This window comes from Stenella coeruleoalba (genome assembly GCF_951394435.1).
Source record: "Stenella coeruleoalba genome assembly, chromosome: 1".
Taxonomy (NCBI): domain Eukaryota; kingdom Metazoa; phylum Chordata; class Mammalia; order Artiodactyla; family Delphinidae; genus Stenella; species Stenella coeruleoalba.
Window position 1 is genome coordinate 17,195,727 of NC_137169.1, and position 134,921 is coordinate 17,330,647.

Consider the following 134,921-nt stretch of genomic DNA (forward strand, 5'->3'; position numbering starts at 1 on the left):
CCTGGTGCATGTCAGCTATGCCTGGGACCATCATACCATCACTTTTTAATGGGGATCAGGATTCCTTTGAGATGGATGAAAATGTGCACATGTACACACACAACTCAGCCCACAAATTTGGATGTTCACAGATTCCCTGAAGCACATCCACAACTCTCCCCAGTGAACAGAGCTTGGAACCCCCAACTCCAGATTCAACTAGAGAAGCTCCATGTTCACCTATTTTACATATTTGCATATTGTATTTCTACACGTGATTTCATTGGAAAAAAGGAGCTTTTTTTTTTTTAATATGAAAAGTGCTCATCTTTCCCCTCTCATTTTGCAGATGAGGAAAATGAAGCTCAGTGAGGGGAAGACACACAGCCCAAGGTCACAGAGTAAATTAGGGGCAGAGTCAGAACTAGAATCTAGATCTCTTGTCTTCCAGGTTAGTGGGAAATATGAAAGGGAAGCTGGCAGAGCCCTCATTGGGTAAAAATGATCCCACTGGACTGGGCACAGTTCAGTGGACGAGAACATGCGTTTGGGAGACAGACCTGGGTATGAATCCTGAATTGACCGCTTACTCACCTTGAATCAGTTTCTTAACCTCTCTGACCATCAATTTCCTTGTCTCTAAAATGATGTAAAAAATATTAAGGTGTCTCAAAAGTCCTTTCTCATGAAGGGGCAGTGCTGAGCATGGGATGGAAAAGGCAATTCATATAAACATGCTTGACATCACTTTCAAATATGTCTTAGAGCCCTCCTGACCATGCTTGTCTACGTTTCTTTTGGATAAAATCCTAGAGTGATAAGATAGTCACTAAATAAATCGGTGAGGTTGAAGGGAACAAGTGCTTGATGTGCAAAGAGCATCAAGTGCCCCTGGGGAACAGGTCGGGGGGGACTAGAAGTGGGGGGTCTCTGCAGGGGCTCGGCACCTGTCTCTTGTAGTGGTGCCTTGTATGCCACTCTCTGGAAACTTCTACCTGGGGCAAGATAATTCTGTTGTTTCATTTATTGCTTATAAACTGCATGCTTAGGGGAAAGAAATTTTGAGACACACTAATAACATCAACTTCATAGGATTGTTGTGACGTTTGAAAAAAATAATGGATGTAACGAAGTTCACTCTGTGCTTGGCATGGAGTAAACTTTTAGTAAGTGAATTCTGATTGAGGTCACTGTCATCAGTGAAAGCAAAACCCAAAAACGATGGGGCATAGTCTGTGTCATTTGCCACAGATTCCCTCAGCACCTGGCACAGTACCTGGCACATAGTAAGAGCTCAATAAATTTTGGAAGAATGACTATATAGACAGGGTGGAAAGATGAACACCAGAAGGGAAAAATACTTATTGGATTCATTATAAAAAATATGCTGGACTCAATAGGAGCATAATAGAGAAGTTTTTACAAAACTCTTGAGAAAATTCCTCGTTTGTACAGTCAGTGGACAACTAATGAGGGCTCTCTCTGTTCCAGGCACTGTTCCCGGTGTTGGGTCAGAGCAATGAACAAAGGAGACAGGATCTCCTTTCTCATGGAGCTCACATTCAAGTGTGGGGAGACAGATAATAAATGAATAAACATATAATATGATATAGTAATAAGAGCTATGAAGAAAAATAAAGCAGAAGAAAGAATTTAGGGAGTAATGGAGATGCTGTTATAAATAGTGAAAGCCTTTCCAAAAAATGACATTTGAGCAGACACATGAGTGATGCCATGTGGGTATCTGAGGGAAGAGCTTTCCACACTTGGAAATAGTTGAAAAGAGAACAAATGCATTTCATCCAGTACCTAGGCCTCATTTTCAATCTACTGAAACAAAATAAAGACTCTTTGTAGTGCATCGCCTGAAAGTTGAACAGAAACTACTCCACATGAAAGGCAAACCTTTAGTTAATCTGTTTTCATTGTTATTGAAATCTTAAGTACCTCCTTTATCACAGATGGCTCAAAACCTGCAGGGAAATAGATGCTTTAGAAACACAATTCCAAATGAAAAACAAAACAAAAAAACCCAGCAATGATAATGGCCTCACAAGAAATAACTTGAAATTGTGGGTGTGCTGCTTGATAAGCTTAAACAGTTGGAGGCAAATGATGCAAGCTCCCAAAAGGAAGATATTCATATGAACCATTACGCAAATCCCATGTTGTAGCACATCAGACTCAGCAATTTTCTGTTTGGGAAATAGTCATCCATTCACTCAAGAAACATTATGGAATATCCGATTCTTTGTAAAACTGAGTGATTGTTTTGTGGCTTGAAAGATTAGTTGAACCCAGATCTAGCTTACGGAGCTTTAATCTTGCCCCAGGTTGGCACATTTTTATTATTTATTTTAATTTTATTTATTATTATTTTTATTTTTCAATTTAATTTTTTCTTCCATTTCCAGTCCATTCCCATTTCCCCATAGCCACTGTTCTCAGGTTCTCTGCCCATTTTATTTATATTTATAAATTCATTTATATAAACAAGATATGATATTGCTATGTTTGCATATTTAATGTACATAAGTGATATATTGCTATATATCTCATTCTGCTTCTTTGAGATCTATTCATGCTGATTAATGTAGATCTAGTCCTCTACTTTTTGCCTGTTGCATTATATTCCATCATTTACACATATTTTATTTAGTAATTCCTTATATGGGAGTTTGAGATTAACATATACATGCTGCTGTATTTAACCATCAAGGACCTATGGTATAGCAGGGAACTCTGCTCAGTATTCTGTAATAACCTAAATGGGAAAAGAATTTGAAAAAGAATAGATACATATATATGTATAACTGAATCACTTTGCTGTATGCTTGAAACTAACACAACATTGTTAATCAACAATACTCCAATATAAAATAAAAATGTTTTAAAAGGCAAAAAATGAAATTTATTTCTAATTCTGTTATTATAAAGTAATGCTGCAATAAACATCCTTGAACATATATAGCCCTTTGCGCACTTAATCAAGAATTTCTCTGGGATTTATACACAAGACAGGATGTGCAGCATGAAGTAATATGCATTTTGTCCATATCACTAAATACCCCCAAATTGCTCTCCTAAATGACTGCACCAATTTTCACTCTCCCAACAATGTATAAAAGTTACATTTTCCCCACATCTTTGGCACTTTGATATTAGCCCATGTTTTTTCTTTGGCTGTAAAGTAGTTTCTGTTTATAGCTTTATTTTGTATTTCTCTGATCATTAATAAGGTTAAACATCTCTTTATCTGTTTATTAGCCATTCTGTTCTCTGGTTTCCTCTTCTGTGAATTGCTTGCCCATACCCTCTCCTTTTCACATTTTTATATAAAATTCTCCTCCTCCTTTTTTTTTTCCTAGGTTATACATTTCAGATATTAATGTCAGTCATATATGCTAAAAACATATTCTTCCAGTCTGTTAATTGCATTAACTCAGTCTCTGTGCTCAACTTTCCTTTCTTAATTTAAACAAACAAACTCTGATTTTAACTGGACACAAGGCTTCCTGGCATAAAGACTACATTTCCCAGCACACCTTGCAGGTGTGGCCATATGACTAAATTCGGCCAATAGGATATAAGAGAAAGTATTATGGGAAATTTGCAGAAAATATTCTTAAAGAGTAAGAGCTTCATTCTTTCTTTTTCTCCTTCTCACCGTTTGGAGTATTGGATCATGAGTTGGGAGCCATGTGCTAAGGATGGGAAAACCATGATAGAAGGACTGGGTCCCTGATGCCAGCCCTGGACTTCTTACTTCTAGACTGCTTACTTCTCTCAGAGCTAAACTTAAATCTAACTAATATAAGCAAAAGTCTCATTAGTCAAATCCATCTGTTTTCTCCTTTAAGAAATTCTTGCTGATTCCAAAGTCACAGTGATATTTGCGTACACTTTTCTTCTAATACTTTTTATAGGTTTGCTTTCTCACATTTTTAATCCATCAGGAGGTATTCTGACATTTTTTAGGAGGCTACCTTCACTTTCTTTATATTATGAGTCAATTCTCTCACCACCACTTATTAAACAGTAATTCATTCTTTCCTCACTGTGTTGTGATACCATCTCCATTGTATACCAGGTTCCCAGTACTACATTGAACAATAGTGGTATTGGGACATATATGTGTGGTTTCCATATTAACTGGAAATCTATGGGTTTTTTCATTAAATATAGTATCTGCTATAAGTTTTTGATAGAGAATTTTTATCAGGTTAAGAAAGCTACTTTAATCACAAATAGATGCTTTTCCTGTATCTATTGAAATATTGATTCTTTTCCTTTAATCTGAAACACCTTGACAGACTCATCTGATGCTAAGCCATCTCTACATTCCTAAACTAAATTCTACTTGGGTTTTTTTGAATTAGGAATTTTGCATTGATAATTATAAGTAAAACTGGCCTGTAATTATTTTTTCTCATAGTGTTCACATCTGGTTATAATATCAAGGTTTAACTAGATTCCTTAACTGGTTGGGCAATTTTCCCTCCCCTCTTCTCTGAGAAAACTTGATATAATATAACTTAGTATAGAAACTAGCTGTTCTCTAAAAGTTTGATAGTATTTACCTGCAAAACCATCCTGGTCTGGTGATTTTTCTTATTGGATGTGGGAATTGGGGTGGGAGAGGGGGAGTGGTAGTGGCACTTACTATCACATTTTTCAACAGTGCCTAGCACTTAATAGGCACTCCACAATTATTAATTGGATAAATGAATATTTTATTTAAATATTTTTCTTCTTCTTATACCATTTTGGGCATTTCTTATTTTTCCAAGAAAATTTTGCTTAGGTTTTCAGTTTTTTGGCATAAAGTTGTTCATAACAAGAGCAGACACTATTGACCACCTCCCCAGTAGTCATTTCCCTACTCCTCCATTTTTCTCCACTCGGTCATATACTTCAGGAAAGTACAGTCCATCTCAGCCTTAGAGAGTGACTTGGACATTGACCCAGGTTTAGCCTATGCCAAACATTGTGGTCCCCTTTTCTTTGTCAGTGATTTGCTTAGATATGAGATTATAGTGTAATGGGGCAGAAGAGTACATAGTAGGGGATGAAGGTATATGGGGAAATATATTTTTTCTCTGACAGAATGGGAAACACAGAAAGAAACATTCTGCCTATGAATGTAGTTGTGATAGTGTGAAGCCTGGAGCTGCTACAGCTATCTTGTGTCCAGGAAGGGAGCTCGTCTATGCATGAGTCTGATGCACTCAGGATGGAAAAGTAGAAAGATAGAAAGAAACTTGACTTTGATGACTTAATGAAGGTGCAGTTAACCCATCCCTGAATTATCCTACTTTGGGGCTTCTTGTTATATAAAGTAATAAATTTCTTATTCTTGAAATCAGTTTAGATAGATTTCTTTTTTATTAATTGCAGCCCAAAGCATCCTGATACAACAAAAATCATCAACAGTTTTTTGGGTAGTTCTTTGGTTTTATTTTAATAGCTTTAAAATTAAAGTTTCTATTTCTGCTGTGGCTATACTAATTTATTCTTTTTTATTATGTATTTTGTTCATCTGTTCTGTCTTTCCTAAGTATTTGTCTATTTTAGTTTTAGAGATTTTTTTCCCTCAAAGACCAGCTTTTGGTTTTGTTAATTGCCCCCGTCCTCCCCTCATCACATTGATATTTGCTCTTATACATACTATTACCTTTATTCTTCAGGGAGATTTACTTTGCTGTTTTCATTTTTCAGCTTCTTTAATATTTACCTCATTTTATTTGCACTTCTTTGTTTTCTAAGAAATGTATTCAAAGCTATAATTTTCTCTATAAGAAATGTTTTAGTATCAGCTCACTGATTTTATATATCTTTGTCTTTAATATTAAATATTTCTTAATTTTCCTTGTCATATCATCTTTACCCCAAGGGTTATTCAGAGATATGATTTTTAATTTTCAGAAATATTTCAGTTCTCCATTTTGTTATTGATTTCTGCTTCTATTGCATTTGATTTAGATAACTGTTCAATATGATATCTGCCCTTAGGAATTTATTAATCATTGTAGCTTAGTATTATATATAATACATTTTTCCACATTTCATGTGATTTTGAGAATTGTATTCTGGCTTTGTGTGTGTGTGTATATATATATGTGTGTGTGTGTGTGTGTGTATGTATATATATGTGTGTGTGTGTGTGTATATATATGTGTATATATATATATATATATATTAGCTTAAGCTCATTAATTGTTCAAAAGTACGTTTACATGACTCAAACTTGAAATGATGTGTAAAGGTATACAGTGAGAAGTTGTGCTCCTACCCAGTTTCCATCCACTGTATGCCCGTCATCAATTTATCACCTCCCAGCTCTAAATTCACCCTCTTTATGTTGCTTTGTGATACTGGAACTAGACCCTGTCAACATTTCTCCTTTGGCAGATGGTATAATACTAGACCTTGTCAAGTAGAGGGGGCTGAAGGAAGCTGCAAGAGGAAGGGGCTAATCTTTTGATTCTGGTGCTTTTCTTTCTGGCTTCTATAGTGTGGTTGCCAGCAGATGGCTTCCTTGCTAGCAGGTGGCTTCTCTGTCAAAGGTGTGCAGGAAACCCAGTGGTACACACATTCCAGCATCCCATGGCCTATAGCCATACCTTCTCCAGTGAAGTGTGAATCTCAGCTTTGGGGTGAGGGACTCTTCAAAGTTTGTTCTTCCTTGAGTATACTTCCTCAGCCTTAGAGGTAACAGCTACTCCCTACATCTGTGTCCTATGTGGTAGACACTCTACAAATGTGGCTACTTAGATTCAAATATAAATTAATAAAGTCAGTTTTAAAATTCAGTTCCTCAGTCATTCTAGTTACATTTCAGTAGGCACATGTGGCTAGTGACTACTGCATTGGACAGTGCAGATGTAGAATATGTCCATCACTGCAGAATGTTCTATTGGACAGTGCTGCTTTGGCAGCCTCTCTATTTCTCTTAGGATTTAGTCTCCTTTATTAGTGAATAATTCTTTACATTGTATAAATTAATATACTAGTTACATTACTAGTTAATAATTCTTTATATTATTTCCTATTCTAATTTCCATGGTTTCTGTCTCCTGATTGACCTGTGAATGATACACATTCCATTTTTCATACGTATCTTTCCAATGTTTTTATGCAAGTATAAGCAAATACAAATATATATTCTTATCTCTACACCCCTGCCCCCGCCACAACACACACACTTATTTACACAAAAATAGCAAACTATGTATACAGAGCAGAAGTTTGACTAACTACTGCTAGCAGACCAAATATAGCTAAATCTGTCCACACCCATATGCTGTCTGATTGCTTTCATGCTACAATGGCAAGGTGAAGGTCAAGCAGTTGCAACAGAGACTGCATGGCTTGCAAAGCTGAAAATACTTACTGTCTGGTCTTTTACAAAAAAACATTTGTTGATCCCTGTTTTATATCTTGCTTTTTAAATTTAGCAATATATATAGGAGTTCTTTCCCTATAAGAATGTTAGCGCTTCCTCATTCTGCTTTTTTTTTGAAGCTGTATAATATCCCATTGAATGGACACATCACAATATACTTAAGTTTGTTCCTTTGGTTTAAATTCCATTTTTTTTCCTATTTCAAGGATTATTTCAGTGAATAACCTTGTATATGTACCATTTTGTACACCTGCAGGTATATATACAAAATAAATACCTGGAAGTGAAATTATTGATCAAAGGGAAAAAGCATTTTTAAATTTTGATAAAAATTGTTAATCTACATAGGGATTGTACTAATTTACATTCCAATAAGCAATGGAGTGCCTGTTTCCCATCTCATTGTCAAACTTCCAAAATTTTTCTAAATTTGATAGGTTGAAGAAAAGATATTTCAGAGTAGTTTTAATTCACACTGCTCATATCATGAATGGATTGAGCATATTTTTGTGTGTTTATAGGTCATCTTCATGTCTTTTTTTTTTTTTAAGTTTCTGGCCACACCCCAAGGCATGTGGGATCTTGGTTCCCCAACCAGGGATTGAACCCATGCCTCCTGTAATGGAAGGCAGAGTTTTAACCACTGGACCACCGGGGAAGTCCTTTCATGCCTTTTTATGTGTGTGTGAACTGCCTCTTCATGTCTTTGCTCTTTTTTCTTTGATTTTCAGAAGACTTTTGGTCTTGTTCTTATTAATTTCTAGAAGCTTTTCATGTATTAGGGAAATTAGTCCTTTGTCTATAATATGTGTGGCAAATAAATCCTCCCAGGTTGCCATTTGTATTTAAACTTTGTTTATGGGTTTTAAATGTGGTTAAATTGATCAATCTTTTCTTTTTTGGTTTTTAGATTTTGAGTCAATTAGAAAGTCCTTCACCACCTCAAGGTTATAAAGAAATTTGCTCATTTTTTCCTAGTGCTTTAATGTCTACAGTTTTTTAGCTTTAGATCTTTGATCTATTTTTAGTTTATCCCAGCATAACATGTGAGGTATAGATAAAACTCCTTTTTCAAATGATTACCCAGTTATCCCCAAACCATTAATTATAAAGTTTATCTTTACTCTCACACCTTTAGAATATATTAAATTTCTGTATGAATTTTGGTCTATTCTTGGGCTTTCTATTTCATTCCATTGGTTTGTCTGTTTATGTGCTAATTACTCACTATTTTAATTGTTGAGGTTTTAGAATACAGTTTAATATCTGATAGGTCTGGTTCTCCGTATTCTTTGTTGTTTATTTTTCCATTTGAACTTTACAAATCAGCTTCTCCAGTTGCAGAAAAAATTCTGTTAGTGTGTTTGCTGAGAATTAACATTTTTATGATGTTTAGTCTTCTTGATATTTAAGAAATGATATATCTTTCCACTCAAGTTTTCTGTTGTGTTCTTCACCAATATTTTAAGTTTATACTTAAAATTTATTGATTATTTTTTGTTGCTATTGTATATATGGTCTTTTCTTCCATTATCTCCTCTACCCGGTTCCTGTATAAACTTTATACATTGGTGTATTACTCAAGTTCTCCAGAGAAACAGAACCAAAAGGATACATATAGCTACAAAAAAGGTTTATTATGGGAATTTGTGCTTGCAATTATAGATACAGATCTGCCATGATCTGCGATCTATAAGCTGAAGAACCAGGAAAGCCGATGGTATAATTCAGTCTGAATCCAAAGACATGAGAACTGGGGGAGTTGAGCTGGATCTCCCAGCCCAAGTCCTGGGGCCTTTCTATTCTAACTGCTTCCTGTATATTTGTTTAATTCCCTGGCACCACCTTGCTTTACCACCTTCTCCTCCCTCTCCCCACCATCCTTCTCTCTCTTCTTTCTCTCCTAATAGGTTATTCAATCAAATCTTTAGGGTTTTCCAGGTATATAATTCTATTATCTCTCTTTTCTCTTATCTTATTGTGTTGAGTAATATATCTAATTTAATGTTTAAAAAAAATAGTGGTGGAGCGGCCATGATTGTGTTGTTCCTAACTTTTAGAAGGAATATATCAGGGTTTCCCTGTTTAATAGATGCACCATGCTAATAGTTTTCCTCTTAAAAACCAATAAATTGGATTTCATGAAATTCAAAACTTCTGCTCTTTGAATGACACCACCAAGAAAACGAAAAGGCAAGCCATCGATTGAAATATTCATTGCCGAGGACCAGCTGGAGAAAGAGGATTTCACCGCCCAGGGTCAGAAGGGAAGGGGTAAGGAACTGAAGTAGCACCAACGAATGGGGTCAGAAAGACCAAGACAACTGATGGTTGCAAGGCAAATTTTATTATGCTACAGTTGCAGATTATATAGACTAGAAAAAGGAAGGTTGCCAATTGATGGTTTACATTATCTACAGACTATCTCGGCTCAAGGTTAACATCCCTGGGAGAAAACCCATAAACCCAGAAGCATCAAAAATAACCTGCATGTGCAGGGGGGAGACAGCTTTGCTTGTCTCAGTTTCCATTCTTTCTGATCTCTGGGCCCTGGTCATTTATCTCCCATGGAATGAAACAAGGAGGGGAACAAGTAGGCACAGTCCCTTCGAGCAGCGGCGGCATGCCTGGCATGTCCGCAGCTTGCTCTCAAGGCTGACCGTTTCCCACAATTCATAATACATATATCTGATACAGGACTTGTATCCAAAATATATTTAAAAATTTTTATAACTCAATAATAAGAAGAAAACCAACTCAACCAAAAGCAATGGTAAAATATTCAGAAACTTCTCCCTCTCCCAAAATATTAATGGTCAATAAACATGCAAAGGGAAACGCAAAAGAAAATCAAAATAAGATACCACTTCACACTTGTTAAAGTGACTACATTTAAAATAACTGACATGGGCTTCCCTGGTGGCGCAGTGGTTGAGAGTCCGCCTGCCGATGCGGGGGACACGGGTTCGTGCCCCGGTCCGGAAAGATCCCACATGCGGCGGAGCGGCTGGGCCCGTGAGCCAGGGCCGCTGAGCCTGCGCGTCCGGAGACTGTGCTCCGCAACGGGAGAGGCCACAACAGTGAGAGGCCCGTGTACCTCAAAAAAAAAAAAAGGATAAAATAACTGACAATACCAAATATTAATGAGGATGTAGAGCAGCTAGAACTCTCATTCACTGACGCTGGGAGCGTCAGTGGTACAACCACTTCGGAGAACTGTTTGGCAGTTTCTTATAAAGGTATGTAAACAGCCACCATATGACCCAGCTGTTGCATTCCTAAGAGAAATGAAAGCATATGTCCAAACAAAGACTTGCACACAAATATCTATAGCAACATTATTCCTGATATCCTAAAACTAAAAATATCCAAATTAACAGGTGAATTAACACACAAATTGTAGTATATCTATAACCATGGGCCCAGCAATGAAAAGGGATAAAGTACTGATAAATGCAACAACGTGGATGAAACTCTACTACATTATGCTAAGTGAAAGAAGCCAGGCACAAAATATTACCTATTACATAATTCCAATATATGAAATTCTTGAACAGATAAAAAGTCATCTATACTGACAGAAAGTAGATCAGTGGTTGCTGGGGGACTGGGAGGGGGAGAAGGGGAGTTGAACTGGGAAGGGGCACAAGGGAACTTTTTCGGGTGATGAACATGTTCTAGAACTTCTGGTTTCTAGTCTGCCACGTAAGAAACTTGGAGGTCACCACTCCATTCTAACAAGAAGTAAAAGGCTGAACAAACTGAAAGATCAATAACTCTTCTTAGATCCATCAGAGAAGTGAGGTCACAGGTCAAACTGCTGCTCCCAAAATTGAAGAGACAGATAGGCTCATACACAGAATCACAACTCACCTAAGTAGAAATCCACCAACAGAAACCTCCATGGGAACCAGTACCAGAATAGGAAAACTAAACTGAAATAGATGCATTGCTAGAGGCTTAGTGTGGACAAGTCTGAGAGTTAAAAACTCCAGAGGGACCGAGTCATGGGGGGTGGGTGGTAAAGGAGGAAACACCACACTTTTGTGAGTTTTATCTCCTGGAGCTCTACTAGGTTCTCACAGTGAATAACAGAGAAAAATCCCCTAGTGCTTCTGGCAAGGGGAGGAGGAAAGGAACCATTCTGTAATACACCAGAGCATTCTATTCTTCTTAAGAATAAGGTCTTCCTTCACAGGAAACCATTTAACCGGAGTCTATCCTGCTGGCGTTTTGTCAGAGCCTAATTGACATGGGGGAAGGTAAATACCCAACTCCAGCCCACTCTAGCCATCCTGTCCCACCTAAGGTGTTTAGGGGATGAGAAGCACTGGTGAAGTTCATAGTCCAGAGACACAGGCTCGTCAAAAATCTGAGACCTAATCATAGGACTACAAAACACTTTCCCTCCCCCTATACCTTCCCACCCCATCTGTAAAGGCCTATTTGCAACAACTCCTTTACCTAGTACATCATGTCCACCTTTCAACAAAAAAATTACAAGGCATAATAAAAAGCAAAACCACAGTTTGAAGAGATAAGCAAGCATCAAAAACAGAGTTAGATACACCAAAGACATTGGAATTATCAGACTGAGAATTTGAAACAACTATGACTAACATGCTAAGGGCTCAATGAATAAAGTAGGCAGCATGCAAGAACAGATTAGCAATGCAAACAGAGAGATGGAAATTTTAAGAAAGAATGTCCAAAATGCTAGAGATCATAAACAATGTAACAGAAATGACTAATGCCTTTTTTATGGGCATATTAGTTGACTGGACATGGCTGAGGAAAGAATTTCTGAGCTTGAGGCTATCTCAATAGAAACCTCCAGAACTGAAAAGCAAAGAGAAAAAAAAAATTGAAAAAAATAGTCAGAATATCTAAGAACTGTGGGACAACCACAAAAGGGGTAACAGATATATAATAGAAATACCAGAAGGAGAAGAAACAGAGAAAGTAACAAAAGCAATATTTGAAGCTATAATGAGAGAACGTCCCCTAATTAATGACAAATACCAAACCACAGATCCAGGAATCTAAAAGAATGCCAAGCATGATAAATACTAAAAAAAAAAACAACAAAAAAACCCCTAGGTATATTATATTGAAACTTCAAAAAATTAAATATAAAGAAAAAAGTCTTGAAAGAAGTAAGAGGGGAAAAAAACCCCACCTTACTTATAGAGGAGCAAAGATAAGAATTTCGTCATACTTCTCAGAAACCATGCAAGCAAAAAGAGAGTGGAGTGAAATATTTAAAGTGTTGACAGACGAAACCCACCAAGCTAGAATTATGTACCTGAAAACTTATCCTTTGAAAGTGAAGAAGAAATAAAGACTTTCTCAGACAAGCAAAAATTTAAGGAATTGGTTGCCAGTAGACCTGCCTTGCAAGAAATGTTAAAAGTTCTTTAGAAAGGAGGAAAATTATATAGGTCAGAAAACTGGATATACATGAAAAAACAAAGAGCATCAAAGAAGAAATAAGTGAAGGTAAAATAAAAACTTTTATTTTTCTTATTCATACTGAGTTAACAGATAATGGTTTGTTCACAATAATAATGTCAACAATGTGTTTGATTATATAAGTATATAATATATATAAATATATATAAGTACATATATATTTATGTATGCTTATGTATAAATGAAATTGATGACTGCAATGATACAAGGAACAGGAAGGAGGAATTAAGATTATTTTGTTATTATAAGGTACCGACACTACCTGTGAAGTGGTATAGTGTTATTTGAAAATGAACTTGGATTAGTTATAAACGTATATTACAAACCTAAGGCAACCACTAACAAAAGTACAATAAGAAGTATAACTGAGGGTTTCCCTGGTGGCGCAGTGGTTGAGAGTCCGCCTGCCGATGCAGGGTACACGGGTTCGTGCCCTGGTCCGGGAAGATCCCACATGCTGCGGAGTGGCTGGGCCTGTTGAGCCATGGCCGCTGAGCCTGAACATCCGGAGCCTGTGCTCCGCAACAGGAGAGGCCAAAACAGTGAGACGCTCGTGTACCGCAAAAAAAAAAAAAAAAAAAAAAAGCATGACTGATATGCCAATAAATAAAAGAAAATGGAATAATATAAAATGCTCAGTTAAAACAACAAAAGAATGAAAAGGTGTAGAAGACAAAGTTAAGAAAAAAGAAAAATGACAACAAATAGAAAACAGTAACAGATATGAAAGATATTAATCCCACTACATAATAATCACTTTGAATATCAATGATTTAAATGCACCAACTAAAAGAGATCAAAACAACATACAAAAGTTAGTTGTGTTTCTAAACACTAACAAGAAACTATTCAAAAAGGAAATTAAGAAAACAATCTCATTTACAACAGCATCAAAAAGAATAAAATGCTTAGGAATAAACTTATTCAAGAAGGAAAAAACATATACACTGAAAACTATAAAACACTGATGAAAGAAATTAAAGCAGACACAAATAAATGGAAAGACATCTTGTGTTCATGGATTGGAAGAATTAATATTGTTAAAATGTCCATACTATTCAAGACAATCTATAGGTTCAATGTAACCCCTATAAAATCCTGCTGGCATTTTTTTCAGAAACAGAAAAACAATCCTAAAATTCATGTGAAACCACAAAAGTCCTCAAAGACCCAAAGCAATTTTGAGCAAAAAGAACAAAACTGGAGGCATCACACGTCCTGATTTCAAAATATATTACAAAGCTACAGTAACCAAAGAGGATGGTACTGGCATAAAAAAAGACATATAGACAAATGAAACAGAATTGAGAGCACAGAAATGAGAGTCTCTTCAATAAATGATTTTGGACAAACTGCATATTCACATGCAAAAGAATGAAATTGAATCCCGTCTTACACCTTACACAAAAACCAACTCAAAGTGAATTCAAGACTTACATACAAGACCTGAAACCATGAAGCTCCTAGAAAAAAAGAAAAACATAGGGAAAAAAATCTACTTGAAATTGGTCTTAGCAATGATTTCTTGGATACAACACCAAAAGCACAGACAACAAAAGTGAAGGTACACATGTGGGACTGCATCAAACTAAAAAGCTCTGTAGAGCAAAAGAAAAATTAACAGAGTGAAAGACAACCTACAGAATGGGAGAAAACATTTACAAACCATATATCTAATAAAGGGTTAATATGTAAAACATATAAGGAACTCCTACAACTCAATAGCAAAATAATAACGTAATTGTAAAATGAGAAAATATTTGCAAACTATATATCTGATAAGGGCTTAATATCTAAAATATGTAAGGAACTCCTACAACTCAATAGTAAAATAACAACAACAATAATAATAGTAATAGTGGCGGTAGTAGTAGTCATCATCATCATCTGATTTTAAAATGCACAAAGGAAATGAACAGACATTTCTCCAAAGAAGATATAAAAATGGCCAACTGATACATGAAAAAGGTGCTCAACTCCACAATGAAATATCACCTCACACCTCTTGGGATAGCTATTATAAACAAAAACCAAAACAAAACAAAATCAAGAGATAGCAAGTGTTGGTAAGGATGTGAAGAAAATGAAACCCCTGTGCATTCTTGGGAGGAATGTAAATTGGTGCAGCCGCTATGGAAAACAGTAGGGAGGTTCCTCAAAAAATTAAATAGAACTATCATATGATCCAGTAATCCCACTCTGGGTTTATATCCAAAGGAATTGAAATCAGGATTCTGAAGAGATACCTGCATTCCTCTGTACATTATATCATTATTCACAATAGCCAAGACGTGGAAGTAGAGCAAATGTCCATAAACAGGTAAATATTTGTATCAAACATTTAATTTGATACAAAATGTGGTATATGCATACAATGAAATGTTATTCAGCCTTTAAAACGAAAGAAATTCTGCCATTTGAAGCAACATGGATGAACCTAGAGGATATAAGGTAAGCGAAATAAGCTGGATGCAAAAAGACAAATGACATATGATTGCACTTATATGGGGAATCTAAATAGCCAAACTCAGAAGCAGAGAGTAGAGTGGTGGTTGCCAGGGACTGGAGGAAAAGGAAATAAGGGAGGATTGGTCAAAAGGTACAAAATTTCAGTTATGCAAGATTAATAACTCCTAGAGACCTACAGTACAGCATAGTAGTTATACTATAGTTAACAATATTGTATTGTATTCTTAAAAATTCACTAAGAGGATCGCTCTTATGTTAAGTATTCTTATCACAAAATAATAATAACAACAACAATAATAAAAGAGGGTAGAAGAAAACTTTTGTTAGTGATGAATGTGTGTATGGCATTGACTGTGGTGATGGTTTCACAGCTGTATACTTATCTCCAAACTCATCAAATCATATACATTAAATATGCACAGTTTTTGTGTCAACCATACCTCAAATAAGTGGTTTTTCTTAAAAACAGATTCTCAGAGTGTATCAAAAGACAAGGCATGACTATGTTGTCTGCAAAAAAACCACTTTAAATATAGACACATATAAATCAAAGTAAATGGATGGAGAAAGATATACCATGCTAACACTAGTTAAAAGTATGCAGAGGAAGCTATATTAATTTCAGACAGAGCAGACTTCAAAGTAAGGAAAATTATCAGTGATAAAGAGAGGCATTACATAATGAAAAAAGGGTCAATACTCCAAGAAGACATAATCATCCTAAATGTGTGCGCACCTAACAACAGAGCATCAAAATATGTAAGGCAAACTGAAAGAAATGCAAAGAGAAATAGCTGAATTTATTATTATAGTCGGAGATTTTAAGCACCCCTCTATCAGAAATGAACAGATCCAGCAGGCAGAAAATCAGTAGGGACATAGTTGAAATCAACAGCACCATCAGTCAACTGGATATAATGGACATCTATAGACTACTTCATCCAACAGCAGCAGATGACACATTCTTCTCAAGTTTACATGGAACATTCACCAAGATAGACCACATTTCTGGGTCATAAAACAGACCCTAACAAATTGAAAAGGATAGAAATCATACAATCTCTGCTCTAAGATAACAATGGAATCAAAAAAGAAATCAATGACAAGAAAAAAAAAGATAGCTGGAAAATCCCCCAATACTAGGAGATTAAACAACACACTTCTAAATAACGCATAGGCCAAGGAAGAAATCTCTAGAGAAATGTAAAGACGTTTTAAACGAAATGAAAATGTAAATACAACTTATCAAAAATTTGGGGATGCAGTAAAAGCAGGGCTTAGAAGGAAATGTATAGCATTGAATGCATATATTAGAAAAGAAGAATGAGCTAAAAACCAATAATATAAGCTTCCACCTTGGAAAATTAGAAGAAGAAGAATAAATTAATTCCAAAGTAAGCAGGAGAAATGAAATAATAAAAATTAGAGTAGTAACCAATGCACCTGAAAAGAGGAAATCAATAGAGAAAATTAACAAAACCAAAAGCTGGTTCTTTGGGAAAAACGTTAATAAAATTGATAAGCTTCGAGCCAGGCTAAGACAGAAAGAGAGAGGACGCAAATTTCTAATATCAAAAATGAAAGCGATCACTACAGGTCTCACGGACAATAAAAGGATAATAAAGGAATATTATGAACAACTTTATGCACAAAAATTTGATAACTTAAGTGAAATGGATCAATTCCTTGAAAGACACAATCTATCAAAACCCAAACAAGAAGAAATAGACAAAATGAATAGGTCTGTATCAATTAGAGAAATTGAATCAATACTTAGAAACCTTCCAAAAGAGAAAGCACCAGACCCAGATGGTTTCACTCATGAATTCTACCAGACATCTAAGGAAGAAATTATACCAAGTATCTACAATCTCTTCCAAAGATAGAAGCAGAGGGAATACTCCCTAATTTGTTCTTTAAGACCAGCATTACATTAATACCAAAAACAAAGACATTATAAGAAAAGAAAGCTACAGATCAATATCTCTCATGAACATAAATGCGAAAGTCCTTACTAAAATATTAGCAAATGAAATAAAACAATGAATAAAAATAATTATACACCATAACCAAGGGGGATTTATCCCAGGTATGCAGGGCTGGTTCAATATTTGAAAATCAATCAATGTAATCCATCACGTCAACAGGTTAAAGAAGAAAAATCCCATGATCACATCAATAGATGCAGGAGGGCTTCCCTGGTGGCACAATGGTTAAGAATCCGCCTGCCTATATAGGGGACATAGGTTCGAGCCCTGGTCCGGGAAGATCCCACATGCTGCGGAGCAACTAAGCCCATGTGCCACAACTACTGAAGCCCGTGTGCCTAAAGCCCGTGCTCTGCAACAACAGAAGCCACCACAATGAGAAACCAGTGCACTGTAATAAAGAGTAACCCCTGCTCGCTGCAACCAGAGAAAGCCTGCACGCAGCCACAAAGACCCAACACAGCCAAAGATAAATAAATTTTTTTAAAAAAGCTTATAAAAATAGATGCAGGAAAAGCATTTGACGAAATCTAACATCCATTTATGATAAAAACTCTCAGCAAACTAGGAACAGAGGGGAACTTCCTCAACTTGATAAAGAACATCAACAAAAATCCTACAGCTAACATCATAATTAATGGTGAGAAACTTGAAGATTTCCCACTAAGATCAGGAACAAAGCAAGGGTTTCCCCTCACACCAATGCTTTTCAACATAATACTGGAAATTCTAGCTATGCAATAAGACAAGAAAAGGGCATATAAGGTATAGTGATCAGGAAGGAAGAAATATAGCTGTCTTTGTTTAAAGATGGCATGATTGTCTATTCAGAAACTCTGAAAGAATCAACCAATAAAAACCTCCTAGGAGCTTCCCTGGTGGCACAGTGGTTGAGAGTCTGCCTGCCGATGCAGGGGACATGGGTTCGTGCCCCGGTCTGGGAAGATCCCACATGCCACGGAGCAGCTAGACCCGTGAGCCATGGCCGCTGAGCCTGTGCTTCTGGAGCCTGTGCTGTGCGACGGGAGAGGCCACAACAGTGAGAGGCCCGTTACTGCAAAACAAGCAAACAAACAAACAAAAAAAACTCCTAGAACTAATAAGCAATTATATTAAGGTTGCAGGATACAAAATTAATACAAAAATGTCAATACTTTTCAATATGCCATCAATGACAAGTAAATTTTGAAATTAAAAATGCAATATTATTTATCTTAACACCCCACAAAATGAAATACTTAAATATAAACCTAACAGAATATGTATAAGATCTATATGAAGAAAACTACAAGACTCTGGTAAAAGAAATCATAAAACTAAATAAATATATGATCTTATTTACAAAGCAGAAATAGAGACGCAGATGTAAAGAACAAACGTATGGATATCAAGGGGGAAGGGGAGGGGTGGGATGAATTGGGAGATTTGGATTTACATATATAAACTATTGATACTATGTATAAAATAGATAACTAATGAGAACCTACTGTATAGCACAGGGAACTCTACTCAATGTTCTGTGGTGACCTGAATGGGAAGGAAATCCAAAAAAGAGGGGATATATGTATATGTATAGCTGATTCACTTTGCTATACAGTGGAAACTACACAACATTGTAAAGCAATTGTACTCCAATAAAAATGAAAAAAAAAAAAATAAACTCACCCACTAATAGTGAATAAAAAAGTAAAAACTAAATAAATGGCGGGATATCCCATGTTCATAGATATGAAGATTTAATATTGTCAAGATATCAGTTCTTCCCAACTTATCTATATGTTCTATGTAATCCCAATGAAAATCCCAGCAAATAATTTTGTGGATTTTGACAAACTGATTCTAAAGTTTTTATGGAGAGGCAAAAGACCAAATAGCCAATGCAATATTGAAGGAGAAGAACAAAGTAGGAGGACTGATACTACCCAACTCCAAGACTTACCATAAAGCTAGAGTAATTAATACTATGGTATTGGCAAAAGAATAGATCAATAGAACAGAATAAAGAGCCCAGAAATAAACCCACATAAAGTCGACTGATATTTGACTAAAGTAGCAAAGGCAATACAATGGAGTAAAGGTAGCTTCAACAAATGATGCTGGAACAACTGGACATTCACATGCAAATAAATGAATCTAGACACAGACCTTACTCTTCACAAAATTAATTCAAAATGGATCACAGACCCAAATGTAAAATGCAAAACATAGGAGAAAATCTAGATGCCCTTGGGCATGGTGGTGACTTTTTAGATACAACACCAAATGCAGAATCCCCGAAAGAAAGAATCAATAAGCTGGGCTCATTAAAATTAAACTTTCCTGCTCTGCAAAACACAAAGTCAAGACAATGAGAAGACAAGCCACAAACTGGGAGAAAACATTTGCACGAGACATATCTGATGAAGGACTATTATCCAAATTATACAAAGAATTCTTAAAACTCAACAATAAGAAAACAACCTAATTTTAAAATGGGCCAAAGACCTTAACAGACACCTCACCAAAGAGTATATACAGATGGCAAGTAAGCATACCAAAATATGCTCCACACCATACATCATCAGGGAAATGCATATTAAAATAATAAGATACTGATATACACCTATTAGAATGGCCAAAATCCAGAACACTGGCAACACCAAATGCTGGTGAGGATGTGAAGCCACAGGAACTCTCTTGCGTTGCTGCTGGGAATGCAAAATGGTACAGCTACTTTGGAAAATAGTTCAGCAGTTTCTTACAAAACTAAATATACTCTTACCATATGCTCCAGTAATTGTGCTCCTTGGTATTTACCCAAACAAATTGAAAAGCTATGCCTACACAAAAGCCTGCATACAGATGTTTATAGCACTTCTATTCATAATTTCCAAAACTTGGAAGCAACTAAGATGTTTTTCAGTAAGTGAATGGATGAATAAACTGTGGTATATTCAGAGGATGGAATATTATTCAGTGCTAAAAAGAAATGAGCTGCCAAGCCATGAAAAGACCAGGAAGAAATAAATGCATATTACTAAGTGAAATAAGCCAATCTCAAAAGGCTACATACTGTATGACTCCAACTATGTGACATTCTGGAAAAGGCAAAACTATGGAGACAGTCAAAAGGTCAGTGACCTCCAGGGATTTGGGTGTAGGGAGGATGAATAGGCAGAACACAGGGGATTTTTATTTATTTATTTTTTCAAGTGATTTTTTTTAGCTTTAATTTTAAATTATAAACATAGCATGTGAACACATTTGTTAGAAAAATTCAAATATCACCAAATATATAGCAGAAAAGTGAAAAGCCATCCCCAAATCTCATTCTCTGCCTTATATATAGCATGTTAAGCGTTTGATGGGTTTATAATTTTTCATTTTTATAATAACTTTTAAATAGGAAATATATGCAAATAGTTCAAAATTCAAAAGTTACCAAGTAGTTTATAGGAAAAATTGTCTCTTTCCTTCCCTGTTTCCAGCAATTAAATTCCCTTCCCTTGAAGAAAATCCTATTAACAGTACATATGTTTGTGGGTTCTTTTAACTTTTTATTTTACATTGGAGTATAGGTGATTAACAATGTTGTGTTAGTTTCAGGTGTACAGCAAAGGATTTTTAGAGCAGTGAAACTACTTTGTATAGTGCTATAGTGATGGATACATGTTGCACATTTGACCAAACCCACAGAATGTACACCACCAAGAGCGAACCCTAATATAAACTATGGACTTTGGGTGATAAGGATCTGTGAACGTAGGTATATCAATTGTAACAAATGTACCATTCTGGTGGGGACTGCTGGGGCAGGGGAACACAGGAAATCTATGTACCTTCCTCTCAATTTTGCTGTGAACCTAAAACTGCTCTAAAAAGTTAAAATATTCTATATCTTGCTATGGTGGTGGTTACATGGGTGTATGAATTTTCCAAAATGCACTTTAAATTAGTACATTTTCTTTTATGTAAATTATATTTAATAAAGTTGATTCTAAATGAGGTGAAAGATTACACTGGCCTGTTGTCTGCAGAACAAAGTAAAGGATAATTAAAGAGACTGCAGGAGGAGCATATACGGTAGGTGAGGGATAAAAGTCATTTGCACTTTGGCTGTGGAAATAGAGAGAGTATATTTAGAGGTAAAATCAACAAGACTTGGTGACTAGTCGAGGGCGAGTGACAGAAGTGTCAAGGACAGCTCCCAGCTGTGTAACTGCAGCAATCAGGCAGAGTGGTGGGTGGGCTGTCCTCTCTGAACTGAGGAGCTGGAGGGGAGGAGCAGGTTTGGCTGGAAAATTACAGCTTCTGTTTTGGATTAGATGGTTATGATGGGCTGTGAGCCATCTCCAAAGATGTTGATTTTGTCATTCTGAATGCAGCAGAGCCTTTTGTCTCAGGGGAAATTGGGGCAAGAGATTCATTCACAGTACAAGATATTGGTAGGACCAGACCCCAGGGAAGTACCCGAGACTTTCATTGGCTGGGAGCCCCTTTGGAGCGAGGCAGTCTCTCCCTTCTCCTGGTCTTTTGCCACCTCAGATGGATGAGCAAGCTGACCTTTCTGAGTCATTTGGCAAATTCTAACAGCACCCTCATCTGAGACTCTCTGGCCTCCACTGGGCAAGATCTGAAGACCAAGCTTCATTTGGATTGGAGAAAAGGGTAGGGAAAGTCTAACACTTAGAAAGCCAGGAAAAAGAATGCGAAGGCCCAGATACGTACTCTAGCAGATGAAAAGCATATGCTGAGCCTCTAGCAAACTTCACTTCTACAAATAACACCACCGCCTTGGGGAACAGCAGAGACATTTGACCAGGCAGCAGCTGTGCAGAGAGTGCTATTTAAAGACTCAGCTTTTGCAGCCCAAGGACTCCAGGCTTAGGATTTGATTGGAAGGCAGAGTGAAGATGGCAAAGACTGAGGAAAGAACCAGATTTGGGGAAAAACATCACCAGGTGGTTGGCTGCCGATATGAACACTGAATATGTTAAATGAGTTCATTTTAATAAAAATAGGTCTAACCATCTCTCTCTGAGTAAATTAAATGTGTTAATTCATAGAAAGCGCTTGGAACAGTGTCCAGCTCATAGTGCTTCTTGAAGGGAAACTGTCATTATTACCGTCATTATCTCCCAATCTACCTACCTACATATATTTGCCCAGAGATGGAGAAATGCTCATCTATAATGATATGTTACTGCTAAGTGGTTGGATTTATAGTGAGTATGTTTTTAACTCTCTTCTTTGTATTTTTCTTTAATCCTTGAATTCTTTATAATGAACACAAATATTTTGTAAAAACCACAAGTCATTATTCTGGGAGGAAAAAGTGAAGGCTCTGGAGTCAGACTTCCTAGGTTTCAACCCCAACTCCACTGATTAATAGCTGTGTGACCCTGAGCAAATTATTTACCTCCTCTGAGTCTGTTTTCTCCTGTATAGAAGGGGGTAATAATGTTACTTACCTCATTTGGTGGTTATGGGAATTAAATGAGATAATCTAGGTAGAGCTTGGCATGGTAACTGGCAGAGAGTGAGAGTGAGATAAATAATGACTGTTACTACTGGCAGTAGAAGTGGTCCTGGCTGTGTTATTTCCTTCTTGGGCAAGGATCATGTTCTATTTACTTCAGTGTTCTTGGAATGTAGTAGTCACTCTGGAAACAGTTGGTAGTTTAGCTGGGGCCACCTCAGGCATAAGCCTGGGAACATTCTTTGTCAAGGTAGAAAAAAGAGTGAAAAGACCTCAAGCACCTTCCCCCACATGGTCAAGGGTTGGGTCCTTCGTTTTGGTGATTGGGAAGCACAAGTTATTTCTCCAAAACTCTTGAGACTCTCCCAAGAGATGAGGTCCTTAGAGGGTCCATCATTGGTTTCTTTTATTTTTCCTTCGATTTTTTTAAAACATCTTTATTGGAGTATAATTGCTTTACAATGGTGTGTTAGTTTCTGTTTTATAACAAAGTGAATCAGCTATACATATACATATATCCCCGTATCTCCTCCCTCTTGTGCCTCACCATTGGTTTCTTACTCTTCCATATGATGGCTAGCCAGAAGCCAGGGCCATTGCTCTCCATCACCTTATACTGTTCTTCATGGACTGTAGGCAAGTCATTTCCATGAGAATTTCTAATAATGTAAAACCTCAGGTGAACAATTACAAGGGAACTGCAGCCATTTTCCACTGACTATGTGTGAGTGTGTTGGGGAATGACATTCTTTGTTATGTCTAAAACAATCCCTCAACATACAGATAACTAATAGGCACATGAGATGCTTGCTCATCATCACTAATTATTAGAGAAATGCAAATCAAAACTATAATGAGGTATCACCTCACACCGGTCAGAATGGCCATCATTAAAAAGTCTACAAATAATAAATGCTGGAGAGGGTGTAGAGAAAAGGGGACCCTCCTACACTGTTGGTGGGAATGTATTGAATAAATTGGTGCAGCCACTATAGAAAACAGGATGGAGGTTCCTCAAAAACCTAGAAATAGAGTTGCCATATAATCCAGCAACCCCACTTATGGGCATATATCTAGAAAAAACAATAATTTGAAAAGATACATTGACCCTTATGTTCATAGCAGCGCTATTTACAATGGCCAGGACACGGAAGCAACCTAACTGTTCATCAACAGATGAATGGATAAAGAAGATGTGGCATATATATATATAATGGAATACTACTCAGCCATAAAAAAGAATGAAATAATGCCATTTGCAGCAACATGGATGGAACTAGAGATTAGCATACTAAGTGGAGTAAGTCAGAAAGAGAAAGACAAATACCATATGAGATCACTTATATGTGGAATCTAAAATATGACACAAATGAACTTATGTACAAAACAGAAACAGACTCACAGATGTAGAGAACAGATATGTGGTTGCCAAGGGGTGGGGTGGGGGTAGTGGAGGGACGGATTGGGAGTTTGGGATTACCAGATGCAAACTATTATGTGTAGAATGGATAAACAACAAGGTCCTACTGTATAGCACAGGAAACTATATTCAATATCCTGTAATAAACCATAATGGAAAAGAATATGAAAAAGAATATATATATATAACTGAATCTCTTTGCTGTATAGCAGAAATTAACACAACATTGTAAATCAACTACACTTCAATAAAATTAAAAAAAATAAAACAATCCTTTAGAAGGAAAGAGTCCTTCCTATATTTTCTAAATACTCTACAACAAACATATATTCCTTTTAAAGTAAGAAATGAAAACTTTAAAAAACCATCCAATTCTTTATAACCATGGTCCCAGGAATTCAGCATATCCACATTTCTCCTGCTTTCTCCTTCTTGTCCCTATAAGATGCAGAGTCTTGTTAAGTTAAATAGGGAGGACAGATTGTGTCTGCACTTATTCCTGTTAAGAATGATAAGCATCAAGCCATCCACATTCCCATATAGTACATTGGCAATAATACTGCTTTTCAAAAATCCACTGATTAGATAAATATTTCCTGAGCACCTACTATGTGCCAAGCACCATTCTATGTGTTTGTTTGTTTGTTAAATGTGTCAAGCCGGTATTGAGGGCTCCCACTAAAGGACAATGCAGAGATGGTGGAAATGAGTGATTAGGAGACACAATAGCTGTAGGTGTGACTCTAGTGACTACATAAGTGACTGTTGTGGACAGGAAATTTGACCCTGAATGTGACAGTGACATGTGAGTATAATAGTGAAAGTGACTAAATGGTCAGTAACAAGGACAGCTGTTTACCCTGTTAGGGTCTACTAATATTGACTTGATTTTGTGGCAGTGAAAGTAGTTGAGTGATAATGATGGTGAAAACAACGGAAAGGGTGACAGCTGTGCACACATTCCAACTGCTATATTGTACAGAACTGTTTGAAGTTTGTGGTTATGGAGAGGGGTCGCATACTGGACAATGACAGTAAAAAAAAAATGATGAACTGGATGACAGCAACAATGCAAATGACAGTTTTGCCCCGTAGATTGAATTTGTGATTAAAACGGTGATGGGAGTCAGTCCGACAATGACATCCCTCAGAACGACTCACTATCGACCCTGTGGATGCAACAGCTGTTACCAAAGAGGGAACTTGTCTTTGTACTGAGACAACTGGATTTGGGCGGCATGACTGTTAGTGACAGAAAAATTGCGTGTCAGGGACAGACAGACATTGTGAGGCTCAGGGGGCCAGAGCCGATGTGACTTAATTTGATACTGTATGGATATGACTTCATTTAATTGGCTGTGTGAAGGTGGCGAGAGGAATTCCAACATGGAACGTATAGGGTGAGACAGTGCGTAACAGAAAAACGGAGCACAAGCAAAACTAACGATTTTACCCACAAACCTCTACATCCCAAAATGGGGAGGAAGGAGAGGCGGGACCAAAATGCCTTCAAGACGCCACGATTGGTTGATACGGGTCTGTTAGCCTATTACGTCCGAGCCAAGCCTCTCCACCAATGAGAATGGGGCGCGGCTCACGTCACGTCTCCGCCTTGCACGTGAACTTGTTTTGGAAAAATGGAAAGAAATCTTTTGTGCCTAATTCTCTGCTGTTGTTTGAGATAAGATCTCAACTTTAGTGCTGCCCGGGCGAGGGATGGTAGAAACCCATTAGAACTTTCCTAAGGGAGTGTGGGGAGAAGAAGGAGTGGTCAAGGGTCAGAGGTCAGAGAAGCGGTTAGCAACGGGTTTCTCCCAGCGTGCTAGCATTGGTGGAGAGCGCGCGTCCCGCCCCCGTGAGGCCCGCCCCCCAGCACGTGACTGTGGCGCGCGGGGCAGGCCGGGCCGCTGCCTCCTTGCTTATATCTCTTCCGCTCCGGCCTTAAAATGGCCGCCTGCTGGCGTCTCTGGCGCTGTTGAATGGAGAAAGCTTTATTGTTCCCTTCGGGCAGGAGTGTTCGTGTCCTTTATGGCGCTGTCAATAAAGAACCGCAGTTTGAATCGGTGCTGAACAGGTAACCATAGAAACGGGGCTGGGACTCAGCGTGGAGACCCCTTTTGCAGCTGTGGCCTAAGAGGCGCCCCGAATGAGGGGCGAACAGAGACCCCTCGGCGTGGCGAAGTCCGCTGCGCTCTGCCAAGTCCCGGCCGTCTCTCCCCGCCCCGGGACGTGGAGCCCCGGGGCGGCCTACACCCCGAGCGCAGGCTCCGCTGTCGTCTGTGGCGGGGAGAGGCCACGGGGTCCCGGCCGGGACGCTCGGCCGGGCCTACTCCCCGCTTGGGGCCTGTTCTCCGCCTGGGACCTGCCCTCAACCCTCGTCGCCTGCTACTCGGCGCGATCGGAGGCCACTCCTCGCAGCTGCTTCTCGCACTCTCACCCCTCCTCCCCTCCCGCCAAATCCCGACCCCGGGCCCCAGCAAGTTAGGGTCTTGGGCTAAATCCGCCCCTCCCCCTCCCCCGTTTTTGTCAGCCGGGAGCTAAGAAGGTTTTACATTTTTTTTAATGGCTGTGAAGAATATTTCACATAATTTGTGACAGTTGTATGAAATCAGATTCTCATGTCCGTAAATGAAGTTTTATTGGAACACAGCCGTGTTCATGGTTTATGTATTGCCTATGGCTGTTTTCCTTCTACGAGAGCAAAGTTGAGTAGTTGCAACAGATATCTGATGGCTTTGACCCCTTGGCGCACGAAGCCGAAAATGCTTTTGGCCTTTCACAGAAAAACTGTGGCGGCCCCAGCTCTAGACACAAGTAGACCGGGTCAGTGTTGTCTTTCAGGGATTCCTCAGGTCCCTTCTCACGGAGTGGGAAACTCGAGTTACAACTGCCCTATGCACCCAGAGCTCTTTATTTGACCAACCACTCTGGCTTCCATTACCTTTTCTGGTCTTATTGGTGTATTATTCAAAATGGAATTGTTTCTTCTACTTTGAATAACAATAATACCATTCTACCGAGCGCCTACGGTAAGCCAGTTGCTTATTTATATTCATACACAGCTTTTTTGTACCAATAACTTTTTAGAAGTGTCCGTGTCTGTTTTGCGTAAGAGGAGGAAGCCCAGGTTCTGAGAGGTTAAGCTGTCTAAGACTGTAATAGATTATAGGTCTGGCAAATTGAGCTCTTCCCTGGGAGCGCCCTGCCTGGGGACCCATGTCGTTCTGCTTGGACTTCATTCTTTCACATCTCTCAAACTGGGACTATTGGTTCTTCCTTGGAATCGAATCCAAATCTTTGTATGGCTTGTGGAGATTTAATTACAGCCTCAACTGAAAATTTTCTCTACTTGGCTAAATCATCAAACTTCTGCCACACCCCACTTCCTAATTTAGACGCTTTTATTTTTTATTTTTAACATCTTTATTGGAGTATAATTGCTTTACAATGGTGTGTTAGTTTCTGCTGTATCACAAAGTGAATCAGCTCTACGTATACATATGTCCCCATATCTCCTCCCTTTTGCATCTCCCTCCCACCCTCCCTATCCCACCCCTCTAGGTGGTCACAAAGCACCGAGCTGATCTCCCTGTGCTATGTGGCTGCTTCCCACTAGCTGTCTGTTTTACATTTGGTAGTGTATATATGTCCATGCCACTCTCTCACTTCGTCCCAGCTTACCCTTCCCCCTCCCGTGTCCTCAAGTCTGTTCTCTACATCTGCATCTTTATTCCTGTCCTGCCCCTAGGTTCTTCAGAACCATTTTTTTTTTTACATTCCATATATATGGGTTAGCATACGGTATTTGTTTTTCTCTTTCTGACTTATTTCACTCTGTATGACAGACTCTAGGTCCATCCACCTCACTACAAATAGTTCAATTTCATTTCTTTTTATGGCTGAGTAATATTCCATTGTATATATGTGCCATATCTTTTTTATCCATTCATCTGTCTATGGACACTTAGGTTGCTTCCATGTCCTGGTTATTGTAAATAGTGCTGCAGTGAACATTGTGGTACATGACCACAGTGTTTTGAATTATGGTTTTCTCAGGGTATATGCCCAGCAGTGGGATTGCTGGGTCATATGGTAGTTCTGTTTTTAATTTTTTAAGAAACCTCCATACGGTTCTCCATAGTGGCTGTATCAATTTACATTCCCACCAACAGTGCAAGAGGGTTCCCTTTTCTCCACACCCTCTCCAGCATTTATTGTTTGTAGATGTTTTGATGATGGCCATTCTGACCGGTGTGAGGTGATACATCATTGCAGTTTTGATTTGTATATCTCTAATGATTAATGATGTTGAGCATCCTTTCATGTGTTTGTTGGCAATCTGTATATCTTCTTCGGAGACATGTCTGTTTAGTAGACATTGTTCTTTTATAAGAGTTGTTCCCAAACCTAACTATTCGTCACTAGTTTAACTAACAAATAGATTCAGAACACCCATGCTTGCCTGCATACATTTGTTAATCATTCAGTATTTGTCGAGCACCTAGAACATACTAGCAATGATTCAAATCCCTGAAAGTACAGTGGTGAACAAGATCAACGTAATCTCTGCCCTTCCATGGAATTTAAATTCTGTAGGGGCTTGGACAGGTGGCATACAGGTAAACAAAGATAATTTCATATATAGCTGTCATTGCATCATAATAAAATCAGTAGTTAATATTTACTGAGTGATTCCTGTGTGCTAAGGACTTCACTATGTGCGTTATTTCCATGGCTTATCTTTTAATCCTCACACCAACACTATGACATAGGTAGTATTAATATTCCCATTTTAAAGATGAGGAAACAGAGTCAGGAGAGATGACCTTGGTCATAGCTAATGCATAAGGGAGCTGCGATCTGAACCTAAACTGATCACACTAACCACCCTGAATTATTCCATCTGTTTGTTATCTTTCCTGCTAACTTGGGAGGTCTTGAAGGGCAGGGACCACACTTCACCTCTTCTTGTATCAGCTGCTAGCCAGTGCCCACACCCTGGTATTTGGTAAATAGTAAATAAATCCAGGCCATTCACTGAACAAATATTTGAGTGTCTGCTATTTACCAGGCACCACTGTGGCTATGATTATCAGGGTGAAACATGGACCCAAAACCGAGTGTCTTAACACAGTAAAGAGGTACCAAAGTTACTCCAGATTGTGGCAACTGCTATAAAGCAAACAAAACAGTGTTGACCTGGGAGACCACCTATTATTACCAGGATAGTCCCCAAAGACCTCTCTTCTGTGTAGTTTAAGCTGATACTTGTTGCGTGACCAGGATCCTGTCCAAAGGAAGGGAAAGGGGAGAGAATTAGAGAGGAAGAACTTTTCGGTAGGTTCAGAGACTGTGAGATGGCAAGAACTTGGAGAGTTACAGAAGAAAGAAGCCAGTGAATGTGTTGTGTTTCACAGTCTTGTGCTCTGAGTTCCGGCCCTGTACCCAGCTTTATTGCTGATAGAGCTGCATGGTCTTGGGCCAGTTACAGGTTATTGTCTAAGTTGTCAAATGTGGATAATGTTACCTTCTCAAAGGATTGTTGTGTGTTTTCTTTTTGTTACACACATATTGCTTAATTCCAATTAGAGAAAACTAACCAAATTTGACTCCAAATGGAAACTTACTTAAAGTGATAAATAATAACAAAAATTCAGAAGTATGTTACAGATGAGGGTGTGTGTGGGGTGTGTGTGTGCATGGGTATGTGTGTGTGTGTTTCTGTCTTTGGGGGGAGGAGAACAGATCTTATTTTTTTTCTTTATGTTTTTTTAAGAGAGGATCTTTTCCAATTAGGATTTAATTTTTTAAACAAAATTATACAACTGTCTGTGGAGAGCGTTTTTCATCATTTTAGTGTTTTAAGCTTGAAACTATTTGTATTCCTTCATTCTAAGAAAATGATAGGCTTCTTCTAGTTGGTAGTAATTTTAGAATTGGTTTGCAAATGATTTGGGGTTTTCTCTAAAAGTTTTCAAAATAATGTTGCATACTTTAAGCAGAATGTTGAATGCTTTAAAGCTGGTAGACTTTTTGAATAGGTAAAAATAAATGATGATGTTTGGGTTCATGAACATGAAAAATTACAGAGGCAGTAATAAATTGAGCAAACCATATAGGAAGATCAGCAATGTCAAGTTTTGTTTTAAACTGTATCCAGTAACCATATTGCACGTGTCATCAGAAGATGTAATCCAGCCCAGCAAATGGAGCAAGGAACTGGATGGAGAGTGGCATGTTAATGCAATGTTAACCAACAAGCCCTGAATTAAATTGCTATTTTAGATTTGGGTGGGGCCTTCACATTTAAAGTATTGCAGTTTTACTCTGTGATTTGGGTCTGTTGGATTCCAGTAAAGAGTAGGTGGTAACACTAGCTTTGAAGGATAATATAAAACTGCAGGAAGAGCCAGGGCATACCAATTTGTTTTTCAGTCTATTTTATTTCAGTTCAAAGCATCATTGCAGACAGACAGCACAGGGAAACAAGCCACACTTTGGCAATACTCACCTGCTTTTGGAGATTGAGGAAGACTGGGTATAACCAAAGTGTGGCTTATTTTCCTGTACTATCTATCTGCAAAGGTGCTTTGAACTGAAATAAAACAGATTGAAAAACAAATTGGTGTGCCCTGTTGCCTCATACTGAGTATTTACATTACCCTTCTGGAGTACTGCCTGTACCAGCACCCTGGGGGGAAGCGGTGACCCTTCAGCCTCTTTCAACTCTTCAAGAGAGTGAGCTCTTTGATTTTCACAAGGAAACTGGATTGGGATATATTGTTTTCTGGATCTCCAATAGCCTGCCTTCTAAAGCCATCATCTTGATAATGTGGAGAAAGCAAGCTATAACCTATAGAGGAAAGAATTAAATATTAAGGGCATTTAAATTCAGAGATGAGGTTGTCACTTTCTTTAAGTCATGCAGAGGGTGCGGTATTTCATTTGCAGAGAGTGTGCAGTTGTAAGACTCCTACAGCTCTCAAGGGAGAGAAAGGTAGGGAAAGAAAGCTATCTTTCCTTACATTTCCCTAATGTTGTTATTTAACTCCATATTCTCAAAATCATGACATCAAGTATTTCATTTCCATAGATAAAGTAAATATGTTATTGCTGATCCACATTAGGTTGTTAATCTGGGGTAAATGGTCAAGTTGCAAGGGATCCATGAATCCTTTGAATTTGCCTGCAGATTTGTGTGAATGCCATTTTTTTTTCTGGGAAGAGAGCCCATTACAGGCATAGCTTGGAGATATGGTGGGTTCAGTTCCAGACCACTGCAGTAAAGTGAGTATTGTAATAAAGCGAGTCACATAGAAAATACTTTATTGCTAAAAAATGCTAACCATCATCTGACAATGCATGGTTGCCACAAACCTTTAATTTGTAAAAACTGTGCACTATCTTCAAAGCACAATAAAATGAGGTGTGCTTGTACTGTAGTCAGGTCATGGAGGGGTCCTTGACCCTTCAAAAGGTACTGAGCCAACAATGAACATGTAACACCACTGAACCGAAACAGTGAGGAGAATCCCCCTAAAACTAGTACTTTCTATTGTTCTGGGACTTTGAACTCAAAGATGTAAAGTAAAAGTGTCTTTTCTTGCTTTGTTTCCTGTCTAAACTGGTCAAACATAGTTGAATGTTTGTGTATAATATAGGCATTCACCCAATGAGGTGCTTCAGGGATACCTTAGAGATCATTGTCATTATTTTACATGAGACTGGTGAAATGGGGACGTGTTGTCTCGACAACCTGGTTAGCAGATGAACGTATTTGTTTCTTCTGACAGGTGAAAGGAAGAGTAGTAGAAGCCCAGTACTTTGGCTCTAGGCATCAACTTTTTGCAGGTGGAGTCAGTTCCTCAGGGTTAGGAAAGTAGGGTTAAAAGGGAGAGAGGAGGAGAGGGATAGATTCAAGGAAGCAGAGACAGGAGGCAAGGATGCTTCCCCTGCATTTGTCCTGGAGACCCTCTGTATCTGTGACAGTAGAGCTGCTATTTTGAAACCAAACTTATCTCAGAACTTGTCTAATATTAGGACCTCTGAAAAAGTCAGTTCGTGATGTAATTTCTGGTTTTATTAGTACCTGAAAGGAAAAAAAAAAAAAAAAGGAAGGAAGTATCTTTTAAATCTTCATGTTAGAATATTTTGTGAAAATGGGACCTCAGTAGAAAATGGCTTAGGCCAGAGTTTGGCCCGTGTTGTGTTTACCAATTAGTTGCTTACATTTAAACATTTTACATCTGTCAGACCCCTGAAGGTGTTTGCATGAGTGACTTCTGCTATAAGCTCTAGAATCTGGTTCTGGGACATACAATAGGGCATGTTTTATGAAGGAAAGGGCCCAACTAGGTTGAGGGAGGTTAGAAACAAAGGATTGTAAGTGTGAATAATAGCTTTTGAGGCTCCAAGTACTGTTACTGTTACAAGTACTGGTTAGTTGACTTATTTTTTTAATATAAAAAACAAAAATGAACAGTATATGATTCTATTTCTGACTGAGAAAATTTTACAAGAGGTAATCTAACTCTGCAGTTTCATCTGTTTCTCAGCTTTCTAGGACTGTGGCCTGACAGTTGGTCTTCCTTCTTGACTCCCTTGGCTCCCTGCCCCCACGAGGGGCTCTGGCAGTAGTGAACTTAGCAGTTTTCTTCTATATGGTACTTCTCTTGGGTTCCTGGTCTCAGTGGATGGCACCACGGAGCTGCCAGAGGCGGAAACCCAGGAGTCATCCAGTGTTCTTCCCCTTCTCTCAACTCTCCACCCCCTTCCACTCCCCACCCACAAATGGCACACATTTTTTAGACTGCAAGCCTGTTGATGTCCCCTTTCTCTTTGGGCTAAAGCTGCTGTAATCTCTTGTCTTGGATTACTGCGGCAGCAGTCTGTAGCTGGCCAGCCAGCTTTCCACCTTTGTTCCAATCCAATCTATTTTGTACATTGTTGCGAGTGATCTTTGTAAAGCACAGATCGGAACACATTACTCTCCAGGCTAAAACTCCAAGATGGCTTGCCTGCCCTCTGTGTGGTTCCTTGGCATGGCTTGGGCTGCCCTCAAGCCCTGGCTGTGCCCACCTCAAGCCTCAACTCTTAGCGCTTTCTCCACTCCCTCTTACCCTTCTACTTGAGCGTCAGTCATTAACACTCAATGGGCAACATGGAACTTCACCCTTCCTGGACTATGGGCCATGCTCTGGGGCTTTCGGGCTGTTCCTTCTCTCTGGATTTCCCTGGCCATGTTATTAACCCGGCAAGTAGCAATGCTGCTGTCTGTCCTGACCATTAGATTACTGAATGTTGTTTTAGTTTTCTTTGTGGTTCCTTTTGTCCTTAGAATATATGCTATTTGAGTTGTATAGTCAAACGTCCTAAAAGTCACTTCATGTAATTATTTTCTCTATGTGGTATGCCACCAACTTGATAAACAGACCCATTTGTTTTAAAACTTAAGAATTGATTATAAAAATCTAATTTTGTTTTTTTAACTATGAAAACCATTTACATGGTTCCAAAATCAAAACTATACAGCAAGGTATATTCATAGAAGTTTTTATTTCATGCCTGACCCTTCTTTTCTGTTTCTCTTGAGTCTTGATGCTAGAGTTTTGGAGTTTTGTCAGTCTGTTAGGTAAGAAATAATATTTCAGTATAGTTTAATTTTGTTTTCTCCTTTTATGAGTTACAGAATATCTGCCCAATGTCTGTGGTATAAGTTACAAAAATATTTTTTCCAGTTTGTCACATGTCTGACTTTACATATGTAATGTTATTGCTATACAAAAGTTTTACATCTTTACATAGTCATAATGATCAGTCTTTCAGTGTATTGCTTTAGATTTTGAGTCAGAGTTAGGAAGTTTGCGCCACTCTCAATTTATGAGGAATTCATTAATGTTTTCTTCTAGTACATATATGGTTTCACTTTTTTTTTCTTTTTTTTCCTTTTTTTTAGTATCTAAGACTCAGATCCATTTGGAATTTATCTTGGCATTTGGTTTGAGGAAGGATCCAATTTTATCTTTTTTCCAATGAATGGCCAGCCAGGTGTCCCAGCACTACTTATTAAAAGCTCTTATCTTTGCTCCACTGATTTGAGATGCTGTCTTTAGCAGATACTAAACTCTTATGTGCATTTGGGTTTCCTACTGGATTTTGTTTTGTTCCATTGATTGTCAATTCATATGCCATTGCAAAACTATCTTAATTTTAGAGGCTTTGTAATTTGTTTTACTGTCTGGAGGGGCTAGTTTTTTCATATTGCTCCTTTTCAGAGTTTTCCTCACTGTTTTGCTTGTTTATTCTGCCATATGAGCTTTGTAATAAATTTGTCTAATTTCCGGATGAAACAACTTGATGGTATTTTTATTGAGATTATGCTAAATTTATAAATTAGCTTAGGGAGAACTGACATCTTCATGATGTTGAATATTTCTATCCAAGATCATGGTCTGTCTTTCCATTTGCTCAAGGCTACTTTTGTGATTTTTCAAGAGTATTTTGTGTTTTTCCTTATATAAAGTTTGTTTGCTTCTTGCTCAGTTTATTAGACTTTCATTCTTAACTTTTTAAAAAAAATAAATAATTCCTTTAAGAATCCCTCCAGAACTTCTCAGAGAAGTTATATACACCCACGTACTCAAAAATTTTTGCATATCGTTTCTGGTGGTTCATAGATACCCTCCTCCAAAAGCCCATCACATTATATTGTCCCCTCAAAACCCCTTCTGTTGTCTGTCTTCCTCTCTTTCCCATTCTCAATACCTAGCTCTGTGTCCTGCATACTGTAGGCAGTCAGTACATATTTGTTGAATGGAATGAATAAAGCAGTAAGGGGAAAAAGTGAATAAAAGAGTGAGAAACCTATAAGAGTATATTTGGGAAGGTTTTCCTTGCACAGTTGTTCCTCAGTTTGAAGTCTGTAGCCTTAATTCACTGGTTCATAGCATTTTGCTCTCCTCCTTATCCCCATCCCAGAACTTAAAAAAATACCATGTTGATAATAATAGTTAGCATTTAATGAACACCTAAAAAGTGCCACGCAGTGTACTAAGTGTTTTACACAATTTCTTGTAATCCTCACAGCAACTAAGCAATAGATACTATTATCCCCATTTAAAAAATTGTTATGGAAATTTCAAACATAAAAGTGAGAATAGCATTATGAGCTCCCATATACATGTTCACTCATTTTGCACTTGAGAAAACAGGTTTTGAAAGATTAAGTAACTCAAGGTTACAGAGCTAAAGTCAGGTGTAGAACCCAACTCTTTTTAGCTCCTTATTAAGATTGTTTTTAAAATTTTAAACTCCAGCTGGCCAGGGAAAAGCAGAAGCAAGGGAGATGGTCAAGAGCTACTCTTCTAAACTGTAACTGGTAGTAGTAGTATATTAGTCTTCCCTTCTAATTCACGTCACAAATATTTCCCTCACTTCTACTGTTTGCAAACAGTAAGCCCTCCTCTCTCTCCCTCTTTATTGCTTCTCTTATGTCCTCTGCTTTTGCTCTGCCTTCTCTTTATCTTAGAGTTTTGTTAGTGCAATCTGATCTTAGTTCATTTTTAAAGGCCTGTCACTGTTTTGAGTACCCAGCTCCTAACATGATGTTGGGAACGTAGTAAGAACTTATAAATTTAAACAACAGTGGAACTTGCTGCTCTTATTCATTTAGCCCATAGGTTTGGTACGGTACTATAACTTCTGAATGACGCTCAGAAGCCCTGGCAGTCATTAAATTTGACCACCTAGACACAAGCTGCTCTTATAGCTGGTACTCTGCTGTCAACTGCCCTCAGTTCCAGTCAGATTTAAACCAGAGGGAGACTTTCTAAGGTCAAAGTCCAAGACAGCAGAATAATTGGCCCCTAAAGTTCCGGATTTTTTTTTTCCTGGGCAGCAGAAAATGAAGTTTTCCATGTATTTCTTTGAACATTTTTGAGCAAATACTATGGAGCCCCATAGGCTCTTTCCAAACGTTAAAGACAATAGAGAAGTTATCCTCTTTTGCTTTTTTTTTTTTGGATGTTAGTTCCTTAAGTTAACCCTCTTGTCATAATCCCTGCTGATGGATGGGAGAAAGATAGAGATGAAAATAATTCCCACTTCTTCAAAGGTAAGAGAAAAAGCTTACAGTACTAAGGGGAGAGGAGAATGGAGTTCATGTATGAAATATACACAGAAGTGTCCTGAAGGCTGGGTGATCCGAGTAGGGTAATAGGACAGTCTCACAGGAAGTTGGGGCTCCATAGACTCTTCAGTGCTTCTGCTGCTTAACTACAATGTAGAAGAAAAGAAGAATTTTAAGCTGAAAGTGGTCTCTTCTTCCCAGCTGTGCCATAAACTCCTTGAGAGCAGGGAGTATGCTGATTTCTTCTCTGTGTAGTTCCAAGCCAGTTAAGGCCATTTGGCTGAGCTCAGTAAAGATCTGCTGGACAGACAAGCATACACTGTCCACTGACTAGGCTGGGAAATGGGTCTTGGAGGTTTGCTGGGACGGCATGGGCTCCACATCCCCCAGTGGCAATATTACCAGCTGTATGGCCTTGGACAAGTCAGGGGGCCAGAGTAATATGTGTATGGTGCCTCATATAGCGGGGAATAAGTAGGCTCTAAATCAAGGTCATGTTCTTCCTTTAAAACTACTTCATTTACTGTGTATCTTTGCACTGCCTCTGAACAGAGAAGTTACCAAAAAAGTAGGAGAAAAACTCAAGGATCAAGCGCTTCACTGCTTTTTAAATTCTTAAGCTTGGGCAATATCCAGTGGTAAAGGTCCGGCTCCAGAGTCAAACAGCATGGGTTCATTTACTGACTCTACTGCTCACTGGCTTTATGATTTGGGGCAAGTCATTTAATCTCTCTAGGTCTCCACTTTCTCAGTTAAAGTGGAGTTAATAATAGTAACTACCTCCCAGGTTTTGCAAAAATTATATAAGAGCACCCATGCAAAATGCTCGTCACAGTGTCGGGGATATAATAAATCTTCATAAAATGTTAGCTCCCATTGTTAGGTTGCTACCGTAACTCTTCCAAACTATGTCTTTCTTTTCCCCCTTGCCATAATGTCTTCCTCATTGCTTTCCACTTAAAAAATATATATCTGAGTCATAGTTAACAGAAGAGTCTGATTTCTGTTATTAGTGAACTGGAAGATCTTAAAACACTTCTCAGGGCCTCAGTTTCTTCATCTACAAATAAGGGAATTGGAGCAGGTGATTTCGAAAGTTCTTTGTATCTCCTATTAATTTCAGTGAGTTAAAGGCTTTGTGTGAAATCTCTCAGATTATATAATCCAGCATGCTGTTATGAGAGGCCTAACCCTCTCCCTTTCCTAGCTTGACTCAGCTGTGAAACTTGCAATGTGATTGTCTATAAATTCTTTTTAAAAAATTATATAATATTTGACATACAGTATATAGAAGATATATATGTAACTTATATAAGTGATGAGGCAGAGTGATTAAAAACAAGTATATCGGACTTCCCTGGTGGTCAGTGGTTAAGAATCCGCCTGCCAATGCAGGGAACACGGGTTCGATCCCTGATCCAGGAAGATCCCACATGCTGCAGAGCAGCTAAGCCTGTGTGCCACAACTACTGAGCCTGTGCTCTAGAGCCCGCGAGCCCGTGTGCCACAGCTACTGAAGGCCACGCACCTAGAGCCCGTGCTCCACAATGAGAAGCCGCTGCAATGAGAAGCCTGCGCACCGCAACAAAAAGTAGTCCCCACTCGCTGCAACTAGAGAAAGGCTATGTGCAGCAACGAAGACCCGACACAGTCATAAATAAATAAATATTTTAAAAAACGAAAAACAGTATATCTGTGAACTGATCACCAGCCAAAAACTGTAAAAACAAGTATTTTGGCAGGTGTATTTTTATGCTTCCTTTTAACATTTAATGAATATTTACAATGTTATAGGAAATGCCCTTCATGTGCATTGACTTACTAACAGAGGCTTATTAATGCTTACAGCTACCCCATGAGATAAAACTAATATTATCCCCATTTTACATATTAGGAAACTGAGGCCCAGAGAGTTAAGCAACTTGCCTCAAGTTGTATAGCTGGTAAGAGAGGCAGAGCTGTGATTCACCCGCGGGCGAGCTGTCTCTACAGCCTGTGCCCTAAACCTTTACTGTTAAACACACAGCCTCCGAAGTCACAAGGCCTGTTTTCATATTCTTCAGTTGCTTGAGCTCTTTACTTTTACATTAGATGGGTATCTTTGATTTTGGAATTTGCTACTGTGTGGTTGAGATTTATTCCCCCGTGAAGAAAAGTGTATTATCATAATCAGATTGGTGAAAACGCAGAACTCATCCACATTTTCAGGTCAGGACAAAAGTGTCAGTGATGAAGCCAAGGGTCTTTTGTAACACCTAAGAGGTTGAATGTGAAAGCACTGAAGTGATGATTGCTTGTTGAGAGTCTTGACTGCAGGATGGAAGAGTCGGCATTAGGTGTAATGCAGTCACAATCCCCAGCCACTCATTAGATGAATATGTTGCTCAGGAGATTTTGCAGTTTGGCCTGTGAAGAGTCATCGTTGATGAACTACTGGATCAGAGCAGCATGGCCCGGAAAGGCAGGGGAAAGGCAGATAAGTCTCTCAAAGCCTCCTTCCATTATAATAGCCTTGAAAAATTGCTTGTTTCTATGAATTAGACAAAAGATAAGAGGACACAAGCAGTTTGTTATGCCAAACAGTTTGATGTTTTGCCTCATTGTTTTGAACACCTCAAAAGAAGAGTTTCGTTAGAGATTGAGAGAATCTGGAAAAAGAAATTAGTTGAATGTAATAGTTATTATAGGCTTATCAAGAATCAGATGCTAGCTGCCAGTTTTGAGACGTGAAAAACAACCTTTCTAGTGGTCCTTAATCTCCTGTCTCTACCTCCTTGAGAATATGGTGGTGAGGTGGTGGTAGTGATGATCATGATGACGATGACGCTGATGCTGATGCTGGCAGCTAGCAGATAATCAGTTTATTGAGCACTTGCTGTGTCCCCAGCATATAATGCTGGTGCTTTAGCTGTGTTAATTCATTTACTCTTCCAACAACCCAGTGAGAGAGGTACTATTATTACCCCTATTTTGTAGATGAGGAAACTATGCCCCATGGAGTTTAGGCGATTTTTTCCAAGGTCACACTTTGTGATTGGGCATTCAAACTTCACACTCAGGTAGTCTGGCTCTAGCTCCGGCCTTTAACCACTGAGCTACACTGCTGCTCATGACCTGTCTCCCAGAAAGTGTGCAGTTGAATAACACTGTGTGTCCAGTAATTTAAAGAGCATTATAGATGCCTCTTCCCCTTCCCAGTCCATGGACTTGGGTTCAGACCCCACCCTGGAGTTATGTAAATTCCTTGTGGGCAGAGATTATATCTTATTTAACTTTGCTTGGTAGGAGCTAAATAAATGTCTTATGAGTGTATAGTATGTTGGAAATGACACTAGCTTTGAAGCCAGACAAACCTACCTGGGTTTTTTAATTTGGAGGTTATAAAAATAATGCATGTTTACTGTAGAAAAAATTTGAAATATATGAAGAAGAAAATAAGTCCCCCATAGTGATACTACCTAGGGATAACCACTATTAGCATTTTAATATATTTTCTGTCTTTTTCAATGCAAATGTATATATGCATGTACATATATTTTTAAACCAAGTTGGAATTATATATACAGTTGCATCCTGTGTTTAGTATGTTGAGAGCATTTCACCACATTATTAAAAATCTTCAAGAGCCTAATTAAAAATTTTTTATTTAGATATAATTCACATACTATACAATTTACTGTTTTAAAGTGTACAATTCAAAGTCTGTGTAACTATCACCACTTTCTAATTCTAGATCATTTTCATCACTCCAAAAAAATACCCCATACTCATTAGCATTCACTCACCAGTCCTCCTCCCAACCTCTAGCAATCACTAAGCTTTCTGTCTCTATGGATTTGCCTATTCTAGACATTTTATATAAAGGGGATCATACCCTATGTGGCCTTTTGTGTCTGGCTTCAACTTAGCATGTTTTCAAGGTATACCCATGTTTGTAGCACTATCATTATTCCATTCCTTTTTATGACTGAATAATATTCCATTGTATGGATAAACACAATTTTACTTGTCCATTTATCAGTTGATGGCTGCTTGAGTTGTTTCCACTTTTTGGCTGTTATGTATAATGCTGCAGTGAACATTAGTGTACAAGTTTTTGTGTAGACATATGTTTTCATTTCTCTTGGGTATATACCTAGGAGGGGAATTGCTGGGTCTGTATTTAACTTTTTGAGGAACTGACAAACTATTTTTCACAGTGGGGCTACCATTTTACATTCCCACCAGCGACGTATAGGATTTCCAGTTTCTCCACATCCTCAGCAATGCTTGTATTTTTTGTTTGTTTGTTTGTTTTAATATAGCATCCTAGTAGGTGTGGAGTGATATCTCATTGTAGTTTTGATCTGCATTTCCCCAGTGACTACTGATGTTGAGCATTTTTCATGTGCTTATTTGACATTTTTTATATCTTCTTTGGAGAGATATCTGTGCAGATCCTTTGCCCATTTTAAAATGGGCATATTTGTCCTTTTATTGTTGAGTTGTAAGAGTTCTGAATACCTTATATTCTGATACACTGTGTTTACATATTCTGGATACCAGACCCTTATCAGATATATGATTTGTGAATATTTGTACCCATTTTGTGGATTGTCTTTTTACTTTCATGATAGTGTCCCTTGATACACAGAAGTTTTTAAATTTGATGACGTCCAACTTATTTTTTTTTTCCTTTGGTTATTTGTGCTGTAGGTACCATATAGAGAGCCTGATTTTTAATGGCTACATGATATTCTATAATATGTCCGTATACCATGTTTACTTTAAAAATCTCATATTATACATCTAAGTTTCCAGTTTTTTACCATTAAATCTATTGCTCTGAATACAGTGTGCATAAATATTTTATTATATCTCTAATTATTATCTCTTTATAGATAGATACTTAGAAGTGGGTCTAAAGGAATAAACATTAACAATTTTTTTCTTCTAATATCATAGGATTCTCATTCTTTCTTTAATTTGTAATTATGCAACTGATATATATTACAGATACATTCTGTAAAACACATCCTGGTAAAACATTCAAACAGGGCACGTAAAGTATATCCTCCTCAATCCCCCCAAATTCTCATGTCCCTCTCCAAGGACATTTTTTATAGCTCTACATGAGCAGATTATTTACTAGATTACTTCCCTGAATGATTTTTACCATTGTACACTCCCATCAGCACTGTGCAGTGTCAAAGACAGATGCACCAGGCCACCACTGAATGTTGAGAGATGTAGTCTCTTCTGTGATTCCTAAAAGGCTTTCTGATCATACTTGACCTTGCTGCTGGAATTTTTTCACAGATGACTGCAGAGAGTAGGCACATTTCACTAATAAATGAACTAATAAATTGACTTTCTGATTTATATTTCTTCTCTTAAACAATTAGTTTAGACAGTACTATCCAAACTCCCCAAGTCTGATTAATTTTGAGACTTTTACAGGATAGGGTGTTTGTATCTATGAGGTTGATAACCAAACTAGACCTTTGGTAAATTAAGTTCAAGCCGTTGAGGGAAGTCTCTTGCCAGTCTCTTCCTGGCAAGCCAGCTGGCCTGTTCCAATAGACACATTTCCATCCATCTTTTAGCAGAGACCAGCAAAAGACATGGCATCTCAAATGCAGGTCATCCTGTCAGGGCATCTAGCCGCACATCTCTGTCTGTGAGAGGAGTTGAGGAATGATAGCACTGAGCCCCGAAATCCTCTCAAGACTAAGGTAGTAATTAAGAACAGGGAGCCAGGTAGATCTGCATTTGAGCTTTGCTCTAACTTAATACCTGTATGGTCTTGGGCAAGTTGCATAATCTTGTTGGACATTAGTTTCCTCATCTGTGTATTAGGGATAATAATGGTGTCTACCTCATAGGGATGTTTGGGGAATTAAGTGGGAAAATGTATGGACAGAGCTTAGAACAAATGCTGGACATCATTACCATCATAGAGTAGTTAATGACCTTGCCAAAGGCATTCAGGAGATTCAAGGATAGGAAAAAGAGCAGAGATCAGTGGATTGGGCAAAAAACGATGTTTTAATCACCTCCTCTTCACCTCGTTGATGAGGGAGGGATTCCTACCCTAGGGTTGTGGGGATGGCTAAGCACACAACACTGGACACTGGCAGATGAGACTGAAAGCAATTTATACTCACAGCCCCAGAGGAGGACACAGAGGGTGTACTCAGGAGCAGCATTAACAACCAGGGGCTGTGGGAGGCAGGCTTGCAGTATCAAGAAGGTGGGTGCTTTCTGGTTTATGCCAGAGGATATGATTGACTTGTTTGAATAATTTTGGGGGCTGGCAGGGAACTGAAACCCACTACCCAGGAATAAACAGGAACAGTGCCTGGCCCCTTTGATAAGGAGGATTGTTTGACTAGGGGACCTTGTCCACGGGAGCAGAGTGGGTACTGGAATTTGTGGTTAGGACATTTGAGGCCTTCTTGATTTTACCAGCTGTCAAGGCAGCACGTAATATTAAGCCTTAATCTTTAGACTTTATACCACAAAAGAGAATATAGGCCTTGAAATGCTGTTCGATATGGCTTTTAGGGAATCTGGGTATGGAAGGCTATGGAAGACAAGCAGAGTTGTCCTGTTCTCTGTGGGAGAAGACAGATGGGCATAGTAGTTAGAATGGAAATGTCACAGTAGGTCATGTATGGTGCCATGAGCCCAGATCTCTTCACTGTGTCCAGTTCAGCATACATTTATTGATTGGCTGTACCATCCTAGAACCTGCCAGGGCTTAACCAGGTTCAGGTGACCAGTTTACTCTAGATCAGGAACAGTTTGACCTCCATTTACTTTAGTAGCAGCCAGGGAAGCTTGTCTAGCCCTGGAAGTCCGGGTTGCTGGAATGCATTCTAAAGGAGTTTTGGTTGGTGCCAGGCCACAGAGCTATTCACCTAAGGCCTGGTTATTAGAATCCTCCGTATTTTGTAGGTTTTATTCTTAAAGCTGTTCTGACTGGAGCAAGGGCAGGTGCAAAAGGGAAGGTTTTGAGGATGACTTGGAACTTTTTAGAGGTGAAGGGTTGCTTAAAACATATTTGATAATAATTAGATGTGAAAAAATGTGATTTGAGAACAGGCAATGTTGTATAGTGCTTTGCTATTCAGAGAGGATTCCTTGGACTATCAACATCTGAGTCAACCCACAGCTTATTAGAAATGCAGAATTCAGATCCCACTGCAGACCTTCTGGATCAGAATCTTTTCTTTGACAAGATCCCCAGGTGATTTTCACGCACACTAAAGTACGAGAAACTGTTCTAGTGGGTAGAAGGGCATGAGCTTTAAAAGGCTCAGACTGGATTTTGTATGTGATCTTGGGCCTGTTCCTTAACCTCTCCACTATTGGGACTTAATTATAATTGGGTTTAACTGTCTTGCTGGGTTATTAGTATTAAAGGGGGTAACATGTAAAATGTGCTTATTAGTAGCTTTTATTTGTGATTATTTGATAAATAATATCCTTGATAGAATATGAAAAGAGAGAGCAGGATACCATTACGGCTAACTGTTCACGAGACATGAATTGGTAATTGAGAAAAGTACAGTCTCCTGAGCCGATGGGTCAGTGGATGTGGTTGGCTCACTAAACAGTTCCCCTCAGGGTGACACCGTAAGTGTACGTTAAGTAACCAAGAGTTGACAGCTATACTCTTTAATGGCTACTGAGCCCTTGGAAGGGAGAATAATCTGCAGAAGTGGTAGCTAAGTCTTGGACTCCAGTGAGGCCTTCATATTATGGAGAAAAGAACTATGGCTTGAGAATTGAGACATGGGCTCACTTATGCCCCTTGTTAGTTCTGTGGCCCTTAACAAGCCATTTAACATCCCTGAGCCTTAGTCTTCATCTGTAAAACAAAGTTAAATGGAAGGATGAGGTGTAAATCCCAGAATATAGCAAGGTATTATCCCTACTTGATATGTACCATAGAGCTCGGTAGACAGCCTCCCGAATCCCCAAAGGTGACTCTTAGGCCAATTCAGCTGCTTTTAGAATCTTCAGTACTGATATTCTTCAGAGCTGTTCTGGCTACCTGGATTTCCCAATGACCAGAACGTACCTTAGGAAAGCACACAGGCCGTTCAGGTATTACTACAAATCTCAAAGATTGGAACAGTAGTAGACTAGTATTTGGGATGGAATGATGATGATAGTGTTGATAATAATATTAGAAACAACAATGACAATACATATAAAAAGGTACTACCATGAACCCAGGACTATCAAATACAAAAATCTCCATCCCTTACACTATATATTGCTGCCTTTCAGGCCGGCAGTGTAAGAGAAGAAACCAAATGACAGCTGCTTTTGAACTTGAGCAATGTGGGCCTGCTAAAAGCTACGGTCACCCTTTTCTAACCTCACCAATCCTCCTTGCATTCTCAGAAATAATTGCTAGTGGTTCTCTTTTAACTTAGCTGATTCCTTAGATACGTTACATTTTAAATCATCTTTTTGTGTGTAGCAGATGCCCCATTTCTTGTCTCTGAGTGTGTGATCTTTGCTCTAATTATGTTGAGAGTGCCTGTTATTTCACCTGATTCTGGTTGGTTGTGAGATACTAAATAGCCATGGGGTTAAAGCTGACTCGGATCAAAGAGCAACTCAGCCTCTCAGGACCTCAGTTTCCTCTGTTAAAAAGGGGAGGGATTGGACTAAGGTCATTTGGTCATTGGACAAGAGTACGTGATAGAATAAAGTAATAAAGTAATGAACGTCTGTTTGCTGAAAGCAATGAATAGGGCTCTCCAAGGTCCCTTCCAGCTCTCTGGTTCCAGCAGAATCCAGAAATCAAGACAGAACTAAAGATTATATTCTGGAGATAGGGATTATCAATAGCAACAGTAAAAACAAAACAAACTTTAAGCAGATAAGGTTGCATTGAGCCAGGCCATATGAGAGATGTCTCAGACTATGAGATAGATGTGCCCAAAGGAGAGTGCAGAATTGTTAGGAGAACTGGAATGGAGGGCCCTTGATCAAGTATTAGGATGGCTTTTCTTTCTTGGGTATTGGGCTATAGAAATCTAGGCAGATGTGTGTCCAACTTCTGCTCCTACGGAGCTTTATTTATTATTAGACAATATATATAGGTTGCTTGTTCTTCCTTCCCATTGCTAGTCACTTTTCCGTATTAGACCATGCCATCTGTCACTGGAATAGCTCTGCTTTAATTGTGCTATATTTCAGAAACTCCTCCCTCAAAGCAGGTTAAGTTCCTCTGCTCATTTTCTGGCCTCCCTGACCTAGGCAGCCTAGTGTTCCACATTTCCTCTTAAGTGGGTATTTTTGGAGACCCACCCTAGCCAGCCCAGTGTCCATAATAATGATGGCAACAACTTACTGGAGGGCTTTCCAGTGCCTTTCCAATGGGTCCAGTGCTAACTGCCTGTGCACATACATGATTCCAGAGCACTCTCCCTCTTCACCCTTACCTGTTGAAATTGTACCTAACTTGCATTTACCAACTCCAGTCCTACCCTTTTCCTTTCCACTCACTGGGATCAATCTGTTTTTTTCCTTTCTCTCGTCTTCCTTTCCCTCTTCTTGTCTCTTGAGTCCTTTTAAGACTTCTGTTTTCAGTCATTCCAGTTGAAATAAGTTGAATCAACTTTATTACAGGCTCTCTGTGAACAAGGACCTTGTTTTATATTTCACTTGGCTCCCACACAGCACCTAGCAGTGGGCTGAGTAATTGGTAGGCAATTGACCCATAAATAGTTGTTAGTTGACATATGTGTATTGCTGGCTGAAGACTTATGGGGAAATAAGTACAGTAAATTGGGGAATGGCAGGTCCAGTTCCTGAGGCCCAGAAAAGAGTCTCTTACCCTTCATCAGTGGCAGCAAAGTCTTTTATTTGAGTGTCTTGCTGAGGACATTGCCAGCAGTTGTGGATTTCAGAACATCTACTTTATTTAATTAACTGATGTATATAAGAGACTGTAAGTCTTTAGTGTTACTTTCCTTCTTGTTCATCAAAGGGATTCCATGTTTCTTACCAGCTCTGACTTAAGTTCTCACTTGTGCTTTTCCTGGTTTTTTGGGGGTTTTTTCCCCCCTGTGTGTAACTGTTGTTTGTTTGTAGCTTAAAGAATCCTCAAACTTTCAGATTCTTTTTGGAAGTAGACAAAATAAAAATTTAAATAAATAAATAAAATCTTTGTGCTTCTTTTAGAAAGCTGGCCTAGTTTCCACTTTGTGTTGAATTCCCATTTGTGTTTTGGGTCATTATGCAGCACTAGGTTCAGCCAATTAAGTTTTTTCTAAGTATCTTTATTCTATATCAGTATAGTCTTTTCTTGAAGCTTTAATATTGTTGCTTTGAGGAACATGCATCCTTCTGGTGCTCTTTTGTTGCTTAAATGTCCTTCCCTTGGGACCTTTGACAATTTTCCCAAGCCTAGTGATTTCAGTTAAGTGCTTAATAACATAATTTAGGTTGCCTCTATACAGGAATCTACAGGACTTAAAGATTCCAACATGCTGTGTTCCACTATAGTTTCTTAGCTCTGAAAAGCATGCTTTCGTGCCATTATATTTAGCGCTATATTCTCTCCCCTCCATTTAACTTCCTTGCAAAGGGAGTTAGGGGGAAATAGTAAAATATATGTTAGAGGCTTTTACATTTTAGTTGTGCGATCAACAAAGTGTAGTTTAGCCTCTATAGTACATTTCAGTAGCCCCCAAGTCACTAATGTATCCCTCATGATTATATATTAGATTTATTTAATAACAGTATTCTGTACCTGAAAGTGGTCTACAAAGATTATATAGTTTAACTGTTTATTTACAGGTAGGTACTTCAGCTGTCATGTCAGATGGCTAGTTTCAAAACTATTTAATGAGGAAAATTCAGTCTTTCTTGGTAATAATAATACAGCTAACACATATAGTATTTACTACGTGCTGGGCACTGTTTTAAGTGTAAACACACCTACACATTAATTCTCTTATAAGTAGCATATGGCTGTTTTTTTAAGAATCCAATCAGAGAATCTCTGCCATTTAACAGGAACGTTTAATCTGCTTCTTTATTGTGATTACTAATACATTTGGACTTATTTATTTCTACCATCTTAAGTTTTTTTCTATTTACCTTTGCCTTTACCTTCTTTGCCTTTCTTTTTCCCCTTTTCCACTTGCTATTGTATTAATCACATTTTCTTAATTCCCTTTTATACTTCTTGTTTGCAAATATTTGTTCAGTTTCTGTTCCCTTGTATCCTTACCTGTTAACATACATACTTTTCTTAGGCTAAAAGCTAAAGTTAATCATTATTTTTGTCATCCCCTTGACTCTTAGAACATCCTAACTCTAGTGCTCCTTCTCTCATCTTCCATGTTCTTGTTGATTTTTAATTTCAGAGAGGCAGTGGATTTTTAAGAATATAGACCTCAGAGCCAGACTGCCTGAGTTTGGAGCCCAGGTCTGCCACACACTAGTTGTGTGACCTTAGGTAAGTTGTATAACCTCTCTGTGCCACATTTTCTTATATGTAAAATGGGGATGATAAGAGTACCTACTTCACAGGGTTGTTGAAAAGATTAAATGAGTTAATAGATGCAAAGCATTTAGAACAGTCCCTGGCACATAGTAAGCATTAAATAAGTGGTAGCTACTATGGTTGTCATTATTCTACTTTGTTTTTAACCTCCCCTTCCCATATCCATTTTAAAATAGCCAGTGCATTTTAAAACACATTTCTTAATTTCTTTTTTATTAAGATATAATTAACATACAGTTCAATGAATTCTATTTGAAGAGTTTTGACAAATATCTAGTCTTCAACCACCATCCAAAATAAGGTACAGAATATTTCCATTCCCCGAGAAGGTTTCCTTGTGTCTCCTCCTGTTTAATTCCCTTCCCCCACACCACCCCACAACCTCCACAACCACTACAGTATTTGATCGCTATCACTGTAGATTAGTTTTTTCTGTATGTCTCTTTCCTGTAGATTTAGTCATATATATGTACTCTTTTGTGCCCGGCTTCTTTGACCTAACATACTGTTTTAGGGTTTATCCATGTTGTTGCTTGTATCAATGGTTAATCTTTTATTATAAGAAACCTCCACACAGTTCTTCAAAGTAGTTGTACCATTTTGCACTTTCCGCAGTAATGTATGCAAGTTCTAGTCATTCTGCATCCTCATCAACATTTGGTATTATCAGTTTTTCTGATTTTAACTTTTCTAGTGGATACGTTTAGCAGTTTCTTTGCTTGCTACTTGCTATTTTTTCTTACATTCTATCCTTTCTTTCTGGTTCAGTTTGCTTCTTATAGTAATTCTTTCAGTGACAGTCTCTGAGCCTCTTATCTTTGTTTGAAGGTGATTTTGTTTCAACTTGTATATAGATACATGGTTGATTGTTATTTTCCTTAATATTTGAAAACTGTTACTCCATTTTCTTATATCTATTGTTATTAATGAGAAGTCTGTACCAGTCAAACCGTCTTCTTTGATTAAGTAATAATCTTTTCTTTTGGTTTGCTTACAATTTCTTTTTCTCAGTGTTGTTGATACTTCAAAGTTTTTATTCTGAAGACTCATGTCTGACTTTAGTCCTAGAACATTCTCAGATATTATATCTTCAAATTGCTTCTGCCACATGTTCTTCATTATCTCTATCCGGAACACCTATTCAGATGCATGTGAAACCTTCATATTCTGTTTTCCATATCCTTTAACCTCTCTTTCATATTTCTGTTTTTGGGTTTTTTTTGTTTTGTTTTGTTTTTTACCTCTCTGCTACCTTCTGAGTAATTTTCTCAGACTTCTTTTCCTAATTACTCATTTTCTCTTTAGCTGTATCTAATCTGTTTAATTCATTGATAGATGAATTTCAGTGACTTAACTTTTATTCCTAGAAGTTCTTTTGGTTCTTTTTCACATCTGCCTATTCTTTTTTCATATTATCTTTTTCTTCCATTATGGCTTCCCTTCATTTTGCCTGTTTATTAAAATGAAACAATTAATTTGTAGCATTTTTTCATAGTATTCTATAATTTTTAGGGTTTTCAATTCTTGGAGATGCTATTTGTACTCTTCCTTGCATCTAATGTCTTTCCGTTGTGGTGATTCATTTCCTCATGTGACTTTTTGTTTTTACTGTTTGCCTTTTGGGGGTGGCACAGGAATCCTCCTCATCTGAGACACTCTAGCATCTATCTTGGCAAGGCCCTTCTCGTTTGATTTTTTTTCCTCCTTCACCTCCTACCGCTACTCCTATTTCCCTCCCCTTTATAGCACTTACTCTAATGTATTTGATAAAATGTCTTTTGCTACAATGTAACTTTACCTTACTGTTATTCATTGTTTTGTTTTTGTGTTTTTAACTTACGTAAGTGGAATTATGCTCTAGATCTCATTCTGGTTGTTATTGTTTCATTCAATTGGGTATTTAAGATCTGTTTCTGTCTGAATAGTCAGTTGTTGCTTCTTTCTAATGCACTATATTCCATAGGATACATTTTGCATATTTACTTAAATTCTTTTTGTGACTGACATCTAAATGACCTCTCATTTCCCTGCTACAGAAAACAATGGCCCAGTGATCTTTCTGGCCATGTGTCCTTATGAACCTATGTGAGAACTTTTCTGGGAAATGTACTCAGAAATATGATTCTTGGGCCACAAGGCATATATGCACAGAAAATTTCACTAAATATTACCAGAGTGTTTTTCCAGAATAGCTATATGAATTTATATACCACCAGTTTTACTCTAGATTCAAATTTATGTTCTACCACATGTTACTGTAAGACCTTAGAGAAATTACTTAACCTCTCTGGGCCTTAGTCTCCCCATCAGTAAAAGGGAATAATAACAGCATCTGCATCATCAGGTTGTTAAGAGAATGAAATGAATTAATATATGTAAAGCATATTCCTGAATATAATAAGCACTTCCTGAATATATAATAAATGTTAGCTGCTTTTACTGCTATTGTAACAACTACTCTTACTTGTTAGCCAGTTAAGTGAACTCCTTTTCTGAATTGCCATGTTACGTCATTTGCCCATTTTTCTCCCCATTGGATTTTTTTTCCCTAAGGTTTCCAGGAATTTCTCATGTATTCTAGATATTAACTCCTTGTCTTTAAACTGTATAAATATCTCCTGGTTCTACCATTTGTCCATTGTCTATTAATCATATCTATAGACTATAGAGTTCTTTGACAGAAACCTTTAATATCAGTATAATCATATTCATCTTTTCTTTTTTTAAGCTTTTGGGGCAATGTTTAAGAAGTTTCCCAACACCTGCTTCAAAGATACCCTCTGACATTTTCTACTGTTAACTTTTATAAATTTACCTTTCACATTCAGGTCTTCCTCATATGGTTTGTAATAGTGAGCTCATTTCTCTCTATGTTTTTCTTTTTTCCTGTGAGAGTCTCTGTGCCTTGGGTTTTGAAAGTATTCTGTTTTTTTTCTCCTGCATGTCAAAGACCAATTTTTATGTTAATTTCTCAGCCCAAGATTCTTATACGATATAATATATAAATTTGGATCCTTCACCTCTGTATGTCATAGGCCTACATTTTAGATTTCTTGTGGGTGCCATTTCTTCTACTCAAGGCCCAGATAATTAGCAACTTTTATTCTGTTTCCCTGAGCCAGTGAGCAGAGATTTTTCAGACTGCATATAAAGGAGGGATAGTTGTTTGAGGCTCTGTGCTTTGTGCAAGGGTCTCAGTTCCAACTCCCCCACCTTCTACCTGCCTGAAGCTATATTTCCAGTCTCCATGTGAGCATTAATGCCTTCTCCTCCAAGCCTAGGGCCTGTATTAGAGTTTGAAACCCCTTTGGGCCATCATGGTCTCAACTCCCACTTTACTGTTTCAGCTTTGATTTTGATGTCACTTCCATTTCAGGTACCTGGGAATTTCCTTTTTTCTTTTTCTTGCTTGACTATATATATAGATAGATATTTTTTAAATTTATTTTATTTATTTTTGGCTGCGTTAGGTCTTTGTTGCTGCCTGCGGGCTTTCTCTGGTTGTGGCGAGTGACTCTTCGTTGTGGTGCTCAGGCTTCTCATTGCGGTGGCTTCTCTCATTGCAGAGCACGGGCTCTAGGCGTGTGGGCTTCAGTAGTTGTGGCTCGCGGGCTCTAGAGCACAGGCTTAGTAGTTGTGGCGCACGGGCTTAGTTGCTCCGCAGCATGTGGGATCTTCTCAGACCAGGGCTCGAACCCATGTCCCTCGCATTGGCAGGCGGATTCTTCTTAACCACTGTGCCACCAGGGAAGCCCTAGCTTGAATATATATTTTTAAAGCATTTTTGTTACATTTTATCCAGTGTTTCTGTGTGTGAAGTGGGAGGAAAAGGTCCATTTACATCAGCTCAGTGTGCCATTTTGCCAAAAGTCTTTCCTTTAATTAGTATTCCTATTAATCTCAGTAAAATTTCAACTTTCAACTTTACCAGCTTACATTCATTAAGTAACCTTTGAATTTATTCTGCCTTAACTATCCCTATTCTCCTTTTATTGCTCAAGTTTATAACCATGGTTTTAGTATCTATATATTGGTAAACCACATAATTTTGTTCAGTTTTTTTTTAACCTTGCTCAGTTGCTTATTCTGTTACAGTTATTCTATTATTTTCTTATCTAATTTAGTTGTCAACAAAAATGTGAAATAGCTCTGACCACAATCCTGTAGTTAATGCTCAAAGTACCTCCCTCTGCATCATTGGTGGCTCTTCGTATTTTTTAATCTGATGAAAGACTGACCAGAAATGACCCCAAAGCAACATTTTAAGTAAGTTTTAGTTTGTCCTAAAAATATAATCCCAATAATGTGTTCCTTATTAATAGGATTGTTTGAAAAGATTTATGTCCAGGTAAGTCTTTTGATTTACTGTAATCCATAGAGCCTATGTCTTGTCTTAGGAAGAAAATCATATTCTCCTGATATCATTTGTTCTTTAGAAAAACCACATCAGTGTCTGTTTAGTCGTTTTGTGTTATTTGCAAATTGAATTCTTGTTCTGATTTTTTTCTCAGATATTAAAATAAGTTAATTTACAAATTTTCAGACTTACCTCCTTTTTTTCTAAAGATAGCTCGTACTTTTGTCTGTTTTAAATCTTACAGAACTTTTTTTTCTGTTTTCCACAAGAACTGGGAGATATTCCAATCCTGCTCCTGTTGCTACTACTATTTCAGCAACAAGTCAGTTAGCTCCTAGGCCACAGTTTATCTTTAAAAAGTATGCATTTTTATAACACAGATATTAAAACAAGCTGTAGTGAAACAGTAAGGTTAGATGTTCTCAAAGCTACTCTTTGAGTAAGCTTTAAAAAAATTATATGAATTCATGAATGTTCTACAATCTATACCATAGTATAGATAGGGTTTGGGGTGATTAGTACTGAAAATTTACATTCCTAAAAGGAAAAATTTCTTAATAGATGAACTTTATTCTTTAGAGCAGTTTTAGGTTCACTGCAAAATTGAGAGTAAAGTGCAGAGTTCCCATTATAATCCTGTCCCCACACAACCTCACCCACTGTCCCACAACACAGTGATACATTTGTTACAATCAGTGAACCTACATGGATACGTAATTGTCACCCAAAGTCCATAGTTTTCATTAAGGTACACTTTTGGTTTCATACATTCTCTGGAACTTGACATGTATATGATACATGAATTCACCATTGTAGTTTTATACACAATAATTTCACTGCCCTAAAGATCCTCCGTGTTAAACCTATTCATCCCTCCTTACTCCCAACCACTGGCAACCACTGATCTTTTGACTATCTCCATCGTTTTGCCTTTTCCAGAATGTCATATGGTTATATTCATATAATATAGAGACTTTTTATATTGGATTCTTTCACTTACTAATATGCACTTAAGTGTCCTCCATGTCTTTCCATTGCTTGATAGCTCATTTCTTTTTGCACTAAATAATATTCTATTGTCTGGATGTACCACAGTTTGTTTATCCATTTATCTGGTGAAAGACAGTTTGGCAATTACGAATAGAGCTGCTGTAAACATCTGCATGCAGGTTTTTGTGTGGACGTAAGTTTTCAGTTTTTTTAGGTAAATATCAAGGAGCACAATTGCAGGATCATATGATAAGGATATGCTTAGTTTTATAATAAACTCCTAATCTGTCTTACAAAGTGCTGTACCATTTTGCATTCTCACCAGCAATGAATAGCAGTTCCTGTTGCTATACATCCTCACCTGCATTTGGTGTTGTTAGTGATTTGGGTTTTGTCATTTCTAATAGGTTTTATTTGTAATTCCCATATGACATATGACGTTGAACATCTTTTTGTATGCTTACTTGCTATCTGCATCTCTTCCTTGGTGGGATGTCTGTTAAGGTCTTTGGTCCATTTTTTAATCAGGTTGTTTTCTTATTGTTGAGTTTCAAGAATTCCTTGTATGTTTTAGATAATAGTCATTTAACAGATATGTCTCTTGCAAATATTTTCTCCCAGTCTATGACTTGTCTTCTCAGTCTCTTGACATTATCATTCATAGAGCAGAAGTTCTTTAAGTTTAATGAAGTCCAGCTTATCCATTATTTCTTTCAGGGATCATGCCTTTGGAGGTGTATCTAAAAGGTCATTGCTATATCCAAGGTCACCTAGGTTTTTTCTTTGTATTTTCTAGAGGTTTTATAGTGTTGTGTTTTTACATTTAAGTCTGTGATCCAATTTGAGCTAAATTTGTGAAGGCTATGAGGTCTGCGTCTAGATTCATTTTTCTACATGTGGATGTTCAGTTGTTCCAGCACCATTTGTTGAAAATACTGTCTTTGCTCCATTATCAAAGATCAGTTGACTGTACTTTTGTGGGTCTATTTATCTATTCTTTCACCAGTACCACACGGTTTTGGTTACTGTAGCTTTGTAGGTAAGTATTGAAGTTGAGTATTGAGTAGTGTCAGTCTTCCTACTTCGTTCCTCTACCCTGATATTGAGTTGGCTATTCTGGATCTTTTGCCTCTCCATATAAACTTTAGAATCAGTTTGTCAGTATCCACAAAATAACTTGCTGGGATTTTGATTAGGATTGTGTTGAACTTATAGATCAATTTGGGAAGAACTGAAATTTTGACACTACAGAGTCTTCCTATCCATGAACATGGAATATCCCTCCATTTACTTATTTTTTCTTTGATATCTTTCATTAGAGTTTTGTAGTTTTTCTCATATACATCTTGTATGTATTTTGTTAGACTTATCCTCAAGTATTTTCACATTTTTAATTTCTTTTTTGGGGGTGCCAATTAAATGGTAATGTTTTCATTTCAAATTTGACATGTTCATTGCTGATAGGAGAGTGATTAAGTTTTTTATATTTACCTTGTATCCTGCAGCCTTGCTGCTATTGCTTGTTATTATTATTATTAAATTTTTTGTCAGTTCTTTTGGATTTTCTACATACCTCATCACAGTCATATCATCTGTGAACAAAGACTGTTTCGCACCTTCCTTCCCAGTCTGTATACCTTTTAGCTGGGAATTCCAGAATGATACTGAAAAGCAGTGGTGAAATGAGACATCCCTGCCTTGTTCCTGATCTTAGGCAGAAAGCTTCGACTCTAATGTTAGCTGTTGGTTTTTGTAGCTGTTCTTTATCAGGTTGAGGAGGTTCCCGTCTATTCCTAGTTAGCTGAGAGTTTTTATCATGAATTTTGTGGATTTTTTCAAATGCTTTTTCTGCATCTATTGATATGAACATGCGATTTTTCTTTTTTAACCTGTTGTTATAATGGATTACATTTACTGATTTTCAAAGGTTGAACCAGCCTTGAATACCTGGGATAAATCCCACTTGATCATGGTGTTAAATTATTTTTATTATTGTTGAATTTGATTTCCTAATATTTTGTTGAAGATTTTGGTCTTTGTTTTTCTTATAATGTCTTTGTCTGGTTTTGCTGTTAGTGTAATGCTAGGCTCATAGAATGAGTTAGGAAGTATTCCCTCTGTTTCTATTTTCTGGAAGAGATTGTGGATATTTGATATAATTTCTTCCTAAACTGTTTCGCAGAATTTACCAGTGAACCTATCTGGGCCTGCTGCTTCAAGTGTTGGAAAGTTATTAATTATTGACTCAGTATCTTTGATAGATTAGGCCTATTCAGATGTCTAGTTCTCCTTGTGTGAGTCTTGGCAGATTGTGTCTTTCAAGTAATTGATCCATTTCATTAAAGTTATCAAATTTGTGGGCATATTATTATATTATTCCTTTTTTATCCTTTTATTGTGCATGGGATCTGTACTGATGTCCCTTCTTTCATTTCTGATATTAGGAATCTGTGTTCTCTCTTTTTTCTTAGTTAGCCTGGTAGAGGCTTATTGTTTTATTGATCTTTTCAAAGAGCCAGCTTTTAGGTTTGTTTTTTTTTTCTCTTGATTTCCTTTTCTCAGTTTCATTTATTTGTCCACTATTTTCTTTTTCTCCTGCTTACTTTGGATTTACTTTGTTCTTCTTGTTTTAGTATCCCAAAGTGGAGGCTTAAATTATTGGTTTTAGATCTTTCTTCTTTTCTAATGTATGCATTCAGTGCTATAAGTTCCCCTCTAAGCACTGCTTTTGCTGCATCCTATAAATTTTGATAAGTTGTATTTACATTTTCATTTAGTTTAGAATATTTTTGAATTTGTCTTAAGATTTCTTCTTATGTGTTATTTAGAAGTGTGTTGTTTAATCTCCAAGTATTTGGAGATTTTTCCAGCTATCTTTTTGTCATTGATTTCTAGTTTAATTCCATCGTGGTCTGAGAACAGAGTGTATGGTTTCTATTCTTTTCAATTTGTGAAAGGTAACTTATGGCCCAGAATGTGGTCTATCTTGTTGAATGTTCCATGTGATATTAAGAAGAATATGTAATATGCTGTAGATGAAGTAGTCTATAGTCAATTGCTTGATGGTGCCATTAACTTCACCGATGTCCTTACTGATTTTCTGCCTTCAGGCTCTATCCATTTCTGATAGAGAGGTGTTTAAAGTCTCCAACTATAATAGTGATGCACCTATTTCTCTTTGTATTTCTTTCAGCTTACCTTACATGTTTTGATGCTCTTGTGTTAGTTGCCTACACAATAAGGATTATTATGTCTTGTTAGAGTATTGACCCCTTTTTCATTAAGTAACTCCCCTTTATCCCTAATATCTTTCCTTACTTGAAGTTTGCTCTGTCTGAAATTAATATAGCTCCCCTGCTTTCTTTTGATTACTGTTAACATGATATATCATTCTCCATGCATTTATTTTTAATCTATATGCAACTTTAAGTGAGTTTCTTGTAGACAGCATCAGAGTGGGTCTTGTTTTTTGATCCACTCTGACAATCTGTCTTTTAATTAGTATATTTAGAGCATTGATCTACCATATTTGTTAATGTTGTCTGTATGTTGCCCTTGTTCTTTGTTCCTACTTTTGTCTAACATACTTTTTCATTCTTTTGTAGTTTTAATTGAGCATTTGACGTGATTCCATTTTCACCTCTTTTTACCATATCAGTTATACTTCTTTTTAAAACTTATTTTAGTGGTGTCCTATAGTTTGCAATAGATTTACAACTAATCTAAATCCACTTTCAAATGACACTGTACCACTTCACATGTATTATAAGTACCTTATAATAATAATAACATAATCTTAATCTTTCCCTTCTCTCCCTTGTATTATTGCTGTCATTCATTTCATTTATACATAAGCATATAGAATTGACCCTTGAACAATGCAGGAGTTAGGGACACTGACCTCTGGCACAGGCAAAAATCTGCATATAACTTTGTAGTGAGCCCTCTGTATCTGTGGATTCAACCAACTGCAGATTACGTGGTACTGTAGTATTTAGTGTTGAAAAAATCCACATGTAAGTGGATCTTCACAGCTCAAACCTGTGTTGTTCAAGGGTTACCTGTATAAACATAAGCATGCATAATCAAATACATTGTTGCTGTCATTATTTTGAACAAACTGCTATCTATGTCAGTTAAGAATAAAAAATAAAACTGCTATCTATGTCAGTTAAGAATAAAAAATAAAACTGCTATCTATGTCAATTTTTGTTTTACCTTCACCTATTCATTCTTCAGTGCTATTCATTAGTTTATGTAGATCCATATTTCTGTACTTTATCATTTCCTTCTCTCTGAATAACTTCTTTAACATTACTTGGAAGGCAGGTCTACTGGCAGGCAAGTCCCTCAACCTTGCTGGTCTGGAAAGTATTTTACATTCACTGTTAAAGGAAAAAATTTCAGGGTAGAATTCTAGGTTGGTAGTTTGTTTTCTTCTCTCAACATTTTAAATATTTCACTCCACTCTTCTCTTGCCTGCATGGTTGTTTGAGGAGAAATTAGATGTAATTCCTATCTGCTTCTCTGAAGGAAAGGTCCTTCTGGCTTTTTTCAAGATTTGTTTTTTAAACTTTGATTTTTCTATAGTTTGAATATGATGTGCTTAAGTATAGTTATTAAGAGCATTTATCCTGCTTGGGGTTCTGAGCTTCTTAGACCTGTGGTTTGGTGTCTAACATTAATTTGGGGAAATTCTTAGTCTTTATTGCTTCAAATATTGCTTCTGTTTCTTTTTCTCTTCTCCTTCAGATATTCCCATTGCACATATGTTTTACCTCTTGTGGTTGTCTCACAGTTCTTGGATATTGGTTCTGTTTTTTTCAGACCTTTTTCACTTTGCTTTTCAGTTTTGGAAGTTTCTTATTGTTATATCCTCAAGGTCAGAGATTCTTTACTCAACCATATCTAGTCTACTAGTAAGTGCATCAAAGGCATTCTTTATTTCTGTTACAGTGTTTTTAACCTCTAGCTTTTCTTTTTCATTCTTTCTTAGAATTTCCATCTCTCTGCTTACATTGCCATCTGTTTTTGCATGTTGTCTACTTTTTCCTTTAAATCCTTTATTAATCTTTTTTTTTTTTAATTCCTTGTCTGATAATTCCTGACATATCTGACTGTGGTTCTGATGCTTGTTCAGTCTCTTTGAAGTGTGTTTTTTGCCTTTTAGTATGCCTGGTAGTTTTTTCTTGAAAGGGAGACATAAAGTACTGGGTAAAAGGAACTGTGGTAAGTATAACTATAGTGATGGGGTGGTAAGATGTGAAGGGAGGAAGTGTGTTTTATAGACCTATCATTAGGTCTCAGTCTTTTGGTAAGTCTGTGCCCCTGGACTGTGAACTTCACTGATACTTTTCAGTCTCCCCCTCCCCACCTCCTTAAGTGGTACAGGATGGCTAGAGTGGGCTGACGTTGGGTATTTCCTTTCCTCCAGTTAGGTTAGACTCTGGTAAAATAGTTTCTTCTGATACTAGGCCTTGTTGAGAAGAACAGAATCCTCTGTCATATTTTAAAATGGTTACTTTCTCCTTCCTCCTGCCAGAAGCAGAAGGGAATTTTCCCCCAGTATTCACTTGAGTACCCAGTAGAGCTCCTGGAGTTAAAACTCACAAAATTATGACTCTGTCCCTCTGGAGTTTTTAACTCTCAGACTTGTCCACCCTGAGCCTCCATCAGTTCGTTAACTTAGGTTTAGTTTTCCTATTCTGGCACTGCTTCCCATGGATTTCTCTCGGTGGGTTTCTGCTCTGAGAAGTTGTGATTCTCTGCCAGTCTCTCCAATTTTGGGAGCAGTAGTTTTGCCCTGTGACCTCACTTCTCTGACAGAGCTAAGAAGAGTTGTTGATTTTTCCGTCTGTTTGCCTTTTTACCTGCCAAGTTAGAATGGTGACTTTTAAGCTCCTTCCATGCCAGACCAGAAACCTGGAAACCAGAACCTGGAAATATTTTCATTTTTATTTTTATTTGTCAGTTTCAAATGTGGGAAAATAAGGAATAGTGGTGGAGTGGAAAGGTAACAAAGGCAACCAATGTTATTTTGACAAATGTCAAAGACCATGTGACTTTCCTGCTTAAAGCCCTTCAAACCCTTCATTGACTCCTCATTGTCTTTAGGATAAATCCAAGCTCCTAAGCATGGCCCATGTATCTTTCTGTGGCCAGAACCTCTGCCTGCCTCTCCAGATTCATCTCCTGACACTCCCTGTCCCTTTCTATATGTTCAGTATCACTGAACTCCTTATAATCCCCTCCTAAACCTCCTTCCTGCCATGTGATGTTTTCTTATTTGTGTGCCTCACGCAGGCTTCCCTGCTTGGAGTGCCTTTTTCTCCCACTCTTTTCACCTCATCAGTGCCTGCTCACTTACTAAGGCAGGTTAGCTGTTAGCTCCTCCACAAAAACCTTACTGTAACTCTTGGATATCCCTATTCCCCAAACTGGGCTTCTAAGTACAAATCTCTATCATTACATTTCCTGCCATTCATTTATTCATTCCACCAACTAACCAACAGTGTTTGTGTTAGGCAGAATTTTAAGCACTGGGATGCAGCAGATGATGAAAAAAAAAAGTTCCTTCCCTAATGGAGTTTATATTCTAGTGAAGGGGGGTACATGATAAGTAAGTAAAAATATGTGTCAGTAGGCTATGATAAAAAATAGAGTAAGAGGGATGGAATGTTCTGTGGTTGGAGAGGAGGTTGCTATTTAAAGAACATGGTCAGATTTGATTAAATGTTCTAAATCATTAAAAAATAAATAAAATAAAGAACATGGTCAGGGAAGACCTCGTTGATCATGTGGCCATTGAGCAGAGTCCTGATGGGAGTGAGAGAGTGAGCCATGCACACATGTGAAGAAACCTACAGGTGAATATGCTTAGGGTGTTCCACAATCAGCAAGGAAGGCATGGTGCTTACAGCAGAATGGGTGAGGGGGAGCGAGGCAGAAGATGAGGTTTTAGAGCTAATGACAGCCAGAGTAAGAATTTTGGCTTTTGGCTTTTACTCTGAGACCAGGAACCATGGAGGCTTTTGTGCAAAGTGACATATATGGCTATGTGCTAAAAAGATCTCTCTGACTACTGGGTTGAAGATAGAGTAGGGTAGGGGTAGGGCTAGGAAGGGGTGGAGGCATGGGGGACCAGTTAGGACATTGTTGCAATATCCAAATAAAAGGTGATGGCGGCTTGGGCTGACCAGAGTAGAACCAGTGGAGGTAGTAATAAGTGATTGGATTTTGGATATATTTTGAAGGTAGAGCCAACAGGATTTATAAAGGATTGGGTAAGGGATATGAGAAAAAACAGGAGTTAAGGATGATTTCTAGGTTTTTGGTCTGAACAACTAGAAGGGACAGAATTGCTGTGAAGTGGGGAAGATGGCAGGGGAGTTTGGATTTAAGTTTAAGAAACCTAACAGGCCTCCAATTAGAGATGTTCAATAGGTAGTTGCAAGTGTGCGTCTGCAGTTCAGAGGAAAGGGCTGAGCTGGAAATACAAATCTAAAAGCTCTCAACATTTAGCTATTTCAAAGGTATGGAATCAGATGAGAGAGAAGAAGTGAGATGACAGTCCTGGAGCACAGCAAACTTTAGAGGCCAAAGTGATGCAGAGAACCCAGCAAAGGAACCAGAGAGTGCAGGATCAAGTGAAAAATGCATTTTAAAGGGGAGGGAATGACGACCTGTATTCAGGGCTGCAGATAGGTCAAGTAATATGAGGACATTGTATTATAAATATGTTTATATATATATATATATATGTCTCCTTCATTTGGCTGAGAACTTGAGAGCAGAATGCATTTAGCAATATAGTCACTTACAGCTTTGAAATCAGTGAGACATGGGTATGCCACTTAATGGCTGTTTTTCCTTAAGCTGGTTCTCTCAGTCTCTTTGAGCTTCAGTCTTATGTATAAAATGGGGAGGATACAGTACTTTTCCAGTGAGTTTTTGTGAGGATCAAATGAGATCATCCAGATGACACACTAAGCATAGTCCTGTTCATGCAGTTAAACCCATGCCAGTTATTATCATGATTAATTCAGTATACCTGGCACAGTACCCCTTCCTGTTCAGCAGCATTTGCTGAATGAACCAGTGAATTGCCTGTTCATTTTCATATTTCATTCAGGGCATTTCCCTGTGTGCTTATGAAGTATTAACATGGCATTTTTGGGGTTTTTCCAGGATCTAGTGCTGATCCTCACAAAGTGATTCTGGAAGAAGAGAGTAAAGGAAGTCCTCAGACACAGCTGATGCGATGGAGCTTCCCAACTATAGCCGGCAGCTGCTGCAGCAGCTCTACACGCTGTGCAAGGAGCAGCAGTTCTGTGACTGCACCATTTCCATTGGTACCATTTACTTCAGGGCCCACAAACTTGTCCTGGCTGCTGCCAGCCTCCTGTTCAAAACCCTGCTGGACAACACAGACACCATCTCCATCGATGCATCTGTCGTGAGCCCTGAGGAGTTTGCCCTCTTGTTAGAAATGATGTACACTGGCAAACTACCTGTGGGCAAACACAACTTCTCCAAAATCATCTCCTTAGCCGACAGCCTACAGATGTTTGATGTGGCTGTTAGTTGTAAAAATCTTCTAGCTAGCCTTGTAAACTGCTCTGTTCAGGGTCAGGTGGTGAGAGATGTCTCCACACCATCCTCAGAGTCATCCAGGAAGGAGCTGGAGAAGCCTGAAGTAGAAATCCTTTCCTCCGAGGGTGCTGGAGAGCTTCATTCTTCCCCGGATGTTTCCACCCCTCCAGGGGGCCCTGTGAAAGCCGAGGTGGGGGAAGTGATCCAGACGGTTGTGCAAGAGATGAGTGTGGATCCTTCCGCTGCCCAGGGGATTCAGGGGAATGCAGACACCCCAGTGGAGACTCCTCTGACAGCTGAAGATTTTTCCCCTTCTCCTGTTGTACAAACCTTTAGTGAGGCAAAGGAAGCAAGCCCAGAATCAGGTAATATTCATTTAATAGTTGTTTTGTAATCTGTCCTTCTGTTGTCAGTTACTAGATTCAGTGATCTTTATGATTTTTTTGTTTGTTTGTTTGTTTCATTGATAAATTTATCAAAGATCACTGTTAGATTGGAAACCAAAATCCAATGCAATACTTGTACTAGGGTATTCTTCTTTTAAAAGTGTCTGTGGTTTTGAGTGTTGCAAGCCTGAAGATGAACCACAGAGCAGAAAAGCAGTATTGAAATAACCATGTACCATCTTTGATTCTTACCCGTTATTTTAACTAGGATGATGATGGCACAAAGGAGGAAGCTATTAGAGATGCTGTTTGCTATTACTCATAACTGATACATTAGCTGTTTTGTTTACAAATGCAGTACATGACCTAAAGGTTCTCAGACAGCTTAAACTTTTAAAAATTATTTCAAGTAATCAATCACTGATTTTTTAAATTTTGTTTTGTTTTACATTCAGAGTATGAGGGGAAGCATTACCAGCTGAATTTTCTTCTAGAAAATGAAAAAATCTTCTCAGATGCACTCTTGATTACCCAGGATGTTTTAAAAAGACTAGAAGAATGTTCAGAAATTAAAGGTGCGCAGAAGGAGGTAGGTACCATGAGTTTTATTTGTTTGCTGGTTTAGTGTTCTCAGGATAGCAGATCAGTTATCAGGATCTCAATTTTTTTCAAACTTTAAATTTTTTTTTTTTTGACATTTATCCCCTAAAGGATAGTCATGCAAAAGTGCTAGGCAAGAGACTTTCAAAACGAAGTTATATTTTGATCACTAGGTGGATCCCAGCTTACAACCGGTTTTGATCCAGGATACTTAACTGAGCTTACCATTTCCTCCTGATTAATCAGGAATAAAATGGGGCAGAAGGTAGTTATGGATAACCCCAAATCAGAGATGAAGTAATAAAAACAAAAAACCAAACAACAATAAATACTCAAAACATGGTACGAAAAGGATTTAATATGGACTTACACAGTAAATTGCATCGTGTTTAGGAATACAGTGGTCATTTTCAGACATAAAAACAATAATGGTGAACATTTATTGAATTCTTACCTTGATACACTTGGTATCAATACATATGTTATCTCATCTAATCCTCACAAAAATCATTGAGGTGGATACTATTTTATTATTTTTTATCACTGTTTTATGGATGAGAAGAACTGTCTCAAAGAGGTGATGTAACTCGGCCAAGGTTGCAGAGCTCATAAAACTAAGCTCTGAGCAAGAATTCAAACCTAAGCATTCTGACTTTAGAGCTCTCCTCTTACACATTGAGTTACTGCCTCCCAAAGGGATAAAAATGATGCGTGTATGTCATGTATGTATAAAGGTACATAGGCATCACCTGACAGAAAACTGTCAAATGGTTATCATGCTCTATTTCTTAGCTGACGTTTTCTGTTTTTTCATTATCTCAGTGAGGTGCATCCCCACCTGTGGGCTCCCTCACTACCCATTTCCTCACACCTGGTGCTGTAGGGTTGACTGCACTGCCACTTTAGGACTCCCTTGCTTCCCCTTTCTTCCGGCCATGTTTCCCATTCTGAGAGGTGCTGGCAGAGTGAGCGGGCACTGCCCCTGTAGTCTTGCTCATCTGACTGGGGGGTTAGTGTGGGGAGGCCTCCCATGTTGCTGTAGACAATTTAGTGTCTGTTAGTTACTTTTTTTTTTTTAAAGGGAGGTTGCAATTTTAATTTTTTTATTATTTATTTATGGCTGTGTTGGGTCTTCGTTTCTGTGTGAGGGCTTCCTCTAGTTGTGGCAAGCGGGGGCCACTCTTCATTGCAGTGCGCAGGCCTCTTACTATCGTGGCCTCGCTTGTTGCAGAGCACAGGCTCTAGACGCGCAGGCTCAGTAATTGTGGCTCGCGGGCTCAGTTGCTCCGCAGCACGTGGGATCTTCCCAGACCAGGGCTCGAACCCATGTCCCCTGCATTGGCAGGCAGACTCTCAACCACTGCACCACCAGGGGAGCCCTGTTAGTTACTATTAATCCAAGCAATAAATGCCTTCTACTATTTAAATAGTTCCCTGATTCATAGCAAGTTACTTTTTAAAAAACAAATTCAAGATCAAGTATTTACTTTAACCATGGTTTATCGACAGTTGGCTCTAAATTGTTTTTTTGAGAGATAAGCTGTTTACAAGACTGGGCTGACCCTGATGACTCTCTTAGGGGAGGTTTCAAGTGGTAAATCCTTGATACTCTTTGTACTGATTATGCTGAAGGACATTATGGTTTTGTATTTTTGCACTTGGATGTTCTCTTAGCTGTTCAATCCATCATTTTGTCACTAGTTTGTTACCTTGATAGCTTATAGACACACCTCTTCATTTTCTCTCTTAAGACTTCCTCTCCACTTAACTTTGGTTACAGAGGAGCAACATCATTCCTTAGATCAGCAATACTCAAATTATTAGTGTCACCTCTGTACTAACTTAAACTGTGCCTTATGCATTTTTTTCCCAACACGTGTACCTAAAAGTGTCTGGCACATACAGGTGTTCAAGAAATGTTTGCTGTACAGGGATTCATTCAACATTTCCCCCCCACTGCTTGTCCTAATCATTTGATGGCAATAACGTTAATAGTACTTTGCAATAACACTGATTCACTGTTGGTGATCATTATAGGCTTATGTTATTTCTTCCTCGGTTTTAGAGGTCAGAGTAAGAGCACTACAAATCACTTGGTAGCTATATTTAAAACTGATTCTGTTTTATTCTATAATAAATTGTTCAGCTACAGAAAGAAAAAAGGAAAAATACTTTAAGAACATAAGATTAAATTCAATATAGAGTTGGGGAGGTACTGCTTTGTATGTAGGCCCTGTACTTCTCTCTTTCTCTCTCACTTTATTTTAGACAGTTTGAGGTATGATTGATGTACAGCAAATTGTACATATTTAAAGGTTATAGTTTGCTAAGTTTTGAAACCTGAAATCATCATCACAATCAAGATAGTGAACATAATCATCACCTCTAAAAATCTTGTCACATCCCTTTGCAATCCGTCCATCCTGCCCCTTTCCACTTGCTATTTTCCAGGTAACACTTGTCTGTTTTCTCTCTCTCTAGATGAATGTGCATTTTCTAGAGTATTTTATAAATGGAATCATATAATCTGTATTCCTTTTGGTCTGGCTTCTTGCATTCAGCATAACTATTTTGAGGTTCACCCAAGTTGTTGCATGTTCATTCCTTTTTATTGCTGAGCAGGGTCTCATTGTATGGACATACCATTTATTTATCCAGCTCTACCATTTACTAGTATTGTTAGCTTCAGCAGCTTAATACCTGAAAGCCTTAATTTCCTAATTTGTAAAATTTGGTAGTGTTATCACCTACATCATAGGGTCATTGTGAAATTAATTAAGATTTATGTAAAACTCACACTAAAACGGCAGGCACATAGAAGGAGCTCAGTAGGTGACGACTGCTTTTGTTTGCTGATACATTAACTCAGTATTTTTTTAAAATTTTTTATTTATTTATTTTTAACATCTTTGTTGGCGTATAATTGCTTTACAATGGTGTGTTAGTTTCTGCTTTATAACAAAGTGAGTCAGCTATATGTATACATATATCCACATATCCCCTCCCTCTTGCGTCTCCCTCCCACCCTCCCTATCCCACCCCTCTAGGTGGTCACAGAGCACTGAGGTGATCTCCCTGTGCTATGTGGCTGCTTCCCACTAGCTATCTATTTTACATTTGGTAGTGTATATATGTCCATGCCACTCTCTTACTTCATCCCAGCCTACCCTTCCCCCTCCCTGTGTCCTCAAGTCCATTCTCTATGCCTGCATCTTTATTCCTGTCTTGCCTGTAAGTTCTTCAGAACCATTTTTTTTTAGATTCCATATTTATGTGTTACCATACGGTATTTGCTTTTCTCTTTTGGACTTACTTCACTCTGCATGACAGTCTCTAAGTCCATCCACCTCACTACAAATAACTCAATTTTGTTTCTTTTTATGGCTGAGTAATATTCCATTGAATATATGTGCCATATCTTCTTTATCCATTCATCTGTCAATGGACATTTAGGTTGCTTCCATGTCCTGACTATTGTAAATAGAGTTGCAATGAACATTGTGGTATATGTCTCTTTTTGAATTATGGTTTTCTCAGGGTATATGCCCAGTAGTGGGATTGCTGGGTCATATGGTAGTTCTGATTTTAGTTTTTGAAGGAACCTTCATGCTGTTCTCCATAGTGGCTGTATCAATTTACGTTCCCACCAACAGTGCAAGAGGGTTTCCTTTTCTCCACACCCTCTCCAGCATATATTATTTGTAGATTTTTTTGATGATGGCCATTCTGACTGGTGTGAGGTGATACCTCATTGTAGTTTTGATTTACATTTCTCTAATGATTAGTGATGTTGAGCATCCTTTCATGTGTTTGTTGGCAATCTGTATATCTCCTTTGGAGAAATGTCTGTTTAGGTCTTCTGCCCATTTTTGGATTGGGTTATTTGTTTCTTTGATATTGAGCTGTATGAGCTGCTTGTATATTGCAGAGATTAATCCTTTGTCAGTTGCTTCGTTTGCAAATATTTTCTCCCATTCTGAGGATTGTCTTTTCGTCTTGTTTATGGTTTCCTTTGCTGTGCAAAAGCTTTTAAGTTTCATTAGGTCCCATTTGTTTATTTTTGTTTTTATTTCCATTACTCTAGGAGGTGGATCAAAAAGGATTTTGCTGTGATTTATGTCATAGAGTGTTCTACCTATGTTTTCCTCTAAGAGTCTTATATTGTCTGGTCTTACATTTAGGTCTTTTATCCATTTTGAGTTTATTTTTGTGTATGGTGTTAGGGAGTGTTCTAATTTCATTCTTCTACATGTAGCTGTCCAGTTTTCCCAGCACCACTTATCGAAAGGCTATCTTTTCTCCATTGTATATTCTTGCCTCCTTTATCAAAGATAAGGTGACCATATGTGCGTGGGTTTATCTCTGGGCTTTCTGTCTGTTCCATTGATCTATATTTCTGTTTTTGTGCCAGTACCATACTGTCTTGATTACTGTAGCTTTGTAGTATAGTCTGAAGTCAGGGAGCCTGATTACTCCAGCTCCATTTTTCTTTCTCAAGGTTGCTTTGGCGATTCAGGGTGTTTTGTGTTTCCATACAAATTGTGAAATTTTTTGTTCTAGTTCTGTGAAAAATGCCATTGGTAGTTTGATAGAGATTGCATTGAATCTGTAGATTGCTTTGGATAGTAGAGTCATTTTCACAATGTTGATTCTTCCAATCCAAGAACATGGTATATCTCTCCATCTGTTTATATCATCTTTAATTTCTTTCATCAGTGTCTTATAGTTTTCTGCATATAGGTCTTTTGTCTCCTTAGATAGGTTTATTCCTAGGTGTTTTATTCTTTTTGTTGCATTGGTAAATGGGAGTGTTCCCTTAATTTCTCTTTCAGATTTTTCATCATTAGTGTATAGGCATGCAAGAGATTTCTGTGCCTTAATTTTGTATCCTGCTACTTTACCAGATTCATTGATTAGCTCTAGTAGTTTTCTGGCAGCATCTTTAGGATTTTCTATGTATAGTATCATGTCATCTGCAAACAGTGACAGCTTTACTTCTTCTTTTCCAATTTGGATTCCTTTTATTTCTTTTTCTTCTCTGATTGCTGTGGCTAAAACTTCCAAAACTATGTTGAATAATAGTGGTGAGCGTGGACAACCTTGTCTTGTTCCTGATCTTCGTGGAAATGTTTTCAGGTTTTCATCATTGAGAATGATGCTGGCTGTGGGTTTGTCATATGTGGCCTTTATTATGTTGATGTAAGTTCCCTCTATGCCTACTTTCTGGAGGGTTTTTTATCATAAATGGGTGTTGAATTTTGTCAAAAGCTTTCTCTGCATCTGTTGAGATGATCATATGATTTTTATCTTTCACTCTGTTAATATGGCTTATCACATTGATTGATTTGCGTATATTGAAGAATCCTTGCATTCCTGAGATAAACCCCACTTGATCATGGTGTATGATCCTTTTAATGTGCTGTTGGATTCTGTTTGCTAGTATTTTGTTGAGGATTTTTGCATCTATGTTCATCAGTGATATTGCCTGTAGTTTTCTTTTTTTGTGACATCTTTGTCTGGTTTTGGTATGAAGGTGATGGTGGCCTCGTAGAATGAGTTTGGGAGTGTTCCTCACTCTGCTTTATTTTGGAAGAGTTTGAGAAGGATAGGTGTTAGCTCTTCCCTAAATGTTTGATAGAATTCACCTGTGAAGCCATCTGGTCCTGGGCTTTTGTTTGTTGGAAGATTTTTAATCACAGTTTCAATTTCAGTGTTTGTGATTCATCTGTTTGTATTTTCTGTTTCTTCCTGGTTCAGTCTCTGAAGGTTGTGCTTTTCTAAGAATTTGTCCATTTCTTCCAGGTTGTCCATTTTATTGGCATATAGTTGCTTGTAGTAATCTCTCATGATCCTTTGTTTTTCTGCACTGTCAGTTGTTACTTCTCCATTTTCATTTCTAATTCTGTTGATTTGAGACTTCTCCCTTTTTTTCTTGATGAGTCTGGCTAATGGTTTATCAATTTTGTTCATCTTCTCAAAAAACCAGCTTTTAGTTTTATTGGTCTTTGCTATCATTTCCTTCATTTCTTTTTCATTTATTTCTGATCTGATCTTTATGATTTCTTTCCTTCTGCTAACTTTGGGGGTTTTTTGTTCTTCTTTCTCTAATTGCTTTAGGTGTAAGTTTAGGTTGTTTATTTGAGATGTTTCTTGTTTCTTGCGGTAGGATTTTATTGCTATAAATTTCCCTCTTAGAACTGCTTTTGCTGCATCCCATAGGTTTTGGGTCATCGTGTTTTCATTGTCATTTGTTTCTAGGTATTTTTTGATTTCCTCTTTGACTTTTTCAGTGATCTCTTGGTTATTTAGTAGTGTACTGTTTAGCCTCCATGTGTTTGTATTTTTTACAGATTTTTCCCTGTAATTGATATCTAGTCTCATAGCACTGTGGTCAGAAAAGATACTTGTTACAATTTCAATTTTCTTAATTTTACGAAGGCTTGATTTGTGACCCAAGATATGATCTATCCTGGAGAATGTTCCATGAGCACTTGAGAAGAAAGTGTATTCTGTTGTTTTTGGCTGGAATGTCCTATAAATATCAATTAAGTCCATCTTGTTGAATATGTCATTTAAAGCTTCTATTTCCTTATTTATTTTCATTTTGGATGATCTGTCCATTGGTGAAAGTAGGGTGTTACTATTGTTGTGTTACTTTCGATTTCCCCTTTTATGGCTGTTAGCATTTGCCTTATGTATTGAGGTGCTCCTATGTTGGGTGCATAAATATTTACAATTGTTGTGTCTTCTTCTTGGATTGATCCCTTGATCATTATGTGTGTCCTTCTTTGTCTCTTGTAATGGTCTTTGTTTTTGTTTTTTGTTTTTTTGCGGTACGCGGGCCTCTAACTGTTGTGGCCTCTCCCGTTGCGGAGCACAGACTCCGGACGCGCAGGCTCAGCGGCCATGGCTCACGGACCCAGCCGCTCCGCGGCTTGCAGGATCTTCCCGGACCAGGGCACGAACCCATGTCCCCTACATCAGCAGGCAGACTCTTAACCACTGCGCCACCAGGGAAGCCCTGGTCTTTGTTTTAAAGTCTATTTTTTCTGGTAAGAGGATTGCTACTCCAGCTTTCTTTTGATTTCCATTTGCATGGAATATCTTTTTCCATCCCCTCACTTTCAGTCTGTATGTGTCCCTAGGCCTGAAGTGGGTCTCTTGTAGACAACATATATACGGGTCTTGTTTTTGTATCCATTCAGCCAGTCTGTGTCTTTTGGTTGGAGCATTTAATCCATTTACATTTAAGGTAATTATTGATATGTATGTTCCTATTACCATTTTCTTAAATGTTTTGGGTTTATTATTGTAGGTCTTTTCCTTCTCTTGTGTTTCCTGTCTAGAGAAGTTCCTTTAGCATTTGTTGTAAAGCTGATTTGGTGGTGCTGAATTCTCTTAATTTTTGCTTGTCTGTAAAGGTTTTAATTTCTCTGTCAAATCTGAATGAGATCTTTGCTGGGTAGAGTAATCTTGGTTGTAGGTTTTTCCCTTTCATCACTTTAAATATGTCTTGCCACTCCCTTCTGGCTTGCAGAGTTTCTGCTGAAAGATCAGCTGTTAACCTTATGGGTATTCCTTTGTATGTTATTTGTTGCTTTTCCCTTGCTGCTTTTAATATTTTTTATTTGTATTTAATTTTTGATAGTTTGATGAATATGTGTCTCAGCATGTTTCTCCTTGGATTTATCCTGTATGGGACTCTCTATGCTTCCTGGACTTGATTGATTATTTCCTTTCCCATATTAGGGACATTTTCAACTATAATCTTGTGAAATATTTTCTCAGTCCCTTTCTTTTTCTCTTCTTCTTCTGGGACCCCTATAATTCGAATGTTGGTGCATTTAATGTTGCCCCAGAGGTCTCTGAGACTGTCCTCAATTCTTTTCAATCTTTTTTCTTTATTCTGCTCTGTGGTAGTTATTTCCACTGTTTTATCTTCCATGTCACTTACCTGTTCTTCTGCCTCAGTTATTCTGCTATTGATTCCTTGTAGAGAATTTTTAATTTCATTTATTGTGTTGTTCATCATTGTTTTATGCTCTTTAGTTCTTCTAGGTCCTTGTTAAACGTTTCTTATATTTTCTCCATTGTATTTCCAAGATTTTGGATCATCTTTACTATCATTACTCTGAATTCTTTTTCAGGTAGACTGCCTGTTTCCTCTTCATTTGTTTGGTCTGGTGGGTTTTTACCTTGCTCCTTCATCTGCTGTATGTTTCTCTGTCTTCTCATTTTGATTGACTTACTCTGTTTGGGGTCTCCTTGTCGCAGGCTGCAGGTTTGTAGTTCCCGTTGTTTTTGGTGTCTGTCCCCAGTGGCTAAGGTTGGTTCAGTGGTTGTGTAGGCTTCCTGGGGGAGGGGACTAGTGCCTGTGTTCTGGTGGATGAAGCTGGATCTTTCTGGTGGGCAGGACTGTGTCTGGTGATGTGTTTTGGGGTGTCTGTGACTGTATTATGATTTTAGGCAGCCTCTCTGCTAATGGGCGGGGTTGTGTTCCTGTCTTGCTAGTTGTTTGGCATAGGGTGTCCAGCACTGTACTTGCTGGTCGTTGAGTGGAGCTGCGTCTTAGCATTGAGATGGAGATCTCTGGGGGAGCTTTTGCCGTTTGCTATTACGTGGGGCCAGGAGGTCTCTGGTGGTCCAATATCCTGAACTCAGCTCTCCCACCTAAGAGGCTCGGGCCTGACACCCGGCTGGAGCACCAAGACCCTGTCAGCCACACGGCTCAGAAGAAAAGGGAGAAAAGAGAGAAAGAAAAAAATAATAAAATAAAGTGATTAAAATTTTAAAAAATATTAAAAATTAAAAAGTCATTTAAAAAAAAGTCATTTTTAGACTCAGTCAGTCTTGAAACTCCTTTTTCACTTAATGCCTTATAATATCCTAGTGCCGTGGTCACTTACTCTGACATGAGATGGTTTGCTGTTGATGTTTTAAGCTTAGTTTGCTTAAGTCATGCTTTCAGATAGATACGATTACCCTTGGAAGTAGCTTCCTGAACTGCAGGTGTAGTGTCTCATACAAAGCCATCAGTCTCTAGAACAGCAGTTCAGTATATATAAAAATGATGCACTTGTTAAAACGGTGGATTTGTTAAAATGTACACCTCCAGACCGCATTTCCAGAGTCTGATTCTTACGTTGTGGTAGAGCTTGGGAATCTCCATCTTTAACAAGTTCCCCGTGGACTGCTTTTTTGGTATCTCTAGACTACATTTTGAGAAGCATTGCTGGAGAAGTTAATGGCTTAACAAAATTCTTAATGTATGATGGCAGATGTCACAGTGTCTATGCTGACAGCTCTCAGTGTTTTGAGTAGCTGCTGAATACGCATTTCCCAAGTGTTATTCTTTGCTTTCTCCTTGATTCAGCAAATATTTACTGAGCAACTGGTATGTGCCAGGCATTGAGCTGGTTGCTAGGAAAATAAACATAAATAAGACTGGATCCCTATCCTTACAGAATGTCTTGACAGCAAAGAAATCCTGCCACGTATGTAATTTTTTGAGAAGTGTATACAGAAGTCACCCAACTACAGGAATCCCCAAAAGACTTCAGTGTCGAACGTTATTTATTAGAACTGTTCACTTGGAACATCATTCTGCATTTTAGCTACAGTTGTAAAGGTTGTTTGGGGGTTTTGTTTGTCACTGTTCTGTTTATACATCTTTAGCTCCCAGAGAGCTTTGAATGTTTTTTGTTGTTGTTGGCTGTTATTTGGTTCATCATCATAAATTAAAAAGATGGCTCAACGTTAACTATAATCTACACTTAGGTGTGTAATTTTGAGGCCTGTTAAGGCTTGTGAGTGATGTTCTGATTGAGATGGACCAGCCTGTTCCTTTTCTTAAAAACAGATATGAGGTATGTACCTGACCTGGATTGCGTTAAGGGAGGACATCATGAACCAGTGTCCTGATTATTTTATTTCCTGAGATAAATGATGAAAGGTGGCAAAGCCATTCCCTGAGCAGTGATTGCAGCAATATGAGAAGAATCTGGGCAGCTTGAATTGCGTGAAACCAAAGCCAAAACTGATTAAGGAGAAATCTCTTGGGTGCCGGGATGGGAAAGTGGCTTCCCCTTGTCTCTATCTCAGTGTAGTATCTCTTACCATTAGAAAAAGCTGATACTAACCTAAGAGGCTTTCTGGCTGAGCTGAGTAAAACCTGTATTTAAAGGCAAACTTATACTTTTTTACACCTTTTATGTTAGAACTTTTAATTGTCTACTTGCTTTATTCCTAGCCGTGTCCCTGCTTTTAATTAATTGTGTAGATAGCAAGGTGAGTGTTTGACTAGAATAAGGAGATAACTTTTTCTACTATTGATTTCCTTGCTGTTTGATCCACTTTTCACCTAAAGTTCTAGAAAGACTCCCAAAGCTGAAGACCTGGTAGCATCCTTTTTTCCTTCAACTTTGTTTCAAAGGCAAACAACAGTGAAGGCTCTTATGTGAATCTGATGTTTTCATCTGTGTTACTACTTCAGAGGTTTGTCAAGACCTGTAGGTCTGTGTTTTGTGGACTGTGTTCACTGACACAGTATAGGGTAACCTTCTTGAGAAGTGAGTGGATAGGGTTCACTTTACAGGTCTATGAGAGATGAACTTAAGTTGTTTTTTTCAGATCTCCTCTCTGCTAATTATTAAATCTAAGATATGCAGCTATAGCTAGAAGGGCTAGTGGTCTTATGGGAAGGGAATTTCATTCAGTTAAACAAACATTTATTAAGCACCTATTGTATACCAGTCTCTTCACTAATCAGTGAGACCAGGAGGAATGGTACAGATTGTCTAGATGCTACCCAGTGTTCAAGTGATGTTGATTCTAGTAAGTCCAATAAAATCCAGTGAAATGGATTTGGTTACACTCGAAGTTTGGGAGGTGGAACTGGGTGAAAGGTGTGCCAGATCATTGGAATGAGCTCAGTGTTTCATCAGGGTATTCTGCTCACTAGCCATGCAAACTTGGGCAAGTTACTTCACCTCTCTGACTCTCCTTTAAGTAGTCGTAGTAATGCCTCCAGGGTCTGATGTAAGTAGTAAAGTAGATGGCAGGTATGCACAGTATCTGGGATGGTATTGAGCTGTTGTGGTCTGTCTCATTATTGCCATTGCCTGGCCCTCAGCATTCAGGAAGGCATGAGCGAACAAGAACATAGTGTAACAAAGACAAATCCGAAGGCAGTAGGCAAATGGTTGGGAAAATAAGTAAATTCAATTAAAAGATCTGAGCGTAAGGGAAAGATTAAATGGTTTTTTCACATATAACAGAGAGAAAGAAAACTGTCCCATCTTTAAACATATTGACCTATATTTCACTCATAGATAAAAGTACTTTGAGTACTTCTGTGACCATGAATTGATACAAATTTATTGAAGTACCTTTAACTCTAAGAATCAAAGGAGTTCCAAATGTCTGGTTAAAGAATAAAACTCTGTTTTGGTCCATTTCTTAGAGTTCTGTTATGTGATAGCAATCAGTGAATTCCAGCCTATTGCAATATGTGACACCCTTCTGTTTAGTCAGATCCCCTATTTCAGAAAAGGGCTCACTCCACTGTGGAACCTCAGGCAGCTTAGGGGGCTGGTGGAGTAAGCTACAGCACTGGCTCTGGTGCAGGTCCCCAGTAGGTACTGGAAGAAAGAGCAGAGAGCAGGGCTTTCCAGGCAGCTGTCTGCTCCCTTCTGGCCTTTTCATCAGCCTACCCCCGCTTCTCTTCCCAGATGGTCACCCTGGTGTCACTGCTGAGCAATGAAGTTAACAAATGTTTTAATTTCACTGCTGAACAGTTCTGCAGAGGAGGAAACAGCAGAGAGGATAATGAGAAGCGCATCAGATGCCACCATTGATGAAAGCTTCTCTTCCCCACTGGCTCAAATGATAATGCCAGACAAATTGGATACTGAGAGAGGTGGATCTGGGGTATTCAGAGAGCTTCGGGGGGAAGAAAACTGGCCTAGGATAGAATGAGATAGCTGTATGTTGTATCAGTTAAGTGCACAAGAGGGAGGGAGGGAGGGAGGATAGAAATGGAGAATAAAGAGGAAGAAACAGGTTTAAAACTAAGGGCATTAGCAATAGTGGGTCTTTATAAGATACCTACTCCTGTGTTGAACAAATTAGTCTTAAAATTTAGCAGCTTAAAAGAACAAACGTTTATGACCTCACAGTTTCTGTGGGTCGGAAATCCAGGCATAGCTTACCTGAGTCCCTGGCTCAGGGTCTGTCACAGGGCTGTACTCAGGGTGTCAGCCTGGGCTGCAGACATGTCGATGCTCAGCTGGGGAGTGTCTCTTTCTAAGCTCACTCACTGACTGTTGACCGGGGATGTGAGTTTCTTGCCACATGGGCCTCTCTATAGGGTACCTCTCAACATGGCAGCTTGCATCCCATAGAGGAAAGACACTGAGGGAGTCCACACATGGGCAAGATGGAAGTCACAGTAACCTAGCCTCACAAGTGGTGTCCCATTACATTTGCCATATTCTTTTCCTTAGAAGCAAGTCATTAGGTTCAGCTCAAGGGCATGAAAACCTGGAGGCATACTGGGAACCCCAGGCTGCCTACTCAGGTCCCTACTGCTGTCAGGGAAGAGGCATTCTAAAGAGATTTTAGGCCAACTAATAAAAGCAAGAAAGGATGAATAAATGCGACCAAAGAGAATTAAGCATTCAACTTACATTTTTATCTCATTTGTTTATTATTTTTAAAATAGAGACAAAATGAGTTTATCTTATGTTCATGGAAGTTACTTATTCCAATAAAAACTTAATAAGGATTATTAAATTGTGTTTTATCTATGTTTACTTTTGGAGATGACCAAAATTCATAGGAACCTTTTTTTTTAAGTTTAACTTAGCTCTCTGATCAGGAAACAAGCTAGAACAAACTCAAGAAATACGAAGTCTAACTCATTTATAATCCTGTTTATTTGGGAGGAGAGAAGGAGATAAAGTTCCTCTAAACAACAATTTTAAACATATAATTACTGTCAGAATATATAATAACTGTCTAGGTGAACTTTGCCAGTGTACATGTTCAAGAGATCCTTTTGTGTTGTGTATGTGGCTGTGTGTGCATGTGTGTGTCTAGAAAACCTTTTTGCTCTCTAAAGACTCTCATGAGAAAATATTTTCTTTTATAGTATCGACACTAAAAAACATCAGAGGTAAGTTGTAGTTTTGCCAAGTAGAAATATAAAGATTATACATAAGACTATACTCATGAAATTAAGTTTCAATTACCAGATTTTTCATTATTGCTGAAATAGAGATATTAATTCTGCCTTCCAGTTGGCATTCCTTCCATTTGTGTGAGAGATGCTCTGTCAGACCGAAGAAAGGAATGCTAATGTTGTTTATTTTACCCCTGGAGTTGATATTTTAATGCTCTAGGTTTTGAAAAGTCATGAAGGGAGTTGGGTTTTAGGCATATGGTGCTGAGACCCATGAAGGATAAGGCACATCTAACAGACACTGTGGCTCTGGATTGAGACAGAGTTCAAGATTAGTGCACTGGTTTTCAGGGTTGTCTTCATAAAGGTGATAGTTAAAGCTATATGTGTGAGAGCTTTTCAAAAGGAGAGTATATAAAGTGAGAAAAAATAAAGAGTTGAAACCAGTCTTAGGTACTGCTTTTGCTTATGGATTTGGAAGAAGAGCCAGTGAGGAAGGCAGAAAAAGAGTGGTCAGAAAGGTGAGTTCTTACCCAAAATGCTTCAGTGTCAAGAAGTCAGAGGAGAATTGTGCTGTAGAGGTGATAGTACCGTCAAATGCCATAGAAAGGTCAAGTAGGTGGGGATCAAACTGTTGAGGGCCCACTTGCCAAATCCAAGGAGCATGGAGTTCTTGTGGCTGGCTAATCTGTCTTTCTGGGCACTTGTGTTCTACAGACCATAATGGGATGTCTTGTGGGTGAAGAAGGACAGTCAGCATTCCAGAGAATCCTGGATAAAGTAAGAAGTGAGAGCCTGGATGTTCAGACTGTCGTGTCCCTGTTGAGGCTGTTCCAAGATTCTAATCCTGCGGTAAAGACAACACTGTTAGGCAGACAGCCAGAGGCTGTAGAAGCAGTGCAGCCAAAAGGTACGAGAAACCTTATCCACCTGAGTGACTGAATTTTATTCTGGGCAGATGCTGTAAAGCTTGCTCCAGTGATACATTTCTTCAATGGCTTAGTTATTGTTAAAGTGATTTTCACATAAATTCTACCTGTAGTTCCAGAGACTGCATGTTAATATATACAAACTGAATTTCAGTCTTCATTTCTACCCCCTAGTTAAGTAATCTGACACCTTGGAGTTGGAGAATACCATCAGTGTTCTCCTGCCCTTCAGAAAGCCACACATCCAAATCAGTGTTTGGAGTGCCCACAGTGAACTGGTTTGCTGACAGCACTTAAAGGCTGAAGTTTCTCTCGTTTGGGTTAGATACAAAGCAGTGGCCTTGCTAACCAGAGGTTAACCTCTGGCTGGCTTTACAGCTTTGTGTTTCGACAGATACATGAAACATTTTTCCTTTCATAGAGTTTAAACAGAATAATAAAGCATTTTCCTCTCCAAAAGGAGATTCTGCATTCGGGTGCTCAGAATTGGCTGAGAATCACTTTACTATTCTGTTAGATCTCTCTTGACAAACCATGCTGTCATTTTCTTCAAATTGACGAGCTTCTCTTGTTCATCTCTAGCTCTTTCTCCCCCAGGGAGCACAGAGGAGGGAAAGACCTTGTCTGTTCTGTTACTAGAACACAAAGAGGACCTGATCCGGTGTGTAACACAGCTGAGACCTATTTTGGAGTTCCTGGAAACAGGCGAGGAGGAATTCCTGACTGGCTCTGAGAAAAGGGTAACTGTCGAGTATCTCTTCCTCCTTTCTGCAGCACTTGTTTTAAACCTCTTTTGTGACACCGAGCACTTTTTACCTTGCAGTATTTCTTCACATACTACATAGTAAGCACCTTGAAGCTCAGGTTCTTGCTTCATACCTCCGTGTATCCGCTACACCAGCTTGCTGAGTGCCTTGCGTACTATAGTCAAACATTACATCTTTAGATGCGTGGATGGTTGGATATTCCTGCTCTGACTCCGTGGGATTTTGATATAAAACATTTGTCCCAAGAGTTAAAGTGTTTAGGCACATTTCTAATTGTTATGACACTTTTTACAGAAATGATACACTGTTCATCTTTAGAAAATTGGGAAAACAAGCAGAAAGAAAAAAGTCCAAATCTTCCACCATCTCACCACCCAGAGATGATCACTACTAACATTTTGGAACATGTGCTCCCACTTTTTCTCATTTGAATCATCCTGGGATGGGATTATCATATAGCTTTGTAACTTTATGTTTTAATTGAATATATTGTGAATATATTTCCATACCTACATAAGGATTTTGGTAGCTGCATTGTATTGTCTAATGGATATACCATAATTCATTAATTATTTTGGGGCATTTGTTTCTTAGTTTTTGCTATTCAATATTTTGCTATTATAAATAATGTTACAGGGGAACATTTTACACACAAATTGTTGCATACTTCTCAGATTATTTTCTCAGGATAATTTCTAAGAAGTGAGATTTTGGAATAGAGAGTAAAATTTTTCAAGTGTTTGATATATATTGCCAAATTGCCCTTCAGGAAGGTTGTACCAATTTACACTCCCACCAGCCAGCTGCTAAAATCCTCATAAAACTGCTAGCATGACTTCTCAAATCAACTAGATAACTGTATTTGTTGGTGTTATGATTTCAACTTTGTGCTAAAAATATTTTTATATCTGGAAGGAAGGAACAGGGACAGAGAACTTTTGTGGTATCAAACTGTGGGAAGTGGCTTAAATGTTCAGGAGAGAAAATGTTTAGAAACCACTGGTGTGATTGCTGCGTACTGGATTGATAGTGAGGACTGGATCCTAGATTTTCTTCTTCTCGATCTTATATTGCTCTTTTTTTCATATAAAATGGGAAAACCTTTAATCTCAAAATTGTATTTTGCAAATTATGTTTTTAAAAGTTTAACTCCTTTGCACTTCTTGAGAAAGATAATATATGAACAGAATAAGATTAAACCCCTGTTTTCTCCTTAGACTTCAGATTAAGTTTAATTTCAGGCACTCAGTTTAAGTAAGTTGCTTATAGCTCTAGAAATATCTCATTCCTCGTTTAGCGATTTCATTCAATTACTCATTCAAACTTTTTCCTTATTAGCTAGATTGAATGTGTCCTTTGAACTGTTTCATTATCTTGATAAAAATAGCATTTATAGGTAGAGCCCAAAGTCAGCCCCATTCCCTGCAGCCAGGCAGACCATGCTGTCATTTTCTTCTGTCACTTTCAGTTTACTTGACAGAAAGGGCTGAAGCAGAAGAACTTAAATTAGTTGTAAATCACAAAAACACTTCTTAGGATTGGGGTTCCACCAGAGCTTCGTTAGGCTACTCTTTCTCATGAAAATTGAAGCAAAATAATAAAGCAGGAATGTAGAGGTGAATGTTGATCGCATAGGCACAGGGTTTTTACACCATGTGGAACATGCTCTCAGGCCTTTTGGAACTTTTTCTCTCTTATGGAATGATGCTAATCATAGGTACCATGGCCCTTCTGTAAACATACCTTGGGTTCTGGGGGTAAATAGGCATTTTTTCACTTCAGGATTGGAAACAGATACAAGAATAGTAATTGCTATAGCTGCCATTTATTTATTTATTTATTGTTTACTGTGTGCCAAGTAATGTACTGAGGACCTTTAAAGCATTACTAAATTCTACCCCCGCAGCAACTTTATGAAGTTATGGTTAATACCCTAACTTTAAAGATGAAGAAACAGAAGCTAAGAATGGTAAGCAGCGTACCCAAAGGCACAGCTGCTTGGGGCCAGCATTGGAACCCAGACTTCTAAACAAAGCACATCTCTTACCCACTGTGCATCCTGCTTCCTAATGATATCAGTAACCACTATCATTTATTAACAATCACATATGTCCCAGGAGTTTTGCTCAGCTCTACAAATGGCAACTTCATTTTAGAGAATTGTCATACTGACAGTGCAAGAGTTGGTATTGTTATCTTCTTTTGCAGATGAGAAGAATAAGGTTTAAAGACTTAATTGCCCAAGGTCACACAGGCCATACATTTTAGAACTGGATTTCAAACTAGGCCTGTCCGGCTTTAAAGTTCATACCCACTCTTTACAGTATCGGGCTGCCTCGTTTTGTATCAGGTTATTGTTTACGAGCTAAGACATAGCACAAAAATCAGTATGATTTTTAGATACAAGCCCTTAAGGTTTAAATTTTAGCTCATTTAGTAGAAATCTAATATATATTAGACCTTAAACAAAGAGAAAGACTATATTCTGTATGGACAAGGTATGTGACAACTTAATTTATAATATACACATGCCTTTCATATATGTAATATAGATATTTCTTTTACATATATAAAACCAATTTGGTTTTATAGCTAAATTTATTATTTTAAAACAGAAGTAATTTGATAATAGCGTCCTCTGGCATGCTACTGTGACCATCTGCTTGACTCTTTCTCCGGAGAGCTGGCATTTTCCCAAAGGAAAGTTCAAAATTTAGTTACTGTAGATTACATGTATTGAAATAATCCCCTGCATTATCCACAAGAGCCAAGTTATACATATTTAATTGCAGTCCATTAAGGCTAGTTCTATTGTGATTGGAAAATATCTTTAAAATAACTGTCAGGTGTTTGATTTTTCAACCTTTTGCTGGAGGCCTGTGCCCTCTTGACTCAGAAAACCCTCTAGCATACCAGGGAAGAACAAGTGGGTAGAACTGTGGGATGGTGACTGGAGCTGGTGCATGTGGCCACTGGGGAGGAGAGGGCTGGATAATGAGGAATCTGCTAGAAAAATTATCCTGAAGTGCACTTTAAATCTATTATTTTGGAGGCCACAGACAAATGTATGAAGTATCCGGGTATTCAAATTGCAATGCAGATAAAGTAAAAGGAAGTAAAGTAATAGAATTGCTCTGAACTTGCAGCCTCTGCCACTGTCATGTACTTGACTGAACAGAGATGAAAAACACTGTAACTGTATTTATTAATTGCCAGTCAGTTTTGCAATCTTAGTGTCTGAACAAACTCAATCTAAAGCTTAGATGTAAGCTGCTTGCTCTATCATATAGGCCTAGCGTAAGAATATTTTCACAAAATGCAAACTGTCAGAGGCAAAGAATATGCACAGACCCGCAATTGAGAAAGAAAGATTTTCATGGAGCTGTTTGTTTGGAGAATGTTTTGGATTTTTATTGAAACAGAATAAGGAAGAGACTATGACAAAACTAGCGCTAGAGACAAGCAGAAGAGGACCTGGAGTCGGGGCGGTTTGTAATGCTGTCTTGCTGGTCTTTCCAGTGGTGTGTCAAATGCACTTAGAATTTCCAGTAACTGGTGTCGGGTTGATTGCTTGCCACTGCAGGTGATTCTGAATTGCTGTGAGGGTGGAACACCCAAGGAGACAATAGAAAATTTGTTGCACAGAATGACTGAAGAGAAGACCCTGAGCGCTGAGAGTTTGGTAAAACTCCTTCAGGCTGTGAAGATGACATTCCCAAACTTGGGCCTTCTGCTGGAGAATTTGCAGAAATTAGCTGCTTTGCCGAGCACCACAGGTATTAGTTAATTATTGACTCTCTGGACTGGAACCACTCCTACAGAAAATTATAGCTTAAAACACCCTTTTGGCTCCTTGCTGGCGGGGGAGATAAGACAATGTTAAGAAAGGCCGTTGTGAAAGAGAAACTAGCTGTCACAAATCAGTGATTCTCGATATCTCTGGAGTTAGGATCGGAAATCTAAGAATTTCTTCTCCATTAAGCTCCCCCGTGATGTTCCCGTGGTTCAGGGTCTAGAAGTGTGGCTTTCCCGGGGCTGTCACGTGCCACCTGTGAACGCCTGTGGAGCAGATGGACTCACACGTGTGAGCAGCAGGAACTCAGGTCCTGACGTCCCCACTCCCACTGGAGTGCTGTTCGGTCCCAGCAGTGCCCAGAATTAACCACCCCTTGTGTCCAGCCAGTTTGCGACTATCCCTTTGAAAAACAACCCAACTCTAGCCAATCATCCCCCGTCCCAGAACGTTTGAGAATGAAATGGTTTTCAGAAGAAGGCTATTTAGGAAATGAGAGAACTTTCTAACTAGCTTGTAAGAATAATATATACTTATACAAACTTGAACAGTTTAAAAAATAAGAAAACTTCAAATCCCACCACGTGATAATTTCAGTATTAAACACATTGACATATTTTATCTATCATATTATTTTTACAATGTTGAGATACTCTACCATATTTTACCATTTCCCCCACTTATCAATATAACATAAACATTCTCCTCCACATTTCAGAACACTCCCTAGAATTCTATTTTTTTTAAGGCTATGTAGTTTCTATCATACGTATACTTATGCTGTCTTACTCATGCCCATGTCTAGGGGCACATGTAGCATAATGGTTAAGACTATCAAGATTACTGGGATTTGCATCCTGACTTCTTCGGTAGCTCTGTGACCCTGAGTAAGTGACTTAACCCTTTTGCACCTCATTGTCTGCCCTGTGAGATGGTGGTAAGAATGGTACCTTCCACCTTCATTTTTGTGGCTACTTTGAGATGATATATGTAAACATGGAGCACAGTGCTCAGCACATAATATAATACACACTCAGTAAATATTAGTTGTTATCATCATCATCATCACAAGCTTCTCAGTGGCAAGTATCTTTGTACACAGATTTTTTTTTTGCCTTCAGATCATTTCTTAAGGCTAGATTCCCAGAAGTGGAGTTACTGGGCCAGAGAGGAAAATAAATTTTTAAATATCTACAAAGCTAATGGGAATGCCTGATAGTTTTGATTTTTCTTTACTTTCAAATAAATATAACCTTTCTTAAAAGAGAGTAACTAACAGATTGGCTGAGAGGGCATATAAACAGAAGAACAATGGGTCAGCTTTGCTACCGCCGTCCTGACTCGTGCCTGCCTGTACTTTGGATCGCTGCATGGATCCTTTACCTCATGCCTGGTAGATAACATCCCTTGAATCTCTACATCTGCACCTCTTACAAGTGCAGCCTTCTAATTACCCCCGGTTGAGCAATCACTAGCTTCTACCACTGGGTGCTAACTTTCAAAGTATTGGTGGTTTTGTGACCCTGCAACACTGAGTGATTAAGTGTAGACCAGAGGAGACGTGAGCATACATGTGTGAGGCCCCAAGCCACGAGCTGCACTTATGCTCCAGAAGAGACAGAGCTGCTGTGCTAATCTGTTCTTCTGTCCGCATTTGTAACTCCCCTCATGTCGTGTAGAAAAGGCGTTAAGGAGGTTTTGTTGTTGTGCTAATATCCTTACAGTCCAAGCAAGCCCTGATGATTATGGGATTGAACTATTGAGGCGGTATCACGAAAACCTCTCAGAGATTTTCACAGACAACCAGATGTTACAAAAAATGATCCCACATGTGAAGAGTTTAGCCCCTGGAGAAAGAGAGGTAAGAGAGAGGGAGGAAGGGTGGGCAAAATTGAGAAAGAAGGAAAAAAGATTAACATATATATATTTTTAATGTATTTCTATTTTATATAAACATACACACATGCAGCCATGTTGAGAAATGCTAAGGGGTCAGCAGAGAAGGAGATAGTAGGTGATTCAATTTCTAAGAGTGACAAGTAGGATAGTTGTAATTTCTGCAGTGATAAGGAAAAGCATTCAAAAGGAGGAATGAAGAACCTTATCGTGTATAAACATCTCTCAGGTTGAAAGAAGTGAAGGATGTTGAAAAACTCCTCCCCAGAAATACATTCACTACGACCCAGTGCTCAGACTTGCAGCTCTGCAGCTGGGCCAGTGGCTAGAAAGTCCCTTATGTGTATGTTTGTGCCGCATCTTGAAGGTCATGGAGAAGCTTGTGAAACGTGACTCTGGTTCAGGTGGTTTCAGTGCTCTGATGTCAGCAGTTCTAGAAGAGCAGACTCTCTCTGCAGCAGCCATTTGGCGACTGCTGCTTGTGGCTCAGGAGACAAAGGCCTGCCCATTGAACCTGCTCACGGAGGAAATACGAAGGGAGCCTGGCGCAGACGCTTACTTCCGGGCAGGTAGGTTGCCTGGCCTCTGTGCTGGCTTTGCCCCCACCAGAGATTATTGTCAGTCTTTGCAGGAAACAGCTCTCTTACGGTAGTCTCCACATCCTGACCAGTAGAAGTAAGGACTGGCAATTTTGTTCAAGGACATGGGAGTCTGTAAACCTTTCAAAGTAAAATGTGCAGCAATTCTTCTAAGCTTATATTAATTATACTCTGATTACAGTGATGTTTGCCATCTTCTTCACTCCCAACTCCAGGTGGGAGATAGATGAAGTATATTCTCATTATGATGAACTGAGTTGAGAAAAGATGAAAGGGAAAAATGGTGCTCATAGTTTTACTAATGAGTTTTCAATCCCTCTTTGTTCAGTGATGACCCCAGAAAGTGCTGCCTTCGAAACCATCCTGAGGCATCACAGGTTGATCCTAGAGGCCATCCAGCAAAGGGCTGAACTCAAGTGCTTGGCCTCAGAGGAAGAGCGCCTGGCAGAGACTGTGAAAGAGGTGTGGTGGGGATAACAACACAGTGTTTGGGGGAGTTTTACAGCATTGATGCCCGGGACTGTCTTCACTCCTAAGGGAGGAACCAGCTCCTTGGAGCACCTGCTGTGGGCAGGCCCAGGCTAAGCAACACTTGTCATGCTTTTGCTCTTATAATCCTCCCAACTCTGGGTGACAGGTGATGCCACCCACATTTTACAGATAAGGGAGCTCGTGCTCTGAGAGGTCAGTGATGTTTCTAGGATGTACCAGCTAGTCATAGAAGCAGCCAGGACTGGAACTCAGGTTCAAGTGACTCAAACCCAGATTTATTCCATTTGTTTAAACCTAGGAAAACTCAAAGGGAACCATGATACTGGTCTCTCACATGTTGTAAGAAGCAACTTTTTTCAGAGGAAGAAAAGTAAAATTGGTCTTATTACATGCTCTATTCTAGCTTCTAGAAAGAGCCAAAATAAACATAGAAAGAACAAAGCTTTTGCCCATATGGGATAACAAATAGTGCCAACTCATTTTCTGTAAGGCTTCTCACGGTGTGGCCAGCATCCCAGAAAAACCAGGTGGGGATTGCAGGGGGAATTCACGGATGTTCATCCCAGGATCATGTGCATCTTGAGTGGGAAAGAATTATAAAGGAGCATAAAATTAAATTACAGATTCACCTGTCGTGCTTTTTGATCCGAGTAGGCATGGAAGGTGTGTAGAAAGGCTGTCCTAACTCTGTCTACACAGGTGACAGCCCCACCTTGGTCTGACTCTCAGATGGGCAGAAGATGGCACACATTTCTGTGGGGCTTCAGAGGAGAGATTCATCTGCTAGACTCTCTCCAGCATGCCTCGCACTTCAGAGATGGGGCTTCTGCCGTTGATCAGTTTTAGCCTCACTAATTAGTCTCAAGCCTGCCTCCAGGGACATCAGGTTTATTTAGATAGACTTGAAAAGAGCAGAAATAAAATATCTTCCAAAATGAAAATTCCATTTGGCCATCTGTGGATGGTTTAGCTTTATTTTCTCAGTGTACTGACTCTTTTCTGCTGATAGCTGTAACATTCTGAGAGGATGGCTTTGAAATAATTTTCTTGGCTTCTTTAAAGCCCCTATTTGAACCTTCTTTAAAAACCTGAGTTTCGGGCTTCCCTGGTGGCACAGTGGTTAAGAATCTGCCTGCTAATGCAGGGGACACGGGTTCGAGCCCTGGTCTGGGAGAATCCCACATGCCACGAAGCAACTAGGCCCGTGAGCCACAACTACTGAGCCTGCGCGTCTGGAGCCTGTGCTCCAACAGAGGCCGCGATAGTGAGAGGCCCGCGCACCGCGATGAAGAGTGGCCCCTGCTTGCCACAGCTAGAGAAAGCCCTCGCACAGAAACGAAGACCCAACACAGCAAAAATTAATTAATAAACTAAAAAAAAAAAGAAAGAAAAATCTGTTTAAAAAAAAAAAAACCTGAGTTTCGGGCTTCCCTGGTGCGCAGTGGTTGAGAGTCTGCCTGCCGATGCAGGGGACACGGGTTCGTGCCCCAGTCCAGGAAGATCCCACATGCCGCAGAGCGGCTGGGCCCGTGAGCCATGGCCACTGAGCCTGTGCGTCCAGAGCCTGTGCTCCGCAAGGGGAGAGGCCACAGCAGTGAGAGGCCCACGTACCGCAAAAAAAAAAACAAAAAACAACCTGAGTTTCTTTATGAAAGAAAACGATGTTTAAAAGGGTACACCTAAGTATCTAAAAACGTGAAGCCACTGATCGTGCAGAATTACTTCCCAACATTGAAACAGTTGTATATTACGAAAAATTATCTTGATCATCAAGACAGAAATGCCAACAACCAAGTCCTATAGCTTTCCAAGCATATAATACTAAGCTCTAGAAAAGTTCTTTGGGAGACTCCTGGTGTCTGAGAAGATACTTCTCACAGAAAATCCTCAATGCTTCCTTGCTTGCACCTTTATATTTGCACATTTGTCTTCATATGTGCCTCCTTGTTAAAATTTTGTTAATTTCCCTATTCTTGGAGAAAGAGGGCTCTCCACTATATTTATGGCACGAAATGTATACTTGTTACAGATGGAGCAATGCCTCCCTGAAATTAGCTTTGTTTTCTACGTTGAAAACCATGGAGAAAATCTGCTGATATTAACCGCAAACCTTTGTCTCATGGTATTCATTTAGATTCTGAGCATTTCCTCTGAGACAGCCAGCCCTGAAGCTTCCCTGAGAGCATTGCTGAGCAAAGCCATGGAAAAAACCACCTCGGCCATTGAAATATGTCAGCTTCTGTGCAGCATCCACAGATCTTTCCCAGGCCTGCAGCCTGTCATGCAGGAGTTGGCGTATGCCGGTAAGAAACAGGGTGGGTGGGGTCCTGTTAGGCCCCCAGGTTGTTTCCTTATTGGAGAGAAGAGGCAGCAGTTCATTTAGGAGTTCACCCATCGCTGCTTTATTTTATATGCTCTCAAATACTTAGAAAAGTCATAGACGTAGATGTAAAATGATGCTATCTGTGTTTATCAGAGAGTAAAGATGACAGTCCCAAGTAGTCTCCATTCTCCCCTAAGAAGGAAAGTTAGAAAGCAAAGTAGAAACAAAGGAAATTCCCAGAGCCATCAGATCTCTCTCCTGTGCAGGTTTCCTTACTGAGGAAAAGGGAGAGAAGGAAAGGTGGATGGTGAGTAATAAATTTCACCTTGAAGCCAAGGACAAAGCAGATGAAAAGGCGGCTGAGCCAGCTGAAGAAAACTGCCAGCCTGGGAAACAGAACGGTCAAGGAGAGACTGGTTCCTTGCCAGAAGAACAAGAGAAAGATACTTCTGCCTCCCCAGACTCTGCCAAGAAGAGCTTCGTCTGTAAGGCCTGCGACAAGAGCTTCCATTTCTACTGCCGCCTCAAGGTGCACATGAAGCGCTGTCGGGTGGCCAAGAGCAAACAGGTGCAGTGTAAGGAGTGTAACGAGACCAAGGACTCTAAGAAAGAGCTGGAGAAACATCAGCTGGAGGCCCATGGTACAGGTGGAGAGGCTGACGTCCCCAAGAAGAAGAAGAAGAGGCTTCCAGTGACGTGTGACCTCTGTGGAAGAGAATTTGCTCATGCCTCAGGTACATTCAAGAAGGTGAAGTAATAGAGGATGATAATTCAGATATTGTAGTTTGGATTCCAGGCCTTTCCTCCAGTATGCGATAAGGGCTGTGGAAAGGCTTAGAAAATAGAGCAGAGGCAGGGTAATGTTTTGAGAAGAGCATGAGCTTTGGAATCAGCTCCCTGAGCCTTAATTTCCCCCTGTTATATAGGCACCCTGATACCACCTACTTTTTTGAATTGCTATGAAGATTTAAGATAATATAGCTGAACACCTAGTACAGTGCCTTCAATAGAGTTAGTACTCAGTAAATTGTGGCTATGATTATTCATAATAATAATACCTATTAATAATAATAGTCAGCTATTTCACACCTGACTCTTAGGTTTCTATGTATCACTTGTTTCTTGATAGTAAACGAGTCCTAGAAACCAGGGGATGTAGAATTTGAATTGTTTTCCCTTGCCCCAAACCTAATGAAACAGAAAAGTGAGTTTTGTTTCACTCTTTCTGGGTGACTGGGTCCTATTTAAGAGAGAGAGGAGATAGACAAGATAAACCCAGAACACTTGGTGCCTGACCCAGCCAGGAACGGACCAAGGCGGCTTGGAGTGCTGGGTGGTGGGCTGATGAGCAGCATGGCCTGGCGTCCTGTGGCTCACGCTGTGCTTCCTCTCGAGGCCTGGCCTGAGACAGTGCTCGGGTGTATCCTCCTGCTGAATTCATAACATTGATCACTAGCATCTCTGGCCCCTGGTATGGCTTCCCTAGGCATGCAGTACCACAAACTGACGGAGCATTTTGACGAGAAGCCGTTCTCCTGTGAGGAGTGTGGGGCAAAGTTTGCGGCCAATTCTACCCTGAAGAACCACCTTCGCCTTCACACTGGGGACCGTCCATTCATGTGCAAGCACTGCCTCATGACCTTCACCCAGGCCTCTGCCCTGGCCTACCACACCAAGAAGAAGCACTCAGAAGGTAAGGCCTGGAGAATTTCTTCACTTTTCCTACAAACTTTAACACTGTGAGCTGCCTAAAAACCCATTTGGGATTAGGCGTGATATATATCTCAAAGAGATCAAAAACAGGAACAGACATGGACTCTCTAGGTGCACAGTTGCTGGGAAATACATATGTGCAAAGACATGTAAAATGCTTTTGGTGAGCGTTTCTGAAGAGAAGCTGGTTAACATAATAATATGACTTTCTAGTTATAGAATTTACATAAAGCCAGGAATTCTTTGGGCTTTGAGGTGGAGTTCAAGCATAAGAAAACCCTTGGTTGAGCATCTGCTGTGGACTAGGCAATGGCAGACACTACGTGACTTACCTGGAATACCTGGGATCACAGAGCTGACGGTCCAGCGTGTCTCTAGTATAGAGACAGTTACCGTGCAGGGTCAGGGTCATCCATCAGAGGTGTGATATGGAATAATACCATTACAGGGAGATACGGAAGAATGAAGTAAGGGTTTCTAGTCCAGTTGGAGTGGGGGGCGGTGTGTTGTCAGGGAAGGCTTCTCGGAGGATTCTGTACATCACTTGGAGCATTTATGTGTGAGTACAAATGCCACCATCATCTCGCCTGGCGTGTTGTTGTAGCCTCCTAACTGGTCTCCTCCTCTCACCCTTTCTCTGGACAGTGTTCTCAGTACACAGGCCCAAGTGATCCTTCTAAAGCTAAACCACGTTAGGTCACTTCTCTGCTCAAAACCCTGCAAAAGCTTTTCACTTCATTCAGTGTAAAATCTGAAGGGTAGCCTGCCAGGCCCCGCATGATCAAGTCCCCGATACCTCTCCAACCTTATCTCTTACTGCTCTCCCCTTCACTTGCCCTGTTCTACGCGTTGCAGCTTCCTTGCAAGGCCTCTGACCTGCAGGCCTCTGACCTCTGACCTCTGCTTGGAATGCTTTCCCTTCAGACACCTCGAGGCTTCACTTCCTCACCGCCTTCAAGTCTTTACACAAACCTCACGTTCTCCTTTAGGCCTTTGCTGACCACCCTGTGTAAAGTCTCAGTGCCCCAGCCCCAGTTCCCCTGCATTATTTTTCTCCCTCTCACTTATCATAGGATCTATCATCTACGTATTAATTTATTTTGTTTATAGTTAGTCTCCCCCTGTTAGAATACAAGCTCCATGAGGGTAAAGCTCTTAGTCTTTTTTTTTTCCTTCCCTCTGATGTATCTGTGGAACTTAGAATAGTACTTAGCAATAGGAGGTCCTCAATAAACATTTACTGAGTGAATGAATTTCTTGAGCATTATTCCAGGCACTAGGGATAGTGTAACTATACACAAGCCCGCGGAGCTAACATTCCAGTGGGTAAAACAGACCATACATATATGTGTAATATAAATTCAGATAGTAGTCACTGCAATGAGGAAAAATAAAGCAGAATAAGCAGCAGGGGTGGGGATTGGGAACTATTTATTAATATTTGTATCATCAGAGAGAGCAGAGGAGATTTGAGTAGAAACCTGAACACAATGAGAGACAGAACCAATGGAAGATCTAGGAGAAGAACATCATGAGTGCAGAGCACCCCCTCTCCAAGTGGGAACGAATGAGACTTACCTGTTTGAGGGACCGAAGAAAAGTAGAAGGGGCTAAAGCACAGTAAGTGAGGGAAAAGTGTTGAGAGATAAGGTCAGAGAGGTCACCAAAGGGCAGAACTTGGGACTTCCCTGGTGGCGCAGTGGTTAAGAATCCGCCTGCCAATGCAGGGGACACGGCTTCGAGCCCTGGTCCAGGAAGATCCCACACGCTGCTGGGCAACTAAGCCCGTGCGCCGCAACTACTGAGCTTGCGCTCTAGAGCCCGCAAGTCACAACTACTGAGCCCACATGCCACAACTACTGAAGCCCACGTGCCTAGAGCCCATGCTCTGCAACAAGAGAAGTCATCTGCAACAAGAGATGCCACCGCAGTGAGAAGCCCGTGCACCACAATGAAGAGTAGCCCCCGCTCGCCGCAACTAGAGGAAGCCCGCGCTCAGCAACAAAGACCCAAAAATAAATAAAAATAAATAAATTTATTTTAAAAAAAAAAGAAACCAAAAGGCCAGATCTTATAGGATCTTCTAAGCCAAGGTAAGGACTTTGGTTTTCATGTGAGGTGTGTTCGTTTCTATTGCTGCTGTAAAAAATTACCAGGAGCAGTGGCTTAAAACATCGCAAATGTATTGTCTCATCACTTTGGAGGTTAAAAATCCAGAATGGGTCTTACGAAGCTGTGTTGGAGGAGTTGTAAAAAAATGTTCAAGTTTGGGGATATGTTGTTGAAAGTGGAAGTGACAGGACTGATAATGGATTAGATGTGGGATGTGAGGGAAAGAGAGGAATTAAGGGTGGCTTTGGGGGTTTTGACATGAGCAGCCAGGTAAATGATGCTGCCATTTACTGAAACGGGGGAACTGGAGTGTGTGTGTGTATTTATAGGTGGGTGGGTTGCGGGGGTGGTGGCGGTGGACTCAGGAACTCTGTTTTGGCATGGTGGTAAATTTGAGCTACTCGGACCTCCAGCTGGACAACTAGGCTGATAGGCAGTGGATATAAGTCTGAAGTTCTAGGGACAGCTGGGAGATAGAGAAGTAAATGTGGGAGCTAGAGAGAATGTGGGAGCTAGCAATGTACAGGTAGAATGTAAGGCTCTGAGATAAGATCATCTAAAAAGTGGAGACAGAGAAGAAGGCCAAAGGCTGAGTCCTGGGCTTCTCAATAATTTCAACTCTTGATTCAAGAAACCCTATTTTTCTTTTTTTTTTTTTCCCTGCTGTACTGCTACTTTATTTTTTACATCTTAGAGTATAATTGCTTTACAATATTGTGTTAGTTTCTGCTGTATAACAACACGAATCAGCTCTACGTATACATATATCCCCATATCCCCTCCCTCTTGCGTCTCCCTCCCTCCCACCCTCCCTTTCCCACCCCTCTAGGTAGTCAGAGAGCACTGAGCTGATCTCCCTATGCTATGTGGCTACTTCCCACTAGCTAGCTATTTTACATCTGGTAGTGTATATATGTCCATTGCCACTCTCTCACTTCGTCCCAGCTTCCCCTCCCAGCCCCCTGGTGTCCTCAAGTCCATTCTCTACGTCTGTGTCTTTATTCCTGTCCTGCCCCTAGGTTCATCAGAACCATTTTTTTTTTAGATTCCATATATATGTGTTACCATATGGTATTTGTTTTTTCCTTCTGACTTACTTCACTCTGTATGACAGACTCTAGGTCCATCCACCTCACTACAAATAACTCAGTTTTGTTTCTTTTTATGGCTCAGTAATATTCCATTGTATATATGTGCCACATCTTCTTTATCCATTCATCTGTTGATGGACACTTAGGTTGCTTCCATGTCCTGGCTATTGTAAATAGTGCTGCAATGAACACTGTGGGACATGACTCTTTTTGAACTATGGTTTTCTCAGGGTATATGCCCAATAGTGGGATTGCTGGGGCATACGGTAGTTCTGTTTTTAGTTTTTGAAGGAACCTCCATACTGTTCTCCATAGTGGCTGTATCAATTTACGTTCCCACCAACAGTGCAAGAGGGTTTCCTTTTCTCCACAACCTCTCCAGCATTTTTTGTTTGTAGATGTTTTGATGATGGCCATTCTGACTGGTGTGAGGTGATACCTCGGTGCGGTTTTGATTTGCATTTCTTTAATGATTAGTGATGTTGAGCATCCTTGCATGTGTTCGTTGGCAATCTGTATATCTTCTTTGGAGAAATGTCTATTTAGGTCTTCTGCCAGTTTTTGGAGTGGGTTGTTTGTTTTTTTTGATACTGAGCTGCATGAGCTGCTTGTGTATTTGGGAGATTAATCCTTTGTCAGTTGCTTCGTTTGCAAATATTTTCTCCCATTCTGAGGGTTGTCTTTTCGTCTTGTTTGTGGTTTCCTTTGCTGTGCAAAAGCTTTTAAGTTTCATTAGGTCCCATTTGTTTATTTTTGTTTTTATTTCCATTATGCTAGAAGGTGGGTCAAAAAGGATCTTGCTGTGATTTATGTTTTCCTATGTTTTCCTCTAAGAGTTTTATAGTGTCTGGCCTTACATTTAGGTCTTTAAACCATTTTGAGTTTATTTTTGTATATGGTGTTAGGGGGTGTTCTAATTTCATTCTTTAACATGTTGCTGTACAGTTTTCCCAGCACCACTTACTGAAGAGGCTGTCTTTTCTCCTTTGTATATTCTTGCCTCCTTTATCAAAGGTAAGGTGACCATATGTGCGTGGGTTTATCTCTGGGCTTTCTGTCCTGTTCCATTGATCTATATTTCTGTTTCTGTGCCAGTACCATACTGTCTTGATCACTGTAGCTTTGTAGTATAGTCTGAAGTCAGGGAGCCTGATTCCTCCAGCTCCGTTTTTCTTTCTCAGGGTTGCTTTGGCTATTCAGGGTCTTTTGTGTTTCCATACAAATTGTAAAATTTTTTGTTCTAGTTCTGTGAAAAATGCCATTGGTAGTTTGAAAGGGATTGCACTGAATCTGTAGATTGCTTTGGGTAGTATAGTCATTTTCACAATGTTGATTCTTCTATCCAAGAACATGGTACATCTCTCCATCTGTTTGTATCATCTTTGATTTCTTTCATCAGTGTCTTATAGTTTTCTGAATACAGATCTTTTGTCTCCTTAGGTAGGTCTATTCCTAGGTATTTTATTCTCTTTGTTTCAATGGTAAATGGGAGTGTTTCCTTAATTTCTCTTTCAGATTTTTCGTTGTTAGTGTATAGGAATGCAAGAGAATTCTGTGCGTTAATTTTTTATCCCTTACCAAGTTCATTGATTAGCTCTAGTAGTTTTCTGGTAGCATCTTCAGGATTCTCTATGTATTGTATCATGTCATCTGCAAACAGTGACAGTTTTACTTCTTTTCCAATTTGGATTCCTTATTTCTTTTTCTTCTCTGATTGCCATGGCTAAAACTTTCAAAACTATGTTGAATAATAGTGGTGAGAGTGGGCACCCTTGTCTTGTTCTGATCTTAGAGGAAATGGTAAGAAACCCTTTTTTTCTTAACAAAATCTTATTCCAAAGTGTAACAATATAAAAAATGAAAATGAGGTGGATTGCCCTAGTTGAAGTCACCCCTAGGATCTGGGCTGTCTGGACCCTCACCTTATTGATTTTCCCATTTCTCTATTAGCCCATAAGGGAGACTGAAGGTACATTTGGTCTAGCATTTTTTTACAAATGCTGATTTTCCAGACTTTCTCTTTACTGGTATTTTCTAATGCTCTCTGGCAGTCTGGTCATTGTATTTTCATTAGTGCATGAGAAAATAGAGGAGCCAAGAAAATCTTTATAGCAAGTCGCTGGCAGAAAGCTGTCATTCTTTTCTGAGTCCATGTGTGTCATTTTTATGTGCAGTTGCATTTCTGCCCTGTATGTTTTTTAAGGGATCCAGGCTCACGTCTTTCTGGGCTCAAGGATATATCTGTTTCCTGGGAATGGAATGAGCTCTTACATACTTGTAGTGGCCAGATTAACAGATGGCTAGTCTTGTGTGATGAGAACTCTGTCCTTATCCCTCAGGGTAGGGAGACACTGATACCCTCCCTGTGTGATCAACTGTGTTTGTGAGGTACCATCTGATAGGATGGCTCAGACCTCTCACCCAGTGTATTACAAATTGCCTCGTGTTTTACTGTCATCTCCCAGATTATATTTCCCTGCTGTGTGCCTTAGAATGTGATTTTGTTTTTATGAATGCCCTAAATGCTTAGTGCTGCCTCTAATAAACTCACGTATATTTCCAGGAAAAATGTATGCGTGCCAGTACTGCGATGCTGTGTTTGCCCAGTCCATCGAGCTGTCCCGCCACGTGAGGACCCACACCGGGGACAAGCCATACGTCTGCAGAGATTGTGGCAAGGGCTTCCGGCAAGCCAATGGCCTCTCCATCCACCTGCACACCTTTCACAGTATGTACTGAGATTGTGGATATTAGGCACTCAGCACCAGGCCTGGCGCTGGGAAGGCACGCAGCAGTCATAACAGAAGTCATCACTCCACCAGAGCTGGGCCCCGTTCAGTGCCTTCCCCTCTCCTATTCTGCTGCAAAAGCCAGAGTCCCTCATTCCTATTTCAAGAAGAATCCCATTTTAACGTGTCATTGTGTGATTCTCTGTCCAGGCTCTTTCCTTGTCTTCCGTTTTAGCCCACCTGGCTCTTTTTGGCTGACAGAGGCCCATTATGTTTGAAGGAAAGGGTCTCTATAACAGACAGGCTCGCAGAGCACCAGAATATTTCCATTTGTCCGCTGAGCTTCATTTTCCTACTCCCTCTCTCATCTTATGGTCATAACGTGCCTTTCCCCATAGGAGCAGCCTGGACGCTTTCTGAGTTAATGTGTACCACTGTGAGTGGTCCCTAGTCATGTTCCCTTAAAAGCCTTCTGCCCAGCATTCTCTTCCAAATGCCTTGTATTTACCCAGTTAGTAGGGTCTGCCCCCATCTTTGTCCCCTTCTACTAGAACTGATACAGACAAAAACACACTTCCATTCAACACACACAGGGGAGGAAGAGGAGATTTTGTGATTCCTTATCACATCATCAGGAAATCGCCAAGGAGGCGTCCGCTGGTCACGTCACATCATCTTCAGCTGCTCTTGTTGTAGTAGTCATGTGATCAGCACAGCCCAGCAGGGTGGTTAAGAGCTTGGGCTCTGAAATCACACGGGCCTGGGCTTGAATCTTGACTACTCTGCCATTTACTTCTTTTAGGCCTTAGACAAATTTCTTTACCTTTTTAAGCCTCTTATGCCCCTTCTGTAAGGTAGAGAAAATAGTAACACTACCACATTGGGCTGTTGTGAGAATAAAAGAGATATCACACGTAAAGCATGAAGCTCCATGCCTGCCACATAGAGAATGCTCAGTAAATGCTAGAGAGTATTGGTGACGAGAGCAGCCTTCTCCAGGGCCACCTGTCACCATAAGAGCCTGCCTTTTTTTTCATGCCATGCACCTTGCATACCCTTCTTCCCTTTTCCCCTCCCTACCTTTGTTTCCCACACACCAGTTTCTAACTGTTGGCAAATACAGTATCTCACAAACATGTGCTTTCTGTCAACACATTCAAGTCTGTTGTCAGCCAGCCAACAAGGCACTTCGCCAGAGCTTGTATGTGCCCAGCATGTGGCTGGGCACTGGGCAATACAGGAAAACATAAAGTGCTGCCCCCCACTCCCCCCAAGGAGTTTACAAGGTTGTCCAGCAAATCCAGTTGCAGTAGACTTCCAGGTGAGTGGGATTTGGCTTGGATCCAGTGCCACAACTTTGAAGTCCTCTCAATCTCTTTAAACGACATTCCGCTTTAGTCTCCTTTTCCCAGTAGCATCACATGAAGTCAGGAAAGGGGAAGGCATTATCAATTTTCAGAATAGAGAAGACCCGAAAAACTTTGCCATGACTTGGAGCGGATCACCCAAAGCAGGCCCAGCATCCAGGCCCCTCTCTCATTGACTGTTCCTTGCCTGTTTCATAGGATCACATCATTGCTTATGGAGAATTCCTTCCGAGTATCTTAAAAGATAGTGTGAAACTGAGATCTCAAGAGCTCACGTCCACAGGGATACTAGTTAATGATGCCGAGTGCTGCTGCGTGTCAGAATCCCTGAATTAGCCTGGATCAGCACACACATAAGATTGGCTGATGGGCTGGGCCTTTCTGTGGGCAAAGGATTTTATTATTCAAACGTTTTACTTTCTGTTACCTTCAGAAAAAGACTGAACTTTCCTGCCACAGGGATGGCAAATGTATTCTTCATCAGTGCTAGTTCTTACTTTTGAGGTCCCACTGAGGAGTTGCCTTGTCCAATTCAGCATGCAGCTCAGAGCATGACCTCGGGAGTGAAAGCTGGGATTGTTACCCAGCTCAGCAATATCATACTTGTGCCATTGGGCACTCTCTAAACCTTGATTTTCCTAATCTATAAAATAGGACTGGTAGTAGAACCTACACGTAGGGTTATTGGAAGTTTTAAGTGATTTAATATATGTAGGCACTTAAAACACGCATGTCATATAGCACTTAATAAACATTACTTACGAAAATGTTTTTGTTGTTGAATCTAAAGTGGGGATCAAGGAAGCATTCATCCTCTGCATTGTACTACTGACAAAAAAGGAAATAGTGATGCTTTGGGGAGTGTGTGGGAAATCTCTACAGAGAATTAGAAAACCCCAAAACACCCACTGCAGGTAGGGGAAGAGCAAAGGTGATACTCCCTGGAAAGTAGTAAGATGGAATTTAACTTGTAAGATGAGGAATTGAGGTAAACTCATGCTCAGAGGTGGTTAATCCAGAAGCCTCAGAGGAACCCCACCTCCTAGGATGAAAGTAGGAGGTAGTTAGGTGATGGATGCAGTGATTTCTGGTCCTTCGAGTCTGTCACCCTGCGTGACCTCTAAACAGTCTGGCTTCTGGAGCTGCACACAGAAAACCACGTGTCACTGATTGTTGCCTGTGGTGTCTCCCTCCCTCCCCTCATGGAACCAGACATAGAAGATCCATATGACTGCAAGAAATGCAGGATGAGCTTCCCCACTCTGCAGGATCACCGAAAGCACATCCACGAGGTGCACTCCAAGGAGTACCACCCCTGCCCCACGTGTGGGAAGATCTTCAGCGCCCCTTCGATGCTGGAGCGGCACATGGTGACCCACGTCGGAGGGAAGCCCTTCAGCTGTGGGATCTGCAACAAGGCCTACCAGGTGAGCTCAGCTTCTGCGGGCACCTTTCCCGGGCCCTCATCCACTCTCCCTTTGGTCTCCCTTGGCCCCCGTGTTTGTGGCTTGCAGAACACCTCTTGTCTCCAGGATATGACCATTTGGCCGGTTCTCATGAAGAATGCAGCTGATAGGTTATTCAGATCCTCTGTGGTGACCTGGTCAGAGTGGGGTCAGTGGGGGAGCTTTAATTGGAGCCAAGAGTTCCTGCATGTCTTCTCTTAGATTTCAGCCTCGTCCTGAACTGAATCCTGCATTTTCCCTGGATATTTACATTCTTTAGAACCTGTTGATCCCATGTGTTGAGGGATGTGAGAATGACACTGGGGTGTGTAACACTACCTGGAATTATCTTGTTTAGCACAATTATTGGTGTTTTTTGGAGGATTTTTTAACTCCTGGGGAAGAGCTCTGCTTTTTTACCTTAGAATTTGCTATGTAATTGAAGGGAAACCCCATACAGATCTGAAAAGAAACCACTTCTTTGAGAAACTCTAAGACCACAGAGAAAAGAATGGCCCTCGCTGGCATCTATAGCATTTGGGTACAGAGAGAGAAACCCAGCAGCTAATTTCAGCTCAACAGAAATTGAGAGCTAAGTTTGTTCCAAGCCTTGTGCTGTGACGTTAGGGTTACAGAGCTGGGTAAAACCTGGGCTTGGTCTCTAGGAAACCATGGAATTGTACGGAGAGTGTCGCAGCGCTGCTCTGGAACCCGGGAAGAAGGGGGCACTGGCTTACGGAGTAGGGATAGCACCTGCCCCTCTCCAGCAGGTTTCCCTGCTGCGCCCTGGGCCTCTGACAGGCAGCAAGACAGCTCGGTGGTGAAGCACAGATTCTCCATTCAGAAGGCCAGGGTGTGAATCCTGGTCCTCCTGTTTACTGATCATGTGACCTTGGGCAAGTCACTTCACCCCTCTGTGCCTCAGCTTCCACGTCACTGGAAAGAGCCTAACACCTCCCTCCTAAGCTTGTGAGGAATGGGTTTCTGAAGGCCCCGGCCCTGCCCTGTGGTGACCTCAGTGGATACACAGGTGCCTTGTTCCCATGAGCACCAGCGTCCCCTCGCATGTCAGCACTCACTGTGGTGGGTAAGAGTGTGACTCCAGGTCCATAAGCTTCCCTGGGAGCGCTTTTCTCTCATGGCTTTGTGAACTCTCCAGCTTGCTGGAACATCCAAGACCTAACATTTGCCACATTCCTTTTAGCAATTGTCTGGTTTGTGGTACCACAATCGGACCCACCACCCTGACGTGTTTGCTGCTCAGAACCATCGATCTTCCAAGTTCTCGTCACTCCAGTGCAGCTCCTGTGACAAAACCTTTCCCAACACCATTGAACACAAGAAGCACATCAAAGCAGAGCACGCAGGTGAATTGGGGTGCCCTGGACTGGGAGTGGGGGCTGAGGAGTGGAAGGGGCTTGGTGACGTAGCATCCTGGGTTCCAGCCCTAAATCCCGACTTCTAGTGCTAGAGTGTGGTGTGCTGCAGTGACACCCTCTTCCTCCCCAGCACACCGGCAGGTGCCATGTCAGTCCATCAGTAACACTAGCTTGAGTAGCAGTAGTTCTTGCAACTGGAGACCTAGAGCAGTGTGACTCCTGCCAGCCTCGGTGGTGATTGGTCGTGGCACGTGGGAAGGGTGGCACACAGGCCAGGGTGGGAATCCTAACTCTAGCTGTGTGACCTTGGCAAGTGACATCTCTTTCTGAACCTGTTTCCTTTTCTTCAGAAAGTCAATTATTCACACCTGTGTTACAGATAAATTGGGGGATAATCACAACAGCTCGCAGTTATGAAGTGTCTCCTGAGTGCACGGCACTGTGCTCAGCACCCACGTGTGTTTTCTCCTTTAATTCTCACAACAACCCTCTTTGCATCCGGGCACTTGGATCCGGATCTGGTGCTCTTTACCACAGATTGCACTAATGTAGCATAGGCATCAGGTTCCTGGCACTTCGTAGATGCTCACTAAGTGTGAGCCGTCATCCCGCCCTCAGCCCTGTTACTCCGCAGGCTCAGAGAATCTTCCTTTTGTTCTCTCCCACCACTTCTTTCCTCGTGTGCTTCTCAGATATGAAGTTCCATGAATGTGGCCAGTGTAAGGAGCTCTTCCCCACGCCAGCTTTGCTGCAGGTTCACATCAAGTGCCAGCATTCAGGTCAGTGCCCCTTCCAAGATGCTCCTGAGCTGCACTGCCCAGGGATGGGTCTCGTCTCCACCACCCACAGCTGCGCGACCCAGGCTAAGTAGCAGCTAACTTGTGCCTCAGTTTCTTCATCTACAAAACAGGGACGGTTGCAGTACCTACGTCATAGGGGAACCGTGAGAGTTGAATACGTTAATACACAGAAAACACTTAAGGCCTGGCACCAGTAAGCATCTCGTAAGCGTTACCCATGATTATCATTGTTCCTGCTATACCTTATCAAATCTAAAATGCCAGTTCTATAAGAGGCACCATTTTTAATGAACCATTAAGAAAGGAAAACTGCTGCCAGTTAAACTATGCTTTCTTGTCACTTAGAGTTTGCAGGTTATCCTAAGTGCTGCTTTGGACTTAATTTGATGTAGATTGTATGCACTCTTGTATGCATACATAAAAAAAGGAAACGTAAGGAATAAGTTGATCAACGTAAGAATTCAGCTTCCCAGAGTAGCTCTCAGTTCAGATTGTTGGCGTGAGTGTTATTCCACGTGGTGTTGCCCTCCACCGTCAAGAGCATTGGTGATGGAGAGCACGGTAAGGTGGTTTTGGTCTCTCGAGCATTAGCAAAACTAGTCTTCTGATTCCTGCTTTGGGAATGTAGCTGAACATCCAACCCTTACCTCCTCCCTCTAAACCATTTGTTTCCTGTGAGTTTAAAACATGCACTGCTCCTGTCTTAGGGCTTTTCTTTCAGACTGTGGACATGCATTCTGCAAGTCTTGATGCTGCCCCTTTAGATGTCCGTGCAAGTGCACTTGTTGACAATTACACCCACCTCCATGGCCTGTAACAGTAGTAAGATGCCATTGATCCCATTTCAGAGACGTTAAAAGGTGCTTCTTAGAATTGACGAAATAAACATTGTCAGCATCATTACAGTTGAATGAATAATGGACTTTGGCAGAGGCAGATTTCGCCTGAATCTGATGCTAATGAAGCTGTGCCTTGGAGCCTTGCACTTGGTGGGACCCGTCCAAAGATCTGCCCCTGATCCTGTGTGTGTAATTCTGTATCAGTCTTCCTAGAGAGGGCTCCCCAAATTGTACACGCTCCAGGCCCCACAGGAGCTGAAGAGCTGCCTCTGGACCTGCCTGTGCTCCTTGCCCCCGCTTGCACCTTCCTCTCCCCTCCCTCCTCTCGTTTCCCTCAGTCACTCCCTCTGTCCCCTTCCTCCAGGGTCACAACCGTTCCGGTGTCTGTACTGTGCAGCCACTTTCCGCTTTCCCGGGGCGCTGCAGCACCACGTCACCACTGAGCACTTCAAGCAGTCGGAGAGCACCTTCCCCTGTGAGCTCTGCGGGGAGCTCTTCACCTCCCAGGCCCAGCTGGACTGTCACTTGGAGTCTGAACACCCAAAGGTGACGGGCACTGAAAGCCAAGTGGCTGCCTCGCAGATGGTGCAGGTGATTCTGGGGCCATCAGATATGAGGGTGCTGACACGGGGTCCCTGAGGCTTCTCTGGAGGCAGTCCCATCACGACACCTAGCCTTTCTCCCCGGGGCTCTCAAAGGGCCCCGTGAGTGATGCATTCATGACCAAGAGGATCTTGCAGAAGAGTCTCTCTGGACCTCTTACCAAACAGAACAGAAAATTCTAGCCTCCTGGTGACCACATGTGAAATGGCCCCTGAGTAGAGGGAAGCTGGAACAAGAATTTTCAAAAGCAGAATGACATTGACCTCTCCTCCCAATTCACACACTCCCTCACCTTCTGCAGAACACCATGGGATGTGGTGAGAGTTGCAGGAAACCTTGGAGGAGCGTAGATGAGCTCTTTGTTGAGACCACCTTCAGCTGAAATGCTTTGGTAACTCCTCTGGGCTGGGCACAGGGCACATTTGAACGTCTGGGCTTCTCACCTTTACCTGGGTGTAAAGCCCCCCCTCTTCTGATATTTCAAGGCTACGCTTGCTCCAGCCCCTCTTTGTGTCTCTAGTTCTATTACTGCCTTCCCGTCTTCTCCAGAGAGGGTGGGCAGGAAGGGAAAAGAAACTCCATTCTGTTGATTGACAGTAATTTGTGAATGGACGGGAGAGGAACTGTGAGCTGGCTGGGCCGCCCCCCGTCCTGTCCCTTAGAGCAGCCCCTTATAGCCGTGTTCTTACAGGCCTCTGTGGGGAGCAGAGGGCAAGTCAGGCGGCCAGGCCTCTGGGTGCCAATCCTGCTGCCATTTCAATGAGAACAGCGCTGCTATTATCTTTTTTATATATTAGGATTCTGGGTAAGATGTCCTTTGGGGCAAAAAAAATATTCCATTGCTAAAAGAAAAAGAAAAACAGTTTGAAAACTGCTGTCCTAGATGATTTTTTATTGAACATCACAATTGGTCTCTTCACTCCTACAGCAGAGACATGGCTGAGCTTGGCATCTCCATTTCTGCCCACTCAGGTCTAGTGGAAAGCACTTTCTGCTCTCGGCAGCTCTCAAGATCCAGGGTTGCTGTGCCCTCTGCGGGCGCTCTGTATTGAAAACATCCAGCTGTTCCGACCTCCATGGCTCAGAAACATCAACTCGGAGGTTCAGGCAAGAACTGGGTGTACTTAACCAGACTAGTTCTCCCTGAGATGGGAAAGTCATCTTTAACAGATGCTGCAGATTTGGAAGGTGTGTGTGTGGCCTGTGGAGGAGAGAAGCCAGTGCCCTCCAGCCTGGTGAGCTGCGTGAGGGAGCTGACAGAAGCCACATTTTGTCTACCCGTTCTTCTTCCTGTAGCCATTAGCTCTGTAGCCACGTAGCCTCCAAGTAAGGCTCTTAGCCTGATCAAGGTCCAGACATGCCACCTTTGGCAACCCGAGGCTTCTGGTAAACCACTCCCATTTCCATGGTTCAAGCATGACACGAACCACTTTGATTCAGTAGCATTCCTTTCACACGGCACTTACTTCTGCAGTGTAATCCTCAAGACAGGAAAACCCAGTGTGAGAAACTGAGCCCGCGTTCACTGGTGTGTAATCAGAGTCCAGGCACCCTGAGGTGGCGTACGGAGCTAAATTAGAGCAATTTGGCACAGAGTTACTTAACTTGTTTGCCTGCCTTCTCTTTTGCATCACTGGTGTGTTAGACTTGCCTCTTCCCATTAAGCACATGTAACTGCTCTCCTCTGGTGAAAACATAAATATCATCATTACAGCGTGAGATGAAAACCATGTAAGTTCTGGGGAGCCAACTGTGGACACTGCCCAGAGCAGCCTCACGGTCTTTCCCTTTCAGGTGATCCAAACCCCAGAGCCGGTGGCCCAGACGGAGCAGGTGATCACTTTGGAGGAGACCCAGCTTGCTGGTTCACAGGTGTTTGTGACGTTGCCAGATTCGCAGACATCCCAGACCAGCTCTGAGCTTGTGGCAGTGACCGTGGAGGACTTGCTAGACGGTACCGTGACCCTAATCTGTGGGGAGGCCAAGTGAGTGGCTGCTCATCGTGGAGGGTCCTACGTTTGCAATAGAGAGAATGCTCCACACTTGCCTTTTGCCCTTCCTCCCTCGATGTCCTGAGTATTGAGCATCTTAGCTTAGCACCAACCTAAGTGGTCTCACTTGGGAAACGGACAGAAGCATCATGGTTCTCATAAAACCAAGTCTGAGTCATCAACACCAACGCGACCGCCCTCCGTAGCAGGCAGGCCTGTTCCTCACAGGCCTGCTGCTGTGGCCTCTCTGACACTGTCTATCCCCAAGTGGAGTATAGCTTCTGAAATAGAGCCTGAAAGAGCAGTGGGATAGGAGCTGGTGACCAGAGTAACCAGAGCGGTGTGATGTGCTGGCAGCCCTCAGCATGCAGAGCAGCAGTTCAGTGCAGGACAGTGGCCCACAGAGTGGGGCTGCAGGTGCTGCCAGTGCCTTCTGGCCATTTAAAAATGAGAGAAAATAGGGGGCTTCCCTGGGGGCGCAGTGGTTGAGAGTCCGCCTGCCGATGCAGGGGACACGGGTTCGTGCCCCGGTCCGGGAAGATCCCACATGCCACGGAGCGGCTGGGCCCGTGAGCCATGGCCGCTGAGCCTGCACGTCCGGAGCCTGTGCTCCGCAACGGGAGAGGCCACAACAGTGAGAGGCCCACGTACCACAAAAAAAAAAAAGAGAGAGAAAAGCACCATCAGACCATCTGGGGATTCCTAGCCTTGAGCACACTCAGCACCTCCTCACGTCTGTCATCCTTCCAGCCTCCTCTCATGGTGGCAGTAGGACAGGTAGCAGCATGCTGACACAGGAAGGCTTCATTTCCATGCTGAGTCCCACCTTGTCAGTATAATCAGCCATTCCCAAAACAAAGCCTTTGGAGTGTTTCTTCTGGGAGTGTTCAGTGTGAGGCCATCTAGCTGCAAACCGTCTCTGCCTTACCAGGAAACTCTTCATGGTATTCTGCACCTGAGGCTGGTTCCCATAGCTTTTCTGTGGTGTCCTCAATCCCCTTTCCCTAATCAAAGCCTAAAGCTTCTACCCAACCTGGAGGCCTCATCCCCTCCCTGAGGAGCACGTGATACATGTAACGTAGCAGTGAACCAGCGCCAGGTGGAGTGGCCCCTGAGTCTTCCTCCTGCCAGGGTCTTCCCTGCCTGTGAGTAGCCTGTTGTCTGAGCTCTTTCCAGCTGCCACTGTGACTGCAGGTCAGTGATCCTTTGGAGTCTGAATTTTACAAAGCTTTTTCATCTTCAATTCCTAAAATATAATCTGATAATTAATGGTTTATGGAATCCATTATGAAGTGCAATTAGATGGAAGGAATGACTAGCATTTATCTTCCTTTCCCTGATGGCAGAAGGTTGAAGTCTGCTAGGGCAGTGTTTACACACCCAGCACGGCTCCCTGCCACCTTGTGTGGTTGACCCCCTGCGGAAGGTACTGCCCAGTTTGATCACTCACCCTCAAAATACAGGCTGGCAGAAGACAAGGCCACCCCTTCTTTCTAAGCACATTTCACGTCACCAGGTACCAGCAGGGGAGGGGTCGATCTGGGTCATGGTCGCTGCTTCTGTCGCCATCACACGTTGCCGGAAGGGCAGAAGGTGGGACCTTAACACTGCCAGTGTGTCTGCTGGCATCCATCCTGCTCTGTGCAGGCAGCTGGGCCAGCTCACCCCGCCTCCAGTTGTGTGCTCATTTTATGTGCAAATCACTTGAGCTTGTCGGCTCAGGGATCGTCCCATTCTGAAGTAAATGAAGTTTTCAGAGGCCAATAACTGACCAGAAGATGGTGCTCAAACCTTTAAGACTTTGCCTCCCTGTGAGGCCCTCACTGCTTCTGCCAAGGCCGTCTCTGTCTTCTTAAGGGTTTTCAGTTCTGTGAGCTGTCGGACCGGGATTGCTCTTGATCAGCAAGTGATGAGATGGCACCGAATCTCCCCTTAGCACCAGATAAAACCCATTGAAAGAGTGGAGCAGCCCTTCTTACAGGGCACGGAGGCCAAGCCCGACAGATAAGAGTGCATGGGTGGGTGGGAATCGCAGCGTTATCAAAATTTCTTCCAGCCAAGAAAAACAAAATAAATTTAAAAATTAATTGCTGAGGACCTGTAGGGGAAAGTGATTTTTCTTTTTAAAAAGTCTTCTGAATAAAGAAAGCTATAAGCTTTAAACCCAACTTCCAGATCCTTTCAAGTACTGAGGCACCCTTTCTCAGGTTGCTGGTGGAGACCCAGATCGTGGCAGGACACTCGTTTTCTTCAGAATCACCAGACTCACAACTCACTTTGCCAAGAGCAGACAGAGCAGTGGGCTATGCTGCCGGCTGCACCCTCACCCTGTGGCACAGCCAGCAGGAGCACGAGGCCTGTGCTGGTTCTGGTCAACATGAGCGAAAGGTCCGCCCCGAATTTCGTCTCTGCTCCGAGTGGGCCTCGGCAAGCTGCTGCGCCAACAGCGCTTTCACAGCGCTGCTGCCTAGAGACGCCCAAGCCTGGACTTTATCGTAGGAAGACTTTTTCTAGCCCTACTTGGCCACTTTATTCTTTTCTCCCACTTCTGCCCAAGAGACCTTCTGCATTGCTGCCACGGAGGACATGTTACCGGGGTCCCCTTGTCCACATCACCTGCTCTCATGTGGCAGTGGTGGTCTCTGCCTTATTGCCGTGGTGCTGCCCTTGTGGCCTCAGGGCTGAACCCTGGGGGCACTGGCAGTGGTGTAGAGGAGTCTGTGGACTGCTTGGAATGCATATTTATTCAGTAAGACCCCAACTCTTCTCTGCCTCCAGAGCTTATGAAACACCTGGTGAGGAGGAAAGGGCAGACAGATTCCAAGCTGGAGTCTGATTCCGTGCGGATCACTTACGGAACGGCATTTGCCCATCCCTGGTGAGTGAGACAGACAGCAGATAGATGGCTCAAGAGCGAGGATCGCTCTGGGAAGATGGGACTGTGCAGTGTGTGAGCAGAGCCTGAGGGGCAGCAAAGGGGCAGAGACTTGTTTATTTTATAAAGCCTGAGTCCAGCAAGTGCCGCAGTCTACTGTGTGAATGCCAGGTTCCCTGGTCATTCATGTCCTCTGAGGAAGCTGTCTGACTCTCCCCTCCCACCAGCCATGGAGTGTATTTCAGCTTCATCCCCCAGGGAAGAGCCCTGATAGTCGCGGACTGAGGGTGAAATAGATCCAGTCAAACAGGGGTAAATGGGGAGACAAGGGCCCTGTTCTCTGCTCATGGTGTAAATCGAGGAGAAAGATGAGATGGGCCCAAAGAGTTTCTCTACCCCAGGTGATGTTGCAGTCACCATAGGCTGATTACTTATTAATAATATGGGGTGGGGGATTTAACTCTCATGTGCCTGAGATCTAAGAATTGACTAAGGGTTGGAGGAGCTGCAAGCCTTACCTAGCATGGTTCTAGGGAACAAGCAATATTTCTATTAAATTGGGACTAGGAAGTTGGACAGTGGTGGAGAAGATCCTGGGATGCTTTAACCAGTCCTCCCAAAGGAAGACTTCAGCAGCCCCTGCCCTGCTCCGCTTGGCCTAGTGTATTGCAGGGATACTTGGGAAGTAGGGAGAAAGTGGGAGTGAAAGAAAAATTAGGGGTTGAAGGGAGTATTTTGTCGCCATGGAAAACCTTGGGGCTGGTAGGACTTGGGCCAGAAGCACAGCCAGAACTCAGAAACTTGCTATACCTGTGACTTGGCCTGTAAGGAAGGGAGAAGTTGCTGTGCTTCGGGGATTACATTGTTGGGAAAAAAAAAAAAAAATTATCCCATCAACTAATTTAGATTGCTTCCAAATCATGGAAATGTTGCATCATTTCCCTTACAAAGGCCAGTCACACCTGCTACCACCCACGGTCAGGACAGGGTGCACATGTCAGGCCAGGTCAGCCAGCACACTATGGCTGTTTAAATTGGATTACAAACCATTGTTCGTGTTCAACTTGCACTACTCTATGTAAATAAAATATGTACTTTGAAAAAAATTATGCTGCATGAGTTTCAAATGGACTGTGATGCTATAAACCTGTTTTCTCTTTGGTTCTGGGCAGCTGTCAAATGAGACGAGGCTTGATAGGCCTGGTTTCCTAGGGGCTATTGTGTACCTGCGGGCCTTGTTAGCATGGCCTGGGAAGGACAAAAAGCTCTCCTGTCGTGTGGAGCCTCATTTTTCTAAACCCTCGTTCCCAGGGAGCAAGTGTGGTGCAGGGTTTCAGAGACAGGCTTTGGTGTCCAACCTGGGTACATCCCAGCTATGCCACTTTATGACTGTGTGACCTTGGTGAGATACTTATCCTCTCTGAGCTCCCTCCTTCCAGCTCCCGTTCACAAAAGGAGGAAATTATTGTATTTAGCCCACAGAATTGTAGTACTAATCAAAAGCCTAGATTTAACGTTTGGTGTTTGAAATTTGGTGTTGAAAATTTTAGTTGTAATTAATAAAGTCCTTCACATACAGGTCAGCCATTCCCTACACTTTCTAGCACTGGGAAGATTGTTCATTCCTGCACCTTTACGTGTCTTGTTCATTCCTATACCTTTACGTGTCTCTCATCTTCCTCTCTCTGTCTGCATCCTTAGGGATCTTTATAACAGCACTTTTCGTTTATCTCTTGAATCTCAACTGCCCCCAAAGCACAAAGTGCTCAGCAGATAACTGTAAAATAAGCAGAAACTTTTCATGGTGAACAGCTGAAAATGTCATGTTGCTGACAGCCAACAAGAGACAAGAGAGGCAGACACACGGATAGGATGTGCGTAATTTCTGCAGTAAGAGTCCTGCAGGTAAGGCCAGGGGCGGGGGCGTCATATACTGCAGCCCCTAAGCTCAGGTCCGCCCTGAGGCAGGGCTGGGGGTGACTCTGCTCACTTCTCCTGGGACAGTCCTAACCCTTGCCCAGAGCCCACAGGGCCTTTAGGAAGTATGCCTTTCTGCCTAAGTGATGTCTTTGGAGAGGGGCTGGAGTGTCGTATCTGGAGCAATAATCCTGAGTGTCCCAGGCAGCTGGGCTCCGGCCATGAAAGTGTGTGTGTACAGAGGTGAAGTGCTGCTGTGGGTCAGGAGTGATTGAGCAGAGGTAGGAAATGGGCCGAGCGATTCCCTGGTGGTGTAGTTACCTTAAGCCTGGGCCAGGGGGCTGGCTGCAAGAGGCAGAGCAGCGTGGTGCAAAGTGCACGGGCTGGGGAGCTTCCCAGCCCCCCTCTAAACAGACTGTGACCTTGGGATAGTCATCCCTAATGATGACAGTGAGGAGGACAGGCAACATTTGTAAAATGGCTAACAGTATAGATGCTTTGTAGATGGTGTGTGTTAGTGTTTCTAACACTTGAAAAGACCCTGAGGGAAGAGGGCAGAGAAGGGCAGGAAAGGAGGATGCCTGATGTATCCTAAGATAGAGGGCCTGGGGTGGAGGCTAGGGGAGCCCCAGACCAAGGTCAGATGGAGCTCTCTGGGCTGCATTATATATAATAATCCAGAGCCTCTGTCCCAGGCCAGGGTGGATGGTGATAAGAGGGGGCACAGGACCTCCTGGGTTGGAGCCAGACTCTCAGAGCTCCTTGGTGCCACAGCTGAGGGGTCATGTCCGAGGAAAGACACAGACTGGATGTCAGGCGGGAGCACATCCAGTGAGAGCGAGGGAAATGGAAGCACTACGTTTGTGATGATTTCCGGCCTTCCTACCTTGCCTCTGGAGTTTTCAGATTCATTGTTTATCTTCCCCTCCATGAGCTGGTACTCGGGCGCGTGTTTGGGTGAAAAAAGAGAAATAGCTTATGGCTCAATGTGGACTCGTCCTAGACCTTTGTTGGGAAACACTCCAGGACTCAAGCTTTCACTGAGAAGAGAGGATCTAGGACATGGGCTTGGAAGCTGCGCTCACCTTCTGGTGAATGTTCTCCAGGCTTTTCCTTGTGCATCTGTCCCGTCCTCTGCTCTGTCACACAGTGCTACCAGAGCAGAGGTCCCACGTCCACTAGTCGCTTGTCTCCCTGACATACCTGGCACCAGACAGTGAGCCTGGGGAGCTTGGCGGGTGTTGCTGCCGTGCGGCCAGGAGCGGGCAGTGCTGCTCCCGCCAGCCCTCATGCGCTTAGGCAGAGCCCAGCTTCCACCTCTCACCCTGGCCAGCGAGCAGGTTCCCAGGTTCCCTGTGGGCTGGTCCATCAGAACATCCTCCTTTCTTTGTGCTCTGAGGAGAGCGTAGCAGAAGGCTAACAGCAGCTAGCTGGGCCCAGAGCCTCCCAGCTTTTCTGATCAAACACCACTCCTGCCGGCTCTTCTTGCACTGGTTCCCCCAGCGCAGACCAGAAACAGCTGGTCAAACACATCAGTCCAGGGACCCACAGCCCTCTCCAGGGGAGATTTCATAGACCTGCCATCAGGAGGGTCTGATAAAAATGTGCAGGGGGTGGGGAAGGGGACCCATGAGGCTGGCACAGGGCCAAACGGCTTTTCACTCCATTTAAGGTTGAAACCTCTGTGCTCCACGCAGGGTCCAGACCAAAGCTAGCATTTCCAGAGAGGCCAGGGCTAGAGCTGCCTGTGAGCCCAGGGAACTGAGGGGAAATGTGCATGCACGCATGCCTCTGGCGGGGTGAGAGAGATGTCAGGTAAGAGTGCGTGTGGGTTTGGGAGCATGGGATTATTAGATTGTCACAGGATGATTTAAGATCCTTCCTCGCTAAACTGTGACCCTTTCAAGGGCAAGAACCGTGCGTTATCCTTTTAGTTAACACACACACACACACACACACACACACACACACACACACACACAGTTAACACACACACACACACACACACACACACACACACACACACACACACAGTTAGCCCGGCACAGAAGGTGTCTTTTAGTCCTGAAGTTCTGGAGTCTCTGAGGTCCTATTATGTGCATGGACCCATGCCCAATGCTGTAGAGGTTGGGGCCGTATCGGTCTAAAATAGTGTGTGATGTCTGCTTCTAGGGGACTGTTAACCTGGTTGGCTAGGCAAGGGTTGTCTATGAGAAACAAGTACCAAAAACACCATTCCAGGGACTTCCCTGGTGGCGCAATGGATAAGACTCTGTGCTCCCAATGCAGGGGACCCAGGTTCAATCCTAGTCAGGGAACTAGATACCACATGCAAGCCACGACTAAGAGTTCGCATGCCACAACTAAGGAGCCCGTGTGCCGCAACTAAGGAGCCTGCCTAACGCAACTAAGACCTGGCACAACCAAATAAATAAATATTTTAAAAAAAAAGCACCATGCCAGTCCAAACGCACAACCTAAATACCTATAAATGCTGTGTTTCTTTTTTATTTTTGTCTTTTTTTGGGGGGGGAGGATTAATAGTTTTGAGAAACAGTCTCATAATTAATAATTACTGTTATTAGGTGCTTACTACGTGTTGGATACTGGGCAAAGAGCTTTATGTAATTTTTATTTCACCAACACCATGATGTAGGTACTGTTACCCCACGTTACAGGCAAGGAAACCTACACCAGAAAAGCCACTTGACAGTTAAGTGGCCAGTGAGCTGCACAGCTGGGATGTGATCCAGGCTGCCTGACTCCAGAGCTTGCTCTTAAACACCAAGCTACATTCAAGCATTTCTTGCTTAATACCCAGGTAGCCAGAAAATACCTAGGCAGCCATACTTCCCAGTCCTTCAGCCACGGGTCTGTGCCACCTGGGCTGTTGTCATGGACCTACCACGTCTCCCAGCCTCCTCTCTCCTTCCTCTTCCCCTCTATCCATCCTGCCTGAGACAGCCCGCCAGGCCTGAAACTCTGCTTTTCTCAGCTGGAAATGTGTCCAGTAGCAGCAAGAGTCGTGTTCTTTGCCTTGTTTGGGGACTAGATTGTTTGTGGCCTGGGAACTGTCACTTTTGGGGGCCCCACTGCCCCTCACAGTGTCACCCATCCTCAGTCGACCCTTGACGGCTCGGGCGGGGCTCTTCCTTAGAGTCAGAGGACAGCTACAGGTCCTGCCTCGGCTCCCACTGAGCCCAGCACTGGGCCTGGCCCAAGTGGGTGAGGGTGGTTCCCCACCAGGCAGCTCAGGGAAGTATCTTGGCCTCTCTGCCTTCCCCGTCTCTCCTTTTATCCTGGGCTCCTGAAGGAAAAAACGTTTTCTAGAAGAGTAATCATTTCATTGGAGAATACAGGATCAGAAGACAATATAAAATGCAGTGGTTCAGGGTCCTGTTTTAGAGTATTCAGATCTGAGTTCAAATCCCTGCTCTGTCCGTTGTTAGATGTGTGCTTTGGGCACGTTAACGTTTCCTTGATTTTTTTTTTCTTATCTGTAAATTGGAGGTAATAAAAACTCTAAGAATTGTGGAAATTAAAAAGAACACGTGTAAGACTCTGGTGTAGATCATAGCATGTAGGAAGTGCTCAATAAAAATGATACCACTTGGGCTTCCCTGGTGGCGCAGTGGTTGAGAGTCCGCCTGCTGAAGCAGGGGACACAGGTTCGTGCCCCGGTCCGGGAAGATCCCACATGCCGCAGGGCGGCTGGGCCCATGAGCCATGGCCGCTGAGCCTGCGCGTCCGGAGCCTGTGCTCTGCAACGGGAGAGGCCACAACAGTGAGAGGCCCACATACCGCAAAAAAAAAAAAAAAATGATACCTCTCATGTTATCAAGGGACCCAAAGCCTCGGGTGGTCCCTGTCCCAGTGTAGAGACCCCACTGGGTGCTTCTGAAGCTCAGGTAGGGTGGACTTCTGTGAGGGAGTGGAAGCTGAAAAAGAGGGCCAGCCAGCCAGAGTCCCTGGAGGGCAGGGCCCGGTATTAGCCGTCTCTCCATCCCCCATTTCCTTGGTGTCTGGCACCTGTCTGGTGTCCAGGGAACACCTGCTTTATGACTGCTGAGCAGCAAACCCAGGAGCAGCGCTGGGCTCTGGAGGCCTGGGACCTCGGAGCCACCTGGAGCAAGATCCTGCAGCCCAAGGGACACGCCACAGATGGAAGCAGACTTCCTAGATGTGACCTAGCCGTGTGGCCCAAGCGGGCTTGGTGTCTGTTTCTGGCATCAGCAGAACAGGCTTTCTTGACCCACTTGGTGCTCCCATTTCTGTCCCAACCTGGTCTCTTGGCTTGGAGCAGGAGACGTTTCACCTGGTGGGAGCAGGGCTCTCCGGCAAGTGGAGCACAGAGAGGAGTGGAGGTGGCAGGTGCTTGGCTCAGCTGGGCCTCCCTCGTTTTGTACAGGAGCAGTGGTCCCGTAATGCCTTGCTCTTGAGTAGCACTCTGCTGCTTTCAGATACATCATTGATCCTCTCAGTAATGTGAAAGTTTACAGTATCTTCACTGTTACCCTTTTACAGTGAAGGCGTTTAGACGCGGCCTCCTCTGAAGACTTAAGGGTCCTCAGCTAGTGATAGGTGGGATTGCAGTCCGGTTTTGACAGCAGATGGAGGCTTTCCCCATCTCACTGTGCTGTCCCTGCGACTCTATAGTCCGCACGCTTCAGAGCACTTGCCATCATTTACTTGCTTGACCGGCACCATTGCTCTGAGACTGGAGGGGTATGGATTATTAGTTTGCAAATGAAGAAATTGAAGTTCCAGGAGGTGACGTCACTTGGTCACGTGGTAAGTCAGTAGCAGAAATGCAGTCAGAGCAGCTGGGCCCAGCATTACATCCACGCTGCAAGAAAGAGCACAACTGAGGCCAGGTGAGGGAGGAGACTCGGCTCAGCCAGAGTGCGCGCAGCAGGGACGGGCTGAGCGCCCCTTGTGGCCCTCTGCCCCGCCAGGCCATGTGTGCAGCATCCCCCGTGCAGGCGCCACGTCCACGTTCAGGGCACAGGTGAGCACTGTCCAGGAGGACTCCCTGTGATGAGGGAAGCGGTCTACCCTGCACCGTGCCATGCGGGAGCCACTAGTCAGATGTGGCTTTGAGCACTTGAAACATGGCCAGTGTGACTGAGAAGCCGAATTTTACGTTTTAATTTAAATAGTCGCGTGTGGCTAGTGGTGATCGTCTGGATGGCATAGAACTAGCTGGAGGGCCGGGGATGAACGTCATATGGCAAGTGGCTGAGCCTAAATTCAAACCCAGGTCTGTCAGACTCCGAAAACCATGACCTTTCCCCAGTGCCGTGTCAGGAGGGAGGTGCACGTGAGTGAGTGGTAGACATTGGCTGCGGGGCTCAGAACACTTAGTTTCGTTCAATAAGGCTGTCCCTTGCTTTACACTCATATGGTTAGTGCCATCGCTGCTCTGTGCCCCCCCATCTTCATCCTCGTCGTCGTCTCCACCGTTTATTGTACCAGGGGCTCTACTCCATCGTGACTGATGCTGCTAATTCCTCCACAGTGACGTTACTGTTACCCCATTCCACAGACGAGCACGTTGATGCTCAAAAGGGTTGAGAAACTTGTCCAAGCTGGGTAACCTCTTGCTGGAAGAGTCACGCTGGCATAATAAATACAGAATGCCCAGTTCTTACTCCTGTTTCTCTCCAGCTCTAGACCAGAGATAAACTGAAGTTAGAAGGTGCCACGGAGGCAGCCAGGAAGCCCTCTCCCTGTCCTGTCCTTGAGAAGACATTGCACTGAGCACGCTGCCTGGGCACCAGCCACTGTCCACACAGGAGGGGGGCGCCAGGGGCCACGCATGCTTTGGGGGGACAGGCTCACCTTTGTGTGTCTGTGGCTTTCTGACAACTATTGTAGTGGAAGGCACTGGCCTCAAAACACATTTTTTTAAAAGCCTACCACAATCTTAAATGCAAGTTTTGTTTCTCTTGGAGCTAATAAGATATGTGGCAACGTGCCAGCACGTTTATAATGAGAGTCATGGGAAAACTAAGTTCCTTGTCACTCACGAGCTGTGTGACCTTGGACAGGTCTCTTCAGCCCCACCCACCCCAGCGAGTGGATTAGGTGATCTCTAAGCGCCCTTCTCCAGTGTCCTATGATTCCCACAAGTAGTAGAGAAATCAGGATCTCGGCCTGACCCTACTGCTTTCACATTGTGTGACTTACCTCTGAACCTCTGGTTCCTCACCTGTCCTGGTGCTGCCCGCACAGCGCCGTGAGGCCTGAGCTGGGCAAGGGGCTGCCACGTGGCGAGTGCGCAGGGAAGGCCCTGGTGGGCTTCGGGGCTGCATGCACAACACCCAGCAGTACCTTGTCACCCTGCTCTCAAGGAAGAGAAGTTGGAAGAAGGGGAACGTGTCCTCTTTGGGCCAAGACGCTGGCACAGGTGCCAAGAGCTATACCAAAGAGAGCCTCCTGTGGCACCATCCAGCTGGTACAGCCCTGCCTCTCCTCACCGTAGGAGGGACCGCCAGCACAGCGGGGAGGAGCGGGCAGGGACAGGCGACAAAAGCATCTAGGCCTGGGAGAGGGAAGCTTCCTGGAGCTTGTGGGGAGGAGCTGCCCCAGGATTAGAGGGCCATCAGCACAGTGGCCCTGCGAGCCCTGGTCTGAAGCAAGCCTAGGGCCTGGGGTAGCCCAAGGGCTGAGAGTCAGGGCTGTGGAGTCATGTGGTCTAACGTCAGCCCTGCCACTGCCCAGCTCTCTGGCTCTGGGCAAAGCACTTAACTAACCTCTCTGAGCCTTACTGTCCTTATCTATGAAATGGGAAGGATGATAGTCCTTGCCTGCCTCTTAGGATTATAAAATTACACCCGTGAAGGCCCTTATGTGCCAGGCAGAGAAGGGACTCCATAAGTGGTTATTATTAGCTTCCCTGGACCCGACCCCAGAAAGGCCAGCTGTTGCAGGAGGAGACTGTGCTTCATAGTCTGGACTCTGATGCCCACAGGGTAACAGGAGGAGGGAGTCCTGCTAGGAGTTCCACCCCTGACCTTAGTTAGGCTGTGACCTTAGCACTAACAGGGAGAGGCCTGGCTGGCTGGCTGGGCAATCGAGACCAGAACCCCAGGTTTATGGGGGGTTCCTCAACCCACCACTAAGGAGGCCTGAGGAGATAGGACCCCCTGGATTCCACAGGTTGCCCCCATCTTCTGGTCAGAAGCTTCCCCACAAGCCTTCCTGGGGGCTCACGAGCAGGCTGCCAGGTGGAAGGGAGAAGTGACAGGGATCCAAGATTCCCGGCATGGAGGCCTGTGTGCCCCAGCCGAGCACACACACTCAGGGGCCAGCTTACCTCCAGGCCTTGGCCCACGCTGCCCCCATCACCCACCCCTGCCCCCTGCCAGCCTTTTCCACCCAGCTTTTCCCTATCCTTCAAGGCCCAGCCCAAATGTCTCTCACTCCAGAAAGTTTCCTTCAGTTACCTCAGCCAAAATTGTCTTCCCCTGGACTTTTCTGATACGCTTTGTGACCCACAATATTGATCATATGGTAATTTGTGTTCATGTCTTTTTTTTTTTAACTTTTTGTGGCAAAATATACATAACACTTAGAATTTTAGCCTTTTTTTTTTTGGCGGTACGTGGGCCTCTCACTGTTGTGACCTCTCCTGTTGTGGCTCCGGACGCACAGGCTCAGCGGCCATGGCTCACGGGCCCAGCCGCTCCGCGGCATGCGGGATCTTCCCGGACTGGGGCACGAACCCGAGTCCCCTGCATCGGCAGGCGGACTCTCAACCACTGCGCCACCAGGGAAGCCCCATTTTAGCCATTTTTAAGTGTAAAGTTCAGTGTGAACTACATTCACATTGTTGTGCAACCATCACCACTGTCCATCTCCAGAACTTTCTCATCATTTCATACTGAAACTGTGTCCCCATTGAACATTTTCATCACCCCTGAAGGAAGCCCCATTCCTGTTAGCGTCCCCCCCCATTCCCCACTCCTCCTGGAAGCCACCATTCTATTCTGCTTCCTGTCTCTGACTCTGGCTAGTCTAAGTTTCTCACAGAAGTGGAATTATGCAGCATCTGTCTGTGTTCATGTCTTAACCCTCCATAGAGCCCTGTGCCTCTACTGAGCGACTGAGTAAAAGCGGCAAATGAAGGAGCAAAAGAACAAAGGTGATGCCTAAGGCTTCCTGAGACAGGCCTGGTCCCCTGCCACGCCCCTCACATCACTAACCTCCTAGAATTCAGTCATTTGATGACAGGCATCTATTAAGCACGCACTGTGGCTGAGACAGGGTTCTAGGTGCTGGAGACACCACAGTGACAGAACAGAATAAAATCCCTGCTCTCGTGGAGCTCATATTTTAGTAGAAGAGACAGACAATAGATGAGTATATATATAGTCTGCTGGGCATTGCTGAGCGTCCAAGAGAAAAATTAAATTGGCAGTGGGGCAGGAGGCATGGCAGAGGTTTAGATAGGGGGGCTGGGAAAGGCCTCACTTATTAAATGATTCCAGCAGAGACCTGATGGCTTTGAGAGCCTGGCCATGTGAATGTCTAGGGGAGAGCATCCCCAGCAGTGGGAACAGCCCATGCAAGGGCTCTGAGGCGAGTGCATGCGGCCAGTGTGAGGGGTACAGAGGAGGCCAGTGGGCTGGAGCAGAGTGGGCCAGGGAGAGAGTAGTAGGAGATCAAGTTAGAAAAATAGTCAGGCCCAGATTACACAGGACCTTCTAGGGCATTGTGAGGGTTTGGTCAGTGGAGGATTTGATCGAGTGCTGCAGCTGCTGTGTAGGGAATAAACATAGGGAGAAAGGGTGGGTGCTGGGAGATGACTTAGGGGTTACTGCAATATTGCATCACAGAAGAATTTCATAAAGATAAAAAATTAAAATGAGGCTGCAACCTAAATAAGTTTCTGAGTGGCTCATTTGTTAGCCAAGCAAGGTAAATGATGTTGGCTTGGACCAGGGTGCTGGTGAGGAGTGGTCAGATGCTGAAAGTAGAGAAGACAGGGTTTGCTGATGGATTAGATGTGGGATCTGAGGAAAAAAAGAGGGCATAAGGATGATTCCCAAGATTTTGTGTCTGAAAGTGGGAGCATGAAGTTGCCATATGCTGTGGAGGGGAGAAGAGTGAGGGGCAGGTTTTGGAGGAAAAATAAGGAATTCACTTGGGGACATGTTAAGTTTGAGATTTCAGTTAAACACCCAAGGAGAGTTGTAGAGTAGGCAGTTGAAACATGGGTCTGGGGTCAGGGACGTTAGCGATCACCTTGTCCAGCGTTCCTATTTTGTTTCCTGAGGCCCAGGTGGCACCTGGCATCACCAGAGCTTTCCAGAGACCCAGGTGTCACAATCTGCCCTTCCTTTGTGCATCTTTCCACCTGTCTGTCCATCCATCCATCCGTGCATCCATCCATCCACCCGTTCATCCATCCATCCGTCCGTCCACCCGTTCACCTGTTTATCCACCATGCCCTGCACATCTAACCTGTGTCAGACATGGTGGCAGGTGCTGGGGATACAGGAATTAGTAAGACATGTCCCCCCCTCCTCAGGCTCACAGTCTGGTTATAAATTCTCCAGGCCTCCCACTCCCCCATGCCTCCCTTGGCCTCAATCTCTCCTTTGGTAAAATGAGTTCAGACCAGACAATCTTGAAGCGCTCAACCAACTCAGACCTCCCATAAATTCATGAGGCCAACTTTCCCTCGGCCTCCCCTGAGCTGGGCCCCACAGCTGGGGTGGATGGAGCTGGGGTTGGGGTCCACGTTGGCTTCCTGTTCCCATAACACCCATCTGACCAGCAAATGGGCCCTAACCTAAATTTTGCTGTGTTCATCTTCCACCAAGAAGTGATTAACTGTGGTGAAGCAATTAAGTCAACCTAGCCAGTGTGGTTTGCAGTCCACAGGACTCACGAGTGACATGGGTTAAGGTTAAGGGGGATGATAATTGGCAACTGGAGAGTGAAAAAAACCTTACTCTTTTTTATGTATAAAGTGCAGATATGTGAAAATTACATACACAAATCTACAGATACAGTGTATCTGTGGTATTAAAATTTCATGAGCATGGAGATTAGGGGAGAGGATGTCTTAAAAGGCTCCTTGGGGAGCAACAATGAAAAAAAGAGTTAGGGGAGGTCCCTGGCAGCTCAGTGGTTAGGACACGGCACTTTCACTGCCATGGCCTGCGTTCAATCCCCAGTCAGGGAACTAAGGTCCCACAAGCCACATGGCACAGCCAAAAGACCAGCGTACCCCTCACACTGGTTAAGAGAGGGAGGGAGGGAGGGAGGGTCAGGGCTTGGAGCACACACTCATTTGGCCACACAATAACAGGGCTCAGTCCTGGTGCTGGGGACAGAGGTGACCAAGCTCAGAGACACTGCCCTTAAGCTACGATCTAGTGTAGGACAGGCAGGAAACTAGGCAATCATCATACACAATGACAAGTGCCGTGCTGGGGCCGGGGGTAGGAGTGGGGATGGGGCTGTAGCATCAGGAAGGCTCCAAAGACAGGGCCAAGCAGGGCTGGACAGGTGACTAGGCAGCTCTGGGCAAGGGCAGCCTGCTGGATCCCAGCTCCCCGTCCAGGGGCCGAGTGAGCAGATGCCGAGTGAGCAGCGTAAACGGGGTGAAGAGTGGGTTGAGGGGAGGCTGAGAATTTCCTTCCTTCAGACCCTCAGCTCAAAAATAACATCACCACTGGAAGATGCCTGGAATCCTCCCACTAGAGCTCCATCCCTCAACTTGAAATACTGCTCTTGATGGCAAGCAGATATGGTGGAAAGAATTCCAGACCAGGTGCCAAAATACCTGACTCTTGGTCCCAGCAGTGCCCCTGATGTACTGAGTCAGCATCCTCTATCTCTAAAACGGGAGATAAGTACAATCTCTTCCCCCGCCTACTTCACAAGGGCGATGGATATGGGAAAACACACAGGAGCCGCCAGTCTCAGCCTACAGACACATGAGCTCATCTACTCACATACACCCCCCGGTGATGAGGAGATTCCTCCCCATTTTATAGGTGAGGAGACTGAGGCACAGAGAAGTTAGTCACTTGCCAAGGCCACACAGGTAGTTAGTGGGGGAGCCAAGATTTGAACCCACTGGCTGAAAACAGGCATGGGTGGGGTGTGAGAAGACACAGACAGGGGTGGGTTTAGGGAGGCAGATGCACTGGATGCGCAGCCAGGGCGGCCCTGGGATGTCCGTCTGAGAGCCACGATCCCTCACTCTCTGGGCGCCGTTTACAAGCAGAGCACACGCTGAAGAGGTGGGCTTGGGGCAGCCGGAGGCCCTGGAGATCCCAGGCTGGAAAAAGGAAGGCCCATGGGGCCAACAGCTGTCTTCACAGACCTGCAACTGTCAGAGGGATCTGCTTAGGACATGGATGGGGTCACATCGTGCCCTGGCTCCAACCCCCCAGAGAGCCCAAGATGAAGTCCTGGCGACTCAGCTGGGCAGACAGGGCTCTCTGCAACCTGACCTTGGCCAGCCTCTCCAGCCTCATCACTCACGATTCCCCACCTCAAACCTCACTCTCCACGTTTTCAAACTGCCAGTAGCCCCGCACGCACTGTGCCTGACCCCGCTACTGGGGCGAGAAGGAAGAGCGGCCCCCCGCTCCCTGAGCCTCTGCTCGTGCTGTCCCGAAGGCCAGAGTGCCTGTCCTTCCCCTTTCCCTGGCCGACTCCTGCTTCCGCTGGAAGGCATTCCGAGCTGTGACTCAGATGGCAGCTTTTTCAGGAAGCCCTCCTTCATGCCTCTGTTGCAACCTAGCCTTTCCCTGACCCCAGGGGCCGCTGTCTCTGGGTCTGCCTTGCCGGACAGGGCCGGGCCAGAGTCGGGATCTGCAGGTGGACCAACTGCCTCGCTGGCTCTCACAGGAGGCCAGCGCAGCCTCGTTCTGTGTTATCATCCCCATTGCACAGGGGAAGAAATGGAGACACTTAGCCAAGGTCACACAGCTACTAAGAGGTGGAACTGGGGTTGTAACCCAGAAGTCCAATGCCAGAGCTGCCATCTCAGCTGTGCAGGAAGAGCACCCCTTCCTGGTGGGGGCAGGGGGAGCCCCGTAGCCTTTGTGGACCTTCCCAGCACCAGGGTTCTTGGATTCTAATAATATTAATTGTAGCTCAGTGTCACCTTCCCAGAGAGCCTCCCCTGTCCACACTGCCTAAAACGGTCCCATATCACTCTCCATCCTTTCACTCTCCTTTAGTCGTTTTCATCGCACTTGTCTCCATCTACATTTTTATAAATGTCTCTACTCATTGGTCTGTCTCCTCACCTACACTGTAGGCAGCATAGGAGCAGGGACCTGGCCTGTGTAGCTCACTGTTGGATTCCCAGCACCTATGACACGGCAGGAGCCCAGAAAGCGCTTGCTGAGCGAATGAATACTTCCCGTGCCCATCTGCCCAGAGGGCCTGAGCCCTTCACGTCTGCCACCCACCCATCCTCCCAGCAATCCTTGAAGTTAGGAGCTAGGCACATTTTTTCAGAGAGGAAGTGGGGCCTCAGAGTCGTTAAGTAGTAATTTGCTCAGGGCTTCTGATAGGGTAACCCGTGTCCAGGTCCATGGGATTCCAAAGGCTGCACTCTCGGACACTAGGCCAGAAATGAGGAAGCTGGCACCAGAGAGGCTAACGGACTGGCCCCGGTCTCCTGCCTGAAGACACTGGCTCTGTTCTCTGCACAGCCCTCTGCTGGGTCCCTGGGGGCCTGAGGCCCAGAGCAGGTCCTATTTGCAGTACCTCCACTCTGCCTTTTATTAAGCACGTAAAGACTGCAGCCTTCACAACTGCCCAGAGTTCAGCTTTGCCTTTTTTTCCCACCTCTTTAAATGAGCACAGCCTTCAGTGGCTGTGGCGTCATTAATTCTCTAGTCCCCATCCTTGGTGAGAGCCTCACGTCAAGGTCTTCTGATGGACGTAGTAGGAGCATTTTCAAGCTGCTAATCCAGCTCGCAGTTGTTAGAACTCTCGGAAGCTTTGCCTTCTCATCCCGTCCAGTGGCCCAGGTAACACCAGAGGAGACTAGTGTTTGTCTTTCCAATTCTGTCCCTGAGACCTAAGTTTCATCTTCTGGACCCTCCTTTCTGGCTGTGTGACCTGGAGCAAGTCCCTTCCCTTCTAGGATGTCTAGTGGTTCTTCCAGCTCAGATGTTCTGAAACCAATAGAAATACGATACAAGCCACAAGTGTCATTTAAAATTTTCTATCAGCCATGTGAAAAGGATAAGAAAAAAACAGGTGAAATTAATTTAACAATATATTTTATTTAACCCAATACATCCAAATTATTTTCATCTTAATGTGTAATCAACATAAAAATACTAATGAGATATTTGACATTTTTTTCGTACTAAATCATCTCAGTTCAGACTATCTACTTTTCAAGTGATCAGTAGCCACGTGGGACTAGTGGCTGCCATATTGGACGGTGCTGGGCTGGAGTTCTCACCTTGTCCTGACCCCCAGCCTCTGCTCTCACGCATCCAGGAGAGCTGTGGCCCCCGCCTGGGTCTGTGGGCTGCCTTCTCTCTCCCCATCCCTCCCCACCTGCTGAGAGCCAGTCTGGACAGCAGCTATAGGGCCTGTGACACCAAGAGCTCCCTCTGAGGCTGGGGGAGTCCTACGAGGGCTTGAAGGTACATGCAGCCCTGTAAGGCTTCTCTCTGCCCGGCATGGGAAGAGAGGACGGAGGGGAGAAGGGCACTGCCTTCCTCGTCCCCAGGAGGGGGTGATGTCATGGGGAAAATAGATCTCAGGACCCGGGTTCCATTTCTGAGTGTGTGTCCCTTCAATTGAGCCAGGTGCCGGGCTAAACCCTTTACATGAATTATCGCATTTACCCTCCCAAGAGCCCGGGGGGATGTGTGATATTCTGATCCTGATTTTTCCCACAGGAGGAAACTGAGGCTCAGAGAAATGAAGGGACTCTTTTCCTTGCGCCTTGAACCCTCTCTCATTCTGCGTCTCCCTTTCCCTCTCCTTCCCGGCCATCATGCGTATGTGCGAGTTTGTGTTTGTTGGGGTAGAGGGGACCACGATCTCCCTGGGACACACACACTGCCTTGGCATTAGGCATGATCATTCCTGCTTGCAAGCTGCCCTTTTGCTGGGGGTCGGGGCAGTGGAGGGAGGATGGGTTCACAGCAGGACTCTGGGATGGGGAGACACAGGACTTAGCTCCCTCAGCTCAGCTAAGGTGTGAGGGGGAGGGAGAACTTTCTTCTCCTGCCCCACCCAGTGCCCTGAGCTACGCCCCTCCCCACACCCGGGATCCGGCACCCCACGTGTTTGCTGGGACCCCAGGGCCCCGGGCCTGGCCCTGGGCGCTTCGTGAACGAGCATCGTCCCAGCGCTCTCATGTGTCTGTTCATCCTGCCCTCCCCGTCTCTTTCCTGCCCTCCCCTGTCCTTGCATCTCTGTCTCCACCTCCGTCCTTGGGCTCAGTGTGAGGCTCTCGCTGGCTCCCTCAGCCTGTCTCTCTGCCCCTTTCTGACTCTCCCTCTCTCCTTCTCTCGCCTTGTTCCCTCTGGGTCTTCCTCTCTTTCCCCACCTTTCAGGGTTGATCTCTGGGGCTCTGTCTCTCCCGAGGTCTCTGGCCTCAGCCTCATCCTCTCCAGCCTCCTCTTCCTCTCCCCCCTTCTCCTCCCCCGTCTCTGCTCCTCTGCATCTGCTCTCGCCACCCCCTTCCCCTCTCTCCCTGTCACTTGTTTATTCTTCTCCTCCCTGAGCTTCAGTGGAGCCCTGGCTCCTCTCAGCCTCCTGTTTCTCCTCCCCGGGAATGTGGGTGGCGGCAGCGGCAGCCAGCGAGAGGCCCCGCTGCTGGATGACAGCCGAGCCCAAGCCTCCCTCGGAGCTGTCACCAAGGAAATCACACACCAGCGCCTGAAATTCAAATTAGAGTTTTGCTGAAGCTGCTAAAACACATCAAATACTATCTTTGAAGTCCCCTAGCAAGCTGGTCATTGCTCTTAAATGAGTCTCTGTTGGAAATGAGGGCTGGGCAGAGGGTTTGGGCAGGGCCACCATCCCCGGGCCTGGAGTGGGGGCCCCTCCCTGCCAGGCCACCCCCAGACATGCCCTGTCACATGGTCCCCCCTGGGGGCTCCCTGGGTCAGCCGCCAGCCTCACCAGGCTGAGATCCCACTGCCCCATAGGCTCCCCACCTCTCCCCAGGGGATCAGCCTGCCATGGACTTGTGGAGAGGCAGCAAGAAACAGAGGAAGGAGTCCTGGATGGAGATCCTGAGGCCCTGGGAGGAGGTGTGATGCGGGCTCTGCACAGATTCTTCTTCCAGGGCCCCGTCCCTCTGCTGCTCCCTGGCAGCTGACTCCACCCCTCGGGGTTTCCTCCACGGCCCGGGGTGAGAGTATTTACCCACACGGTGTGGCAAGGATGAAATGAGCCATCACGTGACTAGGGCCAGCACACTGCTCAATAAATAACCACCATCACTTCAACAGTAAGAGCAAAAGCGTGGGTAGTCAACCAGCATCTTCACCAACTTACGCACCAGGCCTGCCTCTCAGAGCTGTGTCTACGTCCACTCGTTCCATCCTCAGAACAACCCTGGGACGAAGCTGCTGGGATTATCCCCATTTTACAGAGTTGTTAAGCAGCTCAGGCTCCTCCCCAGCGGCTCTCCCACACCCTCCTCTGCTGGCCCTCCTGCGTCCCCAATCCCAGGGTCTGGAGCTCTGTCCCGAGCCTGCCCTTCGCCGGTGGCCTGCACTTCAGTTTCCCCGGCAGCCTTCCACCTGCCCTTGTGACGCGAGGTGTCTGCGGGCCCCTCGCTATTCCCGCCGCCTGCCTGGAGCGCCCTCCCTGCCCGCCGGGCCTGCCTGCTTTTCCACCATTGCTGTCCCCCCACCAGTCTGACCTTTCCCACTGCAGATAATCCTTTGAGTTTGGTCTTGTCACAAGCTACCACCGGCAAGGACAGGAAGTTCTCTGCTCAGGAACTTGAAAAGTCCTTGGACTCTTCTTCCCGTTATGGCTGAAAGATGATCCCGGCAAAGGGCAAAAGTCATGAGACTGAGATGGGAAGATTGAGCCCCGAGGCCCTTGGGAATGTGAGACGGGCCCGCTGTGTTTGGAAAAGGCACCCAGGAGGGCATGGCTGCCATCTGGGCACCGGCCCTGTGCCTGGCACTGTAGAGGACAGTCCCCAGCTGAGTGTGGCTGTGGCATAGGGGTGGAGCCCACTGGGCAAGCAGTCCCGTGGAGGGGTCTTGGCCCCAGAAATGGCCACATGTGGCAGGCCCTCGGCTGCCTGAAGAGCCAGGAGGGCACTCAAATCATGCAGTGGGAACCAGTGGGGGGACATGGGTGTATGCCAGAACCCCCCCAACCCTGAGTTTCCCTTGGAGAGGACACCACCCCAGCTCTCCCAAGTTCAAGGTGGCTGGAGAAGGCGCCCAGCATGGACATGTCACAGAGATGAGTTCTGTGATGGCAAAAGTTCAGGAGGCTGAGCAGCCTGAGGACGCAGCCACCCAGGGCGGGGAACCAGGGAAGGCGTTTTGGACACCTGAAGTTTGAGTAGTTTGAAGTTGAGTTCACCAGGCGAAGGGATAGGGCAAGGGGAAGAGGAGTGTGCCAGCCGAGGGACTGGCAGAGGGGCGCAGGGGAGCCACGGCAGACTCGGAAACTGAAGTTCAGTGTGGTTATTGCTTAGTGTGGGGACAGAGGAGTGGTGAGACCTGCGGCTGAAGAGGTAAGCAAGAGCCAGGCCACAGAACTCTCTGTGTGGGGAATTGACACAGAAGAAGGGATTTCTGAACGCTTCTTAAAAATTCACTCTTACAGGAGTTGGTGGCTGAGTTCAGACTAGCCAGACTTCCCTGAGTATCTACTACGTGCAGTGTACTTAGCACTACGTGAACAAAGATGATTGTGAACAGAGGAAACACCCCTCAGAGAGCCTCCTCGGCCCTGAGGCCAGGCTGCAGGGGCCACAGGCCAGCCAGTACTCACCACGTGATTCAGACAACCATCACGGATGCTCCGATGACCAGGGCAGGACAAGGACTTTTCAGAAAAGGAAACTGACACCAAAAAGGGGGACGCCTTGGTCATACAAGAAGCCAAGGTCACACAGGAGTTAGCGTCAAGGCCAGAACTCAGAGCCCAGACTCCCCATCCAGGGCTTTCAACTCAACCAAATGAGCCTCAGACCAAGCGCAATAGGGTCTCGGTTAGGAATCTCCCTGATGGCTGCAGCAACTGAATGCATTCAGCCAGCACACATCTCCCGGTGCCTGCCGTGTGCCGGGCACTGTGCTGCGCGTTCGGAGGCTGTGCTGTGGGACAAGCGGGGGGAGGGGGGGATATTAGATCGCATCTGACCCACATCAAAGCCGTTTCAGAAGGATGCAGGGGATGAGGGAGTGCTATGCAAATATAAAGTGCTATCTGAAAGAGGAAGAGACCACGAGGGATGCAGACTATGGAAAGATGCCTGGGACCCACCCTGCACCCCTTTCTCCCCATCCTGAGGCAAGGGGACTGCTGAAACCATCTGCCGGGGTTCCCTATCCTACCCTTCTGGGCTGCTCGCTGAGCCTGTGTGCGTGCACGCATTTGCACACGTGTGCACAGCTCGCATGTGCACGTGTGACGAGCAGCAGCTGCTGACAAGTGCCCCAGGTGTATTTCGGGGGCGTTAAAGCTCTGTGTTTAACGGCCACAGTGGTCACGGCTGTCATCTGGGATTTCACGGGCTCGTGACACCTTTAGCTTCCTCCTTCGGAGACGACTTCATCATCCCCAGCACCCCAGCCCCTCGGCAGTGGTGGGGAGGGGAGGTGGGGTCAGAGCGCTGAGCTCCCACGTTGGGGTTCAAAGCCAGACTGACAGCGGTGGCGGGGCAGGGCCTTGGGTGGGACCCCCAGCTGCTGGCGCAGAGCCAGCCGGCTGGAGGTGGGCTGGGCCAGAGGCAGATCTGAGTGTGGAGATGGGGATCCGAGCCAAGCGGGAGACGAGATCCGATCTGGAAGCCAGGAGGTCACAGCTGGGTGAGGTCAGGAACTCCAGAGTCAGCTGAGGGGTTGCAGAAATGGAGCTGAGAGAGTCCGAGGAGCGGGCTGTGAATTCCCGGCCGCACTGGGAAGAGCGGCCCCTTCCTGCCGCCAGCTAGAAGCTGCTCAGATCTGTCAGGGCCCAGAAGCCCAGGGCTGCTGGGAGGGGTGGCCCTGGCTACAATCTGACTTACCAGGGCTACTTCCAGCTAGAGCTCAGGACCAGCCCCCAGAAGCCGAGCTACCGAGGGTAGGATGTGGGATAGAACGTAGGTGATCAGGATCCTTGAATTCTTGGCTCACAGCAGCCACTTACCAGCTGGTACCTTTGAGCACATCATTCCCACCTGGAGCCCCCATTTCCTCCTTTATAAAGTGGGTGACCATAAGGTGGATGAGACAGACAAACAGGCATCTACCACACTCCGCTGGGTGCCAGGATGGAACGAGGCAACATGGACACAACACTTAGTGCACACCCTGCACAGCTTGAGAATTTACCCCAGTGAGCTGTTAGGATGACGAGGATGATTAAGGGGTGAGTGCCAGGGACACTGGGAGGGGGGCACCTAACGCAGACTTCTGGGCTTCAGTTCAGAGAAGGCTTCAAGAAGGAGGCGATGTCCAAGCTGAGACCGACTTGGAGAAGAAGAATTAGGCCCCTGGGGAAGTGGCAGGGCGAGGGGTGGGCGTTAGGAGACAGAGGCGTGTGCAAGGCCCAGTGCAGATAGGAGAAGAGTGCAGGGTGTGGCCACAAAGAGCAGAAGCCAGGCCGTGAAGGGCTTCGCTGCTCAGCCCAAGGAGCCAGGGCTTTCTCCTGGGGCAGTGGGATGGCTGCAGGCGGTAAGCAGGGGAGTGTCGCACTTTAGAAAGATTACCCTGCCAGCAGGTGGAAGCGGGACTGGAGGAGTGGCAAGGAGAGAGGGAGGTGATGGAGTTAAAGAGGGGGATGGATTCACTGGGTGGTCCCAAACCAGAACAGGGATGGTGGCTGGGCGATTCCTTGGGCGTCTGGGGAGGAGGCTCAGAGAGGCTGAGCCCTTGCCCATCGCTGTCTCCAGGCGAGGGACCAGGCTGTCTCCCCCTCATCAGCACTCCCTCCGCAGCCCAGGCCTGTTACCGGCAGCCCCAGGAAATATCCCCCTGGAGAGGCCCTGATGGACCTGTCACCACAGTGCCATCCGCCCAGCCGGCCCCTCACTGGGTAGTCTGCTTTCACCAGGAACATTGTCCTTCGGCATCCCCCAGCTCCCAGCTCAGAGCAGGGAGGGCAGGGCGCACAGGGCTGAGAAGCTGTCTTTCTTCCCGGAACAAATGACCTTGGGCCAGGGTCGGGAACAGCTTGGCCAGAATTCAAACAGCCTGGGCCTCCGGCAGCCCTGGGCTCTTACCCCCTCTTCCAGTCACATCCCAGGGAGTAAATCTGCATCTGGGACAATTACAAACTAAACCGGACCCTTGGGAGCTCCTTCTAAGTGACCCCAGACACAGATGGGTCTCCAGCTTCCGAGTTACACTCTGTCTCCTTCCCAAGAACCCCGCCCCAGGGAGTCATCTGGCCGAGAGTGACATACACTGGTTTGAGCGTCAGATATCCTTGGGTTCACATCTCATTTCGGCTACTTCCTGGCTGGGTGACCTTGGACAGCTTGCTCTCCCTCTCCGAGCCTCCAGGGAGCCTAAAGTAAATGGTATGATACCCCTGCAAGCTCGGTGTGGGGCGACTGGAGAGGGGACTGCAAAGCATCCAGCCCCCAGCTGGCACCGCGTAGATGGCGACCCCTTCTGGCTGCTCGTTTCCCTGCCACTGGGAAGCAGCACAGAGATCCACCCCACCTCTCCCTGAGGCTGGCATGTGAGCAAACCCACGGCCTGGTCCCCTCTCCATGTCCTGGCTGCTCTGTGGTGAGATGGCCTCCTGTGAGGGCCATAGCACTGGACAAAGAGCCAGGAGATTGGGTTCTGGTCCCAGATTTGCTGCTGGCTGTGTGACCTTGGGGAAATCATTTGCCTTCTCTGGGCCTGTGACGCCTCCCCGCCTCCTCCCCACATGCACATCATTACCACCCTGTTTAGCTCTCCCTCCTTTGGGCTCTTCAGTAGCTTGTCGGTGTTGCCACCGTGGCCATGAAAGGATCTATTCTAGGTCTCTCTGTACTGGCAGACAATCAGTTCCCGCAGCCCCGTTGGTGTGCACCCCCCCCCAGCATGCAGCACAGCATTCCCCATCCTAACACTTCTGGGCCTCAGAAAATTGGGTGGAGAGAATGGGATGAAAGTGCACCAGGTTCCTTGCCCGCATGACAGAGGAGCACGTGGGCCCAGGAAGGAGGCCTGGTGCAGCACCGCGGGGCACCCTTCAGTTTGGAGGAGCAGCGATGAGGCTGCTCAGTGGCCAAGCAACCTAGGGCCAGGGCTGCCCCTGTGCTGCGGTGACGGTGGTGAAGGCAGTGGTGGTGGCGGCCGTGGTGCGGGTGAGAGTGGCCTCGGGGCTGGTCACGACCCTGGCTCGGCCTCCTGTAATCAGACCTTCCCAGGCAGTGAGGGAGCCCCTGCCCCTCCCGTCACACCCTCTGCCTCAGCAGCCTTAATGAAAATCAGACACAGATCTTTAGAGCTGCTTAGCATTTCAATACATTCAATATTGGGTATTACCAAGTCACCCTCCTAAAGCTATTCCCTGCTCTGGAGAGGGGCCATCACTACCCACCCACCCCTAGCCCCATACTCACACCCACCCCCGGCAAGTCATGTCACCCAGACACTCTCATTCTCCTACACACACACACACACACACACAGGGTCTCTCTGTGTGTGTGTCTCTCTGTGTCTCTCTCCCTCCCTCCTTCTCTGTCTGACTCTCTCCCGCAAACACCCGCAAACACAGAGAGCTGCTCCCATCTGTCAGAGCGCTGATGTGGGCTCATCTCCTCCCGACAGGCAGAATGATGATAAGGTTATTTTTTAATATCGGGGATATTAATGCTCCTCTTTCTGATGATGAGCCACAGCCCGATCCCTCCTCCCTGAGGAAGGTCCTGGGCCGGGCGGAGAACAGTGGGTAAAGGGCTGTGATGCCTGAGGGCCTCCTGTGTGCCAGGCACCCTTTTAATCACCACACCCCTTAAAGAGCAGGCGGTGGTGTCCCATTTTCCAGACCGGGACCTGAGGCTCAGAGGGGTGAAGTGACCTCCCAAAGACACACAGCTCAGGGAAGGGCCAGCACGCCCCCAGGGATAACCCACAAATTGTTGCCCAGTATGGCATCTGCTCTCCCTCGCTGCCAACCAACCCTGAGTCTGGACCTCCCACTCATCTGAGTACCCCCTCTCTCCCCTCTCCCAGCTGCCTCAAGACGAAGCCCGCGGGCTCTGGAACCACAGATCTGGGTTTGAATCCTGGGTCTGCCGCTTTGTAGCTGGGGCATCGTGGACAAATCATGTCCCCGCCACCCCCACCTGATTCTCCTCATTTATAAAATGTAGATAATAATAGAACTTATTTCAAGGGCTGTTATTAAGATTAATAAGAATAGTGAATACCCTGCCACATCATCCTAGATGTTGAGAGGCCCTGGAGGCCTCCCCCACGCTGAGCAGCGCCCCAGAGAGGTAACGTCATTCGCCTGGAGTCACACAGGCAGGTAGTGGCAAAGAGAATCCAGCCCCCCTTCCAGGTCTGGGCCAGGCCCCCAAAAGGTGCCAGGACCAAGGCAAAAATCCTTACGGAGGTGGTCACATACTGGACATTGAGGATTTGGAGTCCAGCAAGAGCAGAGGTGGTCCCTGCTCTCACAGGAAGGTACAGGTGAGTTTCCTAACTGAGCCAGGGTGTGGAGGTTCTGCAAGAGAGCTGACTTGGGCCAGGGCTCAGGAATGGCTTCCCTGAGGACGAGCAGGGGGTACTGGAGGTGGGGCGGGGGGCGTCATAAAGACCGAGTTGCAGAGGCAAAGGCTGTGCATGGGAGAGCACACCACCACCGCACATTCGAGGAAGTGCAGACAGGGAGGCGGTGGTGCCTGGAGAGGTGACAGAGTCCACACCACCTGGACAGGGCCTTGCAGGCATGGTAAGGATTGGGGTCTTTATCTAGCAGAGTAGTGGAAGGCTCTGGAAAGGTTCTAATCAGGGGAGGGGAGGGCACGGGGCAGGGCCTGGCCATGATATTTTGCACGGACCAGTCTTTCTGGCTGCAGTGTGGTGCACGACTGAAGGGGCTTAGAGAGTGTGCACGGGGGCCAGCGATGTGGCCCCCACAGTTGTCGCGGTTGGAGCTGATGGGGTTCAGGCCTGGCTGTTGGCCATAGTGAGGGGCAGATGGAGTCGAGATACATTTGAGTGGTAAAATCAGAGGACTCGGGGGTGTCCTGGGTACACAGCTGATGGAGAAGGAGGAAGGCGGATGAAGCTCAGGTTCCTGACACGTACAACTGGGTGGATGGTGGTGTCGGACAAGGACCAGGCGTGGGACAGAGAATCACGGAGTGTGGATCTGGGCAGGGGGTGTTTGGGGGACCATGGAGGTGATAACGGACAAAGAGAAACAGAGAGGAAAAAAATAGGTCCGTGAGGACAGATGATTCCTTCAAGAAGTTTGCTGGGAAGGGGAGGAGAGAGGGATGGGCAAGGGGGATGAGGGATAAAGGAAGGGTTGGTCCTGTTTTTTCAGGACAGGAAAGACTTGAGCATGAAGGATTGAGCAGCCCAGACCTTTGAGGCCCGTCCCAATCTTGTCATCTTCCCGCTCCATTCTGCTGCTGGCCAGTGGTTCCAGACTGTGGAAGTGATTGATTATATGCAAACAGGAGGAAGCAATTAGTCCGTGCATGCCTGGTCATTAATAAGCCTCTTACGTATTTATAACAACACCTCATTTACCCTCCAACCCGAGAATAAACATCCAGAGACCAGCCAGGAATAAGCGGAAGAGACCTCTGAACAGCCCCAACCATTGACACCAATCTCATATATTCTTTACTCACGCGAAAGTCCCTCACTTAGAACCCGTTGACTCTTACTTTACATGCAATGCTAATAAATATTCATTTTTTTAAAGTCCACAATAGATTCGAAGCAGCAATTTAGGGGGCAGTTGGCAACTCTCAGAGGTGGGAGCGCTACGGCAGAGAGCAGAGGCAGCTGACACCCTGAGAGTGAGGGAGGAGACAGAAATGCTATTAAGCAGAGAAGCCCGGGCTCATTTATTGGACAAGGGAAAATAGGTCCACCCACCTCTGTGGCCCTGAAGGCACCTCTGTCTCCTACTGTCCCGCAAGCAGTGGCTTGACTAACTCATCTCTAGGTCCTTTTCCACATGGAGATTCAATGATTCTGTGTTCACAGCAATGACTCTGAGCCCCTGAGAAAGGGCTGAATTACATTCGGTATTTTCTGCTTCAAGAGGACTTTTTTTTTGAAATATTTTAAGTTGTAAATTTTATTTTAAGTTTTGGTGCCTACAGTTCCTGAAATAGTCCCTTAGGTGGAGGGGGGTTTTGTAATTGCCTATTTAATGATCTGCTCTCCCGTTAGACGGACACTCTGTGCGGGGGGGCACCCCCATCTTATCCCCAGCATCTGACACAGCCCTGCAGGAGGGGCTCAGTACATAGCTGTTGAATTACTGAATTGATTAACAAAATTAATATTACATACTGAGCAATTGCACTCAACAAATATATTATTACACTTAATTCCACCTGTTTTTACTTTTTAATATAGCTACTAGAAAAAACTTAAGTTACATATGTGGCGCACGCTATATTTCTATCTGACAGGGCTGTCTTAGGCACTCCTGCCCTGGCTCTAGAAGTACAAAGTTTAAACACCTTCCCCGTCGTCCGGGTGAATCTCTCCTATGTAATGTAAGCTACTTCCTCACTAGTTCCTGGGGTGCTGCCTCCCCTCCAGCCTGGGAGCACATCACAGGCAGGGTACTATCTTATGACCTGGGAACCCCAGCACCAGCCCAGTGGAGGGCCAGCTCCACACTCCCTTCATGCCCGTTGCAACTCGGGAAAATGGGTACAGCAGGCACGTCACAGATGGGAAAACTGAGGCCCTAAGTGGGGAAGCAACATGGGTTTCCTGTTAGGAAGCCGGCTAAGATCTCCAATGGCTCGTCCAGGCCTGGGGGAGAAGAAGAGGTTTCTATGCAAATGTGAGGAATGCCCGCCCCCTCGGGTCCCCTCACAGAGTGAGCCAGGTGGAGGGTGAGGTGGGGCAGCGGAGTGGTGTTTCTCTGCAGGAGTCTAGGCCCTGAGTGGACAGTTTGAGGCAATAAGACATCCAGGGCAGGGGCTAGGGTGGCTCAAGGATGAGCGGGGTTTAACCACTGGCCACTGAACCCAACCCCACACACTCACGCACACCCACCTCCCGCCAGACACCTCTTCTACCTGTGCCCAAAGTGACGCCCTGCATAGCTCATCCCTCAGAGTGCAGGACAGCCAGGCTCCAGCCCCCTCCTTTAAAGTACAGAATGCCTTCCAATCCTAGCTGTCTTTCTAGGTATCCAAGCACATTTGCACCTGTGAACTCATATGAGCCTCACAGCAACCCTCTGAGTTGGTGGCATATCGTCATTATGCATTATTCTCGTTATTCTCACATAGTTGGAGAAACTGAGGCTCAGAAAGGTACAGTGAGAAGAAATACTCTTGGGAGAGTATTTATCCCAGGAAATGGAGAATGTAATGGGCTTGTCAGACGTTCCTGCAACCCCCCTTCCAACTCCCAGAAGGAAAAGATAAGGGTCAGGGAGGGGCCCTCAGGTGGGAAAGGACTGGCTCAGTGGCCTCCCTGCTTGGTCAAGTCCAGCCCTTTCCGCCCCACCTCCACCTTGCTCCATAGAGTAAGGTCCCAAGGCGCCAGTGTGCCAATGGGAGGGCGTGAGCGCTGTTCAGATTCACCCCCTGGAGAGTTGAGGTCAAGCTCATGTAGCAGCTGTGCAGCACTCCAGAAAGCAAGGTGTTCTGTAACCAGAAACGGCCTTCCAGCAGCGACGGCCTCCAGCACCGGGTCAACGGGGTGTGGGCTTCTGCCCGTCTGCTCATGATTTGCTGGGTCATTCAGCCAACGTCCCCAGAGCACCTACTGTGCACCAGAAGGATGCAACAGGACCCAGCCGGGACCCTGCCGTGGGCTTTCAGAACCCAGTCTGGAGAGGAGACACATTCCACAACCATCACGGATCCCGCTCGTGCGCCTCAGAGTTTCCCACTCCGTCAGTCAGCCCTCACAAACCTCACTCTCCTTGTCTTTAAAATGGGGTGAGGGCTTCCCTGGTGGCACAGTGGTTGAGAGCCCGCCTGCTGATGCAGGGGACACGGGTTCGTGCCCCGGTCCAGAAAGATCCCACATGCTGCGGAGCGGCTGGGCCCATGAGCCATGGCCGCTGAGCCTGCACGTCCAGAGCCTGTGCTCCGCAACGGGAGAGGCCACGACAGTGAGAGGCCCACGTAACGCAAAAAAAAAAAAAAAAAAATGGGGTGAAAGCCCCAAGTTGCAGGGATTCCATGAGAGAGGGATGCATAGTCCAGCCTGGGAGGTGCACAGTGAGTGAAGTGAAGTGAAGTGAAGCTGGCAGGGGGTGCTAATGGCTTCTTCCTCCCCGTTGGCAGGCTGGCAACTTGCTACTTGGAAACCCCGGACAAGCAAAGGGGAAGGGGTGGGAGGAGAGACCCCAGGAGAGGGTGCACCTGGGCTGGGGTGTCCTGGGAGTATCAGAGGGGCAGAGATACAACTGAAAGCAAACCACTCTTAGCCCGCAGAACGTTTGGTGAAATGAATTTCTTATTTTGTCAAAGAGGATTCAGAACATGGAGCAGACCCCTGACAGAGACCCTCATGCTCACCAAGTCCTTCAAGGATTCCCCAGATTCCTCACCTGCAAAATGGACAAAACCCAGGTTTGGTTGGCTCCACCTCAACCTGGGGATGCAGAACCCCAGCCCCCAACAAAGCTTCCTCCACCAGCAAATATTCCTGGGAGCCCTGGCCGGGGTACAGGATGCCCACGAGTGCCGTCCTGCACACTGTACGGTCTGCATCTTTCTGCCCTACCTTGCCCACTGCCCCAGTGGCCCAGGAGCGAGGTGCCAGCCAGGGACTTTTCTGTCTAAAAGAAGCTCAGAAGGAAGGTCTAGAGGCCTGTGGCCACCTCTCTCCAGGTTTGCACACACTTGTTATTAAAATGTTTCCGTTAGCTGCCAACTTTAAATATTAAGAGACACCACATAAAAATTCCAGATATACAGCTTCTCTTGAAAACGCAGAAAATTGGGCTCATACCCCCAGGGCAACGTTGACTGGAGCTGGGAACACTTCCCTTGGCAGGTTTCATTAGCCTGCCTGCCTGTCTCACATGGGCATTGGAGTTTGCCTCTCCGGGTCTAATCCAATCTGCTCCCCTGAACCCCAGCCCCCCTCACAGCGTCCCTGAACAGTCTCGAGCTAGTGTCGGTTTGAACGCTTCGGCTAACAGGGGGCTTACTACATCTTTGAGGCAGTTGGTCTGAGCTGTTAGAAAAGGGCTCCTAATACGAGCCGTCTTCCCCTTTCTGTAACAAAGAAAGACGCACAGGAAAGAAGTGGGTTTTGGAGTCCAGCGGATCTGGATCTGAGCACCTCTCTAACATTTAACCAGCTGTGTGATCTAACGCGAATGATGGCCTTTCTGCACTTCAGTCTCCTTAGCTGCACCTCCCCTGCGGGGCTGTGTGAGGCTTAAAGTAACGCAAGTTTATAAAGCACCTAAAACAGGGTCTGGTACACAGCACACACTCCCCAAATGGTCTTTATCATCCCATGTAACCTCCAGCCGTTGGTCTAACTCTTCCCCAGTGAGCACAGGAGTGGAAGTGTATTCAGAGGGGCTGAGCAGTGGTCTGCACCAGCTGAAAGGCAGAGCAGCGGTGAGACTTGCCCCAGTGGGCACACACTTGCCAGCCAGTCCCCAGGAGCTGCAGATCTCTTATCTGCTTCCTGGACAGCTTGGCCCACCAGGTGCTCACCAGGCTGGAGGCTGGTAGGTCAGGCTTCAGGAGGGAGCCCCACGACACCGTCCTCCCCCTACAGCCTGCAGCCTCCCCAGGATGAGATCTCTAATCCTGGGAACAGAATTGGAGTGAATGAAGTCAGGGGAGAGGAAAGCAGGGGATAGTAACCACCGTCATCCAAGCTGGCCACTGGCTGTGTGTCTGGCAGTATGCCGGGCACTTTACCTGGGTCCTTGAATATAGTTCTCAAAACCACCCTAGGACATAGACACCCTTGTCCCTGTTTTACAGACATGGAAGT

At 43.2% G+C, this 134,921-nt stretch overlaps 1 protein-coding gene across 9 annotated transcripts; it reads left to right on the forward strand.

The window, feature by feature from the left end:
- Nucleotides 1-25,952: 25,952 nt before the first annotated feature.
- ZBTB40 (zinc finger and BTB domain containing 40) lies at nt 25,953-106,748 on the forward strand. 9 transcript variants are annotated; one of them, XM_079903476.1, is made up of 20 exons: nt 25,953-26,265; nt 47,697-47,788; nt 51,932-52,102; nt 61,371-62,140; nt 62,617-62,750; nt 76,659-76,851; nt 77,453-77,610; nt 81,221-81,413; nt 83,155-83,291; nt 83,694-83,895; nt 84,254-84,387; nt 86,552-86,720; nt 87,007-87,474; nt 88,227-88,433; nt 94,220-94,384; nt 96,965-97,179; nt 98,402-98,564; nt 99,269-99,355; nt 100,580-100,806; nt 102,613-106,748. In XM_079903476.1, the coding sequence occupies exons 4-20, from the start codon at nt 61,444-61,446 to the stop codon at nt 102,805-102,807; spliced, it is 3,744 nt and encodes a 1,247-aa protein (XP_079759602.1). In that variant the 5' UTR covers nt 25,953-26,265; nt 47,697-47,788; nt 51,932-52,102; nt 61,371-61,443; the 3' UTR covers nt 102,808-106,748. The 9 variants fall into 9 exon arrangements, with proteins under 9 accessions (XP_079759602.1, XP_079759601.1, XP_079759599.1 ...); XM_079903475.1 differs by having other exon boundaries at nt 51,961-52,102; XM_079903478.1 differs by lacking the exon at nt 25,953-26,265 and adding an exon at nt 26,295-27,220 and having other exon boundaries at nt 51,961-52,102.
- The last annotated feature ends 28,173 nt before the right edge of the window (nt 106,749-134,921 follow it).

What these genes read in the sequence shown, in the direction of transcription:
- ZBTB40 (XM_079903476.1), top strand. Translation starts at nt 61,444, where the DNA reads ATGGAGCTTCCCAACTATAGCCGGCAGCTGCTGCAGCAGCTCTACACG. An exon ending in AGAAGCAGTGCAGCCAAAAG is followed by an intron (nt 76,852 to 77,452) that starts GTACGAGAAACC and finishes GTTCATCTCTAG; the next exon opens with CTCTTTCTCCCCCAGGGAGC. An exon ending in AGAATTTGCTCATGCCTCAG is followed by an intron (nt 87,475 to 88,226) that starts GTACATTCAAGA and finishes TGGCTTCCCTAG; the next exon opens with GCATGCAGTACCACAAACTG.